The 144,179-nt window shown below is 39.6% G+C and overlaps 8 protein-coding genes and 2 long non-coding RNA genes across 13 annotated transcripts in view; 8 read left to right on the forward strand and 2 right to left on the reverse strand.

Annotated features, from left to right (window-relative positions):
• Nucleotides 1-23,198: 23,198 nt before the first annotated feature.
• Nucleotides 23,199-42,452, reverse strand: napg.L (N-ethylmaleimide-sensitive factor attachment protein, gamma L homeolog). The gene is given in 12 exon segments (NM_001096442.1): nucleotides 23,199-24,831; nucleotides 28,167-28,296; nucleotides 30,124-30,203; nucleotides 32,011-32,089; nucleotides 32,972-33,042; nucleotides 34,869-34,935; nucleotides 35,021-35,130; nucleotides 35,908-35,938; nucleotides 36,945-36,962; nucleotides 37,772-37,856; nucleotides 39,164-39,231; nucleotides 42,372-42,452. Coding segments are annotated over 12 exon segments (945 nt in total). The 5' UTR covers nucleotides 42,428-42,452; the 3' UTR covers nucleotides 23,199-24,681.
• A 28-nt stretch (nucleotides 42,453-42,480) lies between these two features.
• Nucleotides 42,481-48,226, forward strand: LOC108719192 (elongin-C). The gene is made up of 4 exons (XM_018267883.2): nucleotides 42,481-42,559; nucleotides 44,898-44,957; nucleotides 46,858-47,001; nucleotides 47,802-48,226. The coding sequence occupies exons 2-4, from the start codon at nucleotides 44,954-44,956 to the stop codon at nucleotides 47,990-47,992; spliced, it is 339 nt and encodes a 112-aa protein (XP_018123372.1). The 5' UTR covers nucleotides 42,481-42,559; nucleotides 44,898-44,953; the 3' UTR covers nucleotides 47,993-48,226.
• A 9,357-nt stretch (nucleotides 48,227-57,583) lies between these two features.
• LOC121394875 lies at nucleotides 57,584-60,930 on the forward strand. The gene is made up of 4 exons (XR_005962057.1): nucleotides 57,584-57,815; nucleotides 58,632-58,730; nucleotides 59,817-59,917; nucleotides 60,681-60,930. It is a non-coding gene; the product is annotated as an uncharacterized LOC121394875 (long non-coding RNA).
• A 556-nt stretch (nucleotides 60,931-61,486) lies between these two features.
• On the forward strand, nucleotides 61,487-64,280 carry LOC121394478 (protein kinase C delta type-like). The gene is made up of 5 exons (XM_041565634.1): nucleotides 61,487-61,647; nucleotides 62,308-62,370; nucleotides 62,467-62,605; nucleotides 62,883-63,074; nucleotides 64,140-64,280. Exons 1-5 carry the CDS (start codon nucleotides 61,487-61,489, stop codon nucleotides 64,278-64,280), a joined length of 696 nt encoding a protein of 231 aa, XP_041421568.1.
• Nucleotides 64,281-80,153: 15,873 nt separating this feature from the next.
• Nucleotides 80,154-84,440, forward strand: LOC108705708 (elongin-C). Its single transcript, XM_018242564.2, has 3 exons — nucleotides 80,154-80,234; nucleotides 83,088-83,231; nucleotides 84,018-84,440. Exons 1-3 carry the CDS (start codon nucleotides 80,231-80,233, stop codon nucleotides 84,206-84,208), a joined length of 339 nt encoding a protein of 112 aa, XP_018098053.2. The 5' UTR covers nucleotides 80,154-80,230; the 3' UTR covers nucleotides 84,209-84,440.
• A 9,068-nt stretch (nucleotides 84,441-93,508) lies between these two features.
• LOC121394876 lies at nucleotides 93,509-96,937 on the forward strand. Its single transcript, XR_005962058.1, has 4 exons — nucleotides 93,509-93,608; nucleotides 94,426-94,524; nucleotides 95,625-95,725; nucleotides 96,779-96,937. It is a non-coding gene; the product is annotated as an uncharacterized LOC121394876 (long non-coding RNA).
• A 643-nt stretch (nucleotides 96,938-97,580) lies between these two features.
• Nucleotides 97,581-99,250, forward strand: LOC121394479 (cAMP-dependent protein kinase catalytic subunit gamma-like). The gene is made up of 4 exons (XM_041565635.1): nucleotides 97,581-97,741; nucleotides 98,400-98,462; nucleotides 98,559-98,697; nucleotides 98,975-99,250. Exons 1-4 carry the CDS (start codon nucleotides 97,581-97,583, stop codon nucleotides 99,191-99,193), a joined length of 582 nt encoding a protein of 193 aa, XP_041421569.1. The 3' UTR covers nucleotides 99,194-99,250.
• Nucleotides 99,251-109,388: 10,138 nt separating this feature from the next.
• On the reverse strand, nucleotides 109,389-116,489 carry eloc.L (elongin C L homeolog). Of its 2 annotated transcripts, none has more exon segments than NM_001086659.1 (4): nucleotides 109,389-110,385; nucleotides 111,115-111,258; nucleotides 114,017-114,076; nucleotides 116,428-116,489. In NM_001086659.1, coding segments are annotated over 3 exon segments (339 nt in total). In that variant the 5' UTR covers nucleotides 114,021-114,076; nucleotides 116,428-116,489; the 3' UTR covers nucleotides 109,389-110,194.
• A 22-nt stretch (nucleotides 116,490-116,511) lies between these two features.
• On the forward strand, nucleotides 116,512-133,401 carry ndufv2.L (NADH:ubiquinone oxidoreductase core subunit V2 L homeolog). The gene is made up of 8 exons (XM_018267885.2): nucleotides 116,512-116,648; nucleotides 118,111-118,170; nucleotides 120,659-120,721; nucleotides 121,462-121,578; nucleotides 122,069-122,237; nucleotides 125,437-125,546; nucleotides 132,583-132,659; nucleotides 133,246-133,401. Exons 1-8 carry the CDS (start codon nucleotides 116,607-116,609, stop codon nucleotides 133,337-133,339), a joined length of 732 nt encoding a protein of 243 aa, XP_018123374.1. The 5' UTR covers nucleotides 116,512-116,606; the 3' UTR covers nucleotides 133,340-133,401.
• Nucleotides 133,402-141,715: 8,314 nt separating this feature from the next.
• The window catches only part of ankrd12.L (ankyrin repeat domain 12 L homeolog), a 76,888-nt gene continuing 74,424 nt past the window's right edge, over nucleotides 141,716-144,179 (forward strand). For 2 of the 3 annotated variants that reach the window (XM_041566361.1, XM_041566362.1), the window contains exon 1: nucleotides 141,716-142,715. The gene's annotated coding sequence lies outside the window, so the exon portion shown is untranslated. The remainder of the gene's footprint in view (nucleotides 142,716-144,179) is intronic. The other variant, XM_018267886.2, reaches the window with a different exon arrangement.

The raw sequence follows: 144,179 nt of genomic DNA on the forward strand, positions 1-144,179 counted from the left end.
GTTCCAGCAGAACAGTTTAAAACAACAAATATTTGTCAAGAGTCCAGGTAATTATAAAACAAAAACAATAATGAATTAAATGAATATTAAGGGGGTTATTTATTAAAGTCTGAATGCCAAAAACTCTTTGGCTATAGAACTCTTTTACTATAACATTTTTCATGATTTATTATACCCCGGGGCTGCTAAAAGTCCAAATCTGAAAATACTCCATCTCCAAGCTGTCGGGTCCTGTAGAAGTCATTGACAAAAGTCATATTTCAAATTTGAAGATATCATGGTCTTCGCTGAGTTTCAGGCAAAATTCTGGGGGGGAAAATGGGTTTCAATTGATTTCAAAAAATAAAAATTCTCGCAAAAATGTTTCAAGTTCTTTTCCAAAAAGGATTTTATAGAGTGTTTTCAATGATTAATAAGGTCAAATCGTCAGACTTTTTCAAGACATTATAAAAAAATCAGAACTAACTAACTAACTATCAAGTAACCAGAGTTCTACTTAATTTTTTGCTCAACGGATTTTAGAGCACAATAAACATTTTTTCAAAATCAGTAATATAAAAGCAAGTAGTGGTAACAACATGAATAGTCATAGTTGATAGTCAGAGCAGGTTGTAATAAGAATTTCCCGACCTCAATGATTTTCTCCTATAAACTTTTAAATACATTTTTGTTATTTCTAAATCTTCTAAATAAATAGACCACTTTAGTCTGAATTGCTTCCTTAAAGAATGGTCACCTTTATGTCTAACAGCATCCTGTAAGCAGAGGCCATGAAGATATTTAATGACGTCTTCTTGTACAGGAGCGGTTTCCTTTATCCAATAGAGAAAGATTGGCTTCCTAGTGGCTGCCATAACTATGAGTTATCTATGGAATTATAATCTTTACAGGACAAAAGCAATTTGGAAATTAAAGATAATTTATTTAAATTAGAGTCATCAGACAAACTTAGTAAAAACTCATAGAAATGATGTTTGTATAGGGGATCATACTCATTCCTCTGTAAGTTAATATCCCTTTTCAATTGAAAATATGTTGTTTTATCTTTTTCCCCTAATTGGTGACGATCCTTAAGAACATCCCAAGAATGTGTTTCTCCTGTATTTGGGTCCATTAGGGGAAAGATTTATCAAAGGTCGAATTTCAAAGTTATGTGAAATTGTTTTAACTCTAATAAATTCGAATTTACTCACAACTAGAATGGGAGGTTATTTATAAAAAAAAAAATCGAATGTCTAATATTCGATTGAATACGAACAACTTGAAAATTCTAATTGAATTCCGAAAAAAACCCCCACGAATGTCAGGAAGGCAAGTAACATATTCAAATTGTTTAATGGACCTCTGCCATTGACTTGTAAAGGATATAGGTGGCAAATATTCTAATAAGAACTGTTTCCAGTGTCGAGGTGTGATAAATCTTACATTTGAATTACATTTGAGTTGATGCTTTTAAATTCGAATTTGTGAGTTTTGACTAAAAAAAAATTCTTTACCATTTGAAACTTGATAAATCTGTCTCATTTGAGAAATGCCCTTTTTGATCCATTTAATTACTGATTGATCCCTATTTTTTCTAAATGGAACGGAGACATAAAAGGCAAAATATTGAAATTCACGTTATTCAACTTGGAAATAACTTTCTTCCAGGCTATGGTCGTATCTTTATATAAAGGTTAATCTTTAATATCAGTTGGTCTGTCCAGTTTCTATAAAGAGAGGAAATAATATGAACTTTGGAGTCAAGTTTTAATTCCAAGTCTAGATTTGTAAGTTTCTCTTTACCAGACCTTCATTCTAATATATATTTGGTAATAAAGGCTAGATTACATTTCTGGAAATCTGGGACTGAAAGACCAACGAATATCTTTGAACTTCTCATTCCACCGCATGGGACACAAGAATAGACACAAGAGCCCTTAGACACATAGTAACATAGAACTTTTGGTTGAAAAAAGACATATTCCTTGAATTTAATCTTTTGGTCTAAATGAAATCTGTCTATCTGCTAGTTGATTGAGAGGAAAGCTAATCTCAGTATCCTTATATTGTCTCCATTATTCCCCTCTAATGTTTCTGCTAGTACAACAACTTTAGCGTCACAGTTCTCAATGTAAGAAAACCTTTTTAAATGTTCATAATCTCAATGGATGCCCTTGTGCAAGGCCATATTTATATATAGGCACCCGATGACCTAGAGCTGCAGCTTTAGTGGGGTTGCCCTTGGGTGCATTATTAGAAATAAAATGTTTTAGAAAAAAATTCTCCCCAGCCACTTGCGGAAGAGCCAGAACACTGTTGGGCCTATCACTGCGGGTGCCCAATTCAAGTCCCCATTGCACTCCCTCTACTGCTCGTCTCCTCACCCACCCTACCCCCCGTGCACAAGATTGTTGCTCAGTAGACTATTGGTCATAGGCATAGCCACTTAACTCAAGGTTTGCTTACACTCAGCAGCAGATTTACATATGGTCGAACATCGAGGGTTAATTAACCCTCGATATTCGACTGCCGAATGTAAATCCTTCGACTTCAAATATCGAAGTCAAAGGATTTACCGCAATTAGTTCGATCCAACGAAAAATCGAAGGATTTTAATCAATCGATCAAACGATTTTTCTACAACCAAAAAATCATTAGAAAGCCTATGCGGACCGTCCCCATAGGCTAACATTGAGGTTCAGTAAGTTTTAGGTGGCAAAGTAGGGGGTCAAAGTTTTTTTTAAAGAGACAGTACTTCGACTATCCAATGGTCGAATATTTTTATATTTCAAATCGTTCGATTCGAAGTCGTAGTTGAAGGTCAAAATAGCCAATTTCGATGGTCGAAGTAGCCAAAAAAGCATTCGAAATTCGAATTTTTTTTTATTCTTTTCCTTCACTGGAGCAAAGTAAATGTGCCCCTCATTCTGTTAAGTTGAAAGCCTAGTACAGGACCTGTTATCCAGAATGCTCAGGACCTGGGATTTTCCAGAAAATTAATCTTTCCGTATTTTGGATCTCCATGCCTTAACTTTTCTAAAAATAATTTAAACATTGAATACTCAATAGGCTGGCTTTGCTCCCAATAAGAATGAATTACTTACTTTGGATCAAGTACAAGCTACTGTCTTATTATAACAGAGGAAAAATAAATAATTTTTAAAAATTAGAAATATTTTATTAAAATGGATTTTATGGGAAATGCCCTTCCCATAATTCGGAGCTTTGAAGATAATGGGTCTCCAGATAACAGATCCCATACCTGTATTAGCAGTCTAAAACCGTTTACATGTTAACTGCAAAAGTGTTCAGGTGACCACTCTCTTTAATTGTTCTTGAATTTTCTATTTGGGATCAGATCACTGTAAGGGGCAAATTCACTAAAGAGCGAATTTTCACCAGCGACCTCTTCACCACACTTTGCGCTACTTCACAAGGCTCAAATTCATTACCACTACACTAAGGGGCAGATTTATCAAGGGTCGAATTTCGAAGTGCAAAAAACTTCGAAATTTGACCATCGAATAGGCTAGTTCGACATTCGAAGTCGAATTTGTAGGATTTTTAACATTGTACGATCGTATTTCGTCTGTACCATCGTACTTCGAATTAAACTATTTCACTTCGACTTCTAAAAACTTAGCCAAATGTTGGCTATATGTTGTAGGAGGTCCCCATAGGCTAACATAGCAATTCGGCAGGTTTAAGGTGGTGAAGTGTCGAAGTTGAATTTTTTTAAAGAGACAGTACTTCGATTATCGAATGGTCGAATAGTCAAAGCATTTTCACTTTGAAACGAAGTCAAAGTCAAATTTGGCCTATTCGATGGTCGAAGTACCCAAAAATTACTTCGAAATTTTAAGTTTTTCAATTCGAATATTCACTTCGAATTCACTTCGACCCTTAGTAAATGTGCCCCCAATTCACTAAAATGCAAAGTTGCGTCTCAGCAGCTGAACTTGGCAAATTTTCCCTAGCGTTACTGCGGCAGTGCGAGAATTTTATAGCGAAGTTTCACTAGCATTCATTTCTGCCTAGCAAAACTTCGTTAGTCCTCTTCCGCTTAGGTCAGTTTGAATAGGGCGGGTACATAAAAGTCGTATGGACGTCTGTATTAGTGTTTTTGGTGCAAATGTTTGAAGTGGCCACTTTTTATTACACATGTCCAATGAGCCATAATAAAGACAGAAGAGATGCTCTGATTCCTTACACATGAGCCCAACCTAAAACAAATGTGCCATGCCCCTCAAATGTTGGGGAAAAATGTTAACCCAAAAATCTTTAATAGTTTGGACTTTTGAAGGCAATCCTGCTTTGAAAAAAGTAAAGTTGACTTGAATGAATTTCCGGCATACAGGCTATGATGCCACTGAGTAAGATTGAGGAAGATGAAGCTTCGTTTTATCAGTTTGTCTGGTCTGAGATGGAGAAGTAAACTCTGGCAAAAGAGGTAACGTTCAGTGAAATTTGCTAGTGAACTGTCGTCTACAGCCTGTTATTAAATTGGCGATGTCCGTGCGAATGGGATTTCTGGCGAATTTTCGATATCGTCGGCCACTTCACACTTTAGTGAATCTGCCCCTAAGTGTAATAAGCGACGGATCTGAACACACTCTCATTTGTCTCATGTCAGTATTCACAGATTTTATCCAGACAAAACAGGAAAATGAATGTATTTCACCTGGGAGGAAATGTGTGGATGGAGGAAATAGGAAAAATTTTGGCCATTTTTGAAAAACATTATTCTGGTAGGAAACAAAGCACCTCAATGAACTTTATTCCATTTATTGTAGGTAAGGTAGTCCTTAGTGTTTGAAGGGCCAGGGCAGCTATTTGGCTCAGGTCCCTGTATTGCTGACCATTCCATACTTACCCAAATAGAAGAAGGGGATGGTGGTTAGCACAGCTTTCCAAATGTTCCTCTTCATTCTCCTACACTCCATACTTGCTCCATTATGTGGATGTTAATGAGCAGGCCATTTGCAGGGTGTTGATAGTGGCCTAATAATGGATAATGAGTCATGTTACTAGTGGTATTATGTGGTTACTGTGACTATATACACTTTAAAATAATTATTATTATATATTATTATCAGCATAGCACTCTATGATGTCTTTATGTATGAGCCCACGGCAGCTGCAGATCAATTCCTCCAAAAGATTCACTGACTATTGAGGTTTGGAATGGTTTCTGCTTTGCAGAGCAGGAATCGTGTTTTGTGGTTAATGTGCTGAGCTTACTATGCACAATAGTGTAGTGTAGTACAGGTATGGGATCCATTATCTGAAAACCTGTTATCCAGAAAGCTCTGAATTACAGGAAGGCCACCTCCCATAGACGCCATTATAATAAAATAATTCACATTCTGAAAAATGATTTCCTTTTTCTATGTTTTTATTGAGTTTTCCATAAACACAATAGAATATATTACGCAGATTGAGTATGTGAAGACAAAAGAAAAGAATATACAATGCTGTATAACATGCCAAAGATACAAACAAGTATCTATAAATATATACTCAAAAGCACACATTCCACAGGAACATAATTAACATAGTAAATAAAATAATGACATAAAGAAACAATAATAAACCAAACTTCACTAACTTTACTAATTTATGTAAAAAGAATTATCAACAAAAATGGCAGTATCAAGTATCCAAAATATTCATGAACTGATAAAGCCACCTTACATTTCAATATATTTAGATTTGTAGTAGTTCTAAGACTTTAGTTTTTTGACCAGGATCAATTATTTTCTACGTAATAATAAAACAGAACCTTGTACATTTGATCCAAACTAAGATAGAATTAATCCTTATTGGAAGCAAAACCAACCTATTGGGTTTATTTAATGTTTATATGATTTTCTAGTAGACTTTAGGGTCTACCGGTATTTATGAAGCCACAATATTTTCTGATCAAGTTTTTTTAGGGGAAAAAAATTTAAAATTTTTAGAGGGAAAAAAAAACGTGAATTTTTCAAGATTTATTATGCTCCAAAGCTGCTAAAAATCCAAGTTCGCTAAAACCTGTCGAAGTCATGTAAAAGTCAATGGCAGATGTCCCTTTTTAAATGTGTTGCCTTAATGATCTTCGAGGGTTTCAGGCTGGTTTTCGTTCGATAATCCGAAAAAAATCGAGCATTGCGGGGGTCAAATCTAAAAAAAAGTGATACGATTCTACCGTCAAATAGGAAAAGTTGCACAATCCGCTTTGACCCGTGATTTTGTCACTGACTTTTTCGATCCGATTTTTTGCATAATTAGGTAAATTTGTGGATGGGAATTAGGTTGAATTTGTTTTAATAAGAAAAAAATTGGAAAAATTTGAGTCTTAATAGACAAAGTATGAAGATCTAAATTACGGAAAGATCTATTATCTGGAAAACCCCAGGTTCCGAGCATTCTGGATAACAGGTCAAAGTAACTGCTGGTAAATAATAAACTTAATCATGCAAAACACAAATATCTGAGGTTGGGGCCTGAAAGTCTAAGAAAGGCAAAGGGTCATGAGGCCCCCAAAACACCATGATATCTCATTGAAAGAGGGAAAATCATGAAAGGAAAATCTACTGTATTTGTAGGATTAACCATCATGGTTAATCCTTAAAGGGGACCTGCCAACCTAAGAAATAATTTCAAATGCTTTTCATCATCTTAGTTGGGCAATATAAACTTTACTTACACTATTTATATTACTTACATTTATTTCCCTTTAGTCTTGGAATTACACGATCACAGCAAAAAGGCAGCTGCCATTTTGTTAACACTGTTATTAAGGCAAGTTGTGTATCACCACAAAATCTTGTTTATGTTCCAGAATGGGGGGGACCTAAGGCCCATGCACAGTGTTCTACACACTTATCGAGCGTGAAGAAGAAGGGGAATGTGGGGAGAGCAGTGACATCAAGGAAGTGCAGAATGGAAAGTGAAAGTAATTGTCTGCCCCGCCTCTATGCCTGAGGCAGTATATGATTGACAGCTCAGATATTTAAACATTTATAACAGGTATGGATGTTTTAATAAAAAAAAGAATTTGGACTTCATGTTTAATTTACAAAGGACTTTCATTATACAGCTTTTTATGTCTGGGTGACAGGTCCACTTTATTGTGTTTCGCCACTGGGGAATATAGGAACAAACACAGCCCATGCTTCCTGATCAGACTGTACATCATCGTGGAGCATCAACGTGCATGTTAGTTAGTTTCCCAAGTGCCCTCAGTAATGTAAGTGCTGAATGCAACAGTTCAAATCGTACAACTTTTTTGAATATGACGCTCTAATCGTATGACTTTTTCGAATTGTTGCCCAATAACATCAACCTTTTTGGATTATCAAATGTAAACCAGTGCAGATCACGATGGCAGGAAACATCTGCAAATTCTAAAAGGGACATCTGCCATTGACTTCTACATGATTTCGACAGGGTTTAGATGGAGTATTTTCAAATTCGAATATTTAGAAGTATAATAAAACTCTAAAATTTGAGGGTTTTTTCCACTAAAAATTTCCCCTTTAAAAACTTGACCAGAAAAAAAAACAAGGCTTCACAAATTACAAGGATACTGCGGGATGACTATAACGTCCTGGGGAAAACAATTTCAAGTGTCCGCTCAGTTGCAAATGCTTTAAATCTTGCATTTGTCAGGAATACTTTGTAAACTATTTGAGCTCTATTTATGCCCCTAAATACCAATTAATAATCCTGAAAAGGCTCCTCATCTGCAGGAGTGGGCAATGTAAAAGGGCAGCACCTAGGTGGGACATGGGAGTTCATATGGCCCTGTGTTTACTGTTACGAGAGAATATATTGGGTGAACTAAAAGTAAATCTGCCAAAGCAAAGTCAGAGTAATGGAAATGCACTAATAGCACCGGCAGGGAACAATTAGTGTAAAAAATGAATAATCAAATATACACAGCTACAAAGAACAAGTTGCAGGTGTTGAAGGCGACCCATAGGGCTTATACTCTAAACTCCACTGAATCCAGTACTGATCTCAATACAGCAATGGCAATAATATAATATAATTTATTATAGTCTAAAAGCGGCAACCACATATGACCACAAAAAACACAAATTCTATTCAGTTCCCCTGTAATTTTCTTGGTTTTCATGTTTAAACTTCTATTTCAGCTCTGATACATGAAATCATTTTTATTCAGTATGTTTGTCAGCGGCAAGGCCTGAGGCACCCCCCCCCATACACCATTTTCTTCTACTGTTCTGGTTAAAAGAAATAGCAACAAATAATGCCACCAAAAAAAATGTCTCCCTTTAGATTTACAGGCTCTGTAGGTAATTTTAAGTGCATACGGTCCTCTCTAACTCTATTCTAAAGGGGGTACGGACAAGGCATAATCCATATGTACAGAAAGATGCTGTGTATAAGCAGTTTCATAGTATTTCTAAGTGTGCTCTCAGAGTCCCCTCTCTAGGATCAGCAAGTATACACACCCAAGATCTGCAGCTCTTTGTCAACTCATAGGCCTCAAAATACAGATGGTTTCACTTCCCTTGTTGCTTTCAATAACCTTGAATTATCTGCATTTAGTGCTGTATATATATTGTATATAGAAATAGTGCCGGAGATAAGAGATTGTTGCAAGAGTGCCAGAATCTTTTATCTACTAAATGGACCCACAGCTTTAACAAATGAGCACATATGTATTTATACCTCCGACAGTAGGCTATAGTACGCACAACCTGTGACCTGCTGATCCCTTTAAAGAATTTTTGCCTATTTGGGAAATGAAACATTCCTTTTGGGGTAAAATCTGTACTTTTACAAATATTTACATACCTTTACTTAGGAAACTGTGACTGATCATCTGTGCCTAAATACTGTAATCGTGGAACATGAGAATACATCATCTCACATTGCTGCTTGGATTGTGCATTTCAGTGGAATAGTTGACTTACGTAAAGTTGTTCATGTGCCCATTTCTTTCTATCGTTCCCCTTCCAACACATTGTCTTCCTCCTGCCCAAACACTGGAGCCTCGATAGGAATGTTCTGAAATGAGTGTTGTGTGAAGCAAAATACAAAGTGAATGACAAACATTGGGTCGAATACATCTGGAACACTCTGGCTTGGGAGGCTTTTCTAAAAACTGCATTTATATATATATATTATATAAAACTGCAGCAATATATTTCTCCATTGCACATGCATATTAAATATTAGGGAATTACTTCCATTTATTTATATCATGTGAAATTTGTCCAAAAGTAAACATATTCCATGACATTCTCTGGGTTTCTATTCATTGTTTTTAAATTATATCTTAAATTGCAATTTTGTTTAAAAACTTGTAGTTTCACATGTCACAAGTGCGAAGTGGTGCCGGTCTCTGCACTTCTTTTCGATGAGGCTGCTCCAAAGAATATATAAGCACTGACTTTGTTTGTCAACACTCTATTAATGATGGGTGGGAGAGGGAAGCATGAAGGCATTTGGGTGAATATGGAGGCTGTATATTTCGCCTGCCCTATGATTGGCGGTAAGGGCAGGTCTGGATTGTGCCCTCTGATGCTTCTCTGTGCACCCAACACTGAGGTGAGGAGCACACTGCAGTCATTCCACTGTACAAATGAGCTGCCACTAAGGTTTAGTGCTCTTGCACTTCTGCATGGGGGATAAGTAAATGACCCCTACTGACTTTATGGCAGAGAAAAAGATCTCTGATTAAGAGACCTGCAGCTTCCCTTTGAATAGAGTGCAGTCTGCCTTTGGCTGCACTCTATTTAAGAAATATTCAAGTGTCAGGGGTAGGCACTTAAATGTTACCCCTAGTGTCCCTTTTCAGTAGTAGTAGCAGAATACTGGCACACAGCACATGTCGATTTATACAAAAAAATGTCTCTTACACTTTTATCCCAAGACTCAGCGAACTGATATGTTATTACATACTAAATTAATGAATGGATGTATGAGATGTGTGTTAAGCTCCCCATAGACGCGACGATTCTTCTTGCCGAACGACCAATTTTAGGGAAGTCCGACCAATCCTTCGAAATTATCGTGCGGTTAGTGGGATTCGAACGATCGTACATCTTACGATTTTTCGGCTGATATCGGTCAGGAAATTGATCGGCCAGGTAAAAAAATCTTTGTCAGTCCCAGTGCAATCTATCTATGTTTGCAGGGCCAAGCAGGCAGCTCCCCTTTGTTTTCCTGGCAAATTGGTCTTTTTAGTTGATGGTGAATTCGTACGATCGTATGATCGTTCCGAGAAAATCGTGGTCTCACGATGAGGATCGGATCTTTTAAAAATCTCAACATCTATGGCCAGCTTTAGGGTTGATTTGTTTGTTTTTTTATTAAGGATAACAGCTTACATAGCAAAGATATAATCTTACACAGTGTCCGTTAAAACAGCAATAAAGCATACATTAATACATTAATCCTAAAAATTTCCGTATCCAATGTCTCATTGTTAAGGGAAAAGGGGGAGGAAAAGGGAATAATAAAGGCTATTGGTGGGAAGAGATAAAGGGGAAACCAGTAATAGTCAGACACATGACTTGCAATTTACATGGTTTCCGTTGTGCATTTTAAATGTGTGCCTGGATAAATAAGGTGTAATGGGTAACCTTAGCTTGGTTCATTGTTGTATAAATCAAAACTGAGATATGAAGGAATAAGAATATGGTAAGTGAAAGGATAAAAACAGTTGCTTCCAGTAACCAACTCTTAAATCTAAGAACCATCATCATAGCCCAATTAGTTTTGGCACCTTCCTTCTTGGTGCAGTATATTGATCCATGTCTTCAGACCTTCCTCCCAGATAGAATATAAAGACCAATAATTTATTAACCTCCTAGTATAATCGTCAGTTTCTTGTTAAAAACTATTTTAATCAAAAAAAACCTCTTCACTGTAACAGTATATAGTAGTACTAATAGGAATCACTATTGCTATAACCTGTATTAACATTATATTGTGTTAAAAGGCATCTTCAGCAACAAAATGTTGTACTTACAAAAACTGGCCTTGGCTCACTATGTGTTAATCTATTCAAACAGCCTTGTTATTAGCTCTCAGTCTCACTTATAAGATATAAGGAGTCATTCATGACAATTTATATTTTGTAAAGTAGTTACTGACTGCTCGCAGATTTATAGACATAATACAACTGGAAATACATCAACATTCATTGGTTTTACAAAAAGAAAATAGTTTTTTGGTCTTGATCTTATCACCGCTTGGGGATTTTTCTCAAGAAAAACGTAGTGTTATATATAGATACATAATAAGCATATAAAAAGAATAGACAAATGGTAAAATCCAATGAAGGAATCCTCCAGTTATAATGATGTAGTTCTTCCTAAAGGTGGGTTTTTACTAAAAGCAGTGTCGGACTGGCCCATGGGGATACCAGGAAAAACTCCCGGGGGGCCCAGGTGTCAGTGGACCCTCCTGCTTCTAAACATTTAGCTTATTTCATGGCCATTCCCTATTTCTATGAGAATAAAGAGGCTAAATACATGGAATGATAGGTTAAAGTATGTAAAGAAAAGAGAATAGGATAATAAAGGTTGCGTGAGGAGAGGAAGAAAATAATACTTAGAGTGGGCCCCTGGTTTAAGGGTTTTTGGTGGGCCCCTGTTGTCCCAGTCAGACACTGACTAAAAGAGGCCCATTTACTTAGTTCGAGTGAAGGAATAGAGGAAAAAAAGTTTGAATTTCGAATGGTCGAATAGGGCTACTTCGACCATCGAATGGGCTACTTCAACCTTCGACTACGACCTTCGAATCGAACGATTCGAACTAAAAATCGCTCAACCATTTGATAGTCGAAGTACTGTCTCTTTAAAAAATACTTAGACCCCCTAATTCGCCACCTAAAATCTTCCGAGGACAATGTTAGCCTATGGGGAAGGTCCCCATAGGCTTCCTAACAATTTCCTGATCGAAGGAATATCCTTCGATCGATGGATTAAAATCCTTTGAATCGTTAGATTCCAAGGATTTTATTGGTCGATCAGACGATTATTCCTTTGATCGTTCGATTGTAGGAATAGCGCAAAATCCTTCGACTTCGATATTCAAAGTCGAAGGATTTTACTTCGACGGTCGAATATCGAGGGTTAATTGATCCTCGATATTCGACCCTAGGTAAATGTGCCCCAAAGTGTCCAAATTTGCTGGTTTGAGGTTGTGGCAAGTTCCGGTAAAGGTGAGGAGCCACAGGGGACAAAGTTCTAGGAGAAAAATCAGGAATAAATTGTCAGCTGGAAAATTGCTCCATCCTAATATAATGTTTAGAATATATGTAGCACCTATATGCCTTTACACTTATTATTTAAGACATAGTGTATGGGAATGTGGGTGCAAAAGGAAACTGTATTTAGCACTTGCTTTTGACCACTTGTTTAGTCCAGAATGTCCTCTACACCCTGTGCTGACACATCTATTCCTTTCTGCTGACTGAATAGAGTGCAAACAAAGGGAGTAAAAGAAAGCTCCAAGGCTGCGCACCCATGTGATGTCCATTGACACAGACATCATTTGCAGATCCCATATGTTTCCTGGGATCAGTAAATCTATTTCTGTGATCTTTTTAATTTAAATGAAATCAACACCTTTCAATATTGTGCTTTATCCATGAGTACATACAGAACCATTTACTGGATTGCCCTAACCCTGTGATATTTAAATATTTGAAGGTTGATTTCTAATAATATAAAGGTCATTGTCACAGCCCAGTGCACTAAATACGTTATATGTGCAATAAAATAACTGACCCATCACTGTTTATGGCTTAGCAATGTGTCCCTTATGGCCCATACATACTGAAATAAAACTTCCGTGCGCATATATAAGGAAGACGGCTATGGATCTTTCCCATCAGTTCTGGTCATTAATCTACAGCTCATTAAATTCTCACCTGGTGGCCCTGAAGATAAAGAGCAGAATAAACACTTCTATTATAGCATTTCCAATGATAAGAATAATACATCAGCAAATGATTTAATTGGATTCTAATCAATATACTATCAATCTCCAGCTTTCTTTACCAGTGCATCTGTTGTAGGAGTAATTATTCAGATAATAACATGCTTGGGCACATGGAAATTCTTACCTTTGCTAAAAGACTTCATTTTTAAGTTGGTTTTATTTGGTCCAATACTACAACGTTATTGCTTTTGGTTCTCTCTGCAATATACTGGTACAGTCATTAAAAGGTACAGGTCCTGCTTCTCCAAAATGGAAAGGGATTAATGCAAACCTGTTTGGAACTTCACATCCAACAAACTTTTGGGGTCTTCTTTAATATTCAGAGTAGATAATAAAAAACTAACATCAAAGGGGAACTCCACACAAACATAACTTGAGCTTTTTGAAAAGTAAACATAATTTCAAGCAACTTTGCAATATACATCAATTAAAAAATATACAGACTTTTCATGATTTTTAATGGTTTGGAACAGTTCCCTAAGCCTAGCCCCCTGCTCTCCTGCTGATCTTTCTGACTACTTTGCTGAGCTGACTGACTACTATTACTTTGTATCAGCAGCCATCTGTCCTTAGCCTGCATTCTCCAAACCCCACAATTCCCTGCACACATGATTCCAATAAGGAATGGAACATCACAGTGCATTGTGGGTTATGTAGTTCCTGCATGCTGTCTGTAAGCTGTGGAGTGTTTAGTCCCTCCTTCCCTGCCAGGATTTAAATGATGCAGAAAGAGAAGAACTGTTAAACAGCTGAATTTCAGCAAAGAAAATGGCATTTATTCATACTTTTTGAAGGAACAGGTAACTGTGATGGGTATATTAGGGGGTTCTGTGTTATGTGGGCCTCTTTATCAAATTTTTTTGAGTCATTGCCACAATGGAGGCATGATGTAGTACCTTAGCACAAGAGATGATAAAATAGAAAGCTCTATTACGAAGGAGAAGTTGGCACATTTAGGAACAGATCACAACATGGCAGCAAAGGTTCATCCATGGTTTCTATACATGGGGGTGGTTTCTAAAAGCAGACAATTTTAGCAGATTATATATTAAATTATCATTGCACAGATTGTATTTCAATGTTGCTATCGCTGCTTGAGTAAACTGTCACTTTTGGAATGCCAAAACCCAGCCAGAACCATCGGCAAGGTTCCGCTCACAGCTCATAGTTCTGCCTATAACAACCGCCTTTTGCTTCAGGAGGAGCCCTCCGCCACTCGGATGCCGGCAGGTCTTAAAGTGAGAGAACCAAGTTAAAATTTCTGGGGAGACAAGGGAACTGTAACATGTGACACGAAGGACGGGGAAAGAGTAGCATAGTCGTGGGACAGGCCAGAGTCAAAATCATTTAGTAACGCAGTACAAAGTCAGGATCCTTTAGAATGGTAAGTAACAGGAAAAGGTCAGTACAGGCAGCGAACTAGATGAGGTCAGGGATGAGCAAGTGTCAAAGAACAGATACACAGACTTGAAACACAACCAGGAACTATAAAAAATAGACCAACGTTGGGTAGGGAGAATTGTGCATGGCGCCTTCAAATATATGAATACCGAGTCACATGCAATGACATCATGCACGGCGCTGAGAATAAAAGACAAGCATGAGCATCAGACCCGGAAATAGCGCACAACAGCAGAAGGAAGAGAGGAGGTGGTGCACAGACGAGCCTCCCAGGTACCATTACATAAACATACTGAATACTGAATGTGATGGTGAATGTCTTTATACAGCTGGGACAGTGAGTAGCCATTTGGACAGTTTTTATCTTAATTTGAATCAAGTGTAGAACTTTATAGGATGTGCAGAAGGCCCAGGGGTTTTAAGAACAAAGGATCTTTCCGTTATTTGGATCTCCATACCTTAAGTCTACTAAAAAATCATTTAAACATTAAAGCCAATAGACTTCCAATAAGAATTAATTATATCTTAGTTTGGATCAAGTACAAGGTACTGTTTTATTATTACAGAGAAAAAAGGAAATAATTTTTGAAAAATGTTAATTATTGGAGTCTATGGGAGATGGCCTTCCCGGAATTTGGATATTTTTGGATAATGGGTTTCTGGATAAAAGATTATATACCTGTACTGTATTTTTTTATGTATCAACACAAAGCCTTATGAAATCTACTCGAAAATTGCAACTTGGAATGTTATATTGTGTGAGTATCTATTACCTAGGAGAATAAGGACATTACACAGATTGATGTAAATGGTTTCAAACTTTAATAAACATGGCGGGTCAATGTTGGAAGGTGTACAGTATATAAGGGAAAAGGGGCGCTAACTGGTTATGTGTAGAAACGAATAATGCACACAAATAACAAAGTCCAAATACTCCAAATGTCAAAAACAAATGTTCGATGCTAAATGGGTTGAATGCAAATTATGTTCTATGCGGGGTGCTGCCTCCTTATGGGTCTGTTCACAGGAGGAGATTCGGGGAGATTTAATCGCCACTTCTTCTGGGCAACTATCTCCTCGAACTGCCTTTGCGCGTCTTCCCGTCCACTATAATGAAAAGTCGCCTGCGCTAAAGCACATGCGGCACTTTGTTTTCTGAAGTCGCCCAAAGTTTCCTCGTGAGGCAACTTGGGGCGACTTCGGAAAACGAATCGCCGTGTGTGCTTTAGCGCAGGGACTTTTCCTCGTGAGGCAACTTTGGGCGACTTCGGAAAACGAAGCATCGCGTGTGCTTTAGCGCAGGCGACTTTTCATTATAGCAGACGGGAAGACATGCAAAAGAAGTTTGGGAAGATTGTCGCCCAGAAGAAGAGATGATTAGTCGCCAGGGGACAAAATCTCCCCGAATCTGCTTGTGTGGACTGACCCTTATCTGCTGGTCCCAAGCAATCAAAGTCTACAAATAAACATAAAAGAAGTGGCGCGCTCCCATTGTGTAAAATTGGGTCAGCACCTTTAATCAAAGAAAGATATATTGCACTTGTATTTTTAGCAGAAAATAATTGTTCATCAATAAAGTCTGTTAAATCTGTTTCCCAGATTTAACTGGATTGCAGGAAGGCACTGGATTGTTGTTGTCTCTTTCATTTTAGGTTTCATGTTTGTGCTTTTATTATAAAGATAAGGGACCTATAATCCAGAATGCTTGGGACTTGGTTTTTTTTGGATAAGGGATCTTTCCGTAACTTGGATGTCCATACTTTATCTAAAAAACAATTTAAACATTAAATAAACCCAAAAAGATTGTTTTGCCTCCAGTAAGGACTAATTATATCTTAGTTGGGATCAAGTACAAGCTCCTGTTTTATTATTACAGAGAAAACGAAAAATGATTTCTAAAAATGTGAATTATTTGTTTAAAATGGAGTCTATAGGAGATGACCTTCCTGTAATTCGGCTCTTTCTGAATAGCAGGTTTCCAGATAAAGGGTTCTATACCTGTATAACTTTATATGACGGGGTGACAGGTCCCCTTTAAACTTTGGATTTCACAATTGTACCCGGCTGCCACATATTCATGTAGTTAAAAAGGAAAGTTTTCAAAAATGAGACATTTCTAATGACATTACCAGAGACAGCTGCGCTAAATTTGCAATCACTCATTTAAAAAAACCTTTTTTTTTTCTCCGAAGTAAATGACTCGCGGCAGCAGCAGCTTATTTCCCACAGTATTTTTAAATAAAACCAACTTCATTACTCAGTCGTGATGCTGATGGTCTCAGTGTTACAAAAAGCCTCTATTCATTTGCCGTACTGTCTGAATACCTTTTGCAATAGCTCAATGCGAAAGTACACATTTAAGAGGAAACACTCTCATCAACATAAAAGCCTCATTTAGTCTTGCTTTCTAAAAGTCCCCTTAATATATTTATCCTGCCATTTAAAAACTGAAACACTGGCTTTATTTCCATAAGCAGATCTCACAAAGTAAGTTTAACACTCTCATATTAATACACTGAGCCTCGTGTTCATTTTTTGGGAATGAATCTCATGCTTTTTTTTTAGTAATGATTTAGAAATATTAGGTTTATTACTTTATTAATGTATAAATAAACAGCCGATTAATAACTAGAACAAACCCGCAAGGAGAATAAGCCATAAGAGCATAACCTTCTCTATTTCTCTGGTTTTTCCTTTCAATCACAGGGGAGCAAAGCCAAATACACAATATCCCGTGAAATGAATATTCTGTAAACTCAAATGTTATAAAAAAGAATGAGCTAACGGTTTTGTCTCCCATCTGCAAGTAGCAAAAAAATAAACAGGATACTTTTTAAAGGATTTAATGTATCTGCCAGTGTAACCACTTCAGGGAAAGAATTCCACAATTTACAACTCTCACTGTAAAAAAATCTTTGAAATATTATAATGGAACCTCCTTTCTTACAATATCAGTGAGTGCCCTTGTGTCTGCTGGAAGGACCTACTGGTGAATGAAGCGTAAGAGAGTTTTTCGTTTGGACCCCTTCGATATTTATACATAGGGGCAGATTTATCAAATGTCGAGGTGAATTTTCGAATGAAAACAATTCGAATTTCGAGCTATTTTTTGTGTGTACTTCGACTAGGGAATAGTCCAAATTCGATTTTGAAAAAAATGCAAAAAATTTGAATATCTCTTTAAAAATTTGACTTGACCATTCTCCATCTAAAACCTGTCGAATTGCTGTTTTAGCCTATGGAGGACCTCCTAGAACCCATTTGGAGTCAATTGGTGGACTTTGAAAAAAATTTTGGCGGAAAAACTTTGAATTGAACGATTCAAATTCAGCCGAATACCTATTAGATCGAAAACAGACCTATTGTCCAAAAAAAAAAAAGTTTGACTTAATTTTGGTTGGTCTTTTTGAATTCTAATTTCAAAGTTTTTTCAATTTGAAATTCGACCCTTGATAAATATGCCCCATAATGTTATAATATCCTGTCTTATGTGCCTATAATCCACCATAAAAATTCCCAACTTGATCAGTCTACCTTCATAACTGAGAATTTCTATACAATTGACCAGCTTATTTACCCTTGTTTGGACTCTCTCTAATACAATAATATCCTATTTGTGCGCTGGAAACCAGAACTGCATGGCATAATCCTGATGGGCCTTACCAGCACTTTGTAAAGGGGGGAATGACCCTCTCCTCATCTATATCGATACTTCCTTTTAATACATCTTAAAACCATGTTTGCCCTTGCAGCTGCTGACTGCCATTGCTTGTTACAGCCAAGTTTGTTATATACATACATACACTTCAAGATCCTTCTCTATTATGGGTTTGCCTAGAACAGTCTCATTAAGGGTACAAGTGGCTTGTATATTTTTATATCGCAGGTGTATAACTTTAAATTCATCAATATTAAAAGTCAACTCCCACTGAGCTGCCCAAAGTGGCAGTTTTTCCAGATTCTGTTGCAAGAGTGCCAGATCCTGGGTGGAATTGATTGGGCTGCAAGGTTTTGTGTCAGCAAACACCAATACATTATGCTCTACTCTAAGTCATTGCTGAACAAATTAAATAAAAATGCTCACATTACCTTTAAGTAAACATTTAATTCCCATGTCCTGTGTAAGCCGCTGACTTAATAGGACTGAGACATCTGTGCCAATATTAAATGGGTATTGAAACTCTGAATCCTTTACTGAATACACTGTAGGAAAAATGATTAAACATACTGTCTTTTTAAATTCTGAGTCCTTTATAATCAAAGGATTTAAATTGTTAATGGAGTTAGTCTCAACCCTAATCTTTTAACTATTAATATGCTTAAAACTTGTAGTATTTATATTCTTTAAAAATAATGTCTGTTCCCTCTGACTGGCAGTTTTAAAAAGCTTTCCTCTTCTCCTATTACTTTATACTTAAAACAAGTAAAAAATAAGAGAATCCTTAAAAGAGAAAGAAAGTTAACCCCCCCCAAAAAAAAATACAGTCAGAAATGTATAGGTAAATACAACCATAAAAACTCTAAATATTGCTGCTCTGAGCTCTGACAACTGTTCATTTCCATTGGTGATACCTCCTGATGTTTTTGAAATAAAAAGAGGGACAAAAAAAGTTGCCACGCGTATCGTGGCATTTTTTGACCACGCTCATTTTTCTGGCCACACCCTCTAATTACCATGTTCATTTTATAAAATCTGACAGTTTATGAAACATTTCTGTGTTTTTTTTTTGTTATTACAGTTTTGCTAATGAAGGTGAATTGCCCTTTAAGCAGTGAGTCTAACTTCTCCCAAGAGACCTGTTGTTACAATTGCTTATCTCAAAATTGTTACAAAAGTATCTTATTTGCACCTGGTGGCTGTTCTGGGCTCTATGCCAAAAGCCAATGACGTTAGAAAAGTGGTTGTTCAGTTCAGTGAAAGCCGGGACGTTTCAGTACAAATGTGGGAGTGCAGGTTGAGCTGTCAAAAGCGGGACTGTCCCAAAGAAAACGGGACAGTTGGGAGGTATGCTTGGTGTCAGATTTCCTTCTCACTGCTCAAACCCTCCACTGCTGGCAGCCGCGCCTAAGTGGTTCCTCACTCCCCCTCCCTTTTCCTTCACTCCCCTTCCCTCACTGTAATCTAAACCCAGACAGGAGCCAGCAGCTACACGCAGACAGGGAAGTTTCTTCACACAAAACTGATATTGCGGCTGCAATCTTAAGCAAACAGCGAAAAGTTCTATCCTTGTTTACTCAGGTGTGGTAGAGCATTCTGCAGATTAAATAGAGTCAATTCTGCAGAATAAATATAGACATGGGTGTCCGCAGACAGGGGCAAGGAGGGGCATTTCCCCTCCCCCCAACTTTTACGGAATGCATTTGAGGACATCATCAGGAAAACAGACGCTCCTGCATGCACTCTCCTAACAAAGACGTATGCAGACTTGCCTTTTACTCACTGATCCGAAGAGGCTGCAGTCACACCTCCATGCTGCCCACACTTGCTGTTGCAATCTCCCTCCTTGTGGCTCGGTCCTCCCTCCTTAGCCCTGGTGTGGGTGCGCATGTGCAGAATAGTGAAAAGTCTTTTTGCTTGTAACTTTAGATGTTTTCTTTACTGTGAATGCAAACCCACACCAGAACATTCAGAAAGTAGATGATGTCAATGATGGACTGGTGTAGTTTTTAGAGAACAGAAGGCATGGGGTAAGTGATTATAATTACTGAGAGGGGCGATATTTAAACAAAAGATTTGGGTAAAGAATTGTTTTTTTAGTCTGCTGATCTATAAGGTGCCATGCCACACTGTATAAGTTTATAAGTGATGTCATACTGTATCCAGGGTGCTATTTATATATAGGCACCCGAGGGCCTGTGCCTAGGGCGGTAGCTTTAAAGGAGAAACAAACAAATGTTCCGCAAGGAACGACATAATAATCAGACACGGACAAACTTGCAGCTGAATACATGTTGTACTTTATTGCATTTATTATTATTATACCTTCTACTTTAAGGGGACAGCCATCAGGTGCCTATGCATAGTCACTTTTTTAAAAGATAAATAAGAAACCTGCCAAGCCACCTCTAGAGCCTTCCTGCACAAATCTGCAAAGGTGGGAGGTCAGCCTGCAATTCCCTGTAGGCAGTGATGTCACATGTTGCAGTGCACGTGACATCACTTCCGCAAACTGGAGGGTGCGGTTAGGCCCAGTGCCTAGGGTGGCTCCACACCTAAATACTGCACTAACAGTTTCAGGTCCAAAGTATTATCAGGATTCTGGTCGTCTTTTGGTGCACTTTTCAGTCTATTAAATTTCAGGAAGATGGTATGGTCTCACTATCAGGAACCAATATAAATTAAATGGAGGAAAAAAAAAATGCAGAATCTTCTGGTTTATTGTGCCTTCATACACAATAAACCAGAACAGAAGATTCTGAAGTCTAAGTCTGTTTTTTTCTGTATTTTATTTATAATACTAACTATCAGTACAGAATTGAGTAAAGACTGGGGCTTCAGGTTAAAAAGAACAGTAGTACCAAAAAATAATTTTTTAAAATATGTACTGTTGTCATGCACTGGTTAAAAAACCAGTTTATATAAACAAGCTGCTCAGCCATTAGGGTGAATGATTTGCCGTCTGCATTGCCAGGGCCCTTAAAGTTGAATAGGTCAGAATGCACAGGTTACACAGCAGATTATAGATAAACTGTGTAGAATACAGTGAGTTTAGTTAGATGAACAGTATAAAATAAGACGTGTTGAATAGAAAAATATTTGTAGTTGCTGTATGATTAGATAGAAACTAAGCCGGAATAAAATATTTTCATTTTTTAATGTCATTGTTCCTTTAGTGGCACAGCTTTTTAACATTTCCTTTTACATATAATCAGATTTCGCCGTCTAGTGGTAATTATAGTTGCTTTACTAAGATTATATTGCTACGCTAAACTTGCTTAGGGCTCTTACAGACAAGCGTTTGAAGCTGCGCTCCCCTGCGTTCCGTTTTTATGCATTCAGCCACAGGGGAGCGTAGGAGTAGACGCATTCAGTTTTTTTCAATGGGGCTGTACTCACACAGGCGCATTAAGGCGCCGAACGCAGGAAAAATGCAGCATGTTGCGTCTCAATCTGTGTTCGGCGCCTACATGCGCCTGTGTGAGTACAGCCCCATTGAAAAAAACTGAATGCGTCTACTCCTGCGCTCCCCTGCGGCTGAATGCATAAAAACAGAACGCAGGGAAGCGCAGCTTCAAATGTCTAAGAGCCCTAAAGGTGAAAGATCCTGCAGTTCTGCGTATGATTCCTCTTCTCCATGTAGTTGCCAAAATTATGATAATGGTTTTAGAATGGTTTTTAGAATAAAATCTATGCGCCAACTATACCAAACATTAAAAAGATTATTTTTTAAGCATAAATCCAATTTTATTCATGCGTGTCATCGTCTTTCCTCAAGCAGCAGGACAATGATCCGATGTATATTTCCAAACTATGAAAAAACTTCTAGAAGAAAAAAGAAAGCTGGACTACTGTCTTTAAAAGACTTACTTAAACACCAGATCTCAACGCTATTGGACTCCTGAGGAAAGAGCTTCACCGTAAACTGCCAGCTGGAATGCCAAAGGCCTGGAATGCTAAGATTGAGGCAAAGAAGGATTCTTTAAAGTTTGTAAAGTTTAATGAATGAACAAATAAGACGAATTGACTAGAATTTCTGATCAATTGGTGAATAAAAATCATGAACATTTCTGGGTAATTCCAAACTTTGAGCACTAGTGTGTGTATATATGTGTGTTTTTACAGTTCAAGACTTGCAACACCAACAACTGTCAATTTACAGATTAAAATACTGATTGAAAAGTTTTGTTGTTTTTAACTCAGATCAAAATCTAAAAATGTAAGTGTGAAACATGCTGTGGAGCAAATTTACTAAAGGGCAAAGTGGCTAACGCTAGCGAAAATTCGTCAGCGTGACATCATTTCGTTACTTTGCCGTTTTACTAATGGGCGCTGGCGTAAATTCGCTCTAGCTCTACTTCGCACCCTTACACCAGGTGAAGTTGCCATATGGCGAAGGGACCTAACTACGCTAATTCACTAAGTTGCGGTTTTTCGTGAACGTTACCTCTTGCGCCAGGTTTACTTCGCCACCTCAGACCAGGCGGAGTGCAATAGAGTAGATAGGGATTGCTCCAAAAAAAGTTTACATTTTTTCTAAGTGCCAAAAAACACTGGTGTCTTTTTCTTTTTTAAGGGTGATAGGCTGAAAAAGAGCGTAACACCGCTAGCGCAACCGCAAACGATCGGTAACTTGTGAGCAACTTCGGATCTTCGTGAATTTGCGCAGCCCTGTCAAATCTACGCCTGGCGAAGTGCGGTGAAAGCAACGCTGGCGCAAATTTGGAGGTAATTCAATTTGTCCCTGTGTGTGTGCAAGCATTTCAAGAGCTAGAAATAACAGCTGTAACTGTCTTGGGAGAGAATTTGCCCCATGCGTCCAGGCAGATTTGCCTCAAGCTGCAGGTTAGAAAGCAGACGCTTGTGCACATCAGACTTTCCATACTGCCACCTTTTTAATTGGATTAAAATCAGAGCTTGAATTGGCCAATGTGGGGCACCGGCCTTATCTCCTGAGCCTCTCCGGTAGTCTGGCCTTGTGTTTGGGATTACGGTCCTGCTGAAATATCAAGTATGGTTTAGTTTTAAACACGCTGAAAGTGCTACTCTTGCAGTTTATTTTTACTTATATATTTTACACCCTCCATTTTTCTTTTATTCTTTTCTTTTCTTCTATTATAACAAGATGCTCAGAGCCTGCTGATGATGTGCAATTGAATTCCAATTAGATAAGAGTAACACAATCTTAGATAAGCAAAGTCAATTTTATTGTTAAATGAGTATATTATCAGTTGCTGCTGCAACCCTTTGACATAACAATATTCGAGACTATGTAGATCACTGTTCCTCAATCACACATAGAATTTGTTACTGTATGTAAGTAAAGCACTGACACAACACTATCAAATAAGTAGAAAACAGCCTGCACAGAACAAATATTTGGAGTATCCTGATTTTTGCTATATACTCATATACTCATATACCCGCTTTGCCATATACACAGGACATACAGTCTCTCCCTTTGGCTGTAAGATTGGGAGCTAAATTCTTATAGTATTAACAGCAGGTGCAGAACTATCATATGTGCAGAACATGCAGCAACTTTTAAGGGTTCATAGTGCTAAATATGGAAAAATCGGTCAACTGTTCTGTCAATGATTAACACCCCTGGTTATCCGGGTTTAAGGAGAAATACCAATACATCTGATTAAAACCATTACATAATGACTAATTGCAATAAATAGAAAGATGAGAAATCAAGAGTAGCAATAACATTAATGTGTAGCCTTAAAGAGCATTTGTTTTTAGATGGAGATCAGTGATCCCAGTGTGAAAGCCTGGAAGAATCAGAAGAAGAAGGCAAATAATTGGAAAACTATAAAAAATAAATAATGCAGATCAACTAAACAGTTGCTTAGCATTAGCCATTCTATATAACATACCAAAAGTTATCATAAAGTTGAACTACCCCTTTTAGAGACCTGAAGAAAAGGTTGTACCTCTTCAATAGATGTTTATCATTGGTAACATTTTAGCGTTGGAAGAATTAACAGCCAGCAGTTTTGCAGTGTCTGGGTTCAATTTATTTCCCATGCAGCTCATGGACTATTCAGTGTTCTCTACTAATATCAATGGGAAGTCAAACCCCTCTCTGTGACTATAAGAGAAAAAGATGCATTACTTTGCCAAGGCTTTGGTTCTGATACAGTTACACAAGAAGCCGTGTAATCATTGCATCAGAATAACATACAAGCTTAAATATATATATATATAATTTATATACATGACCAGCTAAAGCTATATGCAGACATAAACCACATGTGATTGATAGATTTCATATTTTCTAGCCGATTCACAATCACGTACTTCCAGTAATTTACAAAATAACAAACAACAAATAACATTTGTACAAATGGACTGATCTGCGGCACAGAGAAATCAGGATCAAATAAAGTAATAAAATAATGTTACGACCAGCAATCTTTTCTTACTAAATACAAGGGCAGAGTTACGTGCGACCCAATATTGATCCAGGCGGTTTACTTGATTATATATTGGCATCAGCAACAGACACAATGTAAGGTACGTGGAATACATAAGTGAACAACATATTCTTTTCAAAATGATCACGTGTGTTCCTGAATAGCATCTGCGCAGGAGTTCATCTTCTTTATATACTGTATACTGTATACTGCATGCCATAAACATACTTGTGCAGCAACAGGTTCCAGTTAACACAAGCCACCTGAATACTCATCATCCTCTTCCTCAGCTCGAGCTCCACCTTGAGCTTGTCCCATTTCTGTGACCGACGTGGGGGCAGGGGACTTCTTTTTGCTTCCGCCACCAGGAACAGCAAGACTCAAAGCAAGTTTTGCATACTAACATGAAAAGGGAGAATATTTTTATCCAAATATTTAGAAAAATATCTCTTGGCATTTACGGTATTTACACTTTTATAACACACTTTTGGAAGTGAAAGGATAATATTTACCTTGTAATTCCACCCTCCCTTGGCTAGGTTCATTTTGCACATTTTTTCTTGCCTTTGCCGACATGGTCTAAGTTTGCTGCCCACAACCTTCCTTATCAGTTCCCATTGACCTCCTATTATTTTCTAATTCCCTTTAACAAAAGTCTAGCGGATTAGGTCTGTAACCATTAGGATGGGGTCTGCAGAACAGGACAGCCAGTGTAGTACTACTGGGAAAACTACTCATAACATGTAGAAAATGCCATCATGAAACCATTGCCTGACTAGGTGTTGCCTGGTAACAAAACCTTACTCTACATCACTGACAGCAAAAAGGTTAATCTGTGGTATAGCAGAAAGGAGGGTAAAGGACAATATAGATCATTAACAAATATCAGAAAGGCAGCTTCTCGGCATACTTTAAAAAACACAGGCAGCTTCAATATTATTAAAAATTGATACAAAACTGGAATACGCAAGACAATATCAATTGTTTGGGTGCACAACTTTTCGGGCTTACTTTTGCCCTTTTCTCAAGTGAGAAAGGGCAAAAGTAAGCTGGAAATGTTGCTTGGTTGTTTGACCTAATAAATTCAAGTTTTCGCTTTTTGCAACAAAGAGGTGCTGCAGCTGTATTTTTTTCCTGTACATCTATGCAAACCGCAGGCAAGGATTTACTGACTGCTTTGCATCCAACCTACGAGGTTAAATAAGACAAAGCACACAATATTGTCTATTTTGGGTGCACATAATGTGGCCTGCATTCATTTTTGTGTTTTCAGTAGCAGCATATTTATATAATAATCCAGTAAGTTTAACAACTGGAACAGGAGGAATTTAGGAAGCATGGCTAATCAGTGCTGTAGAAATAAACCTCTGAATGTTCCTGGGTCTGAAGATTTGCACTTTCAGAAATATATTTACCCGACATGAAGTAAGTAAAAATGAGTTGAAACAAAAGGCCAAAAATCACATGTATTGTGTGTCTACATCCATATGGTGCATTCCAAGTGCTATTATATGATGTTAATTATCAAATCTAACTTCTCCATGCCTCATAAGCCGCTCAATTTTAAATAATCCCTTTCCTGCTTTATTTTCTTCCACAAGTAACATTTTTACAGTGCACTTGTGCACCTCTTATGTACCATGTTTGCCTCCTCCTCCCTAAACCATTTTATTCTCCTAACCCCCCACCTTCTTTTCTTAATCCTGTTCCCCCCCCATGTGAAATGTTGTGCTCCTTTAATTTCTTCTCTCCTGTAAGGTGTCATTAGTCAGCACAAATAACACAACAAGAATATTGGAAATGATATATATGGACTGGAGAGTTATAGAGCATTGCACCCCACAGAAAAAAGGTTGTGGGAAAAAAATCTTTAACTGAAAAATGCAGGACATCACAGTATGGAAGGAGGTGAGAATCTGGTATTTGGTGTAGGAAACTCACTCTCTTAAAGGAGAACTAAAGGTATAATCACTGATGGGGTGGCTAAATATTAGGCAACCCCCAGTGATTATAATAACTTACCTTATACCCTGGGGCCACTGCTCCTGTTAGAAAAAAACTACACAGACCCAGGGTGCTTCTGTAGAAGCTCATTTGACGCTCATCTTCTTCAATCTTCTTTTCTCCGGGCACATGTTCAGTAGAGCATAAATGCCGCCTTTCACTTAAATTCGTATGAGCTGAAGAAGCAGAAGAAGATACAACAAGGAGCTTCTAAAGAAATACCATGGGTCTGAGCAGTTTTTAGCCAACAGAAGAACTTGCCAAGGGCATCAGGATCATAATCTCTGGGAGATGCCTAACATGTTGCCCCTGTATCAGGGACTATACCTTTAGTTCTTCTTTAAGCTCACTGACCATCTGAAAGCTAAATATAATCTTCCCAATCAATACCTCTTTCAATGCCTGCAGCTGCAATATACCTTGGTATCCAGTTTTCCACTTGATGCGAGAAACTGGAAGTACATACCTACAATACTTGAATACAATCAGGATACATGAATGGCTTAAAGTCCAAAGTATATTGCCTCCCCATGAGATTTAATTAAACATACAAGTCTTGACTGGTTAAAATATTGAATGTGTAGCACATTTGTTATGTATGTTGTTTAAAACAAACAAAAAAAGAGGGTATCTATCAGTAGTTTTCCTTATGATTCCAGTTCTCACCAACAAAACTTAGCCCAAATGACCTCACCTAGCCTCTTGTAAAGGGATTAGAGCTCAGTAACAAGGTCTTAAAGAAGATAAAGGAAGGTTGTGGCTGCCTAGTTTAATTCAAGAATAATGCTGATGCCACTTATGATGCTTTTTTTTAACCAGTTGAATCAGAAAAGGCTTACTGAAGCCTTTCTAGGGCTGAAAAGCACCATGGTATTTTTAGTTATTAATGAGACCAGTTCAATAATTAAAGAACTAAAGCCAAACAACATATATGGCTAGAAAACGTAGTATTTTATATACTTACTGAAGCCTAAAGGTCCAATAATCAATGATTTTGTTAGAGGAGTGTTAGTGCTTTGAGCAGCTTTTGTGAAGCTAAGTTTACGGGTTGTTGCAAATTATCAATCAGAAAATCAGCTGAGTGTCATAAAAGCTGATGCTACAGAGCTGATCAAATTCTGATTCATGCTGCATTGATAAACTTCAGAAACTTTGAAGCATCACTGTTCTTTAAACAACAGGCAAAAAGGATCTTCAGCCCTAAACACTGAACTCATGCTGAGGTTGTACTACGGCTTTGACCTATCTAAACGCTGGTGATAATGGCTGATTAGGATGTTATATATTATTTATTTTGTTATTTTTCATTACTCTCTATCTTAATGTAGTGCCATTTTTCTTTTAAAAAATTATTGTGTGTGTGTGTGTGTGTGTGTGTGTGTGTGTGTGTGTGTGTGTGTGTGTGTGTGTGTGTGTGTGTGTGTGTGTGTGTGTGTGTGTGTGTGTGTGTGTGTGTGTGTGTGTGTGTGTGTGTGTGTGTGTGTGTGTGTGTGTGTGTGTGTGTGTGTGTGTGTGTGTGTGTGTGTGTGTGTGTGTGTGTGTCCCAGAGGGCAGCCCCACTAGAGCTGCTGACCTTGGCACAGGCCCTCAGGTGCCTATAAATAAATCTGGCCCTGTAGCTATTGTGTGTTTTGTAGAGTCACAAGAGTGATGGTTCATAGCATTTATAAAGGACTACATCATGAGGACAGGTTTAAAAAAAAATGTAAAGTACAACAATTTTAACTTACATCATTATCCATGTATTTAAAAAGAGGAGAGTTGCAAACGTCAGACACTTGGTCCTGGTCCTGTTGATCATATCCTTCCAAAAGCTGTTCCAATGCAATGCAGTCTTCACTCCCACTGAAACCAGGTATACTGGAACAAACAGCATGCATTTACCAATTCCATCCTCTATCAGGAATAGCTAATGTCTATTTAATTAAACAGTAAGACAGTTTACAGTTTTTACCTACAGACAGTTTACATTTTTTACCTACAGCTCCCTTATTATGCTAAAAAAAATCTTACTCCGCTGGAAATGTACAGCTCCTGATACCATCCCCAGCCAGAAATTGACATACCTAGCCGAGGCTAGCTGAAAAAGTCTGAGGTGGTCTGGGGCCCATGGCTTGCACTACAGGACAACCCCTACTGAATCGAATGCATAGCACAGATGAATGTGTATCCTACTGGCTCCAGTGGCAACCTACCCTTCTACTTTTTATTAACTTTTACTACTGTAGAAACGATTAAAAAAAAACAAAAAAAAAAAAACAGTAAGATACTGATAAAGTTAGTACATTACTGATGTTTTTCAGTGATTTAATATTTTAAATATCTGTTGCATGTCCTGACATGGTTCTTCTATTTTAATTAGATAATACAAAGCGTATATTAATATTTATCTTTAGTGACTCTTTAAAATGTCAGGAGACACAATGTGGGACATTCACTAAGATTTGTAGTTGCTCCAGGCGTAACTTCGCCAGGCGTAGTTTCGCCAGCGCTTCGCAAATTCACTAAAATCCGAAGTTGCACTCAGGGGTAGCGCTAGCGTTGATTCGCTAAGCGAAATGAAGTTACGCTAGCGATGGTTAATTTTCATACGGCGCCAAATTCAAATTTCAATGGAAGAATATGTAGCAGCACTAGAAAAGCCTGGGAAACCTTCAAAACATCAAATAAAATTTTTATTTTGCCCTACACATGTGCCCACTGTATAGTTAAGTTGCCATGAGTCAGGAAATGTAGGGGGAAAGGAGGGGAGCCCCAAAAATGTTTTCGATCTTTTTCAGCCTAGCACCCATAATATAGAAAAAACGCCAGCATTTTTTGGGACTTAGAAAAAATGTTAACTTTTTTTGAAGCAATCCCTATCTACTCTATTGCTCTTCGCCTGGTCTGAGGTGGCGAAGGAAGTCTAGCGTAAAATGTAGCGTTCAGAACATGTGCGCGTTAGTGAATTTGCGTAGCTACGTCCGTTGCGCAAATTCGCCAGGCGTAAGGGTGCGAAGTTACGCCATCGTCTGTTAGTGAATTTGCGAAGTAAAGAAAATGGCCAACGCTAGCGAATTGACGCTAGCGTTAGGCGTTTCGCCGCATAGTGAATTTGCCCCCATGTGTCTAAAGAGCATTGTAGTGATCCCTCCTGCAGCTTAGCTGTATTAAATATCACTAAAAACACAGACAGACTCAAGTCCTCATCCTATCAACTAATATTAAATAGGATTTGCACAGGGAACTCCATTTCCTGCCATGCATTCTTAGCAGTTTTCTATTAATATTTTACTGATTCACTGATATAGCACTCATTTATGTAGCGCAGGGCAGGATTCAAAGTGCAAAAACCAGACACACATCACGCTTTTGCACTTTACACCTTGCCCCATGCAAGTGATGCCTGAGTGCTGTACTCATGAGCAGCTGCTGGAGATGGGGCTTGGGGGTTTCTTGGACACCCCATAGTTTGTGATCATTCAGAAATGAGCAGCCCTGTTCTTTCTGACAGACACCTCTCAGTGCTGAAGCACTTGTAGCAGGGCATTTCCCCTTGGTAAGTTTGTTCTTATTCCTTGATCTGGGAAATTTTACATAACCTTGCAGGGCTATAAAATACATTATAATGTATCTCTAAAGATTATATAAAACAGATGTTCAGCTCTGATAATACAAAGGGCACACGAAGAGAATATTTTTACTCACCTGTAGCTTTCTCTAACACATTTCTCAGCAGCAACAAAGTCATTCCTATGAAGATGCACCAACACCTGAGCAATAGTTTTCTTAAAAAAAACAAAAAGAATGTCAAAATTCTTCTATTACATTGCTGACCAACTATCAGTGGCCCCCGTAACACCAAACAGAATTTGTTAAAATGGTAATAAGAGGAATGTATGTTAGGTATTTTAGTATGTGTTCCAAGAATGTTTTTACTACAAAGAGCCATACGTGAGCTGCATGTTTATTACAAGAAATCAGTAGCATTCACCATGGGATGCACACATGATTTGCAGGGGATTTAAAAATGCGAAAGCACCTTTTGGCAACTTTTGGTTGGCCGATAATCTATGACAGACATCTATTGGGTCACTGACTGCTGTTAATAGTAGTCAGCAGTCCAGATCAGGTACTGTACTCTTGTTTTGCTCCAAGCTGAATTTTTATCTTTATCTAGTAGTGCAAACTTGCCATAAGTTGCCTTCAGTCTGAACCTGTCTGCCGCTACTCCAAGCCCCTCAGCAGTGGGCCAGTCCTAGTTAGGGAATCACTGCTTTACACTGGCCATACATAGGGAGATCAGCTCATTTAGCCACGTCACCAAAAGAGCAGATCTCTCCTCATATGCCCACCTTGAGGTGGGCGATATCGGACTGATCAGATCGTGGGCCCAAGAACCCAACAATGGGATCACAACAAGAACAATACAGGCAGTCCTCGATCCGCCGGAATTTTTAAACCTGCCCGATCAACATCCGGGCGACTTTAGGCCATATATCAATCAGGGAAGCCCGTCGGAGGGCCCCCTCACACTGCCCAATCTGTTGGCAGCTTATATCTGTCCATGTATGGGGGCCTTTAGGGTCAGGCAGCTTAAACTGAATGGATGCCAACTCTTCATTTTTGTTTCGAAATTTTCCACGGATTCTACTGACTAATCACCAGAGTAACTACTGGTAATAAAGGAATCAGAATGTGCACATAATTGTGTATGAATGGTGTCTGCAATATCAAAACAAACTTGTCTATGAATCTACAGGAGCAAGCAGAAAAAATATTAGATACTTAAGAAAAGATTAAAAAAAATAGTATGTGCGAAGGATGCTGAAAATGTAGAGAAGGAAACATTGGGGCAAATTTACTAAAGGGCAAAGTGACTAACTCTGGGGAAAATTCGCGTGACGTAATTTCGGTACTTTGCCGATTTACTAATGGTCGCTGGCATAACTTCGCTAGCGAAGGAGACAGACTCTAGCGGTACTTTGCTCCCGAATGCCTGCCGAATTTGCGCACTGGCGAATGGACATAACTACGCAAACTCACTAAGATGCGATTTTACTGAACGTTACCTCTTGAGCCAGACTTGCATTCACCACCTCAGACCAGGTAAAGTGCAATAGAGTAGATAGGAGTTACAAAAAAAAAAATAGTTGAAAATTTTTGTAAGTCCCAAAAAACGCTAGCGTCTTTTCTTTTTTCAGGGCTGAAAAAGACTGTAAAATTACACTGGGCTCATGTGTAGGGCAATATAACAACTTTATTTTATTTTAGGTTTCCCGGGCTTGTGTAGTCTAATGTATTTGCTGCAACATATACGTCCATTCAACTTTAACTTCCCACCATATGCAGATTAGCCAACGCTAGCGCAACTTTTCTTCGCTAGCGCAACTTCTACAGCGTTCGGCACCCTGGATTCAACTTCGAATTTTAGTGTCTTAGCGTTGTCCTGGCAAATCTACTCCTGCCGAAGTGTTAAGATGTGAGCGAAGCCGTCACTCACAGTGAATTTGCCCCATTGACTCCTGATCAGTTAGTTGATACATGCAGTGCATTACAGGGTGCTTTAACCATACATTTCATCCAAATTCATACCTTGTAGAAAGTTGGATAATTCTCTATTTCTTTATACATATTTTTTTCCTTCTGAATGGATGCTACAGCCTCATCTAATCTGAAAGAGCAAACAAACATATAAATAACAAGTGCACGCATATTTAAAGAAGGGTAACAAATTTGAATAAAGCAGGACACTTACCAATAATAAGGCTGAGAAATATTTGTTTAAGGGCACATGAGGAGATTTGTCACTCACCATACTGTAAATCTGCTCTACTGTGGGCCACAGATCTCCTGAAAATGCAGTCCCCTTGCCTAACCTTCAGACTGCCACAAGTAAAACTCGCTGCAATTCAGCTTTGTAGCCCACGGTAAAGCAAATTCTGAGGCAAGTGAGCACAACATCTGTTGAGTCAACAATGAATATTATATAACCATTTTGTAATAATTATTCAGACCCACCCATTTCTATGCATGCAAAGTTCACACATGGTTTTATAAACTGTGAATCAAAGAGAATTTATGAGCACACAGCCAAAAAATAAATTAGAGGGAACATTGGCTGTAGTTTTAGGATATCTTTGTATAATATATGTACTCTCTATTTCAATTCAAATCAGCCATGCTCTAAAAGCTGCTAAACAGTCATATATATATATATATATATATATATACACCTGGACTGTATTTGCTTTAAGAGGCAGAGGGATTGTATGCTTTGGTTTTGTTAAAATGAAGAAAAAAAAAATTGTTATCAAACTTACTACTACATTGAATTATATAAAAGGGCTGACCAGGCTCTCATTTTCCTTTTGTTTAACAGTAAACAGCTTTTATACAGAACGTACCAAGTACAATGTTAAAAATGCTTTAAATGCAAGAAAACTCTTCATAAATTGGTACCTGAAAAGGCTGTGTCTGTTTAGTATAGAAGCAGATAATTCTGTCAAATGGGAAAAATGAAAACACTTCAGTTTTTACTTCACAAATACGTTACCTGCGAGCTCTTACTAGAAGTCTTGATGCCTTTCCAAGAAGTTCGACAGCCTGACGTAACCGATCTTCATTCTGAAAGGGAAAAAAGCTTAGAGGGAACATTGCCCGAAAGGTACTAAACAAAACCTGATTTCTTCTATTATACCTTAAAGAACATCTATTTATGCACTATGAAAATTGTAATATATGTCCCCATTAATGACAAAAGGCTAACAATACAAATAGCAATCATGAAGTTAAATAGCCATATTGGCTGACTTGGTTTCAAACAAGGCTTCACAATTTCTAGATAGAGGTTATAAGGAGGAAAGTGTGATGACTATAAAAAAATGAAGTACAGAATGTCCCTAGACATGTTACACTGCGAAGGAGTGATAGGACAATTAAAGCCCAGGATAGAATTCCCTTCATTACCACATATGATATTCATGCAAATATTGTGGTATCTTAACATCTGATCCAAAATACGGTAAACTATTTAGCCAATTACCACTTTTTTCATATAAGAGGGGGAGAAGTGTAGGTGACCATCTAAAACAAAAAAGACAGGTACAGAAGTCAAGGAACACAGAAGGCCCATCAGTAAATGGTGCATTCCTGTGTAGAAATTGCAGACACTGTAATGGAATTATTAAAAGTGATTGTGTCCAACATCCCCTTAAGGGTAACGAAACATAAGGTAAAAGGCTTTTTTTACATGTGAAAGTTCCAATATAATATACTGTATTTAATGTCCTTGTGGGCTAGTGTATATTGGCCAGACAAGCAGAAATATGAAAATACGGTTAAACAAGCACAAATCAGTAATTTGTAACTATATACCCCCTAAACTGGACTAGAAAATAGGTACAGAAAGAAAAATAAACCACTTTAGCACGGCATTTTCATGAACAAGAACATAGAATTTGTCAATTCAGGTGGCAAATATTGAAAAAAAGTTTATGGCAGCACTCAAAATGAAATAAAAAATAAACTGTTGCGAACGGAGTGTTTCCGGATATGGCTACTACAAATAAAACAACCTCGAGGGCTTAACGAGGAGTTCAATATGAGCTGTTTTCTGTAGTAAATGTTGCAATTTCGTATCCATGTGAATAACTAAATGTAACGCTTTAAACTGTGTGTCTTATCTTCTATAGATTGTTTCTGTGAACAAGCAACGATCCAGGGAAAGCTTTGAACCCGGGTAAGGTAGCCTTTTCCATCTTAGCTTTTGTATAACGCTGGTTTTAACTGCTGTTTAACTGTAATCACCATTGTATTTATTATTGTATTAACTTATAGCTAATTAACTTATTCACTGGTTTTAGGATTTAATTGGTCTGGATAACTAAATTTGTGGGATTTCACAAGATATTGGACATTTTGTACAATGGACATAAAATGGATCTATATCTAACTTTCTACCTATATTTACACAAGGATTACACAAAAGAAAAAGTGATATAAAGTTCAATATGATTGTTCAATATGGTTTTCACTCAATTAGTAATTGATTTCACTATAAACATTTGTTGGTGTATGTCGATCTGCATGCCTGACGATGGGGTCTGCCCCTGAAACGTTACATCATTGACGTGAATTAAACACGCTGGGGTTCTCAACCGCTACACTCGCCTATGTGTGTTTGGTAATTTCTTGTATTCTGAATTATTGGAGAGGTGCCAACCTCTCATTCAAACACCGGGCTTTATCCTAGGAGAGGCTGGGGAAAACAGGAATCGTCTTTACTGGAATTACTGCCAGTCCACACAAGGGCTAGCAATAACCAATCACAGCCCAAATCTGGCACCCCCAAAAATGTTTTGCATGCTTGTGTTGCTCTCTAACTTTCTTTACATTTGAATGTGGCTCAAGGCCACAAAAGGTTGGGTATCCCTTGCCTTATATAAACTCACCTCAAAAACAGATGCAGATTGTTGATAGAGATTCACTGCCTTTTCCAGATTCACATGCTCGATTAGTCTGAAATAAAACCAGAGAAAAAAAAAATCAGGATTAACTGTTCTGATGAAAAACTTAAAAATTAACATAAAAATATGGTACTCACTTTCCAGCTCGCTCTAGTGCCATAGCAGCTGTGTCAGGAGTTCCATTTTCCAGATACATCATGCTGGCTTTTTCTATCAGCTGGACTGCTTCTGGAAGTTTTTGCATCTCCTTTAGTGTTAAGAGTAAATAATGAAATGCATTCACCATATGTTGGTTGGTCAAATGTTGTTTAAAAACCAAACTCATCACAACTCATAGGGTAAAGATCATTTGGTAACCGTGGTCAGTTGTGACTGTATACTCTATACACCCACCAGAAGTGAGGCTAATGGCACACATAACATGTTGGTATATTTCAGCGAGCTGAGAAATGCCACATACCTCTCTCTACGTGCCATCTATTATTTAGAAAAATGTGTGCCTGAGCTTTCTCTCTGGCACACAGGCCATGAGACCAATTTGGGGCAATCCCAATCAGTGAGCAATCTGACATTTGATGATGAAGTAAACAATATGTAACAAGCTGAGTGTGCAGTTAGTCCTCAATGCTTAGAATTCAACCTGCAGATATGTTTGGTATAGGGTCCTCCTCTATGCCCAACTCTGCCTACTCACTAGACCAATTTGGGCCAACCTGATTATTCTGGGCTTTAGGTTAACAAAAGGAAAACTGTTCTCCCAGTTGTCAAAGTTCTGAATGAATGATCAGTAATAGGAAAACTGACAAAATGTGCTGGGCATCAAATTATTGAAAATCAAACCAATACACGTTGTAAACCACATTCTTCTAAGTTTAACATTTGCATTGCAAAGGCATTTTTGCTACATTTGTGCTTTCCATGAAATCACACACAATAAAGTTTTATGTTGAAACTAAAACATTTGCAGAAAGCACTATATGTCTATAGGAAGAGTTTATACCCTTACATGTATGCAAACACTCACCTTTAGCATCATCCCTGCTTGTTCATAAGCTCTAAATCAAACAGAAGTTCAATCAACATTAATACAACCAAAAAGCAAATACATTTTAACAAAATATTGCACAATAATGCTTAATACTGGGAATGCCTAAACAAGTAGCTCTCTCAACAAGTAAAACAAAGGAATTTTTCCCTGCTATGGAAATGTTGTCCTTGGTCCAATGATGTCATGTACTGTCCACTGAGATCAAAGTCCCATTGCTTATTGACAGGTAACTGTATTGCAACAGGATGGCAATTAGCAGTTAAAACAAATTAGCAGTCCACCACAGAGTACAATGTATAGAGGGCTTCTCAGTGGTCTGATACTTTATTTTAACCAGCTCATAAGAACCAGGAACTTGGAAAGGTGCCTGCCCTGTTTAGTGCGGACATTGATTATGATTACTACATATCAGATGTATTCTTTCAGGCTATTTTCAGGGCTACAGCAGCTGAAACTGTATGTCAAAGTAGTCCCCATTAAGGAGCTTAGGAAGGCTGTTTACTGCTGATCTTTCTATATAGGAGCATACAGCGACCCAAAAATGAAATTACTCTTTAGGGTTAGGGCACACGCTCAGATTCAGGGAGATTAGTCGCCCAGTGACAAATCTCCTTTTCGTCGGGGCAACTAATCTCCCCAAACTGCCTCCCGCCGGCTGAATGTAAATCGCCGGCGGGATGGCACTCAGAGCGCTTCCCTCAGCCAATTTACATTCTAACCGCCGGGAGGCAGTTCGGGGAGATTAGTTGACCTGAAAAAGAGGAGATTTTTCACCGGGCGACTATTCTCCCCGAATCTGAACGTGTGCCCTGACCCTTAAACAGCTGGCTTATAATTCATATTGCTGTATCCCCAAAGATACAGTGTTCTGAAACAAAGCACCACACCCAGGGCATTGGAGTCTAGCACCGATGCATCAAAAAAAAAAAAAGGGGATAAAATCAGTGTCAGTATCCCTTTAATTATTTCGATTTAATGTAAACAATTTCAATACAGTTTAAAATAACACTTACTTAGCAGCATGGAAAAGTCTGGAAATTTGAGTTAAGGTCTGAACATTAACTGTGCGATATACAGATTTCCTACAACCACACTATATTTTTTTCCAGTACAAGCTCTCACCACCTCTCTGACCATCTTCTTCAGCACGATTTCTCTGATCCTATGGAAACACTTGTGGGTCACGTGCTGTGATGTCCTATGAACAACACTGTATGTGTGGAACAATACTGGAACAATCCTATGCAATTTTCCCACCGCTTCCCTTAACTTTTATTAAGTGGGCTCATCTTGTTAATTGGGTCACACCGTAAAGACCAAAAGATTAATCAATACACGTTGTATGAAGGAGGCCACAAAGCATCCACAGTACTGTGCTGCAAAACTTTTATTCCAAAATACATAACATGTTTCTAATCAGCAAGGACCCTTTCACTTGAGGGTCCTTGCTGACTCGAAAACATGTTGTGTATTTTGGAATAAAAGTTTTGCAGTACAGTACTGCGGATGCTTTGTGGCCTCCTTCATACATCGTGTATTGATGAATACTGGAACAATATACTGGAAAATATACCCCATGTTGACATGAGCACATTCAGTTGGGCTTATGTGAAACAATGATACTCGTATGAAAAATTTCTCAACCCACCTTAGGCTGGCAGAGTAATGCAATTCCACTCTCACCTCGTTCCACTGAGAACTGGAATCTGACACTGGACGTCCTAACACTATGGAAAGTGTGATTGTAATCACTAAGGGGTGCCCAACCTATTGGCACCCTCTAGTTATTGACATTCATCTTGTCTTAGGGTATACGTGTGGCAACCCTCCAAAAGGATACGATTTGTTGTTCTCATACGATTCAGCTTCTTTTAAAAAGGCTTCTCTTGCTTGATCATATTGCTTGGCATTTTTAAAGGCAACCGCTGAAAAGAGAAATTATTTTCAGTATTAAAAATGTACATAGAGTACTGGAAATACATTCTGCCTGCTAATTTAAAAGAACACAGTAGTTAAAGTGAAGTAGACTTTCAGTTTACACTGGACTCCATCTAATGGGTAAAGTTTTTTAATCTCTCACAAATTGACCACCTGTATAATGAAGCCCTCCTTTTCTTTGCCAAATACAAAGGCCGCAATTAGAGAAAAATATGGGTTTGTTTATATAGAACTCATTATTTGTTTAACATTGCTTATTGATAATATAAGTGCTGAAGTGCTGGCCTTTTGCATCTAAATTCTGCTTTTCAATCTACTGTGCAAGCACACCTGGACCAAATGTACAGAAGATTCAGAAAGAAGATAGTGGTTGTGCAGGTTACCTTCTCCTTAATAATCTGATATATTCCCAGTTCACTAGGCAGGTGTCAAAATATTCAGACTTAACCCCTCCCAATACCTAAGTACACCTGTAAATCTGCATGGATTACTATTCTCTATTCAAAAACATGGCATTTCTTTTATCAGGGTAAGGCCCCGATCATACAGTTGTCTGAGCCCCCATATTTAAGTTGCAGCCCTGCAGAGGTTTATAATGCCCATGGACATTACAACTAAAGAAGTAGGCCATGTGATTGCTAGGGGGCACCCAGGAGGTATAAATTGCCTAGTGGGATACTGACTGATGATGCAGTTATGTAGTTTCAATAAATGCTTATAATAAAATCCGTATTACTAAAGTTAAGAGGCATCCCTGCATTTATTTCGCTATGTATTCCAGTAACTTCTAGGTATGTCCCTGATACTGCCGGTTTAATATAATGGTTTGTGAGCACACAAACTCGACAGTCCCTTCATGCTGCAAGTACAAAGGATAATATGGACATAGCTATGCACAAAGTAAAGCAGTTTAAAAGGCATCATAACATATTCTTTGCTTTCTTAAGTGAAGTTTCAATGAAAATGAATAGCTCAATATAGATGGCTAAAATTTACAATTATTTTTAAATGACCCTGCACTATAAAAAAGCCCATTGAAATAATAGTAACAAAGCAACAAAAAGCCACATGGGAAAAAAAGAATTTGAGCTACACAATTTTACTATGTCAGTTTCTGAGTTTATGCTACGGCTTTTTACTCACAGATATGCCATTCCTATTTAACTAGATAAATAAGCACAAACTGATTAAGGTACCTGCCTTATAACATACTGGTACAGAAAACATGTTGGTCTCTGAGTAACTGAATGCTCTCCCTGGTTTATGCAGTCCTAGCATTTGTACATTCACATACCTGCTTTTGCATATTCAGAGGCTGCGCTGTCATAATCAGGTTTCCACTTCAAAAAACTTGTCTTCAAGCTTCAATAAATTAACAATAAATCAATCAGAGGTACATTGTACTTTATATAGAGCAAGAGGACATAAAATAACATCTACCATTTTACATGCATATACAACCATTAAATACAGTCACTAATAATTCTAGAACATGTTACAACTCGGGATGCACTGAATCCAGGATTCGGTTCGGGGTTCGGCTTTCTGCCTGGCCGAACCGAATCCTATATGCAAATTAGGGGCTGGGAAATCGCGTGACTTTTTGTCACAAAACAAGTAAGTAAAAAATGTTTTCCCCTTCCCACCCCTAATTTGCATATGCAAATTAGGATTCAGATTCAGTTCTTGGCCGAATCTTTCACAAAGGATTCAGGGGTTAGGCCGATTACAAAATAGTGGATTCGGTGCATCCTTAGAGGGCACCCCAAAAAAGCTGCAGATACTTAGCTTATTATGAATATGGAGTGAACCTGTGCTTTCAAGGCAGTTCTAAAAGTAACATAAAGCAATGGCTTAAAGTGTTTGTTCACCTTTACGTTAACTTTTAATATATTATAGAATCGCCCATTCTGAGCAACTTTTCAATGGGTCTTCATTTTTTATCATTTTGAAATAATGTGCTTTCTTCCGTTGCCTTTTTACAGCTTTCAAATGGAGGTCACTGACCCCAGCACTGAAATCACAACCTGATTGCTAGGGGAAACTGGACCCTAGCAACCAGATATCTGCTGGAGACCTGCTGAACAATAAGCAAAATAATTTATAAAAAAACAAAAAATTAAGACTAATTGCAAGTTGTCTCAGGATATCACTGTCTACATCATACTGAAAGTATATTTGAAGGTGAATTATCCCTTTAAGCAGAATTTATCAATGAAGAACAAAGGTGCTAGCATTCCCTACAAAGCTGCAAAATTTAAACTTGCCCTCTCATTTTGTGCACTTTTGGGGTAAAGGTAAGCAACTATTTTCATCAATCTGGGACCATCAATGAGAGCTAAAGCAACACAAGGCACCAAAATGACTGTACCTATGAACGTTTCGAGTCACACAGGACTCTTTATCAAGCATGCTTGATAAAGAGTCCTGTGTGACTCGAAACGTCGCATTATTTTGTCTACTGCAAATGAGCCAATAAATCACAAAGAAAATTTACTAAAACAGCGTGTCAGTGTGCTGCGGTCTGTTGGAGATTTCATATGATTGGAACCCATGGCAGAGTGGGAATTTGACTGCTAAGCACCTGGTCCTAAAAAGGAAAAGAAGCAGAGGTGAGCGCTTCATACTTGTGTGGATTATAACTTGTCATTGTGATTGCAAATGAGCTAACGGGCTGCTGCAAAAGAGGGGCACTTCCCAGAATACAAACAGTTGTATGGCTCAATTGCATCAGGGCATTCTTCGTCAGTAATTATGCAAAATTTCTCTATCAACATGCTAATTAAAAATTATAGTTTGAAAATTAAATATCGAGACTTATTTTTCAATTCAAATCTGTTTTATATAAACTGACCTTAAAGATCAATGTGAATATCAAACTATTAGGGCAACAACATAATTCCTTGCTTTTTCACATTGTATTCTCGATCAATTAGAAATTTCTGTATTTTTCCCACAATGTCATTTGTATTTACAGGAACTCTTCTAATCTATTCCTCAGTACCAGTGTTCTCCCAGCCCCCCCCCCCTTTTTTTTTTAAGCATCCCCTAAATGCTTTTGACAGAAGCCAGTGGGACTGCACAATTCTGCTAATTCAGTCCTTCCTGTATTTACAGAAGTCTTACCAGATTCTGTAAAAAGTCTACTTTTCCAGCAGGTGAGGTTGAGACAGGCTTGATATATTTGTACATTATATATTAATTATATATTTGTTTTCCTTATCTGGCTACTGTTTCATCCCACCTAACTGTAACTTTTTTTCTGGGGAGAACACAAAGCATAGCTGTAGATCTGAAAAAAAGATTTAGCCCATATTATAAACAAGATTTAGCCCATATTATGAACAAGATTTAGCCCATATTATCTTCAGACAGTCAGTGAAGAACAGTGTAGTGCTCAGCAGGCCCGGACTGGCAATCTGTGGGTTCTGGCAAATGCCAGAGGGGCTGCTATAAGGTGCCATTAAAGGTCAGTATTTAATGGGCTGGAAGGGGCTGTTTGGGCCTCTGTGGGGGCTGTTTTGGGCCTATGTGGGGGCTGTTTTGGGCCTATGTGGGGGCTGTTTTGGGCCTATGTGGGGGCTGTTTTGGGCCTATGTGGGGGCTGTTTTGGGCCTATGTGGGGGCTGTTTTGGGCCTATGTGGGGGCTATTTTGGGCCTCTGTTTACCTGAAAAGCTAGGGCCTATTTTAATTCTCAGTCTGGACCCTGTGCTTTGAGCTGTAGGTCCTCCAGATGATCAATTTTGTGTAAACAAGCATGTGTCACCTGCAGCCCTGGCGTACAAGTTACAGAGGACTGTCCATTCCTAGAAGTGAGATGATAAGCAATTTCTAAATACAGTAAAACCCCCATTTTACGTTTTTCAGGGGACCAGAAAAAAATATGTAAAATCCAGGAAAATGTAAAATGATGGAAATGTATCATGCATAATAAATAGGTGGGACCACAAGACAACAATGTAAAATGAGGGGAAACAAAATGTGAATTCTAGTGTATAATAGAGAGGGCAGTAAGTTCCTTATTTGCAGAGATGAAAGGTAGGTATTTGCTGCACAAATGAGCTGTGATATTGTCCTCTCAGATAAACAATCTGTACCTGCACTCACTGAATAACAATGAAAGGTAGGCCTGCTCTTAGTGTGCCTGCTCTTAGTGTGCCTGCTCTTAGTGTGCCTGCTCTTAGTGTGCCTGCTCTTAGGGTACTTTTTTTATTGGTCTAGGAGTATGATGCGATCAAGGGAAGCCAGTGATTGCAGGAAGACTTGGGCTCTCATTTGAGGAAAATAAGGATTAGCTCAATGTTGACGTCATTAGGGTAATGTCTGCGGAACAACAGTAGACTATAATCCATGACAATCGTATGGACATTATTTAGAACACCGCAGCCCTTCCCTCGTCGGGAAAAGTCACACTGAACCCCAACGACGATAAAAAGCAAAGCCGGTTTTGAGAATATACAAACTGATCTCTTAATTTCCTTCCCGGTGCCTTAATATTACCTTTTTTCTGCTTTTGCCAGGTGCTCCAGCGCCTCATTGATCTTCTGAGCAGCCATGACACCTCTAGCGACAACCTCCTACGTCACCAGACAGGAGGAGCAGCGCTACGTCATACTCAGTCTTCTCCTGATGCGCTATGGGAGAGGGAGGAGTATTGGGGCCGCGGAAGGAGCCTCTATCTGCGGCCGGTGAGGGACTGGGCTGGTTACGCAGGGATTAAGGGCACCTATGAGAGCTGGGGTTCCGCTGGGGAAGGGGGTGTCTATTTTGGAGTGGCAAAATATTTCTTATAGCTGGAACTCCCTGCAGCGAATTCTGTTGAGGGTGCCGGGAGTTTTAATGAAGCTACAGCAATAGGCCGGTGGGACAATACGTGACATAATTACATCCCTTCCTTACACGCAGTATATCCGGAAGTAGTGCACGAAAGCGAGGCCTGTGTCCGGCTTGGGCACAAATGGCATTTACTCGGTGGGATTCTAGTGGAAAGCTGTGTATAATAGTAACACTTATACTGTGTATTGGGGATGTTCAGCTTCAGCAGCAATTGTTACCCTGCACCTCTCGGCTCCCACTGACACAGGCTGTAATTCATCAGCACCTGGAGATTTGTAGACTTTTATTATGTGTATAATATTTATTGGCCTCTCAGGGGAGGCCCCAGTATCCCCCCATTGTAAGGGCCGCCTATTCGCTAAGTCCAGCTCTGTACAAAAGACCTTCTGACTTATAGTTAAAGGGGTGGTTAACTTTTAGTATGTTCTAGAATGGCTCATTTTAAGCAACTTTTCAATTGGTCTTCATTATTTTTTTATAGTTTTTTAATTATTTGCCTTTTTCTGCCAACACTCCAGCTTTCAAATAGGGGTCGCTGACCCCATCTAAAAACAAATGCTCTGTAAGGCTACAAATGTATTGTTATTGCTACTTTTTAATATTCTACTTTCTATTCAGGCCTCTCCTGTTCATATTCCAGTCTCTTATTCAAATCAGTGCATGGTTGCTAGGGGAATTTGGAGCGTAGCAGCCAGACTGCTGAAACTGCAAAGTGGAGAGAATAAAAAGCTAAATAACTCAAAAACCACAAATAATAAAACATAAAATCCAATTGCAAATTGACTCAGAATATCACTCTCGACATCGTATTGAAAGTTAATTTAAAGGTGAGCAACCCCTTTGAGGGCAGGGTGCTACACTTTGAACGCTGCCCTTTATGGGGATGAAACAAAGAAGAAATGAGTCACTTGTTGATGCATGGCAGCAGGCTGGGGCTGATGATCTGTGGATCCTTGCAAATGACAGGGGGGCTGCTCTAAGATGCCATAGACATTCATTATTTGGGCCTCTGTCTACTTGAAATCCCAGGGCCTGTTTTGAATCTCAGTCCAGACCTGCATGGTATTGCTAAGCACAATGCACTGCCATGTCTTGTTTAACCTATGAGTTATTCATAGAAACATTATACTGATGAGAGCTGATTGGCTGCTGTTGCCAGTGTGGCCCTTGTGCAACTTTGCACAGGTTTTCCTAAATCGATCTTGTAGTGTGTAACATATTATTTCACTCATCCCTCTGACCAGTGCTGATTGGCTGTTTAGAGTTTTACCACTGATGCCTCAATGTTGCTGGGGAAGCCCTGCCAGTCAGTGCTTCTGAATGAGTGTCTTGGTTAACACTTGATAAATGGAATCTGCCTATGGGGCCATAGCAAGAACTGTCAGCATTTTATAGACTGTTACCCCTCCTGGACACAGGTTACAGCTTACAGTGTGTGATATTTTGTTATGGCCTTAAAGTTTACCAGACACTCAAATCCCACCACCCATCTAAGGCCTTAACTTTAGAACTGCAGACTAACACAGGCTATTATCTGGTGGAGCTAGCCATTCTGATGCTGAGCTCAGTCATACTATTAGGGTTCCCACCTTTTTCAGAAAAAAATACTGATCTTCCTATATATTTTCTTTTTTCCCTATTAATAACATTGGGATCAACCATCATTTCTACCGGTCTGGCCGGTAAAATGCCGGCCAGGTGGTAACCCTACTTGTTATATGTAAAAATCCAGCTGAAGATCCATAAAAAGTCTGCCTGGTTATGCTAATGTCTGTGTTATTATGCTTTGCCCCAGCCAGAAAGCAGTCTGCATCAGTCCACAGCTCTAGTGAGGGAGTCAGTGCATGGGTGTTAGGTACCCTAAGTGTTTGTTTTAAATGTGTCAGACACTAAGGGGCTCCTCCACCAGGTAAGTTAGCTTGCTTAATTTCCTTACAGTATCGGCAACCAGTGAAGGCAGCTAGAAAAATGCCATCTGCATCTTTCCATAGCACAAGGGTCTCAGCTGGCACTCATTCATGTGGCTACAACCATAGGCAAACTCTGCAGATTACATGTGCAAAAAATCTAGAAAGCGGCCTCCTGTCTGGCACTGGGCATAAGAAATGTTGTTCCAATTTTTGAAACAACTAAGATTCTAAACTTTTTAGGTTATGCTTGTAATAATAAAAATATAATTTCTCTTTCCAGAATCATCACTTGATTTTTTTTTTATTTGTGTAACGAGACGACGTTAAGCCACAACCATGGGTATGTTGTTATCCTTTTATTTTAATATATAGAGCCACCATTTGCTTAAAGGGATTCTGTCATGATTTTTATGATGTAGTTTTTATTTCTAAATTACACTATTACTATTTACTTAATATAAAATTGAATTCCTGAACCAGCAAGTGTATTTTTTTTTTGTGTGTAGGCGCCATCTCAGGTCATTCTGCCTGGTCATGTGCTTTCAGAAAAAGCCAGCACTTTAGGATGGAACTGCTTTCTGGCAGGATTTTACTATTGAGTGCTGTTCTTAGATCTACCAGGGAGCTGTTATCTTGTGTTCGAGAGTTGCTTTCTGGTTACCTTCCCATTGTTCTGTTGTTAGGCTGCTGTATCCCTTTAACAGAGATATTACATCATTTTACACTACTTTCCCCACTGGACCTAAAGCCGGCAAGGTGGTAAGATCTGCTCATTGCAGGGTTTCCTAAGGAGCAGCATGGAAGGCCATATTTCTCCCGCAGGCCCCTTACACAAACAAGTAAACACCTTACAATATGATTTTGTTTGGGAGAAAACTAAAGTACCCAGAGAAACTCACACAAAGCACAGAGAGAACATACAAATAGTGACCTAGCTGGAATCAAGACTGGGATCCCAGCACTCAATGATGATTAATGATAAATTGGGTTTTAAACGGCACCTTTCACCTGAATTTGTTTCCCCCACCAGAGGTGCAGGCTAATAGAGCCCACACTCCAGTTGGGGAAAACAAACATTTAAAAAACAAATTAAAAAAAGCCTGCACCAGACTTGGGCTACCCGCACTGGATGAGAGCTTTGGTATGAGTCAATTAGCCCCCACCTCTGGTGGTGCAAAACAATTTCAGGTGACAGTTGCCCTTTATGGATTAGGATTGTTGTAGTTCTTTGCAGGACCAGTAACCCAATGAACCCTCATTTTAAGGGGACCTGTCACCCAGACACACAAATCTGTATAATAAAAGTACTTTTCAAAATAAACATGAAATCCAATTTCTATTTTTTATAAAAACATTCATAGCTGTTGTAAGCTCATTTAAAAATCTCAGCTGTCAATCAAATATTGTCTGCCCCAACTCTATGCCTTAGGGCAGACAATTACTTTCAATTTCCATTCAGCACTTCCTAGATGTCACTGCTCTCCCCACATTCCCCCGTTCTCTTCACCGATTAATTGTGTAGCCAGTGTATGGGGATGGACATCAGGTCCCCCATTCTGGTGCACAAACAAGATTCTAAGATGCTGCAAGGCTTGCCTTAAGCTGGCCATAGATGCAAAGATCCGATCGTTTGAATCCTTGAATGATTGGACTTCCCCCATCTCCCGACCTGCCACTAACTATTCAGATCAAATAAAGTACTAAAAGAACCGATCAGACGATGTTCTGCCCCTACAGCAATCATAGGAAAGTTATGTCCGACAAAGCTGGTGACAGTCTCCCACTGAAAATCGTAGGATCGGCAATACATGCAGAGAAATAATCGGCAGCCGACAGAAATCTTTTAACCTGTCCGATCAGCCAAACGATTGTTCTCCGTGGGACGAAAAATGTCCGGAGTCGTACGATCGGATCTTTGCATCTATGGCCAGCTTAAATAGCAGTGCACACAAAATGACTGCCTGCTTGTTATAATTATGAATTCCCAGACTGAAGGAAACAAGATTCAAATCATTTGTATTGTGTGATTTAAGTTAATTTTGCTTGACTGGTGTTATAAAATATTATTTTGAATAATTTTCTGGGTGACAGGTACCCTTTAAACGTCTAGTTTACTATACTCTATACTAAGCCTCCCCTAAGCCATACTAAGCACTATAGATTACATTACAGCACTAATATTTATTATATTGAATAAACAAAGGTAATTTATGCATAATGATGTGCTCTGTTCTTTACAGATGGTGAAGAGAAAACATATGGTGGCTGTGAGGGTCCTGATGCCATGTACGTAAAACTGATTTCATCTGATGGCCATGAATTTATTGTTAAAAGGGAACATGCTTTGACATCAGGAACAATAAAGGCCATGTTAAGTGGTCCAGGTATGGAAGCTTGTTTTCTAATCTTTATCCCCCACATTTTAAAGAAGAAAAGGGTTAATCATTGGGGGATGTAATTTTTTTTTTAGGAACTCACAAGTGATAAGAATTGTTTACCAAAGACCTGGAGGTTGGCGCACCTCCTCCATTCACAAAATGTGCCATCTTAGGGCTGCAACAAAGATCCCAGGAAAGGAAAGAATGCGGTGGCACGGTACTCAATAGCATAGTAGCCCAGGCCTATGGGAAAACATGGACAGCAAATACATTCTGTGCTTGAGCAGAAAAAAAAGTAGCTGTTGGAGGCATATTTGAAATTTTTTTTTTTTTTTTGGATGGGGGTATGGATCTTCATTGCTGCTCTGTTCTACTACTGGCTAGTTCTAGGGTTTAGTTCCTCCTTAATGGGCAATCCTAAAAGTATTTCAAATAATGACTTATTATTATTTCAAATAATGACTTAAATCACATTTCCAAAACACGTGTAGCAATAAGCTGTTTATGGTCTTTGCTTTTCCTCCACAGCAGATATTAGCTGCCGGGCACAAAACAACCTATCTGCTATATTATTTGTATTTGTATCCAATAGAATGTGGAGCTTCAGTTTTGATTTTGTGAGTCTTGTGAAGAAACCTGTCTGCTCCATCTCCATTTGAAACATTATTTAAAGAATATTTCCTATAAGTGTTTAGAATGGAAAAGGAAAGGTAAAAAAAGTAATTGGGTAAAAACTCTGAATTTAAATATGGTTTGAAAATCAAACTGACCACTAACCACGGGACACGTGTGTATTGTCTTTACAGGACAGTTTGCTGAAAATGAAACCAATGAAGTGAATTTCCGAGAGATTCCCTCCCATGTTCTATCTAAAGTCTGCATGTATTTTACCTACAAGGTTCGTTACACAAACAGCTCCACAGAAATCCCAGAATTTCCCATTGCGCCAGAGATCGCGCTGGAACTGCTGATGGCGGCAAACTTCCTAGACTGTTAAATAAAATAAATTATGGAAAATCAATAATGTTAAATGGATTCTTTTATATTTAAATACCTATTTTTTTTTTTTTCTTCTATTTCGCATGTTTCCATTTTTCCAAGCAGTGTATTGTATATGTATATTATTAAAGTACCACACCCTTCCTTAGCAAAGCAGCCGGCATGAAGTGACCTGCTTGTTGCTAATATTTTTTTCCCCTCATGCTGTTCTTAATAAACCATTCTGAAAATATGATGTTAACTGAGTGCTTTAGATATTTTTCCTTTTCATTGCTTTAAGACTGGGGCAGATTTATTAAGAGTCGAATATTAAATTCAAATTTTCTACTTTTTTTTTTTTTTTTTGGTGTCAAAATTCACAACATCAATTTTGAATCCCCCTTATTGAATGTAAATTCGAATGTGAAATTTATCACACCTTGACCATGGAAACAGTCCTAATTTCAATATTGCCACCTAAAAACCTGCCGAATTCATGTACAAGTCAATGGCTTTCCTGAGTTAGAGTTTTTTTGGGAGGGAAAACTCAAATCGAAAACAAATCAAATTTACGGATTGTTCCTATTCAATCAAATATTAGATGTTGAAAGAGTAGAAAAAAATTTTCAAAGAGAAAAAAAAAAAAAAATTCACATGAATTCGAAAATTGACCTTTGATAAATCTGCCCATAAGCGCGGGCTAGTCGATTAACCAGGAAGTCACTTTGCATTGTAGTCCTTTACTTGTTTTCATGTAATCGTATGTTGCTGAATTTATCTGGAAAAAAAAGTGGCTAAAACATTAAATCTGCTGAATATTTTAATAAAAGTATAATTTCTAGTATTTTTAATAGCTAAATATTGAAAATGTAACAGACAGTTTTTTTCCTCCCATTTTCACTGTATTAGTTTGCCCTTATTTATTATTTAGACTCTGGCAGCACTGAATAAGAGCTAATCACATATGTTAAATTAAGTCATGCCTTGCACCAGTTAGCAATCCTTCGAGGGAAGTATTGTAGGTTTTTGTTTTTTTTTTCAATGTAAATTTTTTTTATTTCTAATGGTAGGCAACTAAATACTTTCCTTTTATAGATGATTAAAGCCACAAACCATCATAATGATCACTAATATGAAAGGAGGCTACCTGTGCTAATAACATGGGATTCTTAACCCAAAAATTCACATTTGGCGGGGGGATGTCGGCTCACCGCACCCCACCCCTTTTGTGACATCATTGGCGGGGCAGGTCCACGTGGGCCTATTAATAGAGGGAGAAGGCAGGCTCTGGTCTGTTGCTGGTCAAGAAAAATCTGAACTGCACATCACTATTCCCTAAGCTTAAGAAGTCTATGCAAGCAAAATATTCCAAAACTATTATATTCTATCTGGGGGGTGGGGGTGATAATAATAAGCCATGCTTTTGAGTGAAGTCTGCAGCAATGTGTTTTTTCCAAGGATTTTATAAGTGGTGTTTTCTACTTTTAGGCTAAATTCACAATTCTTCATAGAAAATATCATTATTGTCTACGACCATTGTCATATGCAGATTTTGGTAGATACATCCTGCAAAAAAAAAAACTTAGATGAACAAGACCATAAAAGCAAAACTACTTTTAAAAACGTTTATCTCCACTTCAGGGCCGGAACTAGGGGTAGGCAGAAGAGGCACCTGCCTAGGGCGCAATGAAAGGGGGGAGCTAGGCAGGTACCGGTCTTCTACCTACCCCTAGTCCATGTTTGCTGTTCACTGGCACACCCCCTCCCTCTCTGGCGATTTCCCCTCCTTCTCACCTCCGGCACTCTCCCCTGCCTTCCCCTCCAGTGCTTTGCGCATTTGTGTGCACAGTGCGTTTGGGCACGCACACAAAGGGGAGCGTGCGCGCGAGCACGAACACAGAGGGGAGCGCGGTGGCCGACCGGGTTGCCTAGGGCGTCCAGTCGGATTGGCCCGGCACTGCTCCACTTAGTTCAGACTCTGAACAAAAAAGTGACAGTTCAGGCCACAAATGGCCTGTTTTCAAGCTAAAACACCCAAAGGATATACTATAACACTGCCATCTAGTGATAACAACATGTAACCACTTGAAACTATTAATTACAAAATAGGTTCATGGTAACATACAGTATATATATATATATATATATAACCTTAGGAATGCATGACGTCATCTTTGGCGCCACATTTGGAATGGGGGTGTATGGGTATAAAATGCACTGATTTTTTTACACAGCTATCCTTGAAAAAGGCCCCAATGTGGGGCAAAACGTTGGGTACGTCTACACAATAAAAAGAATTTGATTTTTTCAGAAAATGGAGTGTGGGTCTTTTCAAGAATTTTATATGTATTGCCTTTGACCCTGCACCTGAATTTAATCAAGAGAGTCCGGATTAGATTGTGGCTGCTACGAATTAACTATATATGTGTGTTTGTTCTGTATTCTTCTGACGAAGATCCCTGTGCTCGATTGAAACGTTGAGTCTCTAATAAAGTATCACATTTGATAAGCTTCAGAAGAGTCCCGTGAGTGTCGCTATTCCTGCAGATATACCATTACATGTTTGCTGGCACCTGGGCATTCACACAGGAAACGGAGTGCACCTTTGGGACTTGTTTAGATATATAGATAGATAGTACTATTTACACCCCAGGTATGGAGAAAGTGGGCCAATGCCTGTGAAACGCGTTGGACAAGGAAATTAGGAGCTCTGTTGTGGATCGGAGCGCACAAAGTCAATATCCTTAGAGGTAACAGAATTGTAGAACAGAAAAGGACACGGAGCTAACTGGTGCAGTGATCACACAGAGAAGGTCCAAAATGAGAGGAGCGAGGTTCCCAGGCAGATAAGTTCATTCTTGCTGTGTGTTTCTACAGCAAACACAATTTTTTTTACCAGTGCAGTGTAACAGCAAAGTTGTTGCTGGTCCTTTTTAACAGCACTATGGCCACCTTCTCATGTCTGCTTACAATGTAATACAGGCTGCCAAGACAAAATGCACAGTAATCACTCTATATTAGCATTACTTTGTGGCCCTCATAGGCAAGATCCTCACTCAAGTGTTCTTTTACACCTGTAATCAGTCTGGAGAACTAGAGAGAGAAATGTGAAAGTATGATTATTTTAGGACTGATATAATTTTTAACCAATGTCCCTTCAAATCTATGAACAAAAAATAAATGTTTCAAGAGAAATCAGTGGGTCAAAACTAGTACTCCGTTACAGTGACATAACTACGTGTTACTGGGCCCCACAGCAAACTCAGTTTAAGGCTCCAAAATGTTGATCTATTCAGGACCCCAAAAGTTGCTCATTAATTAGGGCCTCGCAGGGCTCCAAAAGTTGCTGGGCCACCTGCAACCCTTCCTCTGTAGTTACTCCTCTGCTCAGTTATGTTTATATTTTCTGCATGCTCTGACTGGTGTATTAAATTGTGAAAATGCCTTCAGCGTAGAGCAGTGGTTCTCAAACTGTGGGGCTGTCCTGCCCTGAATTGGCCTGGAACGGTGGGACACAGCCCATCTTAAAGAGTAGAGTGTTTGTTTGGGGTAATGAAAAACAAATGGTTTTCCATGAGTAAACCTCCATTATCTGGAATCCCGTTGCCCAGAAAGCTCCAAATTACAGGAAGGTCATCTCCCACAGACTCAAATGTAATCAAATAATTCAAAATATTAAAACCTATTATCTTTTTATCTGTCATAATATAACAGTTCCTTGTCCGCAAGCTAGGCCTCCCTATACCTTCAACTATTTTCCTAGGAATAAGGATGAGATTTATCATCGCCAGCCACCTTCCTGGTCCTCGGCAATGCAGTTGGGTTTAATTTTTCTCGGTTTTTGCATTATGTAGCTTTGTATTCAGTAGCTCTCCAGTTTGCACCCGCATGATCAAACAATACCCCGGGCCGGTGCAGTTTTCTGCTGATAGGAGCACTGTCTGGGCAGTGAAGTAAGTAAATACAATCATTTGGGGTGCCTAACTTTTGGCACCCCCAAGTAAAGAGCACCTTTCTTTCTCCTTTAACACCTAGGGCCCATATATGAGTGTCTCCTCTCCCTCTTTGAAGGTGTATTATCCCAGAGCTCATACAATGACAGTGCCCCCTCCAGAGTCCATAGTGTTCCCTGTCCCTCAAGGTGTAGGATCCAGTGCGCATATAACTCTATTCTCTGCCCCTAATAATATAGGAACCCAGAGTGTATATAATGACAGTATCCACTGTCCCTCAAAGAATATGATTCCATACTCCATACATTCTGTGGAGCAGCATATGAGCTGGTACTCCACAATGGCTCTGACATACAGGCTGGCCTTATGTGTTTTGTGCCACCTGGCACTTTATCATAGGAGCCTAACATCAGGCAATATGCACAAATCAGTGTAGCTGACTATATTTTTTGCATTGCTTTCTTCCAGAATTTAAGCATCTTTAAGGGTCTTTTACATAGAGGCAAATCGCCATGCTTCTTGAGAATTTTTTCTAACAAGAATTCCTGCATTATGGCCGACACTCTGGGAGTGGCCCCACCTCAATTGTGCCTGATGCATCCGAGCACGGTGTGGGAATTGTATCACATACGAAAATCGCATTCGTCAAAAGAAAATTTGCCAAGCCTTCTTATATTTGTTCTTTATAATGATTTTATAGTCATATTTCATCCAATATTGGTGAATTGTAGATTTATATGGCCTATCCTGCTTGTGGTTAATAATCATTACATGAAGAAGGAAGATAAAGTGTGAGTTATAATATCCATCAGCTGGAAAAGATAAAGGTGAAGACTTTCATAGGGCAATATCCCATAAAGAGCTATATGTGATAAATGGCTATAATGAGTGGCAGGTAAGAGGATATTGGATTCTACCTGGGTATTTGTGAGTTTTACTCATTCACAAAGTTTAGAAAGAATTCCCTGAAGAACAAAGGTTTACCATTCTGTGTTGTGTATACTTTTCAATTGCTGCTCAGGCTCAACTGGCACATGCCACTCAGACACCAGCTCTCAGGAGCTAACTGTCATAACTGTCATTTAGCCAGTGCAGTGATTACAGCAGCGTGTGTGAGTTGGAGAGAGTTTTTGGAGATTAGAGCGACAGAAGAAGAGATCTGAGCAGAAAAGTGAGTTTGTAGTGCGGAGGAAGGAGAAAGCAGCAGCAGAAGAAGAAGAAATAAGAAGAAGAAAGAACATCCTTGGAAAAGAAGGAAAATGGAGGAGAAGAGGAGAAGATCTGAGAGACCAGTGGAGGACTCAGCTAGTAAGGAGATGAAACACAAAATATATTGCTTTAAGAATATAATTATATAACCTGTAACTCATAGTAACATAGTAAGTTGAAAAAAGACACACGTCCATCAAGCTCAACCTTTTAGTTTTATTTAATCATATTTAACTCATCTGTTAACTTGGGTGTCTGTGCCCCCACCTCTCATTTTATATAAAAAGCATGGGGAGTGTATATCCTCTACGTTTCACTGTATGTAATGTTCTTGGAAGGCAAACACCATTGACTTTTTATGTTTAATATAGTTGAGGCACCACTACATGAATGGTACTATGCATATCTGTATATAATGTGTATTGTATACAATATATTTAGAGTGGCAGACTCCTCTTCCAATGTGTATAATGCCCAATGGTGCCAGTGTCTGTTGGCACCATAAATTACTTGGGCAATAATTGTTGACTTATAGTTGAGGCACCACTATATGACTATATGTAGGGTAGTATGAGTGCCTGTATATAATGTATACTGTATACAACATTTTTTAGCTACCACTATGCCGTCCCTTCCAGTGCATTAATGTTGCCAGCGTCTGTTGGTTGCCAGAGTGTAATGTGCTTGGGGCAGCTGTGCCAACTGTCTTTCCCTGTGCTTAATGTAGTAGTTGAGCATGAGACACTACTAAATGAATATATGTAGGGTACTATGAGTACCTGTATATGATGTTTACTGTATATAACATATTTAGAGTGCTACTATGCATTTCCAATGTGTATAATGCCCTATGGAGCCAGTGTCTGTTGGCAACATATATTGCTTGGGCAAAAACCATTGGCTTTTAATGTTTAATATAGTTTTAGAGGCACCACTGTATGACTATATGTAGGTTTCTATGTGTGTCTGTATATAATGTTTACTGTATACAATATATGTTGGGTACCAGTTTACGCTCCCTTTCAATGAGTATAATGCACTTTGGAGCCAGTATCTGTTGGCACCAAGTACTTGAGGTACCTGTGCCAACTGCCTTTGACTGTATTTAATGTACCTCTGGGTCTCACTGTAGGTAACATTATTGGGGTGGTAGTAACCATTGCTTTGTACTGTATATAATGTAATTGTTGTCACAGTAACCACAGCCTCTCCCTATATATAATGTTCACTGCTGCCTCTGATTGTATAAAATGCATTTAGGTTGCCCGTCTGCTGCCTCTCATGTTATATAGTATATTTTGGGTGCTAATAACCTCTGGCATTTACTGTATGATATGGGAAAGGATCCACTCCCACATATGCTTTGGCTGGCAGTAGCCACTTAGGCTGAAGCTGTTACTTGCCGTTTAGGCGAACTATCCGCTACAACTCAGGATCAAATTGTCACTCAACAGTTTTCCAACCATTGGAAATAACATTTTCACACTTTATCTATGAAAACCCTAGGAGCAGAGGCAAGAATAGAAACTTGTGCCCCTTCAAACTCGTTTCCAGATCAATTGTACCCAGAGTGCAGCGTGTGGTGCTGGCAGCTACAACATTTATACAACAAATGCTCTATGCACAAATTTTTTGCACATTGCGGATAAGTGAGTCCAGGGCCAGGCCAAGCCGAGCAGGTGCCATAAGGTGGCCATACACAGGCCGATAAAAGCTGCAAATAGACCGAGTTGGCAGCTAATTGGCCCGTGTATGGGGCCCTCCGACGTGCTTCCCCGATCGATATTTGGCTGAAAGTCAGCCAGATGTCGATCGGACGGGACTAAAAATCCCATCGGATTGTGGCCTCATCTGTTCATTGATGCGGTCCCGCTATCCGACCGCCCATTAGCTATCGTTAGGATCCGATCGTTGGGCCCTAGGGCCCTCGATCAGATCAGCCCGATATTGCCCACCTCAAGGTGGGCATATCGGGGAGAGTTCCGCTTCCGCTTGTTTGGCGACATTACCATACGAGCGGATCTCTCTGTGTATGGCCACCTTCAGGCAACCCAGCTAGCTACCTCACTCCCCCCTTAGACAAGCAAGGGGAGAACAACAGAGGGAGGGAGTGGAGAGTAACATAGGGAGGAGAGTGGGACAGAGGGGAGGTGAAAGGGACAGATGGGAGGGAGGTAAGAGTGACAGTGGGCAGTGAATATGCACTAGGGGAAGGCAGAAGCCCAGCACCCCCTGTCATTGCACCCTAGGCAGGTGCTTCTTCTGCCCACCCCTAGTTCCGGCCCTGAATGAGTCCCTGACTAAATTACAAAGTGATTTTTATTTTTTTAGCAGGACAAAAGATAAAACAGAAGAATTTAAGGATTTGCCTAGAACATCTAAAGCAATATCCTCTGAGAAGAAAAAGACAGAGAAGTCCGGAGGAGAAACCAGCTGGTAAGGAGAACAAAACTTGAAAGATATTGATGTAGGACTTATTGATGTAGGACTTAAAGGGGTGCTCAACCCAAAACAGATCCCCAAAGGCTCAGTATTTTCAAAGCATCTTTCTAATATACTATATATATATATATATATATATATTTATTTATTTATTTATTTATTTTTTTTTTTGCATTAAAATTTCAATGGTTGTATGGTAATTTATTGTAAACTTTAACCCCCGCCATGCTGGTAATATCACTGCAGAAATGACCAATGAGCACTCCACTAAAGGGTTTGTTCACCTTTGAGTTAACTTTTAGTATGATGTAGAAAGTGATATTCTGAGACAATTTGCAATTGGTTTTAGTTTTTTATCAGTTGTGGTTTTTGAGTTATTTAGCTTTTTATTCAGCAGCTCTGCAGTTTGCAATTTCTGCAAACTGGTTGCTAAGGTTCAAAATACCCTAACAACTATGCATTGATTTGAATGAGACAGGAATATGAATAGGAGGAGCCTTTATTGGGTATAATGCTCTTTGTAGCCAGTATATGTTGGCACCATAAAGTGCTTGGGGTACCTGTGCCAGCTGCCTTTGACTGTATTTAGGGGCAGATTTATCAAATTTATCAAAGGTTGAGGTGAATTTTCAAATGAAAAAAATTCAAATTTTGAGCCATTTTTTGTGTATTTCGGCTAGGGAATAGCCCAAATTCGATTCAAATTTGAAAAAAAATCAAAAATTCGAATATGGAAATTTAGATATTCAAATTTTTTAATTTTTTTCAAAATTCGACTTCGACCATTCGCCATCTAAAACCTGCCGAATTCGTGTTTTAGCCTATGGGGTCCTCCTAGAACCTATTTGGAGTCAATTTGTGGACTTTGAAAAATCTAAGTTTTTTTGGGGAAAAACTTTGAATCGAATGCGCTATTCTTTCGATTCGTACAATTTGAATTCGGCCGAATATGGACCTATTCAATCGAAAACAGACTTATTCAACCCAAAAAAAACCTTTGACTTAATTTTGGTTTGAATTCGAATTTCGAAGTTTTTTCAATTTGGAATTCGACCCTTGATAAATATGCCCTTTAATGTACCACTGGGTCTCACTGTAGGTAACATTATTGGGGTGGCAGTAACCATTGCTTTGTACTGTATATAATGTAATTGTTGTGCCAGTGACCAGATATATATATGTTCTCTGCTGCCTCTGATTGTATAAAATGCATCTGGGGTTCCTGTGTCTGCTGTCTCTCATGTTATATAATATATTTTGGGTGCTAATAACCTCTGGCATTTACTGTATATAAGCATCCACCCCCCCCCCATATGCTTGGGCTTGTCACTCACCAGTTTTCCAAATAACATCACTAATGAGAAAGAACATTTTCACACTTGGAGATTTATAAAAATCCTAGGAGCAAGAACATAAACTTGTGCCCCTTAGCGCTGAAGTTCAGTGTGTGGTGCTGGCAGCTGCAACATGGGGAGGCCCATTTATCAAAGGTTGAAATTTTGAATTCATGTGAGTTTTTAAAAACTCCCCTAAATTCCCATGAACTCAAAATTCGACCAATCGGAATTTATTTTAAATTCGAATTGAATTGAAAAAAACTTGAATGTCAGGAAGGCTGCAAACAACTCCAAAATAATCCATGGACCTCTCCCATTGACTTGACTCGAATTGAATTTGAATAACCTCCTAGTCGAATTTGACCATTTTGGCCATAAAAAAAACTAGAAAATTAAAATTTTTGAATTTTCAGTTTGACCCGTTGAAAAATCTGCACCTTAAATAACGAGTGCTTTTTGCACACATTTTTTGCACATTGCCGATAAATGAGTCCAGGGCCAGGCCAAGCCGTCCATGTGCCCTAGGCAACCAGGCCAGCTCCCCGGCTCCCCCCCTGAGGGGAGAGCAACAGAGGCAAGGGAGTGGGGAGTGACATAAGGAGGGGAGAGTGACAGATGAGAGGGGAGAGCGACAAAGGAGAGGGGAAAGTGACAGAGGGGAAGGGAAAGTGACAGATGGGAGGGAGGCAAGAGTAATAGTGGGCAATGAACAAGCACTAGGGGTAGGCAGAAGATACTTTAACAGGTACCTTCCCAGCACCCCCCGCTATTGTTTAAGTGATTTTTATTCTTTTAGCAGGAGAAAAGATAAAACTGAAGAGTTTAAGGATTTGCCTAGAACGTCTCAAGCAATATCCACGGAGAAGTAAAAGATCAAGAAGTCCGGAGGAGAACCCAGCTGGTAAGGAGAACAAAACTTGAAAGATATTGATGTAGGACTTAAAGGGGTGCTCAGCCCAAAAACAGATCCCCACAGGCTCAGTAATTGAAAGCATCTTTCCGATATATTTTCCAGTAAGATCATTGCATCAATGCATAGATTACCTCACCCAAACAGAATACCGCAAACTTCTCTTCTTTTCCCAATGCTACTTATCTCTCTTTGCCTTCCCTGTCTAGCTGAAACTTCTAAAGATGTCCGTGTATTCCACAGTGGAACAGACGGCCATCTTTGATTGATTTCCTTCTTCCACTGATGATCAGGGAACTGTGAAATAGAGATTTCAGGGCTGGATTTACATAGGAGGCACCTCTAGGCCTGGTTTCGTTCATTGCCCACATCCACTCCCATTTATTTGCTGATGTTTTCATCATCAGGACAGGAGCAATAGGAATTGGCGCACGGGAGATTTAAAAAACTATCATATCTCCTGCTCATCCCCAGTGTTTCTGACCCAATGTGGGTGTGGTTGGGCAGCATGCCGCCCCCTAAAATCCTGCTGCCCTAGGCCCGGGCCTTGGTGGCCTCTCCACAAATCCGGGCCTGAGGGCACTGGCAGTCCAAGCCTGGTCCACAATAAGCTGTGAGCTGGATACGACAAGTCAAAAATGAATTCAATTATTTTATTGGTTGCTATCGGTAACTGTACCAGTAGAATTTAGCACCTATGTTGCACATAAAACAGCCATATCATGTGCATTACATGGGCAAAAGTGATAAATGAGTCCCTGATTAAATTAGTGATTTAAGAGCCACAAAGTAACATTTTTTTTTTAGCAGGAGAAAAGAAGAATAAACAAATTTGCAGAGATGGAGATCGAAAGCAATATCCCCTACGAAGGAAAAGATCAAGAAGTCCAGAGCAGAGCCCAGCTGGTAAGGAGAAAAAAATGTGAAAGATATTGATGTTGGACTTGTTCAACTCAAAAAAATGCTCCACACACACCCAGTCATTCAGTTGTCATTCATATGGTACATTTTAACCCGAGCCCTTACTTGAAATGGCCAATGAGCACTCCACTAAAGGGGTTGGTCACCTTTGAGTTAACCTTTAGTATGATGTAGAAAGTGATATTCTGAGACAATTTGTAATTGTTTTTTATCTTTTATTATTTGTGGGTTTTGAGTTATGTAACTTTTTATTCAACAGCTCTGCAGTTTGCAATTTCTGCAAACTGGTTGCCAGGGTTCAATATAACGTAGCAACCATGCATTGATTAGAATGAGACAGGAATATGAATAGGAGGGCCTGAAGACGAGTAATCAGAAGTAGCAGTAACAATAAATGTGTAGCTATACAGAGCATTTAATTTTTAGATGGGGTCAGTGACCCCCATTTGAAAGCTGGAAAGTGTCAGAAGAAGAAGGAAAATAATTACAAAACAATAAAAATAAATACTGAAGACCAATTGAAAAGTTGCTTAGAATTGATCATTATATAACATACTAAAAGTTAACTCAAAGGTAAACCACCCCTTTAACCCTAGACATGCCATTAAGATCACTGCATCAATGGATAGATAGCTCACAGTGGGGGTCATTTATAAAGGGTAAATTTGCACCTGGACAGTAACCCTTAGGAACCAATCAGTGATTAGCTTTTTTTCATCCAGCTGTAGGTTGAACAGTGAGAGCAATCATCTGATTGGTTGCCATGGGTTACTGCCCAGGTGCAAATGTGCCCATTCTTTATTGCAATTTACAATTAAATGGTCTTTAAATAATGTTTTGTTTCCCTGGGGGCCTACTATAAAATTATAGTTTTTTTTCAACTTGACCCCATGCTGTACCTGGTGGCTGATTTGGGAATATACCACTGTAATAGGGACCCTTGATATGTATTAATCATGGGACATGAAGACTGCACCTTAAAAATAAGGACATCATAATTATTTAGCATAACATTCTATGTATCTTTATTGGATGAATTGAGTTACATTGTCTTTTTTACAAATCCCCTAGGAGGAAAAGAGAACGTTAGAGAGGACGCCAAAACATCGCAGTACCTCGATATTAAAAATTACAGCCTTATTAAAGAACTAGGAGAAGGCAACTTTGGCAAGGTGAGTGATGAGCTTCTATGGGAAAATCTATTGTAATGATCTGGAATGAAACCAAAAGGAGACAGAAATCACAAGAGAATTAAGCAAGTAAATGTAACATGTAAACTCTTCTCTGATCAGTGGAAGTACATGTGCTATATTTGCTGTAGACAATATTTTCCCTTATCTAAAGGACACCCCAATCTTCATTCCTAGGATGGTCAGTCCAAGGCAGGCACACACATGACTTTTCAATTTACCTTTTAAAAAACTGTCTGTATCATGTTGCTGTATCCTATCCTGTCTCCTTTGACTGTCACATTATTGCCAGTACAAAAATATGGGGCTATTAGGATAAAATGAAAATACTGAATATTTCATGGCTCATCCTTTATTGAATTGCCAATATGAGTGGAGCTACAGTCACTATTGTCCATATAAGAGACACAGTAATATTTAATTCCTTTACGCTCAGTGTCGGACTGGCCCACCGGGATACCAGGAAAACTCCCGGTGGGCCAAGGTGTCAGTGGGCCCTCCTGCTTATAAACATTTGGCTTATTTCATGGCCATTTCGCTATTTCTATGGGAAAAAAGAGGCTAAATAGATGCAATAATAAGTAATAGTATGTAAAGAAAAGAGAATAGAAGAATAGAGGTTGAGTAAGGAAAGGAAGAAATTAATACTAAGAGTGGGCCCCTGGTCGAAAGGTTTTTGGGTGGGCCCCTGTTCTAAGGGTTTCTGGTGTCCCAGTCTGACACTGTTTACGTTCTTCTTTCCCAGGTGGTGTTGGCATCATATAAAATCAAGAACCAACTAACTGCAATCAAGATCATCGAGAAGCAGCGGGAGGAAGATTTCAAATATGTCAGACGAGAGGCATCGGTTCTCCAGACTGCTAGCAGATGCCCATTTCTATGCGGGGCAATGGCAACATTCCAAACTAAGGTACAGGGTAGTGAGCTCTGCTAGGGTCTGTCTGCTTTTTGCACATATTATGCTGATAATAAAAGTATTTCATATGGCATATTTGTATTTACACAAAGCCTTGCCACCTTGTTAGTGAATGTGAAGCTACTACAGTTGTAGAGACCTATATATATATATATAGCAGCCTATCCTGAGGTCTCTACTATATGCAAAAAAAACACATATACGTGCACCCTTCTCTGTAGTTTCATTCAGCTAAGAAAGTATAGCAGGACCCTATACCAGTATCGGTGGCCATGGGTATAAGGGGCTCAGTGGGAGTTGGCTTCCTCTGTAGTATGTGTGGCAGGGGGCTCCCAAGTGACCCATGAGTATGTGTGGTGGGAGTTAATGGGTGACCCATGAGTATGTTTGTTGGGGGGTCACAGGTGACCCATGAGTATGTGTGGCTGGATTTATGTGCAGAGGCCCAGAAAATAAAATTCCAGGGAGACCCCAACTTTGAACCCCTGCCCATTATTATAATCTAGAATGCTGAGAATGAGTTGTGGAACCAATACTGCTATTAATATTAGTGTATTGTGTTCTGTCTAACCTGGAGTTATCTTAATTTGTTGTAATTATTATGCTGTTGTATGTTTTTGTATTAAATGATTAAAATGATCATGTTCCTATTTTGTCCTATCCATTTCTATGCTTCACCTTCTCCTTTCTGTTTTTATAACCAGTCACTAATTCTGCTAGCCCTGGAGTACGTCAGTGGCGGAACACTGGAGAACATCATCCAGGACCAAGGACGTCTGAATAACAAGCAAGTGTTGTAAGTAGCAAGCTCCTTGAGACAGAAGTACCTAAAATACAATGGATATCTACCAGTCACATAACACTATAAGTAACATGCTAGCAGGGCCGCCATCAGGGGGACACAGGGGGGATAGTTGTCCCGTGCCCACAGGGTTTTATGTCTAAGGGGGGCCCAGGCTACAAAGCTTTTTTTCTAACTTAAAGGAGGCCACCAATGGCTTTTTATAACTTGATGGGGGGACAGGCCATCAATTTTTTTTTACTTGCCGGGGGCCCATGATCACTAATGGCTTTTTATAACTTGTGGGTGGGGGGGCCAGGCCATCAATTTTTATTTTTTACTTGCAGGGCGGGCCCTGATCACGAATGGCTTTTTATAACATGTGGGGGGGGGCTGGCCACCAATGGCTTTTTATAGCTTAGGGGTTTTTAATGATTTAGCTCTGATATCTGTGTTGCCTTTTGACTGTGGGGTGGTCGAGATATGGGGTGGGGCTTGAGGGTGGGCGGGGACCATGGGGCCCAGAAAATGTTGCCGTACAGGGCCCTGTGATTTCTGAAGGCGGCCCTGCATGCTACTAGAGACTGGAGTACAACACAGAAACACTGCTCAAGCATAAATTAAATGGTATGAGACGGGACTACAAAGTAATTTGCGTTTTCTTTTTTCTAAAAGGTTTTATGCTTCAGAACTAGTGGTGGGTATACAGTTCCTGCACGAGAATGGGATCGTTCATCGGTAAGTAAAATCTAAATTCTCTCCCAAGTCCTTCACTATTTATAATGTGTTTCTGGACATCATTCTAATATAAACTGTACCATGTGTGTCTTACAGTGACCTCAAACCAGAGAACATATTGCTGGATGAACAGGGCCATGTGAAGATCGGTGATTTTGGCCTTGTCTGCACCGGTATGTATGGAGCAAAAACACGGTGCGACTATTACGGAACACCAGGATACACGGCACCACAGGTGAGAATCTCAGTTCCTGTACATTTACACAATATTTCTTATTATTTTAAATGACGCTGATGTGTTGCTCTACCACTTGGCCCACTCTGAGCTTATTGGACTGCCAAAGCCAGCTAATCCTTCAGCCCATCCTGGGTAATTACATTTATATACAGTATCTACTTTAACTTTATTGACCTTCATTCAAGCATCAGTTTGTCCATTCTGCAATCTTATATGGTAATCAGGGTTCTCAGTAAGAGAACTTTTGGTAACTAATCTGTTATTTGTTGTCAAGGTTTTATTAGAGGAGCAATACGACGCTGGAGCTGACTGGTGGTCTTTAGGAGTCATCTTGTACGAAATGGCCACCAATAGGTTACCATTCTCACCGAAGGGCAACTTGAAACAACAGGTAGAAAGCATTATCAACAGAGAGCCTGAATATCCAGACTCCCTTTCTACCAAACTGCGTGACCTCATAAAACAGGTAAGTAAAATCAGAATAAACATTTAGTAAATGCTACTATTTTTTTAACATTTTTTTTATTGAGTTTTCACTTTTTATAAAAATAAATTAACAGAAAACAAAGTAAACTCTACTATTAAAGGGATGCTTCACCTTTAAGTTAACCTTCAGTATGTTATAGAATAGCTAATTTGAAGTAACTTTTCAAGTGGTCTTCATTATTTTTGTATTGTTATTGCTACTTAGTATTATTCATCTTTCTATCCAAGCCCCCTCCTATTCATATTCCAGTTTCTTGTTCAAATCATTGCATGGTTGCTAAGATAATTCGGACCCTAGCAACCAGACGGCTGAAATCTCTGGAGAGCTGCTGAATAAAAAGCCAAATATCTCAAAAACCACAAATGAAAAATGAATACCAATTGCAAATTGTCTCAGAATATCAATCTCTACATCATACTAAAAGTTAACTCAAAGATGAACATCCCCTTTAATATAAAGGTCTAAAAATGCTTTTTGTTTTTGATATAGCAGAATGGGTTTAAAGGTATTTAGTTTATTTGTTATGGAGGAACGTTGGCATAGGAAGCATCAATGTGTGGCCTGTTGTAGGAATAATAAAATTGTTTCCATTAGTCAGATGACCCTCACTGGTATAGCTTCTAGCTAGTGTGCTATTAAGTGTGGAAGGAAAAAAAGTGCATTTACAGCCTGGGGTGAAAAGTCTCTAGAAGAAGGTCACCCTATGATGGGCATTCATGAGTGAGGGGATGGTGTGAGAGCAAAATTCAGTAGTAAGTGATGACGTAAGGCAAGAACGAAAGGTTTAGTCTGCTGAGTAGCCTTAAGCACCATTATAAGGAGAGCTAGTGGCATTAGATCTCTGCTGGTTTTTACCAGGTTTTATCTGCCAGGCCCTTATGTGCAGAGCTCTTCTGGTACTTGATGTTATTCTGGATACCAACCAAGGTCACAAGGCATAACCTAGGAACAATTATAGAATTTTATATGGAAATGTTTTACTGAATGAATGGTAGAAAAATATGTGCAATATATTATTAAATAAATGTTCATTATTTGCTTTAGCTCTTGAAGAAGAAGGCCGACCAACGCCTTGGGGTGAATGGCAACATCCGGGATCATCCATTTTTTTCCACTCTCGATTGGTCAAATGTGGAGAAAAGAAAATTAAAGCCTCCTATAAAACCAAGTCATGTAAGTGCATAGCTGTGATCACATTCACCCAGAAGGGAATCAGAACCTCTCCACACTTAAAGCCACTACCAGAGCAGTACTGTAGCTATTCTTGCAGTGGCTCCAGTGTTCTTTAATGTTTTGCACCAGATTTGCTTTACTAATCCTATTTGCAGTAGTTTTACATTGCATGTGTTTAGACAAAACACACAGCTTTTTTGGGGGGATCAGGGAATCAGTCTGTTAAATGGCAATGTAAAATGTTAAATACCACCATGGCTGGAGGGAATAATTGTCTCTATAGTAGGTTTACACTCATTAGCCGCACTTTTAGTATAGCCAGACTATGTGTTTCCCTGGAAGCTCCGTCCCTGGCCTCCTCTGATAAATCACAGTTTTGTTGAAGTATGGGAATCACACGCTGTAGGCAGAATAACTGCATTTAACATTTATTAAATTTCCACACAACATGTTTTCGGGCACCAAGACACTTGATAAAGGGCCTTGGTGCCCGAAACATGTTGTGTGGAAATTTAATAAATCTTAAATGCAGTTATTCTGCCTACAGCGTGTGATTCCCATACTTCGACAAAACTGGAGGGAATAATTGTTGTATGACCATGTATTTTTATTATTTCTCATAGGAATCAGCCACGGGGTTCATCAAGAAATACATTTCATTCCCAAAAGAGGACCCCAGCGAGACCCGTATGCTCAAGGGGTTCAATTACGTGGACCCGAGCTGGCTGGAGTAATGAATAGCTGTGCCGTCGGCAAGGTAAAGTTTAAAACGGAGATGATATTTCTAGGGACCAATAGGTTAGATTAGACTATGGTTCTGAAATCTCTATTTCCTAATGGACCTAATGTGTAAGACTAGACCACCTAAGAATATGACTTTCTACCCACTGTACTTGACAGAAAATGTATCTTTTTCAGAGTCATCCCATCCAAGTACAGTGCAACATTCCATCAGAACACCACTAGCACCTCTACTGCTTCATCCTGCATATCTGGTAATGTATAACATTCTGACAACAGCAAAGGTGAGCAAATACTGTTAATTACATCTTACTGTCCTGCTCTACCTTACAATTACAACACTAGAAAAGGTGCTCCTCCCAAAATGTACCATCTTGCAGGTTAGTAGCACTGTGGCCAACATCACCGCAGAAAGCACTTACAGCTGCATTTAATATTCCCAAGTGCTTTCTACGCCATTACCAACTTATGCAGCCTTTTTTTTTAATGTTCACAGCTTTGCACTTTTTAAGTTAAAAGTTTAAAAAAAAAAACAAAAAAAACAAAAAAAATCCCCCACCTTCCCTTGTTACACTACCACCATCTCTTCCCATGTTAACCCTTTCCTTAAAGTTTAATAAAGCACAGCCTGTGAACTCCAGGCTTTATCATTATCTGTGATGTTATCAGAGGCGGGATAGGGGTGGGCATAGCTAGTGGCCTGTCACAAGCCACCAGCGGTACCCCTCTAATGACATCACAGACTACATGCTCAACTATCCTTTCATTTCTATCCCTTTCTAACCCTTGCTTATAGAGCACAGCCTGTTCCCCCAGGCCTTATAAAGCACAGCCTGTTCCCACAGGCCTTATAAAGCACAGCCTGTTCCCCCAGGCCTTATAGAGCACAGCCTGTTCCCCCAGGCCTTCTAAAGCACAGCCTGTTCCCACAGGCCTTATAGAGCACAGCCTGTTCCCCCCAGGCCTTATAGAGCACAGCCTCTTCCCCCCAGGCCTTATAGAGCACAGCCTGTTCCCCCAGGCATTATAGAGCACAGCCTCTTCCCCCCAGGCCTTATAGAGCACAGCCTGTTCCCCATAGGCCTTATAGAGCACAACCTGTTCCCCCAGGCCTTATAGAGCATAGCCTGTACCCCCAGGCATTATAGAGCACAGTATCTTCCCCCCAGGCCTTATAGAGCACAGCCTGTTCCCCCCAGGCCTTATAAAGCACAGCCTGTTCCCCCAGGCTTTATAGAGCACAGCCTGTTCCCCCAGGCATTATAGAGCACAGCCTTTTCTCCCCAGGCCTTATAGAACACAGCCTGTTCCCCCAGGCCTTATAAAGCACAGCCTGTTCCCCCAGGCCTTATAGAGCACAGCCTGTTCCCCCAGGCCTTATAGAGCACAGCCTGTTCCCCCCAGGCCTTATAGAGCACAGCCTGTTCCCCCCCCAGGCCTTATAAAGCACAGCCTGTTCCCCCAGGCCTTATAGAGCACAGCCTGTTCCCCCAGGCATTATAGAGCACAGCCTTTTCTCCACAGGCCTTATAGAGCACAGCCTGTTTCCCCCAGGCCTTATAAAGCACAGCCTGTTCCCCCAGGCCTTATAAAGCACAGCCTGTTCCCCCAGGTCTTATAGAGCACAGCCTGTTCCCCCAGGCCTTATAGAGCACAGCCTGTTCCCCCCAGGCCTTATAGAGCACAGCCTGTTCCCCCCAGGCCTTATAGAGCACAGCCTGTTCCCCTAGGCCTTAAATACCACAGCCTATTCCCCCCAGGCCTTATAGAGCACAGCCTGTTCCCCCAGGCCTTATAAAGCATAGCCTGTTCCCCCAGACCTTATTATCATTTATGATGTCACCAGAGGGGGGGATAGGGGTGGGCATTGCTAGTGGCCTGTGACTGGCTAAATTTCATTCTCTAGTCAGTCACAAGCCACCAACGGTACCCCTCTAATGACATCACAAACTGCACCTGCCTCTGCCTTACCATCAATATACGCTCTGACACCAGCCTTTCCATTATGCCATCAGAGACAATTCTCCTCATTAGGATTAATTTCAATACTAGGCATGACAGTAAGTGAGAAAAAGGGGCATACATTATTGTGCACTACTTTTCAGCATTTTATGATAACTGCATTTACACAGGTACTTGGCTAGATACATTTCCTATCTTGAAATCAAGAAGAATTTATCTGGCCTACTGTATCTTGGCTTTAAATGTATATGTCCTTTTTAAGAGGCATAAATAATGTCATGGAAATGGTGGAATCTGTCCTGCCTCAATCCTACTGAACCTTGAAATCTTAGGTAAGTAACGGCAGGTAATTGGCTCCTACTAGAATTGTTTTTCAGCTAACCATGAATAGGAAAGGATTAGGATACCAAAAAATTCTGGAAGACCCCAAACAAGATGGAGCACGGAGTGAAGGACCAGCGCAAAAAATGGAGGCCTCTATCAAAGACCAAAGACAGTCCTATTCCTATGTGGGCTCTTCCCACATTATCTGAAATTAATGACTTTCCATTTGTGTGTTGTAAGACTCTGTTATATATATTCCTTTAATAAAAATGTATCTACTTTTAGTTTCGGCTCAGTCGCATTCATTACAAACCCTGACCATAAGAAAGAATCTTTCTATAGTTTTCAGTGTTAAAGCATAGCAGCACTGCTGCCTTTTGCAAAAATTGGATCCTGAGATATGTCTCTACTTTCCTTTCTCCATTTACACGAGCCTTCATTAAAGGGGATGTCCAATCAAAAGCAGACTTTTGAATAATGAAAGGATATGTCATTCCAAGCAACTTTCCATTATATATTAACTAAGCATTTTAAATAGTTTCCAAGTTATTTGTAAATTTAATGGCCACTGAATCTCTGCCCTGCTGGCATTGACTCCTGAAACAATTAAGCCGTGCACCATGCTGTATTCATGTATTTATTGAAATGGGGAGTTCCAAGTTTTAAGCTCAGCCAAGCAGACCCATAAGCAGAAATATCCTTGATTTCGTAAAAAGGTCAGTAAATCAGTGCTGCCCATCTCCTGTTGTTCTGGGGGCTGAATTTTTTCCGGCCTACATAGTGGAGGGCCGATAATGGAAGCCAGTGTAGGCCACTCCCTCTTTTTAAACCACACCCATGTTACTACAAGATCATGTCCACATTATTTGTGGTAGCACACCAAAAAACCAAATGGTTGGTGCTCACTGCAGGGATATCTCTTATCACTACTATGTGAAAAAAGTTGTCATATTAAGACATACCCTTAAATCCATATGCCTCCTCTTCCCCTTGGATAACACAGTACCCCAAGCACATGATTAAACACCTTAGGGGCCCTAACAGGCAGAGCAGGGCACACACAGGGAGCATAGGGAAGGTAGAGTACGACACACACAGGGAGAATAGGGAAGGCAGAAGAGCATGAGACAGGGAAACCTATCAGGACTCTAAAGTGTACTACATACAGTGACACAGTGCTGGTGCCCCATTAGCATTTTGAATAAAGTGTGAACAGATGAACAATGTGGGCAATTTCAGTCTGGGTCTCAGGTGTGAACAGTACAGGCCTTTAGGATATAAACAATAGAGGTGTCATAAGTGTGAACAACACAGGAGGATCACAGGTTTGAACAATACAGGGGTTTATTCTGAATTTGAGGTTTAAACAATGCAGGGGCCAGTTAATCTCTGTAGTGATACCTTTTAAAGTTTACATATGGTAAGCAGACACAGCAGGTAGGTGGGGGGGCACACAAGGGGGGGGGTTGCGGTCTTAAATATATTGATAATGGGTTGAGTGCAGAGGACTCTTGTAGTTGTCTATATGTATTTTGTGGTCACAACCTCATTGTACCCCTGCTTATTGGTTTTAAAAATTAGTGGTGAGCACAACTTTTCCTTGTTTGTTAAAGTCTTTTCTTGCCCTAATATGCCAAGCCTGTGTCTCCCAATGTATGTTGGGTAATGTAGTTTTTGTTTAACAATTTGCAACTGGCAAGTTTAATGTAAGACTACAATACCCAGCATGCAATGGTACTGACTTTTGTAGAAGTCAGGAGTTACCAGATTTTGGGCTCTGTACCCCAGTCTCCCATCCCTCTTAAAGGATAATTCAACCCTGTAATTAAAAAAAAAAAAAAACATACCCCCCCACCCCATGTGAACCCCCCCTCCCTCCAGCCTAACTGCCCCCCCAGGGAAATGCCCCATACTTTATGCTTACCCCTCGGTGTAGATTCAGGCATTGGAGTTCCAAGTAGCCATCTTCCTGGTCTTCGGTAAGCTGACTGGGAGATTGGCATGACGGCACATTCGCTGCTGAAGCAATTTGCCGGCTTGCGACAACTGCACATGCGCCAAAATGGACGGATATTGCCGATCTCCCAGTCAGCTTACCAAAGACCAGGAAGATGGCTGCTTGGAACTCCAATGCCTGAATCTGTGCCGAGGGGTAAGTATAAAGTATGGGGCATTTCCCCGGGGGGGCTAATGCCCCATACTAATTTTGCTAATATAGAGTGGTTACTGTGCATTTTGTCTTGGCAGCCTGTATTTCATTGTAAGCAGACATGAGAAGGTGGCCATAGTGCTGTTAAAAAGGACCAGCAACAACTTTGCTTTTACACTGCCTGTGAACCTCGCACCTCTCATTTTGGATCTTCTCTGTGTGATATATATATATATATAGTCAATTCATAGCAGCCGCACTCTAATCCGGACTCTCTTGATTGATCCACTGAACATGGCTACGTCTATCAAAACATATTGTGGGATTGTCCAAAATGAATGTTCCCAAGCTTTGAAATTATCTAAATGATTTTTCTCCAATTTAACTAGACAGGAGAGGGAAGCGATTGAGTCCCTGCGGAATGACAGTGAGCTCAATAGTTTTACTGGATAAGACATATTATAGAGAATACATTTTAGAACAGCTGTCAGATAACAAGGTATATGAGAGGTTGACTCGGGATCCACGTAACCGTTTTAAATCTAAACTTGATACGTTGTTGGTGACAGCTAAACATGCTGGATCAGCAAAACTTGCTTTAATTTTTTGGAGGTTGAATTCCCACGGTGCCCCATTATATACACGCTGCCCAAGGTACACAAAAACCTGGTGACTTCACCAGGCAGGCCGATTATTTCGGCCCTGGGGTCTCTATTCTTGAATGCAGTATATTTGGATAGTTTTTTACAACCCCTCTGTGCAACTATGTGATCATACATTGCTGACACTTCATCGTTACTTGAATTGTTGAAACAGGTTGAGACATTACCTGAGGAAACTGTATTCCTAACAATAGATGTATGTAGTCTCTATACGATTATCCTGATAGAGGAGGGGATACCGGCATGCAAAAAAACATTGATTGAAGGACATATAGGTAACCCACCAGCTGAATTTTTATGTTCCCTACTGGAGCTGGTTCTAACCTGTAATTATTTTCATTTCGAACAGACATTCTTCCTACAAAAAACTGGGACAGCAATGGGCTCTAATGTGGCCCCCTCATTTGGATGCATTTGAAAACCAACACATCTACCCAAAATATGGGAAACGATAATTACTGTATCGTCGATTCATCAATGATATTTTAATGATATGGCGAGGGGGCCACAGTGATGCTCTGGAATTTGTGTCTGATCTCAATGCCTTATCTACTCCAGTTAAATTTACAGCTGTGTGCCATAAGGACACTATAGACTTTTTAGATGTAAGATTATTCCGCACCCCAGGGGGAGTAAGTTCAACATTGTTTGGTAAAGATACAGACAGAAACACGGTATTACATGCCCACAGTTTTCACCCTCCTGCTGTATTAAAGTCTATCCCTTATACACAGTTTTTGAGAGTGTTCAGGGTTAACACTCAGGTGACTATGGCAAACCAGCAAGCGCTTGAGATGTGAGATCGTTTTCTGATGAGAGGTTATTCGTCTAAATTTTTGGACTGTGAATTGGAGAGATCCTGACATTTGTGTCCAACTTTACTCCCGTGAGTCGACATGTAAATAGGATTGTTAAACAACATTGGCCTATATTACAACTTGACTCTAACTTACCCTTTACTAAAATTTCACCGCCAAGATGTGCATATCGGAGGGGTCAGTCCCTGAAGTACTTATTGGTGAAAACCGACCTGCAGAATAAGATGTCGAATACCTGGCTATCGACTGGTAAACCTGGATGTTTCTGCTGTGGAGGGTGTAAAACCTGTGGATGCCTTTTGACAGGAGGGACTTTTCCCCATCCACACAATTGGAAGAGATCTGAGATCTGCCACGGACTGACGTGCATATCAGATTATGTGGTATATTGCATAGTGTGCCCATGTGGCATGTATTATTGGGGAAGTGTGGAACCCCCTTCCGTATTCGGATGAACAATCATAGATCCTCAATACGGCTGGCACTATCCTCAGGCAAAACCAATATCCCCCTGGTTAGACATTTTCTGGCATATAAACATCCTTTAACGTCTTTGAGAGCAGTAATAATAGAGCACATTACCCCATTATTGAGAGGTGGGGATAGAGATAAACTTTTATTGCAGAGGGAGGCCAAGTGGATTCGGGTCTTAGACATAATAGTCCCTAAAGGGTTAAACGAGATGTACTCCATAGCCTGTTTCCTATGACTCTGGATTTTACTGAATTGTGTTGCAAAGTAAAGTATATGACCCCATAATGGGGTGGAATACTCAAAAATGGACAGAGATGGATGCAATATTACTCCATCGGGATGACAGGGAGCTCTCCTATCATGTGCTATTCACCTTTTGAGAAATGATGCAGAGGGCGAACTGTAAGAGCGAGAGAGACGTCTCTTGGATATTATTTTGAAGATCCCATGGTGGTTGTTGAATATTACAGACTTATAAATCTATAAACTGAAGTACATATACCTTCCTGATGAAGTTTCTATGTGGATTATTTTTAATATGTATTAGCTTAAATACCCCGATCCTCAATGGCAGTTTGTGCGTAATCACATTTGAGTAATACACATTGGGTCACAATGGTGGTTACATATACGTTTTTACATTGTATAAATATTTTCAATGGTGGAGGGTCATGGGCACCCGACCTCGGACATGACTATACACTAATTCTGGTAGCACCGGGCTTAACACATGGAATTTTATGGATATCACGGTTAGGGATTATTTAGAGATGGGTTCCAGGTATTATTGATCTTATATTTATATGGTACATTTTTAATATGGTTATTAAGATATAACTATTTGGGAGTCCGAGCATGACCACTGGCTGTAGGAAGAGAGAAATTCCTTTGAATATTTAGATCGTATGGAGTATTTGAGTTACATTTGTATTTGGGTTTTGAGTTATAGTTCTACTCCTAATTAGACATGAATGTGGCATACTGAGTTGCTGTTATTTCAATGATACCTATAAGGATTCCAGCTGTCAATTTTTATTATGTAACATGCTTTTATTCATTTATGATGTGTAGGTGAATGTTCTAAAAAAGAACTGGATGACATGGAGCTATAGCACATACACTGAATTAATGAGCTATCAGATGGTAACACACAGTGATTGGTGTAAGGTGAAATAAATGGGTGTTTCACTTCAGGTGCACTTACCTGATGACAATTCCTTGAGAATCGAAATGCATCGTAGTAATCATGGTTTAATAAAGTTCTTCTTTTATACTTACATCGCCTAAAAGTTACTAACTTGCAGTGAGTGCTTTCGCTAAGGACACTGCATAATTATTGGTAAGCACCCGGCCAAAGACAGATGGAATGTTGAGTGCAGATGGAAATATATATATTTTATTTGTAGCAGCTGCACTCTAATCCAGACTCTCTTGATTAAATTCAGTTGCAGGATAAAAGGCAATACAAAATAAAATTGTTGAAAAGACCTGCATTTTGTGAAAAAATCAAATTATTTTTATTGTGTAGATGTATCCAACGTTTCGGCCCACATTGGGGCCTTTTTCAAGGATAGCTGTGTACAAAGATGCATTTTATACCCATACATCCCCATTCCAAATTTAGCACCCAAGATGACATCATGCATTCCTAAGGATATAAATATACAGGTATGGGACCTGTTAGCCAGAATGCTCGGGACCTGGGGTTTTCCGGATAACAGATCTTTCCGTAATTCGGGTCTTCATGCCTTAAGTCTACTAGAAATTAATTTAAACATTAAATAAACCCAATAGGCTGGTTGTGCTTCCAATAAGGGTTAATTGTATCTTAGTTGGGATCAAGTACAAGGTACTGTTTTATTATTATGCAGAAAAAGAAAATAATTTTTAAAAATCTGGACTATTTGGATAAAATGGAGTCTATGGGAGACAGCCATTCCGTAATTCGGAGCTTTCTGGATATCGGGTTTCCGGATAAGGGGTCCTATACCTGTATATGTAATTGATATTTTCAAGCGGATACATGTTGTTATCACTAGATGGCAGTGTTGTAGTATATCCCTTATGTGTTTTAGCTTGAAAACAGGCCATGTAGGCAAATTCCTTTAAATTATATATATGGTAATGGCAGAATGTCGCTACAAACTGTTAGGGACACCCTTTTAGATGCTGGTGGTCATAGAAAATAATGATATTTTCTATGAAGAATTGTGACTTTAGCCTAAAAGTAGAGTACACCTCTCATAAAATCCTTGGAAAAAAACACAATGCTGCAGACTTCACTCAAAAGCATGGCTTATTATTTATCCCATAAAATGGGAGGAAAAATCTGTCTTTTACATTTTCAATATTTAGCTACATTTTGTATTACAAATACTAGAAATTATACTTTTATTAAAATATTCAGCAGATTTAATGTTTTAGCCACTTTTTTTCTCCAGACAAATTCAGCAACATACAATTACATACATACGATTACATGAAAACAAGTAAAGGACTACAATGCAAAGTGACTTCCTGGTTATTCGACCAGCCCTCGCTTATGGGCAGATTTATCAACGGTCGATTATCGAATTCATGCAAATTTTTTTCACTCTAATACATTTGAATATACTCACAACTCAAATGGGAAGCTATTTAAGAAAAAATTTTGAACATCTAATATTTGATTGAATAGGAACAATCCTTAATTGGATTTGTTTTCCCTCCCAAAAAAATTCTAACTCAGGAAAGCCATTGACCTGTACATGAATTCGGCAGGTTTTTAGGTGGCAATATTAGCACTGTTTCTATGGTTGAGGTGTGAGGAATATACATTCAAGAAGGGGGATTAAAATTTGAGTGTGTGAATTTTGACACCAAAAAAAAAAAATAGAAAATTTTAATTTACTATTCGACCCTTAATAAATCTGCCCCAGTCTTAAAGCAATGAAAAGGAAAAATATCTAAAGCACTCAGTTAACATCATATTTTCAGAATGGTTTATTAAGAACAGCATGAGGGGAAAAAAATATTAGCAACAAGCAGGTCACTTCATGCCGGCTGCTTTGCTAAGGAAGGGTGTGGTACTTTAACAATATACATATACAATACACTGCTTGGAAAAATGGAAACATGCGAAATAGGAAAAAAAAAATAGGTATTTAAATATAAAAGAATCCATTTAACATTATTGATTTTCCATAATTTATTTTATTTAACAGTCTAGGAAGTTTGCCGCCATCAGCAGTTCCAGCGCGATATCAGGCGCAATGGGAAATTCTGGGATTTCTGTGGAGCTGTTTGTGTAACGAACCTTGTAGGTAAAATACATGCAGACTTTAGATAGAACATGGGAGGGAATCTCTCGGAAATTCACTTCATTGGTTTCATTTTCAGCAAACTGTCCTGTAAAGACAATACACACGTGTCCCGTGGTTAGTGGCCAGTTTGATTTCCAAACCATATTTAAATTCAGAGATTTTACCCAATTACTTGTTTTACCTTTCCTTTTCCATTCTAAACACTTATAGGAAATATTCTTTAAATAATGTTTCAAATGGAGATGGAGCAGACAGGTCTCTTCACAAGACTCACAAAATCAAAACTGAAGTTCCACATTCTATTGGATACAAATACAAATAATATAGCAGATAGGTTGTTTTGTGCCCGGCAGCTAATATCTGCTGTGGAGGAAAAGCAAACACTAAAAACAGCTTATTGCTACATTTGCCATTATTTGAAATACTTGTAGGATTGCCCATTAAGGAGGAACTAAACCCCAGAACTACCCAGCAGTAGAGCAGAGCAGCAATGAAGATCCATACCCCCATAGGCCTGTGCTACTATGCTATTGAGTACCATGCCACCGCATTCTTTCCTTTCCTGGGATCTTTGTTGCAGCCCTAAGATGGCACATTTTGTGAATGGAGGAGGTGCACCAACCTCCAGGTCTTTGGTAAACAATTCTTATCACTTGCGAGTTAAAAATATGACATACCCCAATGACTGCCCTCTGCCCCCTCTGTGTTCCATGCCCTGCCTGCCCTCTGCCCCCTCCGTGTTCCATGCCCTGCTTGCCCTCTGCCCCCTCCATGTTCCATGCCCTGCTTGCCCTCTGCCCCCTCCGTGTTCCATGCCCTGCCATCCCTCTGCCCCCTCTGTCCCCTCTGTGTTCCATGCCCTGCCTGTCCTCTGCCCCCTCTGTGTTCCATGCCCTGCCTGTCCTCTGCCCCCTCTGTGTTCCATGCCCTGCCTGCCCTCTGCCCCCTCTGTGTTCCATGCCTGCCCTATGCCCCCTCTGTGTTCCATGCCCTGCCTGCCCTCTGCACCCTCTCTTCCCTGCCTGCCCTATGCACCCTCTGTGTGCCATAGAAGGCTAATCGGCAGCGGAGAAAATTCATATGCGCTGTTTTTATTTGGGGTCCACACATGCCAGCAGTTTGGTATATCTATGCATACTGGGCATCAAACTGTTCCATAGGCCCTTGGTGTCAATATTTAGGGTGTTTTACAATTGTTTGTAAAAAATTGGGTGAGATAAATGCAGCCAATTGCAATATTTTTAGGTGATTTTTCAGAAATGTTTTGCCTTTAGCGTTGCTTTGCAGTATGGTAATTTGAAGTAGAGAGACATAGTAGACAAGCAGAGTTTTGTTCATAACATAAAATTTGGTATAAATCCCTATTTTGTGAAATATTGTAATTCATTCCATTTTTGTTTTGTTATAGAGCTCTAAATTAGTTTGCGGAAATATGCAAACTGAGGCTGGTTTAGAAAACTCTGGATCTCCCAAATTAAAGCAATGTATAGTTTTCCTATGTAAACTACATATCCCCCCCAGAGGTTCAAAAAAACCTCTGGCACTGAGTACAATTGAAATATAAAATTTTGTCTATGCCAGGGTATTCATTTGTTGTTTTGTAGGCACAACAAGTAGCTGCCTGTAGTAGCTCAATGTGTTATTGCCCCAATGCTGATGGCACACAGGGAGATTAGTCGCCTGCAGTTACAGGAACAGTAACATTTAAAAAAGCGATGTAAAGCAATAAATGTTTTCTAAGTCCCAAAAAATGCTGGTGTCTTTTCTATTTTCATGGGTTATAGGTTGCAAAAGGACACCATTTTTTTTGGGCACCCTGCTTCCCCCCTACTTTTCATAATATATGGCACACTGGGCACATGCGTAGGGCAATAAAACATCTCTATTTGCAGTTATTAAGGTTCCCTGTGCTTGTGTAGTTTTATGTATTTGCTGTAACATATGCAAATTCCCCTTCTCTAGCGCAACTTTGCTTTGCCTGACGAATTTGCAAGCACAACTTCGCTACCTTTCGCGTCGCTGAGCGCAACTTTGCATTTTAGTGAATGTACCCCATAGACTTCATTCAAGTAATTCAAATGTTTAAGCATCTTTTTGTTTTTCTTTGTAATAATAAAATAGTAGCTTGTATTTGGTCCTAATTGAGATATAATGAATCCTTGCTGGAAGCAAAACAATCCTGTTGGAGTTTAAATTATTTTTTTTTAGTAGACATAAGGTATGGATGTCCAAATGGCAGAAAGACCTGTTATCTGCAAAACCCTCTATCCTGACAATTCTGCAGAATCTAACTTTGTAGGCATTCATTAATAATGTATAGTCCTGGTTTTACTTGAAGATAAAAAAATAACAACTAGGAAATAGACGCTTCATACTAAAAACACTAGATCCTAGTGGATAATCGTATCCCTGGTAAGCAAAGATGTATATAAGCAACTAGGAAATAGACTCTTCATTTAGAAAACACTAGATCCTAGTGGATAATCGTATCCCTGTAAAACAAAGATGTATATAAGCAACTAGGAAATAGACGCTTCATTTAGAAAACACTAGATCCTAGTGGATAATCGTATCCCTGCTGCTAAGCAAAGATGTATGTAAGCAACATACAAAATACACTAGATTCTAGTGTCTTATAATATACCAGTAGAGCGGAGCAGAGAACCCACTAAGAGCATAAAATCAATGAGCTAAATCATACCCACAAGTCCTTCCAAACACTAAAAATAAGTGGGATGTATTTTACATGCACTATATTGTCTAGTTTCTATTCATTTTCCAACTAGAAAATTGTTCCATTAGCAACTTGGAACTAGCTATGTCTGACTGGATTGTCTAGTTTCTATTACTGTACCTTTGCCCACTAGGATTTAGCCCAACTATAGTGAAAGATCTATTTCCTAATCTGTAAAGTAGCTTTGTACCATTAGTAACTTGGAACTAGCTATGTCTGACTGAATTGTCTAGTTTCTATTACTGTACCTTTTCCCACTAGGATTTAGCCCAACCACACTGAACGATTTATTTCCTAATCTGTAAAGATCCTCTGTACCATTAGCAACTTGGATCTAGACGCAACCGTGGGACAATACATGACATAATTACATCCCTTCCTTACACGCAGTATATCCGGAAGTAGTGCACGAAAGCGAGGCCGGTGTCCGGCTTGGGCACAAACGGCATTTACTCGGTGGGATTCTAGTGGAAAGCTGTGTATAATAGTAACACTTATACTGTGTATTGGGGATGTTTAGCTTCAGCAGCAATTGTTACCCTGCACCTCTCGGGTCCCACTGACACAGGCTGTAATTCATCAGCACCTGGAGATTTGTAGACTTTTATTATGTGTATAATATTTATTGGCCTCCCAGGTGAGGCCCCAGTATCCCCCCATTGTAAGGGCCGCCTATTCGCTAAGCCCAGCTCTGTACAAAAGACCTTCTGACTTAAGAAGTGGGTGGGTAACTTTTAGTATGTTATAGAACTTTTCCATTGGTCTTCATTATTTCTTTTTTTAATTTGCCCTTTTCTGTTAACACTTTCCATCTTTCAAATGGGGGTCGCTGACCCCATCTGACCCCCATAATACTTTGAAAGGCTACAAATGTATTGTTATTGTTACTTTTTATTATTTGTCTTTCTATTCAGGCCTCTCTCCTGTTCATATTTCAGTCTCTTATTCAAATCAGTGCATGGTTGCTAGGGGAATATGGAGCGTAGCAGTCAGACTGCGGAGAGCTGCTGAATAAAAAGCTAAATAACTCAAAAACCACAAATAATAAAACATGAAATCCAATTGCAAATTGACTCCAAATATCACTCTCGACATCATAAAGTTAATTTGAAGGTGAACAACCCCTTTAAAGGGATAGTCTGAGGGCAGGGTGCTACATTTTGAATGCTGCCCTTTACGGGGATGAAACAAAGAAGAAATGAGTCACTTGTTGATGCATGGCAGCAGGCTGGGGCTGATGATCTGTGGATCCTTGCAAATGACAGAGGGCTGCTCTAAGATGCCATAGACATCCATTATTTGGGCCTCTGTCTACTTGAAATCCCAGGGCCTGTTTTGAATCTCAGTCCAGACCTGCATGGTATTGCTAAGCACAATGCACTGCCATGTCATTCATAGAGACATTATACTGATGATTGCTGATGGTGTTATTTTCTTTATGGCACTTTAACCTGAACTTTCCTTGGAGAATCAGTACAGCAGTCCGGTGGCTTGTGGTGGACCTTAAAAAACATCTTGGGAAGGACTTAAAACATTTGGTTGGGTGTGATTTACAACCATAGGTGCTAAATTGCACAAGTGCAGTTTACAATATCTGCCAATTGGCAGTTCATTTTGAACAGATCAGCGAGTTGATTGGCTGCAGTTGCCAGTGTGGCCCTTGTGCAACTAAGCACAGGTTTTCCTAAATCGATCTTGTAGTGTGTAACATATTATTTCACTCATCCCTCTGACCATTGCTGATTGGCTGTTTAGAGTTTTCCCACTGATGCCTCAATGTTGCTGGGGAAGCCCTGCCAGTCAGTGCTTCTGAATGAGTGTCTTGGTTAACACTTGATAGATGGAATCTGCCTATTGGCCTATGGGGCCCTAGCAAGAACTGTCAGCACTTTTATAGATTGTTACCCCTCCTGGACACAGGTTACAGCTTACAGTGTGTGATATTTTGTTATGGCCTTAAAGTGTACCAGTCATGCAAATCCCACCACCATATCTAAGGCCTTAACTTTAGAACTGCAGACTAACACAGGCTATTATCTGGTGGAGCTAGCCATTCTGATGCTGACAGCTGTCTGATTGATTATGCAGCCTTTTGCCCAGAACTTTTATCAGCTGTGATACCCCTGCTGAGCTCAGTCATACTATTAGGGTTGCCACCTTTTTCGGAAAAAAATACCAATCTTCCAATATATTTATCTTTTTTCCCTATTAATAACATTGGGATCAACCATCATTTTTACCGGCCAGGTGGCAACCCTACTTGTTATATGTAAAAATCCAGCTGAAGATCCATAAAAAAGTCTGCCTGGTTATGCTACTGTCTGTGTTATTATGCTTTGCCCTGGCCAGAAAGCAGTCTGCATCAGTCCACAGCTCTAGTGAGGGAATCAGTTCATGGGTGTTAGGTACCCTAAGTGTTTGTTTTAAATGTGTCAGACACTAAGGGGCTCCTCCACCAGGTAAGTTAGCTTGCTTCATTCCTTACAGTATCGGCAACCAGTGAAGGCAGCTAGAAAAATGACATCTGCATCTTTCCATAGCACAAGGGTCTCAGCTGGCACTCATTCATGTGGCTACAACCATAGGCAAACTCTGCAGATTACATGTGCAAAAAATCTAGAAATGGGTCTCCTTTCTGGCACTGGGCATAAGAAATGTTGGTCCAATTTTTGAAACAAGATTCAAAAAACCTTTTAGGTTATGCTTGTAATAATAAAAATATATTTTCTCTTTCCAGAATCATCACTTGATTATTTTTTTTATATTTGTGTAACGAGACGACGTTAAGCCACAACCATGGGTATGTTATTATCCTCATTTTTATATAGAGCCACCATTTGCTTAAAGGGATTCTGTCATGATATTTATTATGTAGTTTTTATTTCTATATTACACTATTTATACTGGAAATAATTTACTTAATATGAAATTTAATTCCTGAACCAGCAAGTGTATTTTTTTTAGTTGTAATATTGATGTGTAGGTGCCATCTCAGGTCATTTTGCCTGGTCATGTGCTTTCAGAAAAAGCCAGCAGTTTAGGATGGAACTGCTTTCTGGCAGGCTGTCATTTCTCCTACTCAATGAAACTGAATGTGTCGCAGTGGGACCTGGATTTTACTATCTTAGATCTACCAGGGAGCTGTTATCTTGTGTTAGAGAGTTGCTATCTGGTTACCTTGCCATTGTTCTGTTGTTAGGCTGCTTGGGGGGGCAGAAGGATGGGGGTTGAAATCGCTCCGACTTGCAGTAAAGAGTGACTGAAATTTATCAGAGCACAAGTCACATGACTGGGGGCAGCTGGGAAACTGACAATATATCTAGACCCATGTCAGATTTCAAAATGAATTATTTTGCTCTTTTGACAAACGGATTTCAGTGCAGAATTCTGCTGGAGCAGCACTATTGACTGATGTGTTTTGAAAAAAAAAAAAGATTTTCCATGACAGTATCCCTTTAACAGAGATATTACATCATTTTTACACTACTTTCCCCACTGGTGCTAAAGCTGGCTATATGTAAGATCTGCTCATTGCAGGGTTTCCTAAGGAGCAGCATGGAAGGCCATATCTCTCCCGCAGGCCCCTTACACAAACAAGTAAACACCTTACAATATGATTTTGTTTGGGAGAAAAAAAGTACCCAGAGAAACTCACACAAATCACAGAGAGAACATACAAATAGTGACCTAGCTGGAATCAAGACTGGGATCCCAGCACTCTGATGATTAATGACTAGTTAGGTTTTAAACAGCACCTTTCACCTGAATTTGTTTCCCCCACCAGAGGTGCAGGCTAATAGAGCCCACACTCCAGTTGGGGAAAACAAAAATTTAAAAAATAAAATAAAAAAAGCCTGCACCAGAGTTGGGCTACCCGCACTGCATGAGAGCTTTGGTATGGCTCTATTAGCCCCCACCTCTGGTTGTGGGAAACAATTTCAGGTGACAGTTGCCCTTTATGGATTAGGATTGTTGTAGTTCTTTGCAGGACCAGTAACCCAATGAACTCTCATTTAAAGTGGACCTGTCACCCAGACACACAAATCTGTATAATAAAAGTCCTTTTCAAATTAAACATGAAATCCAATTTCTATTTTTTATTAAAGCATTCATAGCTGTTGTAAGCTCATTTAAAAATCTCAGCTGTCAATCAAATATTGGCTGCCCCTCCTCTATACCTCCAATCAGCACTTCCTAGATGTCACTGCTCTCCGCACATTTCCCCATTCTCTTCACCGTTTAATTCTGTAGCCAGTGTATGGGAATGGACATTGGGTCCCCCATTCTGATGCACAAACGAGATTCTGCGAGGATGTATAGCTTGCCTTAAAGGAACAGTAAAATGCATGAAAATATAATGCAGTGTTGCCCTGCACTGGTAAAACTGCTGTGTTTGCTTCAGAAACACAACTATTGTTTATATAAATAAGCTGCTGTGTAGCAATGGGGGCAGCAGTTCAAAGGAGAGAAGGCCTAGGTTACACAGCAGATAGCAAATAAGCTCTGTCTGTCTATATGGAGTTATCTGTTATCCATTAGTTAACCTGTGCCATACAGCCGTTTTTCAATTTCCACCATTGCTCCACAGCAGCTTGTTTATATGAACTATAGTAGTGTTTCTGAAGCAAACAGACCCGTTTTCCCAGTGCAGGGCAACAGTACATGATATTTTTATTACTTTAAAACACTTACATTTTTTGGTGTTACTATTCCTTTAAGCTGTAGAAAGAAAGAACTTGCACACCCTGGCCGTCCAGAAAAACACGAATCCCAGGTGCTCGATGATAGAGGAATTTGGCAACGTAGAAGCAGAACACACCGGCACAACATGGGTACTACTAGCAGGTATAACCTTGCTCGTTTATTGCGGATGCAACATTTCGGGGCGCCCCGAAACGTTGCATCCGCAATAAACGAGCAAGGTTATACCTGCTAGTAGTACCCATGTTGTGCCGGTGTGTTCTGTTTCTATATTCCTTTAAACTGGCCATAGATGCAAAGATTCGAACGATCGGACTTCCACACCTCCCGACCTGCCACTAACCATTCTGATCAAATAAAGTACTAAAAGAACAGATCAGACGATGTTCTGCCCCTACAGCAATCATAGGAAAGTTATGTCCGACAAAAGCTGGTGACAGTCTCCCACTGAAGATCTTACAATCGGCAATACATGCAGAGATATTATCGGCAGCCGACAGAAATCTTTTAACCTGTCCGATTGACCGATCTTCGTGGGATGAAAATTGTCGGGACTCTCCACACATGGTCTGAAAATCGTACGAATCGAGGATTTGTATGATTGGATCTTTGCGTCTATGGCCAGCTTTAATAACAGTGCCCACAAAATGGCTCCTGCCTGCTTGATATAATTATGAATTCCCAGACTGAAGGAAACAAGATTCAAATCATTTGAATTGTGTGATTTAAGTTCATTTTTGTTGACTAATGTTATAAAAGATTTTGAATCATTTTTTTGGGTGACCGGTCCCCTTTAAACTTCTAGTTTCCTATACCCTATACTAAGCCTCCCCTAAACCAGGCGGGTGCAGTGCCCTATGCACTATAGATTACATTACAGCACTAACCACCACCTCTTATATTGAATAAACAAAGGTAATTTATGCATAATGATGTGCTCTGTTCTTTACAGATGGTGAAGAGAAAACATATGGTGGCTGTGAGGGTCCTGATGCAATGTATGTAAAACTGATTTCATCTGATGGCCATGAATTTATTGTTAAAAGGGAACATGCTTTGAAATCAGGAACAATAAAGGCCATGTTAAGTGGTCCAGGTATGGAAGCTTGTTTTCTAATTTTTATCCCCCACATTTTAAAGAAGAAAAGGGTTAATCATTGGGGGATGTAATTTTTTTTAGGAACTCACAAGTGATAAGAATTGTTTACCAAAGACCTGGAGGTTGGTGCACCTCCTCCATTCACAAAATGTGCCATCTTAGGGCTGCAACAAAGATCCCAGGAAAGGAAAGAATGCGGTGGCACGGTACTCAATAGCATAGTAGCACAGGCCTATGGGAAAACATGGACAGCAAACGGATTCTGTGCTTGAGCAGAAAAAAAGTAGCTGTTTTTTGGAAGGTTTTTTTTTTTTGGATGGGGGGTATGGATCTTCATTGCTGCTCTGCTCTACTACTGGCTAGTTCTGGGGTTTAGTTCCTCCTTAATGGGCAATCCTAAAAGTATTTCAAATAATGACTTATTATTTCAAATAATGACTTAAATCACATTTCCAAAACACGTGTAGCAATAAGCTGTTTTTGGTCTTTGCTTTTCCTCCACAGCAGATATTAGCTGCCGGGGCACAAAACAACCTATCTGCTATATTATTTGCATTTGTATCCAATAGAATGTGGAACTTCAGTTTTGATTTTGTGAGTCTTGTGAAGAGACCTGTCTGCTCCATTTCCATTTGAAACATTATTTAAAGAATATTTCCTATAAGTGTTTAGAATGGAAAAGGGAAGGTAAAAAAAGTAATTGGGTAAAATCTCTGAATTTAAATATTGTTTGAAAATCAAACTGACCACTAACCACGGGACACGTGTGTATTGTCTTTACAGGACAGTTTGCTGAAAATGAAACCAATGAAGTGAATTTCCGAGAGATTCCCTCCCATGTTCTATCTAAAGTCTGCATGTATTTTACCTACAAGGTTCGTTACACAAACAGCTCCACAGAAATCCCAGAATTTCCCATTGCGCCAGAGATCGCGCTGGAACTGCTGATGGCGGCAAATTTCCTAGACTGTTAAATAAAATAAATTATGGAAAATCAATAATGTTAAATGGATTCTTTTATATTTAAATACCTGTTTTTTTTTTCTTCCTATTTCGCATGTTTCCATTTTTCCAAGCAGTGTATTGTATATGTATATTATTAAAGTACCACACCCTTCCTTAGCAAAGCAGCCGGCATGAAGTGACCTGCTTGTTGCTAATATTTTTTTCCCCTCATGCTCTTCTTAATAAACCATTCTGAAAATATGATGTTAACTGAGTGCTTTAGATATTTTTCCTTGGGCCTATTAATAGAGGGAGAAGGCAGGCTCTGGTCTGTTGCAGGTCAAGAAAAACCTGAACTGCACATCACTATTCCCTAAGCTTAAAGTGATACTTACACTAAAAAACTACTTTTTAAAATATGAATGTACATTACAAGTTACCTATAGGCCATGCGGATTGTTTTTTGCTGAGAGGTTTGTTTTTGTAAGTAATTGTTAGTTGAAGTTCCTAAACTTGACTGTTTTGCCAACCTGACTGTCCCATCTCAGCCTGTCAGTTAAAGTTTCTAATGCTAACAGACCATACCTCCCAACATTTTGGAAGTAAAAAGAGGGACAACATTTTTTTTCCGCAGGTAGCACAGCAATTGTTTTGACCACACCCCTTTCTGTGGCCACCCCCCTAATTACCATGTTTGTTTTACAAAATTTGGCAGATTATGAAAGTTTGAAAATATTTCTCCTTATCTAAACTGTGTTTTTGTGTCTCAAAATTGTTACAAAGTATCTTATTTGCACCTATTACCTGTTCTGTGGTCTCTACTAAAAGCCAATTAAGTGAGAAACTTTGTTTCTTTTTCTGGCTGTTCAGTGCATAGAAAAGAGGGACTTTCCAGTACAAATGAGGGACTGCGGGTTGAGCTGTCAAAAGAGGGACTGTCCCTCCGAAAAAAGGGACAGTTGGGAGGTATGACAGACTCCTACTGCACAAAGATGGCAGCCTCCTCATAGACAAACACAGGGAGTCAGATTGGTAACGTAAAAGCATTGGGCAAATACTTGGCAAAATTATAAGTAGCATGCAAAGTAAATTTTATGGTAGATGTAAAAAAAAAAGGTTTAATTTCTGGTGTCAGTATCTCTTTAAGAAGTCTATGCAAGTAAAATATTCCAAAGCTATTATATTCTATCTGGGCGGGGGTGATAATAATAAGACATGTTTTTGAGTGAAGTCTGTAGCAATGTGTTTTTCACAAGGATTTTATAAGTGGTGTTCTCTACTTTTAGGCTAAAGTCACAATTCTTCATAGAAAATATCATTATTGTCTACGACCACCAGCATCTAAGAGGGTGTCCCTTAAAGTTTGTAGCGACATTCTGCCACTATATATAATTTAAAGGAATTTGCCTACATGTGCTGATGTGCTTCTTCCCTACACAAAGTGTCACCAGCACTTACTGTAAACGATTATAATGACATGTACTTGTCATATGCAGATTTTGGTAGATACATCCTGCAAAAAAAACTTAGATGAACAAGACCATAAAAGCAAAACTACTTTTAAAAACGTTCATCTCCACTTAGTTCAGACTCTGAACAAAAAAGTGACATTTCAGGCCACAAATGGCCTGTTTTCAAGCTAAAACACACAAGTGATATACTACAACACTGCCATCTAGTGATAACAGCATGTAACCACTTGGAAATATCAATTACAAAATTGGTTCATGGTAAAATACAGTATATATATATATATAACCTTAGGAATGCATGACGTCATCTTTGGCACCAAATTTGGAATGGGGATGTATGGGTATAAAATGCACTGATCTTTGTACACAGCTATCCTTGAAATAAAAGAATTTGATTTTTGACAAAATGGAGTGCGGGTCTTTTCAAACATTTTATATGTATTGCCTTTGACCCTGCACCTGAATTTAATCGAGAGAGTCTGGATTAGAGTGTGGCTGCTACGAATTGACTATATATAGATATATATATATGTTTGTTCTGTATTCTCCTGACGAAGATCCCTCTGGGGGATCGAAATGTTGAGTCTCCAATAAAAGTATCACATTTGATAAGCTTTAGAAGAGTCCCATGAGTGTCGCTATTCCTGCAGATATACCATTACATGTTTGCTGGCACCCGGGCATTTACACAGGAAACGGAGTGCACCTTTGGGACTTGTTTAGATATATATATATAGATATATAGATAGATAGATGATAGATAGATAGATAGTACTACTTACACCCCAGTTATGGAGAAAGTGGGCCAATGCCTGTGAAACGCGTTGGACAAGGAAATTAGGAGCTCTGTTGTGGATCGGAGCGCACAAAGTCAATATCCTTAGAGGTAACAGAATTGTAGAACAGAAAAGGACACGGAGCTAACTGGTGCAGTGATCACACAGAGAAGGTCCAAAATGAGAGGAGCGAGGTTCCCAGGCAGATAAGTTCATTCTTGCTGTGTGTTTCTACAGCAAACACAATTTTTTTTACCAGTGCAGTGTAACAGCAAAGTTGTTGCTGGTCCTTTTTAACAGCACTATGGCCACCTTCTCATGTCTGCTTACAATGTAATACAGGCTGCCAAGACAAAATGCACAGTAACCACTCTATATTAGCATTACTTTGTGGCCCTCATAGGCAAGATCCTCACTCAAGAGTTCTTTTACACCTGTAATCAGTCTGGAGAACTAGAGAGAGAAATGTGAAAGTATGATTATGTTAAGACTGATATCATTTTTAAACAATGTCCTTTCTAATCTATGAACAAAAAATAAATGTTTCAAGAGAAATCAGTGGGTCAAAACTAGTACTCCGTTACAGTGACATAACTACGCGTTACTGGGCCCCACAGCAAACTCAGTTTAAGGCCCCAAAATGTTGATCTATTCACGACCCCAAAAGTTGCTCATTAATTAGGGCCCCGCAGGGCTCCAAAAGTTGCTCAACAAAATTGCTCATTAATTAGGTCCTCGCTGGGCCACCTGCAACCCTTCCTCTGTAGTTACTCCTCTGCTCAGTTATGTTTATATTTTCTGCATGCTCTGACTGGTGTATTAAATTGTGAAAATGCCTTCAGCGTAGAGCAGTGGCTCTCAAACTGTGGGGCTGTCCTGCCCTGAATTGGCCTGGAACGGTGGGACACAGCCCATCTTAAAGAGGAGAGTGTTTGTTTGGGGTAATGAAAAACAAATGGTTTTCCATGAGTAAACCTCCATTATCTGGAATTCCGTTGCCCAGAAAGCTTCAAATTACAGGAAGGTCATCTCCCACAGACTCAAATGTAATCAAATAATTCAAAATATTAAAACCTATTATCTTTTTATCTGTCATAATATAACAGCTCCTTGTCCGCAAGCTAGGCCTCCCTATACCTTCACAACTATTTGCCTAGGAATAAGGATGAGATTTATCATCGCCAGCCACCTTCCTGGTCCTCGGCAATGCAGTTTAATTTTTCTCGGTTTTTGCGTTATGTAGCTTTATATTCAGTAGCTCTCCAGTTTGCACCCGCACGATCAAACAATACCCCGGGCCGGTGCAGTTTTCTGCTGATAGGAGCACTGTCTGGGCAGTGAAGTAAGTAAATACAATCACTTGGGGTGCCTAACTTTTGGCACCCCCAAGTAAAGAGCACCTTTCTTTCTCCTTTAACACCTAGGGCCCATATATGAGTGTCTCCTCTCCCTCTTTGAAGGTGTATTATCCCAGAGCCCCCTCCAGAGTCCATAGTGTTCCCTGTCCCTCAAGGTGTAGGATCCAGTGCGCATATAACTCTATTCTCTGCCCCTAATAATATAGGAACCCAGAGTGTATATAAATGACAGTATCCACTGTCCCTCAAAGCATATGATTCCATACTCCATACATTCTGTGGAGCAGCATATGAGCTTGCACTCCACAATGGCTCTGACATACAGGCTGGCCTTATGTGTTTTGTGCCACCTGGCACTTTATCATAGGAGCCTAACATCAGGCAATATGCACAAATCAGTGTAGCTGACTATACTTTTTGCATTGCTTTCTTCATGAATTTAAGCATCTTTAAGGGTCCTTTACATAGAGGCAAATCGCCATGCTTCTTGAGAATTTTTTCTAACAAGAATTCCTGCATTATGGTCGACACTCTGGGAGTGGCACCCACCTCAATTGTGCCTGATGCATCCGAGCACAGTGTGGGAATTGTATCACATACGAAAATCGCATTCGTCAAAAGAAAATTTGCCAAGCCTTCTTATATTTGTTCTTTATAATGATTTTATAGTCATATTTCATCCAATATTGGTGAATTGTAGATTTATATGGCCTATCCTGCTTGTGGTTAATAATCATGACATGAAGAAGGAAGATAAAGTGTGAGTTATAATATCCATCAGCTGGAAAAGATAAAGGTGAAGACTTTCATAGGGCAATATCCCATAAAGAGCTACATGTGATAAATGGCTATAATGAGTGGCAGGTAAGAGGATATTGGATTCTACCTGGGTATTTGTGTGAGTTTTACTCATTCACAAAGTTTAGAAAGAATTCCCTGAAGAACAAAGGTTGACCATTCTGTGTTGTGTATACTTTTCAATTGCTGCTCAGGCTCAACTGGCACATGCCACTCAGACACCAGCTCTCAGGAGCTAACTGTCATAACTGTCATTTAGCCAGTGCAGTGATTACAGCAGCGTGTGTGAGTTGGAGAGAGTTTTTGGAGATTAGAGCGACAGAAGAAGAGATCTGAGCAGAAAAGTGAGTTTGTAGTGCGGAGGAAGGAGAAAGCAGCAGCAGAAGAAGAAGAAATAAGAAGAAGAAAGAACATCCTTGGAAAAGAAGGAAAATGGAGGAGAAGAGGAGAAGATCTGAGAGACCAGTGCAGGACTCAGCTAGTAAGGAGATGAAACACAAAATATATTGCTTTAAGAATATAATTATATAACCTGTAACTCATAGTAACATAGTAAGTAAGGTTGAAAAAAGACACACGTCCATCAAGCTCAACCTTTTAGTTTTATTTAATCATATTTAACTCATCTGTTAACTTGGGTGACTGTGCCCCCACCTCTCATTTTATATAAAAAGCATGGGGAGTGTATATCCTCTACGTTTCACTGTATGTAATGTTTTTGGAAGGCAAACACCATTGACTTTTTATGTTTAATATAGTTGAGGCACCACTATATGAATGGTACTATGCATATCTGTATATAATGTGTATTGTATACAATATATTTAGAGTGGCAGACTCCTCTTCCAATGTGTATAATGCCCAATGGTGCCAGTGTCTGTTGGCACCATAAATTACTTGGGCAATAATTGTTGACTTATAGTTGAGGCACCACTATATGACTATATGTAGGGTAGTATGAGTGCCTGTATATAATGTATACTGTATACAACATTTTTTAGCTACCACTATGCCCTCCCTTCCAGTGCATTAATGTTGCCAGCGTCTGTTGGTTGCCAGAGTGTAATGTGCTTGGGGCAGCTGTGCCAACTGTCTTTCCCTGTGCTTAATGTAGTAGTTGAGCATGAGACACTACTAAATGAATATATGTAGGGTACTATGAGTACCTGTATATGATGTTTACTGTATATAACATATTTAGAGTGCTACTATGCATTTCCAATGTGTATAATGCCCTATGGAGCCAGTGTCTGTTGGCAACATATATTGCTTGGGCAAAAAACATTGGCTTTTAATGTTTAATATAGTTTTAGAGGCACCACTGTATGACTATATGTAGGTTTCTATGTGTGTCTGTATATAATGTTTACTGTATACAATATATTTTGGGTACCAGCATACACTCCCTTTCAATGAGTATAATGCACTTTGGAGCCAGTATCTGTTGGCACCAAGTACTTGAGGTACCTGTGCCAACTGCCTTTGACTGCATTTAATGTACCTCTGGGTCTCACTGTAGGTAATATTATTGGGGTGGTAGTAACCATTGCTTTGTACTGTATATAATGTAATTGTAGTGCCAGTAACCACAGCCTCTCCCTATATATAATGTTCACTGCTGCCTCTGATTGTATAAAATGCATTTAGGTTGCCCGTCTGCTGCCTCTCATGTTATATAGTATATTTTGGGTGCTAATAACCTCTGACATTTACTGTATGATATGGGAAAGGATCCACTCCCACATATGCTTTGGCTGGCAGTAGCCACTTAGGCTGAAGCTGTTACTTGCCGTTTAGGCGCGAACTATCCGCTGCAACTCAGGATCAAATTGTCACTCACCAGTTTTCCAACCATTGGAAATAACATTTTCACACTTTATCTATGAAAACCCTAGGAGCAGAGGCAAGAATAGAAACTTGTGCCCCTTCAAACTCGTTTCCAGATCAATTGTACCCAGAGTGCAGCGTGTGGTGCTGGCAGCTACAACATTTATACAACAAATGCTCTATGCACAAATTTTTTGCACATTGCGGATAAGTGAGTCCAGGGCCAGGCCAAGCCGAGCAGGTGCCATAAGGTGGCCATACACAGGCCGATAAAAGCTGCAAATAGACCGAGTTGGCAGCTAATTGGCTCGTGTATGGGGCCCTCCGACGGGCTTCCCCGATCGATATTTGGCTGAAAGTCAGCCAGATGTTGATCGGACGGGACTAAAAATCCCATCGGATTGTGGCCTCATCTGTTCATTGATGCGGTCCCGCTATCCGACCGCCCATTAGCCATCGTTAGGATCCGATCGTTGGGCCCTAGGGCCCTCGATCAGATCAGCCCGATATTGCCCACCTCAAGGTGGGCATATCGGGGAGAGTTCCGCTTGTTTGGCGACATTACCATACGAGCGGATCTCTCTGTGTATGGCCACCTCCAGGCAACCCAGCTAGCTACCTCACTCCCCCCTTACACAAGCAAGGGGAGAGCAACAGAGGGAGGAGAGAGGGACAGAGGGGAGGTGAAAGGGACAGATGGGAGTGAGGTAAGAGTGACAGTGGGCAGTGAATATGCACTAGGGGAAGGCAGAAGCCCAGCACCCCCTGTCATTGCACCCTAGGCAGGTGCTTCTTCTGCCCACCCCTAGTTCCGGCCCTGAATGAGTCCCTGACTAAATTACAAAGTGATTTTTATTTTTTTAGCAGGACAAAAGATGAAACAGAAGAATTTAAGGATTTGCCTAGAACATCTAAAGCAATATCCTCTGAGAAGAAAAAGACAGAGAAGTCCGGAGGAGAAACCAGCTGGTAAGGAGAACAAAACTTGAAAGATATTGATGTAGGACTTAAAGGGGTGCTCAACCCAAAACAGATCCCCACAGGCTCAGTATTTTCAAAGCATCTTTCTAATATACTATATATATATATATATATATATATATATATATATATATATTTATTTATTTTTTTGCATTAAAATTTCAATGGTTGTATGGTAATTTATTGTAAACTTTAACCCCTGCCTTGGTAATATCACTGCAGAAATGACCAATGAGCACTCCACTAAAGGGTTTGTTCACCTTTGAGTTAACTTTTAGTATGATGCAGAAAGTGATATTCTGAGACAATTTGCAATTGGTTTTAGTTTTTTATCAGTTGTGGTTTTTGAGTTATTTAGCTTTTTATTCAGCAGCTCTGCAGTTTGCAATTTCTGCAAACTGGTTGCTAAGGTTCAAAATACCCTAACAACTATGCATTGATTTGAATGAGACAGGAATATGAATAGGAGGAGCCTTTATTGGGTATAATGCTCTTTGTAGCCAGTATATGTTGGCACCATAAAGTGCTTGGGGTACCTGTGCCAGCTGCCTTTGACTGTATTTAGGGGCAGATTTATCAAATTTATCAAAGGTTGAGGTGAATTTTCAAATGAAAAAAATTCGAATTTTGAGCCATTTTTTGTGTATTTCGGCTAGGGAATAGTCCAAATTCGATTCAAATTTGAAAAAAAATCAAAAATTCGAATATGGAAATTTAGATATTCAAATTTTTGAATTTTTTTCAAAATTCGACTTCGACCATTCGCCATCTAAAACCTGCCAAATTCGTGTTTTAGCCTATGGGGTCCTCCTAGAACCTATTTGGAGTCAATTTGTGGACTTTGAAAAATCTAAGTTTTTTTGGGGAAAAACTTTGAATCGAATGCGCTATTCTTTCGATTCGTACAATTTGAATTCGGCCGAATATGGACCTATTCAATCGAAAACAGACCTATTCAACCCAAAAAAAAAACCTTTGACTTAATTTCGGTTTGAATTCGAATTTCGAAGTTTTTTCAATTTGGAATTCGACCCTTGATAAATATGCCCTTTAATGTACCACTGGGTCTCACTGTAGGTAACATTATTGGGGTGGCAGTAACCATTGCTTTGTACTGTATATAATGTAATTGTTGTGCCAGTGACCAGATATATATATGTTCTCTGCTGCCTCTGATTGTATAAAATGCATCTGGGGTTCCTGTGTCTGCTGTCTCTCATGTTATATAATATATTTTGGGTGCTAATAACCTCTGGCATTTACTGTATATAAGCATCCACCCCCCCCCCATATGCTTGGGCTTGTCACTCACCAGTTTTCCAAATAACATCACTAATGAGAAAGAACATTTTCACACTTGGAGATTTATAAAAATCCTAGGAGCAAGAACATAAACTTGTGCCCCTTAGCGCTGAAGTTCAGTGTGTGGTGCTGGCAGCTGCAACATGGGGAGGCCCATTTATCAAAGGTTGAAATTTTGAATTCATGTGAGTTTTTAAAAACTCCCCTAAACTCCCATGAACTCAAAATTCGACCAATCGGAATTTATTTTAAATTCGAATTGAATTGAAAAAAACTTGAATGTCAGGAAGGCTGCAAACAACTCCAAAATAATCCATGGACCTCTCCCATTGACTTGACTCGAATTGAATTTGAATAACCTCCTAGTCGAATTTGACCATTTTGGCCATAAAAAAAACTAGAAAATTAAAATTTTTTGAATTTTCAGTTTGACCCGTTGAAAAATCTGCACCTTAAATAACGAGTGCTTTTTGCACACATTTTTTGCACATTGCCGATAAATGAGTCCAGGGCCAGGCCAAGCCGTCCATGTGCCCTAGGCAACCAGGCCAGCTCCCCGGCTCCCCCCCTGAGGGGAGAGCAACAGAGGCAAGGGAGTGGGGAGTGACATAAGGAGGGGAGAGTGACAGATGAGAGGGGAGAGCGACAAAGGAGAGGGGAAAGTGACAGAGGGGAAGGGAAAGTGACAGATGGGAGGGAGGCAAGAGTAATAGTGGGCAATGAACAAGCACTAGGGGTAGGCAGAAGATACTTTAACAGGTACGTTCCCAGCACCCCCCGCTATTGTTTAAGTGATTTTTATTCTTTTAGCAGGAGAAAAGATAAAACTGAAGAGTTTAAGGATTTGCCTAGAACGTCTCAAGCAATATCCACGGAGAAGTAAAAGATCAAGAAGTCCGGAGGAGAACCCAGCTGGTAAGGAGAACAAAACTTGAAAGATATTGATGTAGGACTTAAAGGGGTGCTCAGCCCAAAAACAGATCCCCACAGGCTCAGTAATTGAAAGCATCTTTCCGATATATTTTCCAGTAAGATCATTGCATCAATGCATAGATTACCTCACCCAAACAGAATACCGCAAACTTCTCTTCTTTTCCCAATGCTACTTATCTCTCTTTGCCTTCCCTGTCTAGCTGAAACTTCTAAAGATGTCCGTGTATTCCACAGTGGAACAGACGGCCATCTTTGATTGATTTCCTTCTTCCACTGATGATCAGGGAGCTGTGAAATAGAGATTTCAGGGCTGGATTTACATAGGAGGCACCTCTAGGCCCGGTTTCGTTCATTGCCCACATCCACTCCCATTTATTTGCTGATGTTTTCATCATCAGGACAGGAGCAATAGGAATTGGCGCACGGGAGATTTAAAAAACTATCATATCTCCTGCTCATCCCCAGTGTTTCTGACCCAATGTGGGTGTGGTTGGGCAGCATGCCGCCCCCTAAAATCCTGCTGCCCTAGGCCCGGGCCTTGGTGGCCTCTCCACAAATCCGGGCCTGAGGGCACTGGCAGTCCAAGCCTGGTCCACAATAAGCTGTGAGCTGGATACGACAAGTCAAAAATGAATTCAATTATTTTATTGGTTGCTATCGGTAACTGTACCAGTAGAATTTAGCACCTATGTTGCACATAAAACAGCCATATCATGTGCATTACATGGGCAAAAGTGATAAATGAGTCCCTGATTAAATTAGTGATTTAAGAGCCACAAAGTAACATTTTTTTTTTTAGCAGGAGAAAAGAAGAATAAACAAATTTGCAGAGATGGAGATCGAAAGCAATATCCCCTACGAAGGAAAAGATCAAGAAGTCCAGAGCAGAGCCCAGCTGGTAAGGAGAAAAAAATGTGAAAGATATTGATGTTGGACTTGTTCAACTCAAAAAAATGCTCCTCACACACCCAGTCATTCAGTTGTCATTCATATGGTACATTTTAACCCGAGCCCTTACTTGAAATGGCCAATGAGCACTCCACTAAAGGGGTTGGTCACCTTTGAGTTAACCTTTAGTATGATGTAGAAAGTGATATTCTGAGACAATTTGTAATTGTTTTTTATCTTTTATTATTTGTGGGTTTTGTTATGTAACTTTTTATTTAACAGCTCTGCAGTTTGCAATTTCTGCAAACTGGTTGCCAGGGTTCAATATAACATAGCAACCATGCATTGATTAGAATGAGACAGGAATATGAATAGGAGGGCCTGAAGACGAGTAATCAGAAGTAGCAGTAACAATAAATGTGTAGCTATACAGAGCATTTTATTTTTAGATGGGGTCAGTGACCCCCATTTGAAAGCTGGAAAGTGTCAGAAGAAGAAGGAAAATAATTACAAAACAATAAAAATAAATACTGAAGACCAATTGAAAAGTTGCTTAGAATTGATCATTATATAACATACTAAAAGTTAACTCAAAGGTAAACCACCCCTTTAACCCTAGACATGTCATTAAGATCACTGCATCAATGGATAGATAGCTCACAGTGGGGGTCATTTATAAAGGGTAAATTTGCACCTGGACAGTAACCCTTAGGAACCAATCAGTGATTAGCTTTTTTTCATCCAGCTGTAGGTTGAACAGTGAAAGCAATCATCTGATTGGTTGCCATGGGTTACTGCCCAGGTGCAAATGTGCCCATTCTTTATAAATGACCCCGGTAACTGCAATTTACAATTAAATGGTCTTTAAATAATGTTTTGTTTCCCTGGGGGCCTACTATAAAATTATAGTTTTTTTTCAACTTGACCCCATGCTGTACCTGGTGGCTGATTTGGGAATATACCACTGTAATAGGGACCCTTGATATGTATTAATCATGGGACATGAAGACTGCACCTTAAAAATAAGGACATCATAATTATTTAGCATAACATTCTATGTATCTTTATTGGATGAATTGAGTTACATTGTCTTTTTTACAAATCCCCTAGGAGGAAAAGAGAACGTTAGAGAGGACGCCAAAACATCGCAGTACCTCGATATTAAAAATTACAGCCTTATTAAAGAACTAGGAGAAGGCAACTTTGGCAAGGTGAGTGATGAGCTTCTATGGGAAAATCTATTGTAATGATCTGGAATGAAACCAAAAGGAGACAGAAATCACAAGAGAATTAAGCAAGTAAATGTAACATGTAAACTCTTCTCTGATCAGTGGAAGTACATGTGCTATATTTGCTGTAGACAATATTTTCCCTTATCTAAAGGACACCCCAATCTTCATTCCTAGGATGGTCAGTCCCAGGCAGGCACACACATGACTTTTCAATTTACCTTTTAAAGGGTAAATACTAGTGATGGGCGAATTTGCGCCGTTTCGCTTCGCCGAAAAATTTGCGAATTTCGCGCGAAATTCGCGAAACGGCGAAAAATTCGCGAAACGCCGCCGGCGTCTCGTTTTTGACGCCGGCGCCCGTTATTGACGCCGGCGCCCGTTTTCCGACGCCGGCGCCCGTTTTTGACGCCGGCGCCCGTTTTTGACGCCGGCGTCCATTTTTCGGAAAAATTTTTTTTGACGCCGGCGAATTTTTACCGCCCATCACTAGTAAATACATTTATATTAAAAAAGCCCAACAATTTTTAAAAAACTGTCTGTATCATGTTGCTGTATCCTATCCTGTCACATTATTGCCAGTACAAAAATATGGGGCTATTAGGATAAAATGAAAATACTGAATATTTCATGGCTCATCCTTTATTGAATTGCCAATATGAGTGGAGCTACAGTCACTAATGTCCATATAAGAGACATAGTAATATTTAATTCCTTTACGCTCAGTGTCGGACTGGCCCACCGGGATACCAGGAAAACTCCCGGTGGGCCAAGGTGTCAGTGGGCCCTCCTGCTTATAAACATTTGGCTTATTTCATGGCCATTTCCCTATTTCTATGGGAAAAAAGAGGCTAAATAGATGCAATAATAAGTAATAGTATGTAAAGAAAAGAGAATAGAAGAATAGAGGTTGAGTAAGGAAAGGAAGAAATTAATACTAAGAGTGGGCCCCTGGTCGAAAGGTTTTTGGGTGGGCCCCTGTTCTAAGGGTTTCTGGTGTCCCAGTCTGACACTGTTTACGTTCTTCTTTCCCAGGTGGTGTTGGCATCATATAAAATCAAGAACCAACTAACTGCAATCAAGATCATCGAGAAGCAGCGGGAGGAAGATTTCAAATATGTCAGACGAGAGGCATCGGTTCTCCAGACTGCTAGCAGATGCCCATTTCTATGCGGGGCAATGGCAACATTCCAAACTAAGGTACAGGGTAGTGAGCTCTGCTAGGGTCTGTGTGCTTTTTGCACATATTATGCTGATAATAAAAGTATTTCATATGGCATATTTGTATTTACACAAAGCCTTGCCACCTTGTTAGTGAATGTGAAGCTACTACAGTTGTAGAGACCTATATATATATAGCAGCCTATCCTGAGGTCTCTACTATATGCAAAAAAAACACATATACGTGCACCCTTCTCTGTAGTTTCATTCAGCTAAGAAAGTATAGCAGGACCCTATCCCAGTATCAGTGGCCATGGGTATAAGGGGCTCAGTGGGAGTTGGCTTCCTCTGTAGTATGTGTGGCAGGGGGCTCCCAAGTGACCCATGAGTATGTGTGGTGGGAGGTAATGGGTGACCCATGAGTATGTTTGTTGGGGGGTCACAGGTGACCCATGAGTATGTGTGGCTGGATTTATGTGCAGAGGCCCAGAAAATAAAATTCCAGGGAGACCCCAACTTTGAACCCCTGCCCATTATTATAATCTAGAATGCTGAGAATGAGTTGTGGAACCAATACTGCTATTAATATTAGTGTATTGTGTTCTGTCTAACCTGGAGTTATCTTAGTTTGTTGTAATTATTATGCTGTTGTATGTTTTTGTATTAAATGATTAAAATGATCATGTTCCTATTTTGTCCTATCCATTTCTATGCTTCACCTTCTCCTTTCTGTTTTTATAACCAGTCACTAATTCTGCTAGCCCTGGAGTACGTCAGTGGCGGAACACTGGAGAACATCATCCAGGACCAAGGACGTCTGAATAACAAGCAAGTGTTGTAAGTAGCAAGCTCCTTGAGACAGAAGTACCTAAAATACAATGGATATCTACCAGTCACATAACACTATAAGTAACATGCTAGCAGGGCCGCCATCAGGGGGACACAGGGGGGATAGTTGTCCCGTGCCCACAGGGTTTTATGTCTAAGGGGGGCCCAGGCTACAAAGCTTTTTTTCTAACTTAAAGGAGGCCACCAATGGCTTTTTATAACTTGATGGGGGGACAGGCCATCAATTTTTTTTTACTTGCCGGGGGCCCATGATCACTAATGGCTTTTTATAACTTGTGGGTGGGGGGGCCAGGCGATCAATTTTTATTTTTTACTTGCAGGGTGGGCCCTGATCACGAATGGCTTTTTATAACATGGGGGGGGGCTGGCCACCAATGGCTTTTTATAGCTTAGGGGTTTTTAATGATTTAGCTCTGATATCTGTGTTGCCTTTTGACTGTGGGGTGGTCGAGATATGGGGTGGGGCTTGAGGGTGGGCGGGGACCATGGGGCCCAGAAAATGTTGCCGTACAGGGCCCTGTGATTTCTGAAGGCGGCCCTGCATGCTACTAGAGACTGGAGTACAACACAGAAACACTGCTCAAGCATATATTAAATGGTATGAGACGGGACTACAAAGTAATTTGCGTTTTCTTTTTTCTAAAAGGTTTTATGCTTCAGAACTAGTGGTGGGTATACAGTTCCTGCACGAGAATGGGATCGTTCATCGGTAAGTAAAATCTAAATTCTCTCCCAAGTCCTTCACTATTTATAATGTGTTTCTGGACATCATTCTAATATAAACTGTACCATGTGTGTCTTACAGTGACCTCAAACCAGAGAACATATTGCTGGATGAACAGGGCCATGTGAAGATCGGTGATTTTGGCCTTGTCTGCACCGGTATGTATGGAGCAAAAACACGGTGCGACTATTACGGAACACCAGGATACACGGCACCACAGGTGAGAATCTCAGTTCCTGTACATTTACACAATATTTCTTATTATTTTAAGTGACGCTGATGTGTTGCTCTACCACTTGGCCCACTCTGAGCTTATTGGACTGCCAAAGCCAGCTAATCCTTCAGCCCATCCTGGGTAATTACATTTATATACAGTATCTACTTTAACTTTATTGACCTTCATTCAAGCATCAGTTTGTCCATTCTGCAATCTTATATGGTAATCAGGGTTCTCAGTAAGAGAACTTTTGGTAACTAATCTGTTATTTGTTGTCAAGGTTTTATTAGAGGAGCAATACGACGCTGGAGCTGACTGGTGGTCTTTAGGAGTCATCTTGTACGAAATGGCCACCAATAGGTTACCATTCTCACCGAAGGGCAACTTGAAACAACAGGTAGAAAGCATTATCAACAGAGAGCCTGAATATCCAGACTCCCTTTCTACCAAACTGCGTGACCTCATAAAACAGGTAAGTAAAATCAGAATAAACATTTAGTAAATGCTACTATTTTTTTAACATTTTTTTTTATTGAGTTTTCACTTTTTATAAAAATAAATTAACAGAAAAGAAAGTAAACTCTACTATTAAAGGGATGCTAAAGGGATGCTTCACCTTTAAGTTAACCTTCAGTATGTTATAGAATAGCTAATTTGAAGTAACTTTTCAAGTGGTCTTCATTATTTTTGTATTGTTATTGCTACTTAGTATTATTCATCTTTCTATCCAAGTCCCCTCCTATTCATATTCCAGTTTCTTGTTCAAATCATTGTTGCTAAGATAATTTGGACCCTAGCAACCAGACGGCTGAAATTTCTGGAGAGCTGCTGAATAAAAAGCCAAATATCTCAAAAACCACAAATAAAAAATGAAAACCAATTGCAAATTGTCTCAGAATATCAATCTCTACATCATACTAAAAGTTAACTCAAAGATGAACAGCCCCTTTAATATAAAGGTCTAAAAATGCTTTTTGTTTTTGATATAGCAGAATGGGTTTAAAGGTAATTAGTTTATTTGTTATGGAGGAACGTTGGCATAGGAAGCATCAATGTGTGGCCTGTTGTAGGAATAATAAAATTGTTTCCATTAGTCAGATGACCCTCACTGGTATAGCTTCTAGCTAGTGTGGTATTAAGTGTGGAAGGAAAAAAAGTGCATTTACAGCCTGGGGTGAAAAGTCTCTAGAAGAAGGTCACTCTATGATAGGCATTCATGAGTGAGGGGATGGTGTGAGAGCAAAATTCAGTAGTAAGTGATGACGTAAGGCAAGAATGAAAGGTTTAGTCTGCTGAGTAGCCTTAAGCACCATTATAAGGAGAGCTAGTGGCATTAGATCTCTGCTGGTTTTTACCAGGTTTTATCTGCCAGGCCCTTATGTGCAGAGCTCTTCTGGTACTTGATGTTATTCTGGATACCAACCAAGGTCACAAGGCATAACCTAGGAACAATTATAGAATTTTATATGGAAATGTTTTACTGAATGAATGGTAGAAAAATATGTGCAATATATTATTAAATAAATGTTCATTATTTGCTTTAGCTCTTGAAGAAGAATGCCGACCAACGCCTTGGGGTGAATGGCAACATCCGGGATCATCCATTTTTTTCCACTCTCGATTGGTCAAATGTGGAGAAAAGAAAATTAAAGCCTCCTATAAAACCGAGTCATGTAAGTGCATAGCTGTGATCACATTCACCCAGAAGGGAATCAGAACCTCTCCACACTTAAAGCCACTACCAGAGCAGTACTGTAGCTATTCTTGCAGTGGCTCCAGTGTTCTTTAATGTTTTGCACCAGATTTGCTTTACTAATCCTATTTGCAGTAGTTTTACATTGCATGTGTTTAGACAAAACACACAGCTTATTTGGGGGGATCAGGGAATCAGTCTGTTAAATGGCAATGTAAAATGTTAAATACCACCATGGCTGGAGGGAATAATTGTCTCTATAGTAGGTTTACACTCATTAGCCGCACTTTTAGTATAGCCAGACTATGTGTTTCCCTGGAAGCTCCGTCCCTGGCCTCCTCTGATAAATCACAGTTTTGTTGAAGTATGGGAATCACACGCTGTAGGCAGAATAACTGCATTTAACATTTATTAAATTTCCACACAACATGTTTTCGGGCACCAAGACACTTGATAAAGGGCCTTGGTACCCGAAACATGTTGTGTGGAAATTTAATAAATCTTAAATGCAGTTATTCTGCCTACAGCGTGTGATTCCCATACTTCGACAAAACTGGAGGGAATAATTGTTGTATGACCATGTATTTTTATTATTTCTCATAGGAATCAGCCACGGGGTTCACCAAGAAATACATTTCATTCCCAAAAGAGGACCCCAGCGAGACCCGTATGCTCCAGGGGTTCAATTACGTGGACCCGAGCTGGCTGGAGTAATGAATAGCTGTGCCGTCGGCAAGGTAAAGTTTAAAACGGAGATGATATTTCTAGGGACCAATAGGTTAGATTAGACTATGGTTCTGAAATCTCTATTTCCTAATGGACCTAATGTGTAAGACTAGACCACCTAAGAATATGACTTTCTACCCACTGTACTTGACAGAAAATGTATCTTTTTCAGAGTCATCCCATCCAAGTACAGTGCAACATTCCATCAGAACACCACTAGCACCTCTACTGCTTCATCCTGCATATCTGGTAATGTATAACATTCTGACAACAGCAAAGGTGAGCAAATACTGTTAATTACATCTTACTGTCCTGCTCTACCTTACAATTACAACACTAGAAAAGGTGCTCCTCCCAAAATGTACCATCTTGCAGGTTAGTAGCACTGTGGCCAACATCACCGCAGAAAGCACTTACAGCTGCATTTAATATCCCCAAGTGCTTTCTACGCCATTACTAACTTATGCAGCCTTTTTTTTTCACAGCTTTGCACTTTTTAAGTTAAAAGTTTAAAAAAACAAACAAAAAAAAACAAAAAAAAAATCCCCCACCTTCCCTTGTTACACTACCCCCATCTCTTCCCATGTTAACCCTTTCCTTAAAGTTTAATAAAGCACGGCCTGTGAACTCCAGGCTTTATCATTATCTGTGATGTTATCAGAGGGGGGGATAGGGGTGGGCATAGCTAGTGGCCTGTCACAAGCCACCAGCGGTACCCCTCTAATGACATCACAGACTACATGCTCAACTATCCTTTCATTTCTATCCCTTGCCAAGTACAGCCTGTTCCCCCAGGCCTTATAGAGCACAGCCTGTTCCCCCAGGCCTTATAAAGCACAGCCTGTTCCCACAGGCCTTATAGAGCACAGCCTGTTCCCCCAGGCCTTATAAAGCACAGCCTGTTCCCCCAGGCCTTATAGAGCACAGCCTCTTCCCCCCAGGCCTTATAGAGCACAGCCTGTTCCCCACAGGCCTTATAGAGCACAGCCTGTTCCCCCAGGCATTATAGAGCACAGCCTCTTCCCCCCAGGCCTTATAGAGCACAGCCTCTTCCCCCCAGGCCTTATAGAGCACAGCCTGTTCCCCACAGGCCTTATAGAGCACAGCCTGTTCCCCCAGGCCTTATAGAGCACAACCTGTTCCCCCAGGCCTTATAGAGCACAGCCTGTACCCCCAGGCATTATAGAGCACAGTATCTTCCCCCCAGGCCTTATAGAGCACAGCCTGTTCCCCCCAGGCCTTATAAAGCACAGCCTGTTCCCCCAGGCCTTATAGAGCACAGCCTGTTCCCCCAGGCCTTATAGAGCACAGCCTGTTTCCCCCAGGCCTTATAAACCACAGCCTGTTCCCCCAGGCCTTATAGAGCACAGCCTGTTCCCCCAGGCATTATAGAGTACAGCCTTTTCTCCCCAGGCCTTATAGAGCACAGCCTGTTTCCCCCAGGCCTTATAAACCACAACCGGTTCCCCCAGGCCTTATAGAGCACAGCCTGTTCCCCCAGGCCTTATAGAGCACAGCCTGTTTCCCCCAGGCCTTATAAACCACAGCCTGTTCCCCCAGGCCTTATAGAGCACAGCCTGTTCCCCCAGGCCTTATAGAGCACAGCCTGTTCCCCTAGGCCTTATAGACCACAGCCTATTCCCCCCTAGGCCTAATAGAGCATAGCCTGTTCCCCCAGACCTTATTATCATTTATGATGTCACCAGAGGGGGGGATAGGGGTGGGCATTGCTAGTGGCCTGTGACTGGCTAAATTTCATTCTCTAGTCAGTCACAAGCCACCAACGGTACCCCTCTAATGACATCACAAACTGCACCTGCCTCTGCCTTACCATCAATATACGCTCTGACACCAGCCTTTCCATTATGCCATCAGAGACAATTCTCCTCATTAGGATTAATTTCAATACTAGGCATGACAGTAAGTGAGAAAAAGGGGCGTACATTATTGTGCACTACTTTTCAGCATTTTATGATAACTGCATTTACACAGGTACTTGGCTAGATAAATGTCCTATCTTGAAATCAAGAATAATTTATCTGGCCTACTGTATCTTGGCTTTAAATGTATATGTCCTTTTTAAGAGGCATAAATAATGTCATGGAAATGGTGGAATCTGTCCTGCCTCAATCCTACTGAACCTTGAAATCTTAGGTAAGTAACGGCAGGTAATTGGCTCCTACTAGACAGAATTGTTTTTCAGCTAACCATGAATAGGAAAGGATTAGGATACCGAAAAAATCCTGGAAGACCCCAAACAAGATGGAGCACAGAGCGAAGGACCAGCGCAAAAAATGGAGGCCTCTATCAAAGACCAAAGACAGTCCTATTCCTATGTGGGCTCTTCCCACATTATCTGAAATTAATGACTTTCCATTTGTGTGTTGTAAGACTCTGTTATATATATTCCTTTAATAAAAATTTATCTGCTTTTAGTTTCGGCTCAGTCGCATTCATTACAAACCCTGACCATAAGAAAGAATCTTTCTATAGTTTTCAGTGTTAAAGCATAGCAGCACTGCTGCCTTTTGCAAAAATTGGATCCTGAGATATGTCTCTACTTTCCTTTCTCCATTTACACGAGCCTTCATTAAAGGGGATGTCCAATCAAAAGCAGACTTTTGAATAATGAAAGGATATGTCATTCCAAGCAACTTTCCAATATATATTAACTAAGCATTTTAAATAGTTTACAAGTTATTTGTAAATTTTATGGCAACTTCCCTGCTGGCATTGATTCCTGAAACAATTAAGCCGTGCACCATGCTGTATTCATGTATTTATTGAAATGGGGAGTTCCAAGTTTTAAGCTCAGCCAAGCAGACCCATAAGCAGAAATATCCTTGATTTCGTAAAAAGGTCAGTAAGTCAGTGCTGCCCATCTTCTGTTGTACTGGGGGCTAAATTTTTTCCGACCTACATAGTGGAGGGCCGATAATGGAAGCCAGTGTAGGCCACTCCCTCTTTTTAAACCACACCCATGTTACTACAAGATCATGTCCACATTATTTGTGGTAGCACACCAAAAAACCAAATGGTTGGTGCTCACTGCAGGGATATCTCTTATCACTAATATGTGAAAAAAGTTGTCATATTAAGACACACCCTTAAATCCATATGCCTCCTCTTCCCCTTGGATAACACAGTACCCCAAGCACATGATTAAACACCTTAGGGGCCCTGACAGGCAGAGCAGGGCACACACAGGGAGCATAGGGAAGGCAGAGTACGACACACACAGGGAGAATAGGGAAGGCAGAACAGAGCATGAGACAGGGAAACCTATCAGGACTCTGAGATGTACTACATACAGTGACACAGTGCTGGTGCCCCATTAGCATTTTGAATAAAGTGTGAACAGATGAACAATGTGGGCAATTTCAGTCTGGGTCTCAGGTGGAACAGTACAGGCCTTTAGGATATAAACAATAGAGGTGTCACAAGTGTGAACAACGCAGGAGGATGTCGTGTGTACAATACAGGGGATTAGTCTGAATTTGAGGTTTAAACAATGCAGGGGCCAGTTAATCTCTGTAGTGATACCTTTTAAATTTTACATATGGTAAGAAGACACAGCAGGTAGGTGGGGGGGCACACAAGGGGGGTTGCGGTCTTAAATATATTGATAATGGGTTGAGTGCAGAGGACTCTTGTATTTGTCTATATGTATTTTGTGGTCACAGCCTCATTGCACCCCTGCTTAATGGTTTTGAAAATTAGTGGTGAGCAAAACTTTTCCTTGTTTGTGAAAGTCTTTTCTTGCCCTAATATGCCAAGCCTGTGTCTCCCAATGCATGTTGGGTAATGTAGTTTTTGCTTAACAATTTGCAACTGGCAAGTTTAATGTAAGGCTACAATACCCAGCATGCAATGGTACTGACTTTTGTAGAAGTCAGGAGTTACCAGATTTTGGGCTCTGTACCCCAGTCTCCCATCCCTCTTAAAGGATAATTCAACCCTGTAATAAAAAAACCCATACCCCCCCACCCCATGTAACCCCCCCTCCCTCCAGCCTAACTGCCCCCCAGGGAAATGCCCCATACTTTATACTTACCCCTCGGTGTAGATTCAGGCATTGGAGTTCCAAGTAGCCATCTTCCTGGTCTTCGGTAAGCTGACTGGGAGATTGGCATGACGGCACATTCGCTGCTGAAGCAATTTGCCGGCTTGCGACAACTGCACATGCGCCAAAATGGATGGAAATTGCAGATCTCCCAGTCAGCTTACCAAAGACCAGGAAGTCTATTAAAACATATTGTGGGATTGTCCAAAATGAATGTTCCCAAGCTTTGAAATTATCTAAATGATTTTTCTCCAATTTAACTAGACAGGAGAGGGAAGCGATTGAGTCCCTGCGGAATGACAGTGAGGTCATCATACGGCCTGCGGATAAAGGGAGCTCAATAGTTTTACTGGATAGGACATATTATAGAGAATACATTTTAGAACAGCTGTCAGATAACAAGGTATATGAGAGGTTGACTCGGGATCCACGTAACCGTTTTAAATCTAAACTTGATACGTTGTTGGTGACAGCTAAACATGCTGGATCAGCAAAACTTGCTTTAATTTTTTGGAGGTTGAATTCCCACGGTGCCCCATTATATACACGCTGCCCAAGGTACACAAAAACCTGGTGACTTCACCAGGCAGGCCGATTATTTCGGCCCGGGGGTCTCTATTCTTGAATGCAGTATATTTGGATAGTTTTTTACAGCCCCTCTGTGCAACTATGTGATCATACATTGCTGACACTTCATCGTTACTTGAATTGTTGAAACAGGTTGAGACATTACCTGAGGAAACTGTATTCCTAACAATAGATGTATGTAGTCTCTATACGATTATCCTGATAGAGGAGGGGATACCGGCATGCAAAAAAACATTGATTGAAGGACATATAGGTAACCCACCAGCTGAATTTTTATGTTCCCTACTGGAGCTGGTTCTAACCTGTAATTATTTTCATTTCGAACAGACATTCTTCCTACAAAAAACTGGGACAGCAATGGGCTCTAATGTGGCCCCCTCATTTGGATGCATTTGAAAACCAACACATCTACCCAAAATATGGGAAACGATAATTACTGTATCGTCGATTCATCAATGATATTTTAATGATATGGCGAGGGGGCCACAGTGATGCTCTGGAATTTGTGTCTGATCTCAATGCCTTATCTACTCCAGTTAAATTTACAGCTGTGTGCCATAAGGACACTATAGACTTTTTAGATGTAAGATTATTCCGCACCCCAGGGGGAGTAAGTTCAACATTGTTTCGTAAAGATACAGACAGAAACACGGTATTACATGCCCACAGTTTTCACCCTCCTGCTGTATTAAAGTCTATCCCTTATACACAGTTTTTGAGAGTGTTCAGGGTTAACACTGAGGTGACTATGGCAAACCAGCAAGCGCTTGAGATGTGAGATCGTTTTCTGATGAGAGGTTATTCGTCTAAATTTTTGGACTGTGAATTGGAGAGATCCTCTAGGACATGCAGATCGGAACGGGAAGTGAAAATTGACAAAGAATCAAGGGAGAACCTGACATTTGTGTCCAACTTTACTCCCGTGAGTCGACATGTAAATAGGATTGTTAAACAACATTGGCCTATATTACAACTTGACTCTAACTTACCCTTTACTAAAATGTCACCGCCAAGATGTGCATATCGGAGGGGTCAGTCCCTGAAGTACTTATTGGTGAAAACCGACCTGCAGACTAAGATGTCGAATACCTGGCTATCAACCGGTAAACCTGAATGTTTCTGCTGTGGAGGGTGTAAAACCTGTGGATGCCTTGTGACAGGAGGGACTTTTCCCCATCCACACAATTGGAAGAGATCTGAAATCCGCCACAGACTGACGTGCATATCAGATTATGTGGTATATTGCATAGTGTGCCCATTTGGCATGTATTATTGGGGAAGTGTGGAACCCCCTTCCGTATTCGGATGAACAATCATAGATCCTCAATACGGCTGGCACTATCCTCAGGTAAAACCAATATCCCCCTGGTTAGACATTTTCTGGCATATAAACATCCTTTACCGTCTTTGAGAGCAGTAATAATAGAGCACATTACCCCATTATTGAGAGGTGGGGATAGAGATAAACTTTTATTGCAGAGGGAGGCCAAGTGGATTCGGGTCTTGAACATAATAGCCCCTAAAGGGTTTTGTTTCCTATGACTCTGGATATTACTGAATTGTGTTGCAAAGTAAAGTATATGACCCCATAATGGGGTGGAATACTCAAAAATGGACAGAGATGGATGCAATATTACTCCATCGGGATGACAGGGAGCTCTCCTATCATGTGCTATTCACCTTTTGAGAAATGATGCAGAGGACGAACTGTAAGAGCGAGAGAGACGTCTCTTGGATATTATTTTGAAGATCCCATGGTGGTTGTTGAATATTACAGACTTATAAATCTATAAACTGAAGTACATATACCTTCCTGATGAAGTTTTTATGTGGATTATTTTTAATATGTATTAGTTTATATACCCCGATCCTCTATGGCAGTTTGTGCGTAATCACATTTGAGTAATACACATTGGGTCACAATGGTGGTTACATATACGTTTTTACATTGTATAAATATTTCAATGGTGGAGGGTCATGGGCACGCGACCTCGGACATGACTATACACTAATTCTGGTAGCACCGGGCTTAACACATGGAATTTTATGGATATCACGGTTAGGGATTATTTAGAGATGGGTTCCAGGTATTATTGATCTTATATTTATATGGTACATTTTTAATATGGTTATTAAGATATAACTATTTGGGAGTCCGAGCATGACCACTGGCTGTAGAAAGAGAGAAATCCCTTTGAATATTTAGATCGTATGGAGTATTTGAGTTACATTTGTATTTGGGTTTTGAGTTATAGTTCTACTCCTAATTAGACATGAATGTGGCATACTGAGTTGCTGTTATTTCAATGATACCTATAAGGATTCCATCTGTCAATTTTTATTATGTAACATGCTTTTATTCATTTATGATGTGTAGGTGAATGTTCTATAAAAGAACTGGATGACATGGAGCTATAGCACATACACTGAATTAATGAGCTATCAGATGGTAACACACAGTGATTGGTGTAAGGTGAAATAAATGGGTGTTTCACTTCAGGTGCACTTACCTGATGACAATTCCTTGAGAATCGAAATGCATCGTAGTAATCATGGTTTAATAAAGTTCTTCTGCCGTGAGTGCTTTCGCTAAGGACACTGCATAATTGTTGGTAAGCACCCGCCCAAAGACGGATGGAACGTTGAGTGCCGATGGAACACTATATATATATATATATATATATATATATATATATATATAAAATTGTTGAAAACACCTGCATTTTGTGAAAAAATCGAATTATTTTTATTGTGTAGATGTATCCAACGTTTCGGCCCACATTGGGGCCTTTTTCAAGGATAGCTGTGTACAAAGATCAGTGCATTTTATACCCATACATCCCCATTCCAAATTTAGCACCCAAGATGACATCATGCATTCCTAAGGATATAAATATACAGGTATGGGACCTATTATCCCGAATGCTCGGGACCTGGGGTTTTCCGGATAACGGATCTTTCCGTAATTCGTGTCTTCATGCCTTAAGTCACTAGAAATTAATTTAAACATTAAATAAACCCAATAGGCTGGTTGTGCATCCAATAAGGATTAATTGTATCTTAGTTGGGATCAAGTCCAAGGTACTGTTTTATTATTACGGAGAAAAAGAAAATCATTTTTAAAAATTTGGACTATTTGGATAAAATGGAGTCTATGGGAGACAGCCATTCTGTAATTTGGAGCTTTCTGGATATCGGGTTTCCGGATAAGGGATCCTATACCTGTATATGTAATTGATATTTTCAAGCGGTTACATGTTACATGTGTTATCACTAGATGGCAGTGTTGTAGTATATCCCTTATGTGTTTTAGCTTGAAAACAGGCCATGTAGGCAAATTCCTTTAAATGATATATACGGTAATGGCAGAATGTTCCTACAAACTTTTAGGGACACCCTTTTAGATGCTGGTGGTCATAGAAAATAATGATATTTTCTATGAAGAATTGTGACTTTAGCCTAAAAGTAGAGTACACCTCTCAAAAAAATCCTTGGAAAAAAACACAATGCTGCAGACTTCACTCAAAAGCATGGCTTATTATTTATCCCATAAAATGGGAGGAAAAATCTGTCTTTTACATTTTCAATATTTAGCTATTACAAATACTAGAAATTATACTTTTATTAAAATATTCAGCAGATTTAATGTTTTAGCCACTTTTTTTCTCCAGACAAATTCAGTAACATACAATTACATACATACGATTACATGAAAACAAGTAAAGGACTACAATGCAAAGTGACTTCCTGGTTAATCGACCAGCCCGCGCTTATGGGCAGATTTATCAACGGTCGATTATCGAATTCATGCAAATTTTTTTCACTCTAATAAATTTGAATATACTCACAACTCAAATGGGAAGCTATTTAAGAAAAAATTTGAACATCTCATATTTGATTGAATAGGAACAATCCTTAATTGGATTTGTTTTCCCTCCCAAAAAAACTCTAACTCAGGAAAGCCATTGACCTGTACATGAATTCGGCAGGTTTTTAGGTGGCAATATTAGCACTGTTTCCATGGTTGAGGTGTGAGGAATATACATTCAAGAAGGGGGATTAAAATTTGTGTGTGAATTTTGACACCAAAAAAAAAAAAAAAAAATAGAAAATTTGAATTTAATATTCGACTCTTAATAAATCTGCCCCAGTCTTAAAGCAATGAAAAGGAAAAATATCTAAAGCACTCAGTTAACATCATATTTTCAGAATGGTTTATTAAGAACAGCATGAGGGGAAAAAAATATTAGCAACAAGCAGGTCACTTCATGCCGGCTGCTTTGCTAAGGAAGGGTGTGGTACTTTAACAATATACATATACAATACACTGCTTGGAAAAATGGAAACATGCGAAATAGGAAAAAAAAAAATAGGTATTTAAATATAAAAGAATCCATTTAACATTATTGATTTTCCATAATTTATTTTATTTAACAGTCTAGGAAGTTTGCCGCCATCAGCAGTTCCAGCGCGATCTCTGGCGCAATGGGAAATTCTGGGATTTCTGTGGAGCTGTTTGTGTAACGAACCTTGTAGGTAAAATACATGCAGACTTTAGATAGAACATGGGAGGGAATCTCTCGGAAATTCACTTCATTGGTTTCATTTTCAGCAAACTGTCCTGTAAAGACAATACACACGTGTCCCGTGGTTAGTGGTCAGTTTGATTTTCAAACAATATTTAAATTCAGAGATTTTACCCAATTACTTTTTTTACCTTCCCTTTTCCATTCTAAACACTTATAGGAAATATTCTTTAAATAATGTTTCAAATGGAAATGGAGCAGACAGGTCTCTTCACAAGACTCACAAAATCAAAACTGAAGTTCCACATTCTATTGGATACAAATAATATAGCAGATAGGTTGTTTTGTGCCCAGCAGCTAATATCTGCTGTGGAGGAAAAGCAAACACTAAAAACAGCTTATTGTGACATTTGCCATTATTTGAAATACTTTTAGGATTGCCCATTAAGGAGGAACCCCAGAACTAGCCAGTAGTAGAGCAGAGCAGCAATGAAGATCCATATCCCCATCCAAAAAAAAAAACCTTCCAAAAAACAGCTACTTTTTTTTCTGCTCAAGCACAGCATCCGTTTGCTGTCCATGTTTTCCCATAGGCCTGTGCTACTATGCTATTGAGTACCATGCCACCGCATTCTTTCCTTTCCTGGGATCTTTGTTGCAGCCCTAAGATGGCACATTTTGTGAATGGAGGAGGTGCACCAACCTCCAGGTCTTTGGTAAACAATTCTTATCACTTGCGAGTTAAAAATATGACATACCCCAATGATTAACCCTTTTCTTCTTTAAAATGTTGGGGGTAAAAATTAGAAAACAAGCTTCCATACCTGGACCACTTAACATGGCCTTTATTGTTCCTGATGTCAAAGCATGTTCCCTTTTAACAATAAATTCATGGCCATCAGATGAAATCAGTTTTACGTACATGGCATCAGGACCCTCACAGCCACCATATGTTTTCTCTTCACCATCTGTAAAGAACAGAGCACATCATTATGCATAAATGACCTTTGTTTATTCAATATAAGAGGTGGTGGTTAGTGCTGTAATGTAATCTATAGTGCATAGGGCACTGCACCCGCCTGGCTTAGGGGAGGCTTAGTATAGAGTATAGTAAACTAGACGTTTAAAGGGGACCGGTCACCCAAAAAAATGATTCAAAATAATATTTTATAACATTAGTCAAGCAATATGAACTTAAATCACACAATACAAATGATTTGAATTTTGTTTCCTTCAGTCTGGGAATTCATAATAATACCAAGCAGGCAGGAGCCATTTTGTTGGCACTGTTATTAAAGCTGGCCATAGACGCAAAGATCCGATCGTACAAATCCTCGATTCGTACGATTTTCAGACCGTATGTGGAGAGTCCCGACATTTTTAGTCCCACAGAGATCAGTCGTTTGGTCAATCAGACAGGTTAAAAGATTTCTGTCGGTTGCCGATTATTTCTCTGCATGTATTGCCGATCCTACGATTTTCAGTGGGAGACTGTCACCAGCTTTGTCGGACATAACTTTCCTATGATTGCTGTGGGGGCAGAACATTGTCTGATCTGTTCTTTTAGTACTTTATTTGATCTGAATAGTAAGTGGCAGGTCGGGAGATGGGGAAGTCCAATCATTCGAGGATTTGAACGATCGGATCTTTGCATCTATGGCCAGCTTAAGGCAAGCCTTGTAGCATCTCAGAATCTTGTTTGTGCACCAGAATGGGGGACCTGATGTCCATCCCCATACACTGGCTACACAATTAATCAGTGAAGAGAACGGGGGAATGTGGGGAGAGCAGTGACATCTAGGAAGTGCTGAATGGAAATTGAAAGTAATTGCCTGCCCCGCCTCTAAGCCCAAGGCATAGAGTTGTGGCAGGCAATATTTGATTGACAGCTGAGATTTTTAAATGAGCTTACAACAGTTACAAATACTTTAATAAAAAATAGAAATCGGATTTCATGTTTAATTTGAAAAGGACTTTTATTATACAGATTTGTGTGTCTGAGTGACAGGTCCACTTTAAAGGAGGGTTCATTGGGTTACTGGTCCTGCAAAGAACTACAACAATCCTAATCCATAAAGGGCAACTGTCACCTGAAATGGTTTCCCACCACCAGAGGTGGGGGCTAATAGAGCCATACCAAAGCTCTCATCCAGTGCGGGTAGCTCAACTCTGGTGCAGGCTTTTTTTATTTTATTTTTTACATTTTTGTTTTCCCCAACAGGAGTGTGGGCTCTATTAGCCTGCACCTCTGGTGGGGGAAACAAATTCAGGTGAAAGGTGCCGTTTAAAACCTAACTCGTCATTAATCATCATTGAGTGCTGGGATCCCAGTCTTGATTCCAGCTAGGTCACTATTTGTATGTTCTCTCTGTGCTTTGTGTGAGTTTCTCTGGGTACTTTGGTTTTCTCCCAAACAAAATCATATTGTAAGGTGTTTACTTGTTTGTGTAAGGGGCCTGCGGGAGAAATATGGCCTTCCATGCTGCTCCTTAGGAAACCCTGCAATGAGCAGACCTTACCATATAGCCGGCTTTAGGTCCAGTGGGGAAAGTAGTATATAGATTATTAAATATTTCCGTTAAAGGGAAACTGTCATGGAAATTTTTTTTTTCAAAACATCAGTCAATAGTGCTACTGAAATCCGTTTGTCAAAAGAGCAAAATAATTCATTTTGAAAACTGACATGAGTCTAGATATACTATTTTCTAATTTCTAACTTTTATTCATGAATTGCTGATGCTTTATTTTTAATTGTTTGATACCATGAACTCACTTTAAAATTATAACTACAGCACTAGCACCTTATTTAATTCATATCAGAACCATGAACTTTTAGATTATTCATCAATTGTGTGCAGATAAATTTTATTGCGGGTCACATCACCTGATTTATAGCACTTGAGCACCTTAATATTTTTAATTATTGATATATAACACAATCGATTGAAATACCATTAATTGTATGTTGGTGCTAAATTGGTTGAGAACTAAGCATATGTTTCTAATAGCACTACGCACTTATATAATTAGATCTCAATTAATTTTAGTAAGGTAGTGTGGGGTTTTACTGCTTTTTCTTGTTTTTAGTACCCCTATTCTGGTTTATATACCTCTACACAGCCTGAAATTAGGTAATACAAGTGAGTGAACATTAATTACAAGTGAACTATATTTTTGTTTGTGATCTAGATATATTGTCAGTTTCCCAGCTGCCCCCAGTCATGTGACTTATGCTCTGATAAAGTTCAGTCACTCTACTGCTGTACTGCAAATTGGAGCGATTTTAATCCCCTTCCTTCTGCCCCCCCCTCAGCAGCCTAACAACAGAACAATGGCAAGGTAACCAGATAGCAACTCCCCAACATAAGATAACAGCTCCCTGGTAGACATAAGAACACCACTCAATAGTAAAATACAGGTCCCACTGCAACACATTCAGTTACATTAAGTAGGGGAAACGACAGCCTGCCAGAAAGCAGTTCCAATCTAAAGTGCTGGCTCATTCTGAAAGCACATGATCAGGCAAAATGACCTGAGATGGCTGCCTACACACCAATATTACAACTAAAAAAAATACACTTGCTGGTTCAGGAATTCAATTTTATATTGTAGAGTAAATTATTTCCAGTGTAATTTAGAAATAAAAACTACATCATAAAAATCATGACAGAATCCCTTTAAGCAAATGGTGGTTCTATATATTATAATAAAAGGATAATAACATACCCATGGTTGTGGCTTAACGTCGTCTCGTTACACAAATATAAAAAAAATTAAGTGATGATTCTGGAAAGAGAAAATATATTTTTATTAGTACAAGCATAACTTAAAAAGTTTAGGATCTTAGTTGTTTCAAAAAATAGAAAAACATTTCTTATGCCCAGTGCATAGGAGGCCGCTTTCTAGATTTTTTGCATGAATTTTTCTGCAAATCTGCAGAGTTTGCCTATGGTTGTAGCCACATGAATGAGTGCCAGCTGAGACCCTTGTGCTATGGAAAGATGCAGATGGCATTTTTCTAGCTGCCTTCACTGGTTGCCGATACTGTAAGGAAATTAAGCAAGCTAACTTACCTGGTGGAGGAGCCCCTTAGTGTCTGACACATTTAAAACAAACACTTAGGGTACCTAACACCCATGCACTGACTCCCTCACTAGAGCTGTGGACTGATGCAGACTGCTTTCTGGCTGGGGCAAAGCATAATAACACAGACAGTAGCATAACCAGGCAGACCTTTTTATGGATCTTCAGCTGGATTTTTACATAGTAGTGTTGATGGTTGATCCCAATGTTATTAATAGGGAAAAAGATAAATATATAGGAAGGTCTGTATTTTTTTCCAAAAAAGGTGGCAACCCTAACAGTATGATTGAGCTCAGCAGGGGTATCACAGCTGATAAAAGTTCTGGGCAAAAGGCTTAATCAGACAGCTGTCAGCATCAGAATGGCTAGCTCCACCAGATAATAGCCTGTGCTAGTCTGCAGTTCTAAAGTTAAGGCCTTAGCTAGGGTGGTGGGATTTGCATGACTGGTACACTTTAAGGCCATAACAAAATATCACACACTGTAAGCTGTAACCTGTGTCCAGGAGGGGTAACAATCTATAAAAGTGCAGACAGTTCTTGCTAGGGCCCAATAGGCAGATTCCATCTATCAAGTGTTAACCGAGACACTCATTCAGAAGCACTGACTGGCAGGGCTTCCCCAGCAACATTGAGGCATCAGTGGTAAAACTCTAAACAGCCAATCAGCACTGGTCAGAGGGATGAGTGAAATAATATGTTACACACTACAAGATCGACTTAGGAAAACCTGTGCTTAGTTGCACAAGGGCCACACTGGCAACTGCAGCCAATCAGCTCTCATCAGTATAATGTTTCTATGAATAACTCATAGGTTAAACAAGACATGGCAGTGCATTGTGCTTAGCAATACCATGCAGGTCTGGACTGAGATTCAAAACAGGCCCTGGGATTTCAAGTAGACAGAGGCCCAAATAATGTCTATGGCATCTTAAAGCAGCCCCCCTGTCATTTGCAAGGATAAACAGATCATCAGCCCCAGCCTGCTGCCATGCATCAACAAGTGACTCATTTCTTCTTTGTTTCATCCCCATAAAGGGCAGCATTCAAAATGTAGCACCCTGCCCTCAAACTATCCCTTTAAAGGGATTGTTCACCTATAAATTAACTTTCAATATGATGTCAATTTGCAATTGGATTTCGTGTTTTATTATTTGTGGTTTTTGAGTTATTTAGCTTTTTATTCAGCAGCTCTCCACAGTTTCAGCAGTCTGGCTGCTACGCTCCAAATTACCCTAGCAACCATGCACTGATTTGAATAAGAGACTGGAATATGAACAGGAGAGAGGCCTGAATAGAAAGACAAATAATAAAAAGTAGCAATAACAATACATTTGTAGCCTTACAAAGTATTTTGTTTTTAGATGGGGTCAGCGACCCCCATTGAAAGCTGTTAAGTGTTAGCAGAAAAGGGCAAGTAATTAAAAAAAAAAAAAGAAATAATGAAGACCAATTGAAAAGTTGCTTAAAATGAGCCATTCTAGAACATACTAAAAGTTAACCACCCCTTTAACTATAAGTCAGAAGGTCTTTTGTACAGAGCTGGGCTTAGCGAATAGGCGGCCCTTACAATGGGGGGATACTGGGGCCTCACCTGAGAGGCCAATAAATATTATACACATAATAAAAGTCTACAAATCTCCAGGTGCTGATGAATTACAGCCTGTGTCAGTGGGAGCCGAGAGGTGCAGGGTAACAATTGCTGCTGAAGCTGAACATCCCCAATACACAGTATAAGTGTTACTATTATACACAGCTTTCCACTAGAATCCCACCGAGTAAATGCCATTTGTGCCCAAGCCGGACACAGGCCTCGCTTTCGTGCACTACTTCCGGATATACTGCGTGTAAGGAAGGGATGTAATTATGTCACGTATTGTCCCACCGGCCTATTGCTGTAGCTTCATTAAACTCCCGGCACCCTCGACAGAATTTACTGCAGGGAGTTCCAGCTAAGAAATATTTTGCCACTCCAAAATAGACACCCCCTTCCCCAGCGGAACCCCAGCTCTCATATGTGCCCTTAATCCCTGCGTAACCAGCCCAGTCCCTCACCGGCCGCAGATAGAGGCTCCTTCCGCGGCCCCAACACTCCCGGCGCTTATTGGCTTTCGATTACACACGCCTTTACCCACAAGTCTTTGCTACTGACAAGTTCTCGCGATAGGTAATCCATCCGCGTTGTCTGGCTGGTCGAGGTTGCGGGAAAGGGACAGTGAATCCAGAGCGATACAATGTTCGTGTGTGCGCGGATCCGGACTGGTCTTTTGAGCTCAGTAAGGGATTTGCAGTTGTTGGAGCGAATCCGTTTTATAGGGTTAGGTTAGGGGTAGGCCCGAGAGCCTTGGACACTGTCATTCATAGTTGCGACCTTCACTTATAGAGGAGACGGGGAGTTTGAGGTCAGACATGTCTTTAAAGCGTATGAATAAGCAGAGGAAGGAGTCGGCCCCTCTACACGGGTTCAGAAACCCTTGACAGCTTGGCTCTCGCTGCATGCTGGGAGTTGTAGTCATAGATATTATCCAATTTCCTGAAATGAGTATACTATGTCACAAAAGTGCCACCTGCTTGGGCTCTTTTCATTTGTAGTGCTGTGACTGGCACTCATGGAATTGTAGTTATTCAGTATAAAGGCTTTGGATTCATTTGGCAGTCACTTACTTCAAAGCAATTTGCTTGGTAAATTGAAACTTTCCATGAGAGTAAAGGGGATTGTGTGCCAGTGAGTTAACTTTTAGCATCATGTACAGAGGGATATTCTGAGACAACTTGCAATTGGTTTTCATTCTTTATTGTGGTTTTTGAGTTATTTAGTTTTTTATTCAGCAGCTCTCCAGTTTCAGTCCAGATGACCCTAGCAACCATGTCATGATTTGAATGAGAGACTGGAATATGAATAGGGCCGAAATAGAAAGACTGGTAATAAAAAGTAGCAATAACCATAAATGTGTAGCGTTACAGAACAGTTGTTATTTAGAATTCGTCATTGACCCTCCCCATTTGAAAGCTGGAAAGAGTCAAAAGAAAAATAATAAAACCTATAACAAACAAATAATGAAGACCAATTGTAAAGTTGCTTAGAATTGGCCAATCTATAACATACTAAAAGTTAACTGAAAGATGAACCACGCCTTTCATTTCCACCGTTGATGTTTGACCCCAAATGGATAGTGGCCCCTGCAGTGCTTTCTATGAAAGTGTACTGTAGACACTTCGAAATTGCTCGAGTTATATTCTGAGACCATTTGCAATTTGTTTACATTTTTTATTATTTGTGGTTTTGGAACTATTTAGCTTTTTATCCAGCAGCTCTCCAGTTTGCAATTTCAGCAATCTGGTTGCTAGGGTCGAAATGATTTCAATAAGAGACTTGAATGTGAACAGGATAGGGCCTAAAGAGAAAGACGGGTAATAAAAAGTAGCAATAACAATAAATGTGTAGTTTTACAGAATATTTGTTTGTAGATGGCTTCGGTAAAGCCCCCCCATTTGAAAGCTGGAAAGAGTCAAAAGAAAATGACAGAAAAAAAACTATAAAAATAAATAATGAAGACCAATTGAAAAGTTGCTTAGAAATGGCCAATCTCTAACATAATAAAAGTTAACTGGAAGATGAACCAAACCTTTAATTTCCACAGTTGATGTTTGGCCCCAAATGGATAGTGGCCCTTGGTCTCTGTAGTGCTTTCTATCAATGAGGGTAAACATGACATGAACATGATATTTGTATTTCAGGTCAGACGGTATTTGCACACAACTACTGCATACAATGGAGCAGGTGGAGCTTCATTTGTGGTAAGTCATTAATTGCTGCAATGGCCACAATCTGGATTTATTATCAATCAAGGGCAAATCCCTGCCATGCTATTGCTTCATTGCCCAAGTCTGAACTGAACTACCCCTCACTTGTGGTTTTTTTTGCTAATGCTGGTGCTTTCCTCCTCCACTAAGTCTACATCCACCTTGTAAACATTATTTTGCCTTAAGTTCCAGTACCCCCAGTTTGCATGTGTGACTGTCAGGAGAAACTATAAACACTTTTTTTTGTTTCTGCCTAAGTCTTTTGTATATTCATGGAAAAATATACTAACCTTTTTCACATTACCTCATTCTGTTGGTCATTTGTAGTAAAGTTGAATAAAACATCCTGATTCTACAGATTGGAAGGAATCCATGTTACACTGACAAACCATTACCCAACATCCCTTAGGCTCATAGTCCAACACAATTTGTCCCTCACCTTGTTCCATTGTAAAGTGATTCTGGGTTTTGAAGTCCTTCTGCTTTTCTTAATAAGTGGTGCACAGGTTCTCTGGAAAGCAGGGTGATTTCAATTCCAAGGATCCATCACAACAAGGCGAGGGAATGGTTGTATCATACTGGGAGGTAGGGAGCTAGTCAAGAAGCACAGGTAGACTGTCACGGTTCCCTTTCAGCCTGCAGAATCAGGTATGTCGGTGTAAAACAAAATAAATGTATATTTCTGCAAGTTATATTCTGGTAGCATTTAGGCAGCATTTCTACATAGGCCTAGCTAAATGAGCTCATGTCAAAATGGGGAGTTGATTTCTCTTTAGATGAGCTGTGTCGGCATAAATGGGAGTTATTTTCACCTTAAAAGTGACCACCAAGTTATATACTTCAGTGTGGAAGATAATCCACTAAGAAGAATCCTGCAAATAACAGTGATTTACACCCATCCATATTAACCATTCTGTGATGAGATGGCAAATATACTTACTTAATGGGTGGAGCAGCACCTAAACCAAATGCCCTCTCATTCTGATTAAAAGTTAACACTAATGTTTACAAAAATATTCAGCCCAGGGATTCGGCAGTCCTATATCATAATTATCCATGCCTTCAAACTTGTCCACAGCAGCTCGCCATCTTTTGATGGTCAGTTACACTGCACATGCTCAGTGTGCTTTGGGATGCTGTTGACAGGCAAAGCTTAGGAGTCCTTGTAAATGACGAAAACACTGGCAGAGTGTTCGGGCCAATTGTACTCTTTGTACACCACTCTTTAATAGTATATATTTCCAGCAGCTAAATGAAAAAATCTTTCAATCTAGTTTACAAGGCCAGTAATTTTGGGTAAGGTTATAAAAGGGCAACTAAGTCCGGCAGCTATATGAAAAAATCTTTAAATCTATCTTACAAGGCCAGTAGTTTTGGCTAAGTTATAAAAGGGAAACTAAGTCCCAACAAACTAGAAATATTGTCCCATATACAGTGTGCCATACTAGATGGAGGTATCCAATACAAGTAACCATAAGGTTTTTTTTTACCTTAGAAGATACAACATAGCTTTATATATTTTTGGTCTTTACTAGTTGCAGAGATATCTGGTCATTCACATTAGTTATTGTCCAAGTGGAGCACACAATTTGCTTTTTCCTACCAGAAACACACATATAGTGAGTGGGATTGAGGCTAGTCAGCATACCATTATGCTTTCAGATTGTAGGAGCAAATTGGAACATTTTGAGGTAAAGTGCCCAACACAGGGACAGAGGAAGCAAAGTGGAACGTGTTGAGGAAAAGCACACAACATGGGAACTGTGGGAGTAAATTGTGCAAAAGCTCGGAAATGGGAACTGTGGGACGAAAGTGCGGAATATGTGGAGAATATAAAAGTGCAACACATGTAGCACTTGAATTGGAATTAGTCCAAGGTTCATATTTTCAGCATACTGTTGGGTTCTGTAGGTCCCTAATGGGCACTTTGTAATTTAATTACATTCTGGTTATGTGTGTTGACATCGCCAGTGGGAACTAGACTAAGTCCATAAGGTTATTTAGCACATGGCAACTGTTTTGGTGGCACAAATAATTTCTTTTAGAGTGCTTATGTACCTGATGGTTGCCACAACAGACGTGTATAAGGTACATCATTTACAGTGAAAAGCTTCAAGGGCAGAATCACACAAGGTGATGTGTGGTCACCAAATGAAAAGGGGTCACCCAACGGTTAGTCACAAGTATGAGAGCCAAATGCAGAGTTTGCTTGCTCACTGGATATTTTGAGCAACAAGCGAAGGTCACTGACATTACCCTCAATATGTGTTTGTCATCAAATTTTCTAAGCCTATTTTAGGGTTCAAAGTTTTAAGAATAAATGACTTACTTTAAAAAGTGATTTTCTATTTAGGTTATTAAAGGAAATTATTTTAGAACATTATGCGTTACAGTTTCAGTATATGATATTAAAATATTTGGAAATGAATATGGAATTGACTGTATGTATAGTATGCAGATATATTCTATTTTTTTTTTTTAGCACAAGGATACACCTGAAAACAATCCTGATATTCTGTTTGAATTCACCGCAGAAAATTACAAGGTACATCCTAAGAAAAAGACTGGGCATTCAATGTCACTGCATTTGTCCTTACCAGTCAACCTTCTCAAAATTGTTGCATGTGGTTTGGTCACCTACATTTCTGTTGTGATCGAGTTGATCAGTCTGTAGCCTCATAGCCAGATTGGTGCAGTTTGGCTCTTCAGTACCGTTCTTTAAAGGAACCGTAACACCAAAAACTGATATTGTATTAAAGTAGTTAAAATATGATGTAGTCTTGCCTGCATTGGTAAAAGCTGTGTGTTTGCTTCAGAAACACTATTATAGTTTATATAAACAAGCTGCTGTGTAGCCTTTGGGGCAGCCATTCAAGCTAGAGAAAAGGCACAGTTTACATAGCAGATAACAGATACAACGCCATTGTATTGACAGGGTTTATCTGTTATCTGCTATGTAACCTGTGCCTTTTCTCCTTATTTTCAGCTTGAATGGCTGTTACCATTTCTACTCAACAGCTTATTTATAGTATTCTTTCTGAAGCAAACACACCGCTTTTACCAGTTCATGCTAACAATATAGTATATGTTAATTACTTTAAAATGCTTTAATTTTTTGTTGTTACTGTTCCTTTAACTGTAATATTTTTTTATCAGTGGGATTTTTTTAAAGACTGTGTGTACGTAGTTTCTGCATGACACTGTTATTGACTTTGGACCTTCCAACTATATTGCTTTAGCATTTTTATGTCTCTGTATTAATATATTTATATACTTATTTTTAAGAGAATTGAGGCTATAATCGGCAACTATCCTGAGGGTCACAAATCAGGAGCTGTAATCCCGGTTCTCGATTTGGCACAGAGACAGCATGGATGGCTGCCTATATCTGCTATGAATAAGGTAAGCTGATGATTAAAAATTATAGAACTAAAATAAAGTTCAGAATACTGTTGCTTACACCTTTTTGCTGAAGCTTGGCCTTGCAGTCATATAGAAAAGTATATTTCATTTAACACTAAAGATGCCAAACAAAGAAAAACAGAAATCTGAGGGATTGCAATTTGGCTCATTTTGTTTTTTCAGTATATTTCATTCAATACTAGAGATGCCTTTGGATGTAAATTAGTGTTGTTGGCTGAGGAAACAAAGAAATTACAGTAGAATTATCCAAATGTAATTGGCATACTTTAGTAGCAAAACAAATACAATAATATACTACTAAATAATATTTAATATAATATTTCTATAATATATTAGCTATTGTGTATTCAGCAAATTAGTAAAGGAATAGTTGAGTTTTTAAAGTAGAATTTCATATTAAAAGCAATGAATTAACACTAATGCATCTAAGTACTCTACTTATGTGTGCTGTATTATGTTATTCTCTTAGGTTGCTGAGGTTTTAGAGATGCCTGCCATGCGTGTATATGAAGTGGCTACATTCTACACTATGTTCAACAGACAACCAGTTGGGAAATATCACATCCAGATTTGTACAACAACCCCTTGCATGCTCTGTGACTCAGATTCAATATTGGAAGCTATCGTAAAGAAGCTTGGTATGACTGAGCATTTCCTGTCCTATCAGTATTGTTTTTGTAAAGTAATATATTTGATAGATGACATATAGACCTGTATGGCTAGAAATAGAATTGATTTGTTAGTTTAAAGAACTAATCCCTCCCTAAACCTCAGACCCTCTGCCAGCATCTATCACCCCCCCCCCCCCCATCCAAGCTCCTTCCCTGCAACTTCTAGTGCACTGAAAAGTGTCTCTATTTGTGAACCTGCCAAAATCATGCAGAGTTCACAGACACCATCTTTTTTCATTACAGATCCTGTTCCGGGCCGGTTTTATTAGGTTCGAATAGTAAATTTGAAATTGTTTTACTTTAAAAATTCACACATTCGAATGTGAGATTCATCACCCCTCGACCACTTAAAACCTGATGAGTTAATTTACAAGTCAATGGCATAGGTCCATTAAGCCATTTGAATATGTTAATTGCAGAGTAAATCAGAGGAAAACTCGATTCAAATTTTCGGGTCGGGACTATTTTATCAAATATTAGACATTCAATTTTTTTTTTAAATAACCTGAACTGAGTGGTAGGTACACCAGGCAGCTCCCTATTGCGCTATTCCAAACTCATCTCAATAAAATGTATCAGAAGACCACTAGACATAAGAAGAGAGCAGTGTCAGACTGGCTCACCAGGAAAATTTTTGATGGGCCCAGGTATCAATGGAGCCCGCTAACCCAACCCTGTGTCCTATTATGGCTATCCCATGGTCATTCCCAATTATTTATATAAAAACAAGGAGAAATAGAAAGAGAATAGATAGGAGTACTCAGAAGCACCCTGAGTTTTTTTTTTTGTGGTTTTTGCTCTGGATGTTATAACCGCACTCTAATGACTATAAACTGAAGGTACTTTACTATTTGGGCCACATTGTCGCATGAAGGGAGCAATATGGGAGCTCACACTGAGTGGTATAAACGCAGCTGTGCAAAATGAGTGTGCCCCTTTTCTAAAGTGGACTTTATTAAAGTAACAAGCACTTTTCCAACACTAGCTGGTTGCTTGAGGGCAATTCTGTATTTTTGCAGCTTTAGGCAGCACTAAACTGCTGATTGCCAGATTAAGTAATGTAAAAAAATGATAAAACAGTATAAAAAGAAATCAGGCCACTCCAAACTCACCCCCTGTGTGTCCTTATTCGTGTAACTCCATTCTTTAGTTGTAATGATCCGGGTTCTCTGCCATCAGCGTCCCCACTGAAATTATAATTGCTCAAAGGATGAAAAAGTGGCCCTCCGGTAAGATAAAAAGGTGGTTTATTCCAACAGGTCACTGACCAACATCACCTGACACGTTTCGGGAGTAACTTCCTTTATCATAGCCTATGATTAAGTTACTCTGAAACGCGTCAGGTGATGTTGGTCAGTGACCTGTTGGAATAAACCACCTTTTTATCTTACTGGAGTGCCACCTTTTCATCCTTTGAGCAATTAAAAAAATGATATACAGGATGATGTCTGGCCACCAACAATCGCCTTGCTTTCTGGATCCTATTTTTGAGAGAAAGCTGTATCATCACATAACATTGGTTAACTAAAGCTGCGAGGCATCAGCATTTGCCCATTTTATATGGTGAAGCCAGATAAATGGAAAACAGACTTTGTTAACATAAGATTTCTCAATTCATTGTCATGATTGTTTTGTTTATATTTTAGCAAGTGTTAGCTAAGCAACTGCAATGTTTAAAAGGAACAGTAACTTTCAGCCCTATTCATAAACTGTAGAAATACGATAATGCTATCTAATTTTTTCATATTTTAAATGGTTAAGAATCTGCATTACATACAGATGATGATAAAAACTCTGTCTACCCTTTTAAAATATCACTGCCGCGGTTCCTGAAAATTCCCAATTTTATTTATTTTTTTATGTGTAAGATGTTATGTCAGGAACCATGTCACCAGCTTTTCAGTTTTATAAAAACCCCATTATTAAGAAAGTGTTTCATTTACACCACTTGATTTTATGATTACAGTTTATCTCCACTCCAGATACAGGTATGGGACCTGTTATACAGAATGCTTGAGACCTGGGATTTTCCAGATAAGGGGTCTTTCCATAAGGCAACTAAAATATCATATAAACATTAGTTAAACCCAACAGGAGTGTTTGACCGCCAATAAGGATTAAGTACAAGTTACTGTTTATTATTACAGCGAAAAAGGAAATCATTTTATAAATCTGAATTATTTGATTAAAATAGTCTATTGGAGATGGCCTTCCCGTAATTCAGATCCTTCTCGATAATGGGTTTCCAGATAACAGATCTTATATCTGTATGATGAAAACCTTTTCATTGTGGAAAAAAAAAAAATAGTTGCGTGGAAAAAGGAATCCCTTAAATTTTTACATGTCAAAAGTTTTACAGTGAAACCTCGATTTTAAGTCCCCTGCTTATAAGTTTTCCCACATTTTACATTTTTTATTTGTGGTCCCACCAATTTATAATGCATTTCAAAGGGTGCATTTCCCTGATTTTAAGTAATGTTTTCCCCGATTTTACATCAAAATTTTGCCCTGATGTTCCCAAAAAAACATTTTTTTCCACTTCTATGAATGTTATTATTTGTAAAATAAAGGTTTAAAATAGTAACCAGATGTATATTTTGCCATGGTTCTGCCTGTAAATGGTCAATTCAAATTAGTCTGCCCCTTATACAGTCCTGCACCAATCACTTATTGCTTTACGTTGTATATGTGACTGACAGAGAGTCTTGCACATGCCCCCCCATAACATTAACACTGCAATGCTTAACCCTTATTATTAACGCAGTAAATATTGTATCTCATAGTAAAACGGACTCTGTGCTTATATCCTTTCAGTACTTGAAGAAAAAGTTACTTTAACACATTTCCCGGATTTTACATCATTTTTTCCTGGTCGCCTGAAAAACTTAAAATGGGGGTTCTACTGTATATAAATTATTGAAACTGATTTATTTTTCTTCAGTTTCCACAGGAAACTTCTTGATGCAGACAGTTGTAACAGAGTATAGAGTTCAAGTTTATTTTATTAGTTTATAAATGTAGGCTTTCATGTGAAATGCTGCCTCCAGCTAGCATGTTCTATCTTTGATGATCCTGGCACAATAACATTTTATACTGGTCAGTACCTTCAAAAAATGCAAATCCAATTGTGTCCTATAACTAATGATTGCTTCTTAAATCCCCTTAGGAATACATGCTGGAGAGACAACATCTGATAAATTATTTACACTGACGGAAGTTGAATGTCTCGGTGCCTGTGTAAATGCTCCAATGGTGCAAATAAATGATAACTATTATGTAAGTATATTTATACCTATTAATATCCTGATATCCAGAATGCTCGGGACCTGGGGTTTTCCGGATAATAAATCTTTCTAAAGTTTGGATCTTTAAAGGACCAGTAACATCAAAAAAAAAATTTAGAAATTCGTTTGTGCACAATGAAAAATAAACACCAATACAAATGAAACTTTTAAAAAGCAAAGCCTTTATTAAGAAATAACTTACAGAAAATCCACTTCCTGTCCTCTTCTGAAAAGGCGACCATCCCCACTGCATCATTCGATTTCTCCTCCCTGGCTCCTCACTGACAGGCATCCTGGCGTCCAGCAGCAGCTGTGTATCAGGCTCTTCACTCCTTTCCCCTGGATCGGCTTCCCTGCTCCACTCACCTCCCTCTCTGTCTTCCCTCCTCCCCTGCTCCACTACTCTGAGAGAGACATGCGGCGCCTGATTACAATCCAGGAAAGGCGCACGTAACAGGCTCTCCTTCCAGTGAGCGATCCTTGCCTAAGCCCTCCCCTCCCACGTGGGAACTGGCCTGGGATTAACCCTATCGCTGCCGATGAATGGTGAAGAGGAGAGCCTGTGACACTGCCTGTAACGTGCGCCTTTCTGTTCTGCCTGGGTTGTAATCAGGCGCCGCATGTCTCTCTCAGAGTAGTGGAGCAGGGGAGGAGGGAAGACAGAGAGGGAGGTGAGCGGAGCAGGGAAGCCGATCCACGGGAAAGGAGTGAAGAGCCTGATACACAGCTGCTGCTGGACACCGGGAGGTCCGTGAGGAGCCAGGGAGGAGAAATCGATCGATGCAGTGTGGATGGTCGCCTTTTCGCCGTTTCTGAAGAGGACAGGAAGTAGATTTTCTGTAAGTTATTTCTTAATAAAGGCTTTGCTTTTTAAAAGTTTCATTTGTATTGGTGTTTATTTTTCATTGTGCACAAACGAATTTTTAAATTATTTTTTTTGATGTTACTGGTCCTTTAAGTCTAAACAGTAAACTGTAAATAAACTCAATAGGCTGGCTTTACTTCAAATAATGATCACATTTTAAAACATGTTATAAAATCGAGTCAGAATTGAGTCTCTAATTCTGAGCTTTCTGGATAATTGATCCCATACCTGTACTTGTAATTGTTTTCTTTTAATATGTTACTGTGCAGGTTATGAAATACTATCTTCTGGGAGGACTAAGATTCTGTTTGCTTGTTTTTTTTATTACTGTATGACATATATATTTAGGGGCATATTTATTAACACTGAAGACAAGGTTACCGGTGATGATGCCCATAACAACCAATCATCAACTACCTTTGAATAGTCACCTACAAGTTAGAAAACAAAAGCATAGATCGTATCTGTTGCTATGAGCAAAATCACTGGTGAGGTTTGTCTCCAATGTTAAATAATATGCCCCTTGATCTAGTATTCCAAAGAATACATATGAAACTTGCCACAAGATCTAATGTGAGCTCTTGAAATGAATGCAAATTTTGCTAGTGCATGTAACAGATACATTGAGTACAATGTTTTGACATAATAAAATAAAAAATCTTATGTTCGGCAGCCACTAGATGGCAATATGGCAAAGAAAACCGTAAATGTAGAGAGCATTATAACCGCTAAACCGATTACTGCATTGGTTTTCAGTGACTGATATGTGCCAATCACATGATCCTAATTAAAACTATAGAAATGGTCTTTAAAGACATATTTTAAACATCGACAGTGCCACCATACCTTGCAGGGGAAAATGTAGGCTAACCACATAGAATAGAATAATAATTATTCTGTCAATATAAGTGCTGATGCTACATAATGAAGGATACACTGCATGGCACATTATTTTGGTATTGGATCTGCAGTATACATTGTTTACAGGTCAGAGTGTGCTGGCAAAACATTTCTTTAGTGGGCCAAACTGTGCCCATGGCCCAACCCACTCAGTGCTCACATGTCCTAATTTCCTTAGGTGGCCATCTGCCACCACATTATTTATATTCTTGAATCTGCCCCTTTGGTAATATCAGAGATAGTTGAGTTGAGACTGATTTAAATAAATGACAGCTAGCTAGGTCTGGGTTGCAAGAGGGAGGTTAAGGTTGAGTCAGCAAAAAGCTGACCCAGACAGTGCTAGTGCCTTCCCTACTGGTGATGTCACAGCTCCTCTGATGACATTGGTTCTGTCTTTGTCCCAAACCCTCTGGTGATACATCTACAATATCTTGATGAAGGGAAGGGGGTTTCTCTCCCCCCCCCCCCACACGAAAAGTTGATGCACATGTGGTTACAATAAAAGGGTTAAGCTCCCCACCTGCAACAAACATGGTGTCTGTGCGACTCTCTCCAAAAACTCTACAATACCTGCCCTTCTCTGACGTCAAGCAGAGGTGGATGGGTAGGTACAGGTTTAAAAATTGTGGTGATACATCATGTTAGGTTGGTAGGGGGAGGAAAAAAATACTAATTCTGTAGGCTTTAGTGATAAAAGTATTAATGAATCATTTATGCTATTATATCTAATCTTCTGGGAAGTTAAGTGTAACTGTAAGAGTAATTAGTTTTTTTTTTAAAATGTATTATACGCCAAAGCTGGAAATAACTTGAATCTTGAAAATAAGTGTAAGTGGCAGATATCTCTTGAACCATTTGAAGATGTTAGCCTTCATGGTGGTCTAGTTTTTTCAGTGGGTTTTGCTCAAATACTCAATAATCAATTCGAGTGATTCAAGTTTTTTTCCACAAAAAAAATCAAATCAATTTGGTTTTCTGGTTGTTTACCTCAAATTCACAGATTTGAGTTTTTTCTAAAAATGGAAAAAATTTGAGTTGTGAGTAATTTTAGGTATAAAAAAACCTCACTTAGCTCTAAAATTCGACATTTGATAACCCCCTTAATGTTCCCTAAAGGCATTGGACTGTTGTACCTCATCCCATGACCAGCAGCCCTATTGCAAATAACATTCTAATTAGACTTGATTACCATGGTTCCTCTGGTGAGGCCCATCTCCTCCACATCCAATGTTCAATATATTGATTGGAGGGCAGGGTATTTAAGTACCCTATAACCCAGGGCAGTGCACTGTCTATGAGATGGAGGGTCAGGCTACTGACTGTCAGAAGCCAAGTAAAGCTGTTTGGGTGGTTTATTTTGGAAAGCCGCACAGCTGCTCTATGCCATAACCGCAATTCATATGTGCAGACTGAAATTAAGGCTTTCACTTCTCATTAAGGGCCTGATTTTCATCTACTAAAGTAAAAATAAACCGTCCGTTTTTGGGTTTACATCTATATTTTGGTACCGATTCTCACTCTTCAAGAGAATCAAGACTGAAGTGCTGATTTGCAGCATCAATAGTTAGTGGTGGTTGCTGTGTTAATGAGTAGATAATCCATCTCTCCAAGGAGTGCAGTGAAGCTTTTAGTAAGGGTTTAACCTTGATGATGATGTTTTTCTGGAGATGGGAGAGTAAGTGCATAAGTTAGTCCACATTTTGGTTTGTATTTTTGCTTCAGATAGATGTTGCATTTATGTTTTGGGAAAGTAATGATTTCATATACACAAGTTAATCAGTATAAAGTTCAGCTTTTTAGTTTACTTAAAGGAGAACTAAACCCTCATTGCGATAAGTCCCCACTGGCCCCCTCCCTGCACAGTTTTACCCCTGAATTCTGAGCCCTCTAGAAATAGCGACTGCACATGCAGAGTGAGCGCAGCAGAGTTTACGGGCGCCATCTTCTTCTCCCCTTGTGAATAGCATAAAACTTAGTTGATTTAATGATGTTTTTCATGACGTTAGCTACTACTAAAACTGCATAAGGACCAGTGTAGCCTCAGGTTTTACTGCTAAATCATGTTTATAGCACAGGGGATTTCTTGTGCTGGTGCCATAATTTTCACTTTCTCTAGAGGCTATGAGACTCTAGGGTGTTCTCAATAAATTTACAGTCTCATCAGGATCACCCCCCCCCCCCAAATTTCAGCTTCTTGTAAGGAAAATAAAACAATAATGGCATAGAGAAGTAGAGTAGTTTACCTTTAATGAAAATGTTTAGTATGATGTAGATAGTGATTTAGATTCCAAATTGTGCTCGCATGTCCTAATTTCCTTTGGTGGCCACCAAATTATTTATATACTTGAACCTGCCCCTTTGGTAATATCAGAGATAGTTGAGTTGAGACTGGTTTAAATAAATGACAGCTAGCTAGGTCTGGGTTGCAAGAGGGAGGTTAAGGTTGAGTCAGCAAAAAGCTGACCCAGACAGTGCTAGTGCCTTCCCTACTGTTGATGTCACAGCTCCTCTAATGACATTTCTAATTTTTAGTATTTGTGATTTTTTTTTTTATACATTTTTTCAGCAGCTCTCCAGTTTGGAGTTCTGGTTGCTCGGGTGCATTATACATTAGCAACCAGGAAGTGGTTTAAATGAGAGAGGCCTAAACGATAAGTAATAATTAAAATAACTAATACTATAGCCTTCTAGAAATAGCTTTTGGTTATATGCACTGCAGTGAGGTCCCTTCCTTGCTCACTGTACAGGGCCATTGATGGTCGCATGTCTAAAGTTAATGGCTTTATATTAAAGAATCTGATCCAACATAGCAAATCCCAAAATATAAATAATAGAAGAATGTACAAGGTATGCTAAACAATATTATAATAAAAGAAAGGTGATACAGATTCTGGATCAGTGTCAAAACTTTATTCAATAATAAACACACAAACACCACATAAGGTACACAGATTGAAAAGAAACAGTTAAAACCATGTGTGCCCCCCCACTCACACACCAACCTTTCCCACAGCACCGTATATATATAATCCCACAGGATAAACAGGTAGTCTGATTTAAAGGAGATGTAAACCCAAAAAAAATTCATTATAACATAAGTATTTTCAGTGGTTTTGAAAGTTATTTGTAAATGTAACTGTTGTTTAAATCAGTGTTTGTACTCTGTCCACATCAGAGTGCTAATATAAGATGAATTTAAATTTAGTAGCAAACACTACCAGACAAACCTATATGTCTAATCCCAGCTAAAAGTATAATACTCCTGCAGTGGGTTATCATCAACAGTGTCAGAGGAGAGGAGTAGATCATGTTGTAGATCATGAGTAGATCATGTTGGAACTCTGCAGGTTTACCTTCTTTGGCAAAAACAACTTCATCAAAATGTGACCTGTAGAAAAACTCCTCTCTGAAAGACATTTCCATTGGTCATAATCAGATTGGGCACAAGCACATAACAATTCAATTATTAATACCATTATGGCAAGATCGGACCTAAATCTTAATCATTAGATGTTATTTATCAAGTCCCTGAATTATTTATGGGCCAAAGACTTCCACAGTTCATTCCATGATTGGTATAAAAATGTAAAATAATAAAAACATATCTCGTACAGTAGAATACAGTGTGGCTTATTTACGTATTTTACAACTACTGCAGGAATCTGTGTGCAACTAAAACATAGGAAACAAATAAAATAGTAATTGTAACGTGCAAACGTTTGGCCATTCCCTTTGGCAAAGACCATAGCTTGTAAACACACATTTACTGTTTTCTATGTTTTAAAGTTGGTGAAATATTATATAGCTGTGCATAACCATTTGCAAATATGTTGTTCAACACCCGATTCTTGCAGTAGTTGTTTCCTACTTTTCACATACAAAATGAACTAAACATGTCATTTGGCAAGGGATGGCCAAACTTTTGCATTTGACGGTGTATACTTGTTGAGTCCTCTGGGAACTTCGCAGACATAATAGGTCATGCCTAGAAAAGGCTAAGCACAAGTAAAGCTAGGGGAAACATTCTGGGAAGTTTTCATATACACAGAAGGTTTGTATATACACAGCAGGAACTATATTGTATAGGAACATTGGTTGAGGAGTTCTCTTGCAACACGCAGGAACAGTAATTCTAGAGACACAAAGTAGTCTCTCAAAGGAGAACAGCAATATCATGACTTTGAATTGCAGAACATTATTACTAAAGTAGTAAATACAAAAAATTGTAATAAATCAAAATGTTAACAAAGTGACCAATGGATCTATCGAGGATGCCAGTAGGATGGCCCCATACACAGGCCAATAAGCCTTAAGCAGGTTATTTATTAAAGTCCAAAAGTTTTTTGACTTTTTAGTGAAAAAAAAACCTCAAATCTTTCGGGATTTATTATACCCCGAGGATGGAAAAAGTCTGAACCGACCTGTCAAGGTTGTATATGAGTCTATTTTAGATTTTTGATAAATAACCCCCATAAGAGTCAATTTTGTACACAGTGTGCACTGGCCTGGTTCTCTATCTATCAGAGTGATGCACCAAATGTTAGCTTGTTTTCCAATGGTTCTCCAGCACTGCCCAAGTCTGGTGTATATGCTTTTTTTTTGTTTGGAATATATCATGTTGTGCATAAACACTCACCATTTGACTTTCATGGTGGCTCCATGATTGGTCTTCGAAAACTATCATTACCAACAAACTATGCCTATGAGGTATAATATAGGGAGAAGTGGATTAAAAGCAGGTGGAAAAGGTTAAATATGAACATACACTAACATACATACAAGCAGTATACAAGGCGAAAGGCTCTTGCAAACGGGTATAAAATGAGCATTTTGTCTCCTTGACACAAATTACAGCTGTATAAAAAGCAGTGAAGTCTGTATTATTCACTAGAGCTCATTAGTAGCTATCTATGCAACAAGCTAAAATGATACGTGTTCACTTCTAATGGAAAAAGTGGAAGCAGCTTGACAGTAGCTCCCTTTTAATCAGATTTAGTACACTATATGGTATTTTACTCATTAAGAGTAAATGATTAGATCATTTTATTTAGGTGTAATATCCTCTGATCTGGTTATTGTGTAGTCTCCCAAAGTTTGGGGGCAGATGAGGAAGAACATTTTTTAGTGGGGCAGAATAAAATTGTGTGTGACAAAATAACAAATTTTGATATGAAGAGTGATCATAAGTAAAGCAAGAAATAGTACTTTGATTTATTTAGTGAATGTATTTGTCTATCGGCATTAACATTTATTATTCTTACAGGAGGACCTGAAACCAAATGATATTGAAAATATTATTGACGACTTGAAAGCTGGCAAAGTGCCCACTCCAGGCCCAAGGTAAAAACATTTATGATAACTGTATACAGTACATGATATGTCATTACAAAGCTACATTGTTACAGTTACTAAGTAATCTGACAGTCAGTTGTGTAGAATTATATGTGGAAAGCACACATGGGGCTTTAACTATTTTAAAACCAGGGGTTACCCCAAAAAGCTCCAGCTTTTTCAATAAACAGGTTTTTCCCTCTCATTTAGCCTAGCATAGGTATATTTTTGTATTGGCGGTAGTAACATTAGACAGCAGTACTAGTTGCAACACTGGAGATATGAAAAAAAAGTAAATATGTACATATTTTAGCCATGGAAACAGACATTTATTAGCAGAAGTAATAAATGGCATCTGCCATGCATTCCTGTAATAATATGCATATTCTGGAAACATTTATTTATGCATCATACTTACTAAGTGCAAATAAGCCTTCTTATGACAAGGCTGATAAAGAAGATCATGGGTTACATTAAAAGTATGCAAAAATAAGTAAGAAATATCAATATCAGACTTATTGTTACATTCACTATCACCATTTATTGCAAAATTATATTTGGGAATTTGTCCTAATGATACTTTGTTTACTTTTAGAAATGGACGATTTTCTTGTGAACCAGCAGGAGGCCTAACATCTTTGACAGGGCCACCGAAAGGGCCTGGGTTTGGTGTGCGTGCAGACCTCTAAAGTGACTATATATTCAAATATGTCTAAAAATATCTATTAAATAAATCTGTCTTTAAAATGAATCTGCATTTTTTTCTGTATTAGTTAAAGAGTATAGATGCATTTACTTTTGATATTCCTTATTTAAAAAAAACAATGTGGATTGCCATATCATCCTATTTCACATTAGTTCTTATCACTGGGGAGTACCTAACAAATTGGTACAACTCAGTCATTAGCTGTGCCTTAATATTCTGAACATCCAGAGTCTCGTATAAATCCCACAGCAATGTGTGGCATCGGTTAAGATGTTTCAGTAACTGATTAAAGAAAAAAATCTGTCGGTGCTTGGCACATACAAAGGAAAATATTAGAATGTTTAGACCCCAACCATAATTTTTCCATTCAGTAAAACCCTCAACAGTGTTCCTTTTCTGTATTTTCTCATACCACATGGAGCAGATCATCCTGAATAAGTCCAGATGATATAGTTTACGATGCTGTTGTTTTTTTATCCTCAAGGCAATGGCCTGGCTCAAACCATTCATTTATAGGATGAGTGCAAAATAGTTGTGTGTTTTGTGGGTTTTCACACTTGGAGATAATGAGGGTTATGTAATAAAAGGCACTAAGTTTACCCTGGGGCAGTAACCCATAGCAACCAATAAGCAGGCAGCATTTATTGGTCACCTGTTTAAAAGGAAACATCTTATTGACTTCTGACATGTAGGACTATGTTTTACACAAAGGCTTAGGGGCATATTTATCAAGGGTCGAAATTTCGAATTGAAAAAACGTGAAAATTCAAAAAGACCAACCGAAACTAAGTTGTTGTTTTTTTTGGTCGAATAGGTCAGTTTTCGATCGAATAGGTCCGTATTTGGCCGAATTAGAATCGTACAAATCGAAGGAATAGTGCAATCAATCGAATTCGATTCAAAGTTTTCGCCCCAAAAAACTGATTTTTCAAATCGAATTTGGACTATTCCCTAGTTGAAGTACACAAAAAATAGCTCAAAAGGAGTTTGAGTTGCTATTCTGCTTAATTTGCTATGTGCTCCATTGAACCAATGCTTCATTTAGCAAATGTTATGATTTTCTTTTTTAATACCAGTAATAGATATTAAACCAACCTGCCAGTGAGGGGACCACCCTTGTTTTAATGGAAAAAGCATGCCACACACCGGGTGATCTATGGGATATTTGACCGGCTGTTCCCTATGTTGTTTATCAGATATTTGTGCAATTTTATGGAACACTTCCAACTCTCTGTTAACGGACAGATAACCTACAGGCCTTGTGTTACTTAACCCTAGTGTAACTGGCAAAATCAGTTGTTTTGGGGCCATACATGTATACATGATCATAAAGTTAGATACTGTGCATAGAATTAACATCACAAATACTTATTTTCTTGTTCAATAGCTGGTCTGTATCATGTTCCTTTAACGGTGAACTATTGTAATGCAATATACAGAGTCAAAACAATAACTTACTCTCTGTATTAAATAGAAATAAAAAAAAATGTTTTCAGATAAACATTTTAAATCCTAAAGCTTTCCCTTCCTATTTATTGCACAGTTTTGGTCTGTGGGCATAGCCTAATTCCCTATAGCCCTGTCATTGCTTATCTGTTACTACACATACAGTATGCTGATTGTTTCATTTTGGACTCAGGGCTCCATTTACACTTTGTCAATCCTTGTTACAACACACACACTCACTGGTGGCTCACCATAGAGATGTATATAGTCTAATAATTATTACACTACTGGCAGCTCAAGAAAAGCTGAGGGACAGCAGACTTTGGTTTATATTTATCAAAGGGTAAACACAGACAGTTCACCAGACAACTCCACAGCTCTATTTACTTGGATTTGTCTGTATAACTTTTGAAATATAAAATATATACCAACCACAATCTAGACAAACTGCAAAAGGCAGCAATTTTCATCAGACATCAGGCAATATAGTGGTTACAGTACCTAACCCCTATACATTCAATATTGGTTTCAAAACAATAGCATGTTGTTTCTTACCATTATAGCTTTAAGAATATGTTATTGTTAAAAGAACATGACCTACTTGATGATTCCACCACTACTGATGGTTAGGGTTGCCACCTGGCCGGTAAAAATGATGGTTGATCCCAATGTTATTAATAAGGAAAATAGATAAATATATAGGAAGGCCGGTATTTTCTTTCCAGAAAAGGTGGCAACCCTACTAGTGGTTCACCTATTATTTGAGGTTTCCAAATTATGGCAAAGAATCCTGGGGTAGTGGGTGCATCCTGATTGACGACAAGGTTGAAATTTAAGAAAATACTTATTTGCTGAAATTTCTGGAATTAACCACATTTTAGTATATGTTTTGATCTTGACTGGATGTCTGGTGGTGGTAGGTACTTTCTACTTAACCTGCTATGAAGTTAATCATTCCCGAAGTGGGGTGGCTGTGAAAGTTCTAATGCTATGGATGGCTACTGGATAAGTGGATGTGTGCTCTCCAGGATATCAAATTAAAACCAAATGACTGGGGTGTTTCCATGCCAATGAAATAGGACAACAGTATGGGGTAGATTTATTAAGGGTTGAATTGAAAATTCAAATATTCAAATTTTTATTATGGTCAAAAAAAAATTGACTAGGGAATTATCCAAACTCAAATTCGATATTTATCATACTCTAGTGCTCTAAGAATTTTCTACCTAAAACCTGCCGAATTCATGTATAAGTCAATGGGAGAGCTCCAGTGACCAATTTGGAGAGGTTTGTAGCCTTCGTGAAATTCCAGTTTTTTTGGTGAAAAAAATTGAATCGAGTTTGGTTGAATTAGAATAGAATTCGGTTAGTTTCGGGTTGGTAAAATTAGTCCGAGTTTTAGATATTCGATTTTTTCAACAAATAACCCCCAATCAAATTTAGAAGAAAAACTAATTTAATAGTTCAATCTTGCATGGATTCGAAATTCTAACCTTGATAAATCTGCCTCCCCGTCTCACTATATAGGGTTACATGTATTTCCAATGTATACATTTTGCATTTCTACATGTCTACCGGCTGTACTCTGCGCCGTGTGCACAATGTTGCCCTAACTTTATTTTAACAGTGTCTAAATACATGCATTTAGAGCTTTAAATATACATTGATGTATAAGGCCTTGCAAAAGTAAAATCTTTATGATCCTTTTTAATAATGCAGTCATATTCTGCAGCACAGAGACAGATCTTGCATTTTGCAGCGTTTTATTTTATTAGGCTGTAACAGGTTTTCCTTGCATGACTTCTACCACCACCACATTTCACAGTAGGTATAGGTCAAGGCAGTGACAAATGCCGTTGGTGGAAAATCACCAAATTAAGTCTTTCTAGGAACCACATGAAAGCATATCTGGAGTTTCCCAAAAATACAAGCATATGACCCAGTTGCAACACAGGAAACTGTTTTGTGGTCAAATGAGACCAAATCTATCCAAACTTGAAACAAAGTAATACAAATCTAACATTGCCCACATCAATACCTATAGTGATTTATGGAAGTGGTGAAAACATGCTGTGGGCAGCTTCATCAGGCAATACTGGACATCTTTAAAGAACAAATATAGAGGGTGCAAGATTTGGGGATGTACATCAGCTTGTCCTGTGAAATATAAAAGTAATATATAATATAAATAAGATACTCATCTCAGAGTTCAATGACATGCATAATGCACCAAGCATGCAACCTTTTTATGGTCATGGTGCTCCTATAGTTCTATTTTACATTAGATTGAATTATTTCCTACAGAAGTGAACAGTAGGGGGTACTGCATTCAAACAAAACACTGCATAACTGAAGGGGTGAATTACTGGTCAGCATTTTTCAAAGAATGTAATATATTTACCCCTTCCAAGCAAGTGGTGGGAGTATCGAGTATAAAGTGGACTGTGAATATAGAAGTTCCAATAAATGTTTTGGATCTAGGGACTGTTCAGCCAGCAACCCTCAACTCTATAAGGAAGTATGTAGTTCACTAGTGCTAAAAGTAAGTTGTAACTGCATTTAGCCAATGCATAAATTAGCACTTTGTACTTGCCATACTTCAATTTATGATGCCATGTTTTAATCCCATAATTCATGTACCTGTGGTGCCAAGGGGAGTTGAAACAATTACAACAGATGTTCTAAAACTGACACAATTTCTACTTTTTAACATCCAGTTGGGGTCACTTCATGTCCATCTGATACTTTAGGTGCATGTCTGCTGTCTTCAGTGATACAACCCGCACTGGCAACCTTAGAGCTATCAGTGGGTGATAATAGCTCCAGAGACCCCTGTGTCAAATAGCCAGCCCACCTAGTGAACTGTAAGGAGCACAAGTGCCTGATGAATAGGACATTTCACACATTTTAACTATGGGCAATTTAGCCATCCTGCAACTGCATTGTGGTCCTAACTAACAGATCTTGTGAATAATTGCTATTAAAGGAGAACTAAACCCTAAACATGAATATGGCTAAACATTTTATATTTTATATACTGAACTTATTGCAACAGCCTAAAATTCAGCTTCTCAGCAGCAGCATTTATCCAGGACTTCAAACTTGTCGCAGGGGGTCACCATCTTGGAAAGTGTATGCGACACTCACATGCTCAGTGGGCTCTGAGCAGCTGTTGAGAAGCAAAGCTTAGGGGTTGTTACAAATTTTCAAGCAGAAAATGAGGTTTGTCTATAATAAAAGCTGATTTTACCAGGCTGATTATTAAATTCTGATGCTAGTTGCACTGGTTTCCGTGTGGTCATTTAGTAATAATCTGTATTAATTACTAATCAGACTTATATTGTGACATTTATATTCTATGTGTACTGTATACTTTGAGTTTGTCCCTAAGCTCAGTAAGTGACAGCAGCACAGAGCATCAGCAGAAAAGAAGATGGGGAGCTACTGGGGCATCTTTGGGGGCACAGATCTTCCCTCTAAAGGGCTGTGGTTGGCTTGGACCGTTACAGAATCCAAAAACAATGTACAACATTTCTAGCTTATTTCTTTAGTTAGGTTTTACTTTTTCTTTAAAGCTTCTATAAGCAACTTATGAGCTGTACACCTGCCTATTGGGAGGTTAATTTTCTTTGCTTACAGGACAGGGACTGTGCCACTGACTGGGATGATTTAATCCCTTGAGTTGCATTGTGAGGCATAGCATGGTGTGGATCAAAGGAAAAGCTGGTACTGTGCTAGCAGTTGGTAGTACGGTGGCACCATTGATTAATAAACTACAACAGGTAAAAGGTTAAATACCTTTGAAGAAATGGCTGGGTCCTTTTGTCTGTGCTATGTGTCTCCCCATTACAAATATGTACCATAAAAGAAAGCAACCAACCAAAACAGCTAAGTAAAGCATATAGTATTTGAACAAAAGTAAAGCTGTGTCATCTATCACTGACATAAACATTGGCAGCAGAATGGTATAACTTATTCCCTTAAAGAAAATACAAACTTGGGGCCACACAAGTTAGGAAGGTACAAGGCTTATGGCCACATTTATTGCAGAACAAGTACAGTGAATAACATTTCGGGATGAGACTCTTCCTCAGGTGAACCATTAAACAATAAGCAAATGTTCAGCACAAGCCCTATTCCTAGAACTAATATTGAAAAAGGGGCAATAGTGTCATGCTTGGAATTATGCGCCAACTAGAATTTGGGGATCCAAGGTCAAGAAACAGGGTGAGCTAACAAGCTCAACTTAAAGGAGTGGCTAATTCTAATCAACTTTTCAACTGGCCTTCATTTTCTTTTTTATAATTTTTTTTTAATTATATGCCTTCTTCTTCGGACCCTTTCCAGCTTTCAAATTAGGGTCACTGTCCCCATCTAAAAACAAATGCTCTGTAAGGGTAAGGGCACACCTGGCGATTCGGGGAGATTCAGTCGCCTGGCGACTAATTGCTTCTTCTTTGGGGCAACTAATCTCCCCGAACGGCTTCCTCCTGTCTTCCGCTGCCTATAATGAAAAATCGCCTGCGGCATGGCACATGTGGAGCTTCGTTTTCTGAAGTCGCCCGAAGTTGCCTCATGTGGATAACTTGACAGATCTGCACAGAGATCTGATCTCAACCAAACCTGTCGGGTAAACTGGAATAACCTAGGCCTGGTCCCCAAAAATTACTGCCCAGTCTCACTTATGCTTTTGAGGCTGAGCGGAAACAAATTCCAACATCAAAGTTCTAAAGTCTATGCAAAGCCATAGCATAGGTTGTAAGGGCCAGTAACGTCAAAAAATTTTATAAAAAAATTCGTTCTAATACAACGAAAAAAAAACACCAACACAAATTAAAATTTAAAATAGCAAAGCCTTTATTAAGAAATAACTTACAGAAACTCCACTTCCTGTCCTCTTCAGAAACGGCGAAAGGGCGACCATCCATCTGCAGCGCTCGATTTCTCCTCCTGGCTATACACTGACAGCGTGTCCTCTGCCCGATCGCCTTCTCCAGCTCTTCTTCATTCAGCAGCAGTAGGAAGGTGATGTCTCCCGCTCCTCCGCTCCAGGAATGCAGCCCTGACTGCCGACCCCGTGCCCACTCCGTCACTGAAAAAGAATGCGTCCAAGGAAGAACCCCCTGCTCTAGATCACAACTAGAGCAGGGGGCAGCCCGCGGAGCCTTGGATGCGCACTGATCCTACCCACAGCACAGTGGCAGAAAGACTGATAGCATCAGCTGAAGTGCTGGCTCGGGTTTTTCGTGCTCATCAGGGAGTCACGGGAATGGTATAGCTGGTATAGCACCATGTTCCACACGTCTCCCAGGCTCTACCTACATGGCCAGCTGCCCCGGTCTTCCACTGGGGAACATGGAACATGGACTTGCAGCAGATTCCTGGCAATGCGGCTGTATCTATAGCCGGCTTCTGTGAAACAATGCTCCAGTCTTTCGGCCACTGAACTTCGGGTAGGATCAGTCGCGCATCCAAGGCTCCGCGGGCTGCCCCCTGCTCTAGTTGTGATCGCTGCCGGCTCAGAGCTGCACCAATGCGGAGGAACCGGAGTTGTTGCTCCAGATGCGCCTCTGCTTCTTGCCGACAACCCGCACAGTCTGCTCCATCCACGATCTCAGGGCTCCTATAGCAGCAATGGCAGCAGCAATGGCAGCAGCACAGCTGGGAAGCACCGCACTCCAAGGTAAAGCTGTCACAGATCCGGATGCGTCGCTGCTTCTTTCCGGCAACCCACACAGTCGGTGGGTCGGCAGTCAGGGCTGCATTCCTGGAGCGGAGGAGCGGGGTTTGGAGACATCGCCTTCCTACTGCTGCTGGATGAAGGAGGATGAAGAAGAGCTGGAGAAGGCGATTGGGCACTGTCAGAGAATAGCCAGGAGAAGAAATCAAGCGCTACAGGATGGATGGTCGCCTTTTCGTCGTTTCTGAAGAGGACAGGAAGTGGACTTTCTGTAAGTTATTTCTTAATAAAGGCTTTGCTATTTTAAATTTTAATTTGTGTTGATGTTTTTTTTTCGTTGTATTCTAACGAATTTTGTTGTAAAAATTTTTGACGTTACTGGTCCTTTAAGACTGTTTCCAGCTTTCAAATAGGGGTCACTGACCCATCTAAAAACAAATGCTCTGTAAGGCTACAAAATGTATCATAGCTCCCAACTGTCCCATTTTCAGTGGGACAGTCCCGCTTTTGACAGCTCAACCCGCAGTCACGGGTTTGTACTGGAAAGTCCTTATTTTCTCTGCACTGAACATCTAAAAAAAAGATACATTTCTAACTTAATTGGCTTTTGGCAGAGAGCCCAGAACAGCCACAAGGTTCAGATAAGATACTTTGTAACAATTCTGAGATAAGAGAATAAGTAATTGTAACAATTTAGAAAAGGAGGTCCCTTAGGAGAAGCTAGACTCCCATATTAAAGGGCAATTCATCTTCATTAGCAAAACTGTAATAACTGAAAAAAATACAGAAATATGTTCAAACTTTCATTACCTGCCAAATTTTGTAAAATGAACATGGTAATTAGGGGGTGTGGTCACAAAATAGGTATGATCAAAACAATTTCACCGAGCTACGGACAACATTTTTTATCCTTTTTATTTCTAAAATGTTGGTGGAGGTATGCTATATTGCTACTGTGTATTACTCATCTTTCTTTTCAGGCCTCTCCTATTCATATTCCAGTCTCTTATTCAAATCAATGCATGGTTGCTAGGGTAATTTGGACCCCAGCAACCAGATGGCAGGCATTGCAAACTGGAGAGCTGCTGAATAAAAAGCTAAATAACTAAAAATACAAATAATAAAAATGAAAAACAATTGCAAATCGTCTCAGAATATCACTCTACATCACACTAAAAGTTATCTCAAAGGTGAACAACCCCTTTAAGATGTCAACAACTTCAGGTGACAATTTCTTGTCGCAGGTTACGTCATCCCGCCCAGAAATGTGCATCCTGCGCGCATGCGTACTGATCCTCCCATGGAGCCTACTCACTGCGCCATCATAAAGAAGGAACCCTGTGCAGGCGAGGCAGCGGATATGGGCAGAATGGCAGCTCAGTCCATGCACGCTGCCTGGTATCTTATGAATCCAGGTCCAGCTATGTGGTATTGGCGGCTTCGTTCTCTTCTGCAGCCGCTCCCAGAACCTTCCAGGCGCTGCCATATCGGGTGACTCCCGGAGAAGGGGCTTGGTGATGTCAGCTACGCGTCAACCAATCGCAGCAATCCGCTGTGTTCCAAACTGCCAGGTTGCAAGAGCAAGCACCGCCTCCCCTACTCATGGGAGGGAGCTTCAGTCGCATTGACAGGTCACGGCATACACTTGTAGAATATAATGAGTGCGTATAGAGAAGATGTTATATTTCATGGACTGTCAAACTGTGGCTCTTCAGTCACTGTATTGTAGTTCTCAGCTAGGCGGGAGACGGCTCGTTATTCACAAGTTGTTGCAGACCCACCGTTTTGAGAGCAAAGAGTATCACTAGCACAAACATCACTGTTATCAATATTCTATTGTACTTAACCTTGCGGCCTTGGCTCTCTCTCCTCCCTACTTTCTCTCTAGCCAATCCGCCTCGCCTCTCTCTAGGTCACGTGGGAGGCAAGTGGCGGCCAATCCGGCTCCGGTCGTTGAGGGCTGTGTGACTGGAGGAGGAGGTGGGGAGAGCGAGAGAGAGACTGTAGAAAGGAGAGAGGGGTGTGAGCGCTGCTGTTCGGAGGAGATAGTCAGGGTTGTGGACCCCCCTGTTTTAAAACAGTGGCCGCTCTATGCCTGACGGAGCAGGCGGAGGTTCGAGGGGACTGGCTCTAGACGTTCGAACAAGAAAGATCGCGCCGGGTGACTTGACAAGGCGCGCGAACTGGAACACTTCCGACCATCTGTAAGAGAAACGTGTGGCGGCTTTAGCAGGTGAGTGGCGGGGGGAGGGACAGTTTTGTACCCGGGGTAGAGACCACTTTCCTGTAGAGGGGTGTTTCCTGAATGCCCGCCTGGGTACTGTCAGTTGCAGCGGATGTAACGCCCCTCTCCGTGGGACTCGGTGGGTCCTGTTTATAGCCGTGAGCTGTACGTGCTGAGCTCTCCGCTGTGCTTTCTGTTGTTTGTGGAAGCTAATGGTGTTCGTTGAGAACCTTGTACAAAGGCTGTCCCAGGCTTCTGCAGGTCGCCTGTCTAACCAAAGGCCCTCCAGCTGTTATGGAGCCGAACTCCCTGTACCCTCCGGCAGCCCTGCTGTGTTGTGGGAAAATAGGGTTCAATACAACAACAGGACGGAGGGGGGAAGGGTGACCCCCTTTTTTTTATTGTACTTTACTTAGCTGCGTTGCCCTGCTGTTTGTCGTATTGTGGGAATGATTTGAGCAGTCTAAGACACTGTATTTGTTTATTCTTTCTCATTGTCATGTTGTTATCCATCAAATTTCAGCTGCTGTTGGACAACAATTCCCAGTATCCCCCGTCAGCCTTCAAACGAGCTCTGTCTATTGTTACCAGCATACTTTTATCATTGTATTATGGACAAAATGCTTTCATCTAGCCACTCTATAATGTCATCAAAGGCCTGTTTCCAGTTGGACTGGGAGTTAAATACTAACCTGATTCTAGACAGTTATACGACTGACCGCATAGCTTTTATAAGATTAAGATCTAATAAATTGTAATGTAAATCAGACTAAGTTTACGAGTATTTAATAGGCAGTTAATCTATCTCAGCACAGAACACAGAATCCATAAATTTGAATTTAATGAATACGGAATCCTTGGCAAAAGATTCAGCAGAATACTGAACCAAATGTGAGCCGTAATGTGCATATTCAGATTTGAGCCAAATTAAATCTTTGCATTATTTGAAAAATCAGCACCTTTACTTATCCAGTCACATGGGTTTGGATTAGGTTTGGCTGCCACGGGTTTGGATTCTGCCAAATCCAAATTCTGTAAAACTGCTGGTGCATAGTTGCAAGATGCTACAACTTTCTAACAGTCTTAACGTCAAGCCTACATGGGAGCCTGAATGATTGGAATATCGGAAAGCGACGATTAGCTGCGGCTTTTCTACTTTATCTGCCAATGCTCCAAGCAATGGAAGAAATGGCACATCAGAAACTGAAATTGTCTAACCTGTGTGATTCAAAAATATCCATGGTATATAGATATCGGCTGATACCACCCTGCTGCCATAAATGTACCAAAAATGTGTACAAAACATAGCACACTTTGTTGCACTTGAGGGATACTATTGTATATGAAGATGTTGCTTTGTTTTTATTAGTTTGCCCTGGAATACAATATTTTGGCCTGGTTGAACAATTTTTATGTTAAAGGGTTAGATCACCTTATATTGAAGTTTATTATAAAAAAAAAATTTAAATTATT

Source organism: Xenopus laevis, chromosome 6L (genome assembly GCF_017654675.1).
Source record: "Xenopus laevis strain J_2021 chromosome 6L, Xenopus_laevis_v10.1, whole genome shotgun sequence".
NCBI classification, from domain to species: domain Eukaryota; kingdom Metazoa; phylum Chordata; class Amphibia; order Anura; family Pipidae; genus Xenopus; species Xenopus laevis.

Coding starts and splice junctions, on each gene's coding strand:
- LOC108719192 (XM_018267883.2), top strand. Junction 47,002..47,801: donor GGCCATGTTAAGTGGTCCAG/GTATGGAAGCTT, acceptor TTGTCTTTACAG/GACAGTTTGCTGAAAATGAA.
- LOC121394478 (XM_041565634.1), top strand. CDS start 61,487: ATGATCATGTTCCTATTTTGTCCTATCCATTTCTATGCTTCACCTTCT. Junction 62,606..62,882: donor CAGGATACACGGCACCACAG/GTGAGAATCTCA, acceptor TTTGTTGTCAAG/GTTTTATTAGAGGAGCAATA. Junction 63,075..64,139: donor TGCGTGACCTCATAAAACAG/GTAAGTAAAATC, acceptor TATTTGCTTTAG/CTCTTGAAGAAGAAGGCCGA.
- LOC108705708 (XM_018242564.2), top strand. Junction 83,232..84,017: donor GGCCATGTTAAGTGGTCCAG/GTATGGAAGCTT, acceptor TTGTCTTTACAG/GACAGTTTGCTGAAAATGAA.
- LOC121394479 (XM_041565635.1), top strand. CDS start 97,581: ATGATCATGTTCCTATTTTGTCCTATCCATTTCTATGCTTCACCTTCT. Junction 98,463..98,558: donor GAGAATGGGATCGTTCATCG/GTAAGTAAAATC, acceptor TGTGTCTTACAG/TGACCTCAAACCAGAGAACA. Junction 98,698..98,974: donor CAGGATACACGGCACCACAG/GTGAGAATCTCA, acceptor TTTGTTGTCAAG/GTTTTATTAGAGGAGCAATA.
- eloc.L (XM_041565273.1), bottom strand. Junction 110,386..111,114: donor GGCCATGTTAAGTGGTCCAG/GTATGGAAGCTT, acceptor TTGTCTTTACAG/GACAGTTTGCTGAAAATGAA.
- ndufv2.L (XM_018267885.2), top strand. CDS start 116,607: ATGTTCGTGTGTGCGCGGATCCGGACTGGTCTTTTGAGCTCA. Junction 120,722..121,461: donor TCACCGCAGAAAATTACAAG/GTACATCCTAAG, acceptor CTTATTTTTAAG/AGAATTGAGGCTATAATCGG. Junction 121,579..122,068: donor CTATATCTGCTATGAATAAG/GTAAGCTGATGA, acceptor TTATTCTCTTAG/GTTGCTGAGGTTTTAGAGAT.